General features: G+C 35.8%; 1 protein-coding gene, 1 long non-coding RNA gene and 1 pseudogene across 10 annotated transcripts; 2 read left to right on the top strand and 1 right to left on the bottom strand.

Moving 5' to 3' along the window:
• Window positions 1-38,457: 38,457 nt before the first annotated feature.
• LOC150034636 (uncharacterized) lies at window positions 38,458-42,763 on the bottom strand (annotated as a pseudogene).
• Window positions 42,764-44,208: 1,445 nt separating this feature from the next.
• Window positions 44,209-59,981, top strand: LOC120089901 (uncharacterized). 4 transcript variants are annotated; one of them, XR_005485344.2, is made up of 7 exons: window positions 44,209-44,363; window positions 44,438-44,583; window positions 45,032-45,117; window positions 45,409-45,450; window positions 51,242-51,320; window positions 57,814-58,089; window positions 59,754-59,981. It is a non-coding gene; the product is annotated as an uncharacterized LOC120089901 (long non-coding RNA). The 4 variants fall into 4 exon arrangements; XR_005485345.2 differs by having other exon boundaries at window positions 51,251-51,320; XR_016531103.1 differs by lacking the exons at window positions 51,242-51,320; window positions 57,814-58,089; window positions 59,754-59,981 and adding an exon at window positions 49,853-51,214 and having other exon boundaries at window positions 44,217-44,363.
• A 10,741-nt stretch (window positions 59,982-70,722) lies between these two features.
• LOC120090914 (uncharacterized) lies at window positions 70,723-75,129 on the top strand. Of its 6 annotated transcripts, none has more exons than XM_090316092.1 (7): window positions 70,724-71,046; window positions 71,177-71,303; window positions 72,389-72,747; window positions 72,854-72,938; window positions 74,191-74,363; window positions 74,709-74,761; window positions 74,848-75,129. In XM_090316092.1, exons 5-7 carry the CDS (start codon window positions 74,209-74,211, stop codon window positions 74,877-74,879), a joined length of 240 nt encoding a protein of 79 aa, XP_090172218.1. In that variant the 5' UTR covers window positions 70,724-71,046; window positions 71,177-71,303; window positions 72,389-72,747; window positions 72,854-72,938; window positions 74,191-74,208; the 3' UTR covers window positions 74,880-75,129. The 6 variants fall into 6 exon arrangements, with proteins under 6 accessions (XP_090172219.1, XP_090172222.1, XP_090172221.1 ...); XM_090316091.1 differs by having other exon boundaries at window positions 71,177-71,292; XM_090316093.1 differs by having other exon boundaries at window positions 70,723-71,046; window positions 71,177-72,747; window positions 74,181-74,363.
• Window positions 75,130-121,074: the final 45,945 nt, after the last annotated feature.

The following is a 121,074-nucleotide window of genomic DNA, read 5'->3' on the forward strand; positions in this document are numbered from 1 at the left end:
TAGTCATTTGATTTTGCAGGGATGCGATGGCCCCATTTTTTGCATCATTTTCTTTGATTCTTAATCTCTGATCGCTTTCCCTCCAATCCTCGTGATTTTTGGAAATGCAATCAAGTATGCTCTTAGCCTCCTCATATGTTTTGTCGAGCAGACCACCAGCGGCTGCCACATTGGCAGCGGTCTGCGAAGAGGGATTCAATCCTTGGTAGAAAATCTGCATTTGCAGGCAGTTTGGTAAGCCATTGTGTGGACAGTCTCTTACTAACCGCTTGAATCTTGCCCAGGTATCGCTAGCGATTCGTCATCTTCTTGTTCAAAATTTGTTATTAATTTTCTTCTCCTAGCATCCCCAGTTGGTGGAAAATACTTCTTCATAAACTTTTCCACCACCTGTTCCCACGAAGTTATCTCTCTCGGTTCGAGAGAATATGCCCAATTCCTCGCATGATCACACAAAGAAAAGGGAAACAGAGTTAGTCGAACTTCCTCGGTTGAGATATTTGAGAACACAAAAGTGTTGCAGATTTCTATGAAGCTCCGGAGGTGCGCGTGTGGGTCTTCGCCACGCCTTCCTCCAAATTGCCCAGCAACCTGGATGATCTGAAACATTACCGGCTTCATTTCAAACCTCAATCCATCTAGCGTCGACCTCATGATTCCTGGAGAGAAATCGTAGAGGTTAGGTGATGCATAGTTATTGCGGTCATTCGTCAGAAGGATGGGGTTGGCCATTATATTATTCGCGTTAGCGGCCCTTACGTCCGGTTGCTCCGCCATTTTGGTGTTTCTTCTTCTTTTTGTTGGCAGTCTCTTAATCTTCTTCTAAAAGTCCTTTCAATCTCCGGGTCGTAATTCGCCAGAGATTAAAAGTCCTACAAAGAAATAAAAAAAAATATCGTTAACAATCTATTTTTCCGAAGTCCCCAGAAACGGTGCCAAAAATTTCATGCGTTATTTTATTGAATGGAAATATGGATGATATGCATTAATGGAATTGTGTTGTGCACTCAAGTTTCTCCAGCGGAATTTATGTGTAAATTCCTCTGAGTTTCCTAGTAAGTCCAGGGTCGAACACAGGGACTTGTGAAAATAGATTACGTTGGTAATTTTTTGATGAAAACTTTGCGGTAACCGAGAAAATAAATAGAGTGTTGGTTTGTCGATTGTGTTGATTAAAAATAAATAACAAATGCGGCGGAGTTTGAAAAGAGTTGGTAAACGAGAAATGCGATGAATATACGGTGAACGGGTTGAGAAAGATTTCAACTAACACTTCCTAGAATGCGTTCATGCTTGCGATCATGCGACATGCATACAACAGTAAACCACCTTTCGGTGCAAATACCACGACTTCTAAGGCTAGAACGCATGCGATAATTATGCGATAAGTCTATAGGGTTTACACATAAACCTCTATCTCTATTTATGCGATGACAATATGACATTCACACAAATATGCGACCACATAATATCATTCCCATTCCTAGGATGCATGCGATGCAAGTTGAGAAACAGAGCTCATCTCTAAGTCCCTATCTCTTGTTTATGGAATCCTAATCTTGCTCTCTCGAGTCCAGATTCTAACCTAGCTCTCTCGACACATTAGGTTCTTTCTTTAGACTCTCTCTCGAGTAACTCTAAAGGGTATTTTGCATAGCATAAAACAAGACAATCGCAAGCAATGAACTTCTTAGGTCATGTTAGCTTAGTTCTTCTCAATTCATTCAATTAGTTTAGCTACTCATGCGTATTAAGAGAATGAGCAGATGTAAAAATAGAACTTCCATTGAACAGATATGAAGATGAAGTACAAAATAACAACGCAAGTATAGTAAAGAGCCTGGTAGCAATTTCTTGCTGCCAGGCGTTTGCACTATTTCTACTCGTGCTTTAAAGGTATTCTCGCTCTCGCGAGAGTCGGCCCACTCTCTACTCTTACACCCCAATGTTCTCTCTCGAGTTTCCCTGGGTGATCTCCGACGCCACCACTCTTCTCTTGCTCCGCCTTAAAAATGGAAGAAAACTATGAACAGAAGACGGTGAACCGGTTATATATGTTGTTAACCCCCTTTTTTTGAAGAATGCACTTGGTATTTATAGGAAATCCACGGTGAAAGGCGGCTTCTCTCTCCCGGTTGTAGAGTTGGGACAACTTTAATTCCTGATTGACGCGCTGAATGATTGTTACCGATAAAGCTGAATGTACTTTGTGACCGTTATCGGCTGTCAACTTAATTTGGATTCGACTGTCATCAGCTTTCTGTTCCATCGCTCTTAATTGGCCTTTCACCCATATGCGCCACCATGTTGCACTGACCAAGTTGCGGCGATCCTTCTTGGGTGAATGTTTGCAAGCACGATCAACGCAAAGTCTTGCAGTGAAGTTGCGCTCGATCGATGATTTCCTATGATCGCAATCTTGCATTGCGTTAATGCATATTCTGCACAAAAATACAAAAATCAATAATTCTAATGCGTTGAACACATGCGACCGCAATATTATAGAATTTATGCTTAATGGATGCAATTTAACATATTTCATCAATGCAATCTAACATTGTTTAAGAAATTAGCACTATGATAACGTCTATTTCTGCCCGTTATCAGCTGATCGATCGCGTGGACGCTTGAGGTAAATGATCGCATAGAGTATTTGATGCTCGTCGTTTAATAGGCGCGTGCATTAACTGATCGGGTTGTTCAACATGCTTTATCGCATAGTCACTGGCTACACGATCACCCAGTATACGATACTTGACGCTTGCTCTGGATCTTATAAACGATCATGCCTCACCGCATCGTTGTCGTCTACTTGATCGTTTAAGGCATGCATTACACGATGTGCGTTTGTGTGATCGCGTGACCTTCATGCTTTCTCGCATAGTCAAAGGTACTCGATCATTGCTAAACGACTGTTTATGATCATGCATTGTTGCTAGATGATCACAAGTTGTTACATGATCAAAGAGACACGGCTTCGCCCGGACGGTTTAAGATCTGATTTTCCTGTTTGAACTGGTGGACTCAATGCTCTTTATAATAGTTCACTTTATTCTTGAGGATTTGAGGTTAATTATCCCAGTTCATCAACTTTTATATAATGTACATGAGATGTATGTTTTTTTATATTGCATAATATATGACATATAGATTTAAAACCCACCTTAGGTTATACATTTTATTGATGCATCATATATTATAAGTGTTATAATATAGTAAATGGCATGATGAAATTACAAGAAAGCACGCTCATGCATAATAAAATATAAGAGTTATATTTATACGTGCATTAAGCATATTCATGCATCATTGTTATATTATAAGTGTTATAGTATAAGTGTATATGAGAGTATGTACGCTTGGTTCATTGCTTTGTTATATAAGATTTATATACAAGTAGTAATGAATGAACAATGCATGGAGCATGACACTTAGGCTTATTTATAAGAGTTATGAATGCCTTTGGAATGTGTAGCTTTGCATTGTGGATGGGTTTAGTTGTTTCCTTTTATAAGTGTTATAATGGAAATTAGAACTAAAATCAATAAGAAAGAGTTGCATGCGAACTTAGGTGAACTCATGTTTTAAAAGGGCTTTAAAATTTGATTGAGATAGACCTAAGTTCATGGTTCTAATGAGATTAGAAACCTAATTTTAATCTTTTAAATCGATTTAATAGGATTAAATTGATTTCCAATCTATAAGAGGCTTTTTGTCTAAGGCGGGTTCTATCTAGGTTGGGTATTTAAGCCAACGGAAACAGAACACCCCTACCTAGGAATCTACCTGGAAAGGTGAATTAGATAGATTTCCTACAAGCATGCAACAGTTGATCAAAGACTTCGTTAAAGAGTTTAATGAATGATGATCAAAAGTTGTTCAACTTTTCAAAGTAAGCGTTACTTTTGGGCAAACCTTAAAAGTCACTTAGTTAAAATCATTAGCCGTGTTTTTTTACCCTAAGTTTAAAATACTCAGTGGGAGGAAAAGATATATATGATACGTGAGTGGTATGATACGTCAGTTCCACTCACGTTTTTCCCTTAATGTTTACATCGTGAGATTCATGCTTGGCCTCGTGGTACCCTAGGAGCATCCCCCTTCGGATGGTGTTTGCATGAGTCAATATCAAAGTGGACAGAGAGTATTTATAGTAAGTGGGTGACGAATGTGCGTCAACATGTCCTGTGGTCTCCTTCATTGGTTTGTGATAACTTGTAGAAATACAAGTTATTTATACTGTTTTATTTAGATTATGCGGCAAAAAGAAGGAAAAGTTGCGTCGACCGTATAGAAATTAGCTTAGAAATGCGAAAATTGTAAAGTGATGTAAGCATACCGCTAACCCCATTGCGATGGAAAAATGGAATGTCCAAGTCTTTGTTTTGTAGGAAACGGGTCACCGCATGCGACAATCGCTCGAGGACAAAAACGAACAACGCATTATCACCGCATGCGGCAATCGATCAAAAACGAAAAAATAACAACGCAATTGCAGCGCATGCGACTATCGATCATGGACTCAAACGATCAACGCATTTCCACCGCATGCAACAATCGATAAAAGACCAAAACAATTACACCGCATGCGGCGATCGATCGTAGATGTAAAGAGTGACACATTCGCAAGGACTTCTAAAATTGTACAGCTTTTCTGTTGTACGATTCTGACAAATTAAATGTGGAGCAAAGTAGACGTTTCCACTAAGCCATGGCAGGAAAAATCAGCTTTTCAGAACAGGACCACTGATACAGAAGGTGCCAAGGTCTATAAATAGCTACATCAAATTCAAAGAAAAGAGGCTGGTCTGAAGAGACAACTTAGAGAAAATCCAGGGAGAAAGACGAGACAAGACCGAAAGGTAAGTCTCTGGAGCAAGCAATTCATTCCCATTCCTGAAGAAGAAGCTCTGTGCAAAGATCACTTCTACCTGGAAAACAAGCCTAAGAGGGAAGCTTTCCACTCCATTCCTACCACACACCGACAAGCACATCGTCTTCGATCGGGATCCGTGTTAATACATTGTCACACTTTCCTTATCTGTTCTTACTTTCTATTCTATTCATCAACTGTGTTCATCTCTAATCTTTCATTCACTATCTGTAATAAACGCTTATCTTTAGATTTCAATGTCATTATCGTATTCATCATCATCCCTCTGTTATTCACCATACATTCATCATCCATTTCTTTCACCATGTGTAATTAATCCCCAGGGTAAAAGGGAAGGATTAAGCGAGTGAGTTAATCATCGTTGAAGAAATCAGATAAGGATGTATTCTAAAGTAGCACGAACTAGGAAGAGTCTTGACGTAAGGAATAGAAGGAAGGTTCTTTGTAGAGAATAGCAGCGCTTTTTCTTCCTTTACAAGACTTTCAACGTGTCATTTCAGAGTCAACCATTGATTGGTCTTTCCGGGTAGCAGCTTCACACGGCACCAGGAAGCTGAGCAGTTGTCAGAAAGATTAGTTATGGGTCACCTGGTAATCGCTGGGATTTCGGATTCTACTTAGAAAGCTATGTCTCGAGAACGCCTTCCTTCTAACTAAGGCAATTGGTCTCAAACGTTGGATATAGATAGGCCGACGTTGCCAATGCAAGTTAAGCGCGTAAACGACCTTCAGATTGGTATTGGCATTAGGAGAAGCTAGCTAACACATGCTCGACGACATGTTCACCTATGAAAGCAGAAGTGAAGATGTTATTCCGCCTCTCGAAAGAAGGTTGGAAGAATGCGTTAACTAAAGCGAGAAGTATTTCCAGTGATGGAAACAACCTTGCGTTCACCACGTACATCCCTGTTTCACCATAGACATATAGGAACGCGGTTGATCACTAAAAGGTGTAAGCCAAGGGAAAGTGGAACCTTAGTTGCGTCCTCAACAAGATTGACGAACTTGCGATGTCCTTTCCCTCAACCCATTCTCTTTCTGACACATTTCATAAGACTTGGCACCGCATTCATCAGATAATTTTGCACATCTTCATAGCCAGTCCTCACTTTGTATATTTAATTGTTTAGTCATTTATTTGTTACCGCATTCTACTTTATTGCCACATCTTACTTTATCACCGCAATTTATTTGTCGCCGCATTTTATTATCGCACTTTATTTATCATCGCATTTTACTTTATTACCGCATTTTACTTTTTCGCAAATCAATTCATTATTCTTTTTGTTTCCCGGTTGCATATATCACATCAATATCGAATTAATCACCGCAATCCCCGTGTTCAATCTCAGATCACTTTGAGAAACTTGCGTTGGAATTATACTTGGTTCCAGCGTAAGAAAACTTATGACACGCGCATACTACACAAACGCATACTACGAAAGCATCTAAACATCACCGTATACATCATTTAGAACGTAGTATCGCAATTATCAATATCGCAAAGCGCATACGTCATCAACCTTACAAGTTGTTGGCACAATATATACAACGAATTTCCAAATCTAAGCATCCAAGCATTTAGAACGTAGTATCGCAATTATCAATATCGCAAAGCGCATACGTTATCAACCTTATAAGTTGTTGGCGCAATAGATACAACGAATTTCCGAATCATCATCTTAAATTTCAGTCAACAAGTTTTTGGCGTCGTTACCGAGGATAGACAATTTTTAGTGTTGAATATTTTTGTGGTATTTTGAAGGCAGATCTCTGTTGTATTGTCTGTTTATGCAGAGAGCAGGCTGACGGTGTATGAGTACTGGGACTGAACAGAATTCGACACCGACCCAAATATCGAGCGAACCTTTCATGCACGAGCACGCCAGAACTGTACAAGGCGAAGAAAAAACAAGGCAAAGAACAACGATAGGCCCGAGAGGAATCAAGGAATAAATCGACCGGCGCAAGACCCAATTTTTCTAGCCGTCGACCGCAGTGTTCCTATGAGGAACTATGCGACACCTAATTTATATGACTTCTCGCTTGGAATTGCAAGACCTACGGTGGAGGAGAATGCAAGATTTGAAATCAAGTCAGTCATGCTACAAATGATTCAAAATGCGGGTCAGTTTGGAGGTCTTCAAAGAGAGGACCCGCATACACATTTGACCAGCTTTGTACAAATGTATAATACATTCTCCATTCCTGGCGTGACTCCTGAAGGAATAAGACTATATCTCTTCCCGTATACACTTCGGGATGAGGCAAAGAGGTGGGCTCATTCATTGGAGCCGAATGAAATCAATTCTTGAGATCAATTGGTTGAGCGATTTATGAAGAAATTTTTCCCGCCCATAGTCAACACAAGAAAACGAAAGGACATGCCAAATTTTGAGCAAATGGAAAATGAAATTCTGAGCACCGCATGGGTGCGATTCAGAAGATTGGTGAATAACTATCTGTATATCGGGATTCCCGATTATGTTCTTATGGAAACCTTTTATAATGGCCTAGACAGATCGACGCAAGCTGTTGCTGATGCCTCTGCGGCAAGAGGATTTATGGACAAAACGTACACTGAAGCCAAGGTCATCTTAGATCGCATTTCGCGAAATACAGATGACTGGGTAGATGATGGGTATGGAGGAAGAGGCCTAGAGCGAAGAAAAACGAAAAATGCCATTGTACCTACTGATACAATGACCACATTGGCCGCAGTTACCTCGCTCCTCTAAACGATGGCGATTAATCAAGGAACCCTTTTCTAGGGTGCAGCGCAAGCCAATGCACTAACACAAGTGGCAGCGATAAACTGTGTACAATGCGGAGGGGGTCATTCAGTGGAAATTTGTCCATCAAGCCAACAGACAGTGTACTCGATCCAGAACAACCCATACAGCAACACGTACAACCCAGGTTGGCGGAATCACCCCAACTTCAGTTGGGGAGGGAACAACGTCCAGGGAGGCCAAAGGAATCTATAGAATAGTCAGTCCGGGAATCGAGGCAATCCTCCGGCTTTTGTCTGAATCAGAGTAATTATCAAAATAGGCAATCGCATAACCAACCTTCCTCATCCAACATCTCAATGAATTCATCGTCCTTGGAAGCTCTGCTCAAGCAGTATATATAAAAAAAAATGATGTGATCATGCAATTGCAAGCATCTTCATAAGGAACTTGGAGGTCCGGGTCGGGCAGCTGATGACCGAGCTTAGAAATAGAACATCTAGTACGCTGCCCAGCAACTCAGAAGCCCCTGGATTGAATGGGAAGGAACAATGTCAGAAATGACATTGAGCGAGCAAGTCGGATCGCCTGCGGGGATGCGGTTGTGGTATCCCTGAAGAACCTTCTTTAAACAGCATCCCTATCACTATCTTTACCGCTTTCTTTATTGCTTTGTTATTGCTTTCATAAATAAGATTTCCTGCTTACTTGAATTTATTTCTGTTTCAATTCCAGCTTGCATTAATTTCATGCCTAGTTGAATTTATTTCCATTCCAGTCTCAATTTACATTGATCTTAAATTATGTGAATGAATGTTATAAGTGAACACCGCAACGTCTTATCAACTTGGTTTTGGGATAAGCGTTGCGATGTTGGTGATACATAATAACGTTAGGTATGCACTGCGACGACGGGTGTATCTGAAGCTAATAGATACACTTTGTGCCCTCATCCAAAAATGCATTGCATTGACGAATGAGTGCACTCGTATGTACACTGCGCCCATCGTCCAGAAATGCGTTGCGTTGATGGTTGTGTTGCACTAATACATACGTTGTGCCCGTCCTCTACAAATATGCATTTGCGATAACGGATGCATTGCGTTAAACACTTAACATTACGCCCATCCAATTAATTAAAGAAAAGAATACGATAAAATATTCGCGGAGAGGGTAGTCGAATCGCTTCAGCTTCTGAGGGAATTATTACTTAGCAGATGAAAGGACGTCCTTTCTGCTAAGTCATAATGGGAGAGGCGCGACAGGCTTTATGGAATACCAAAGCCTGCCACGCAACAATCGCATTGAGCCCATCAAGGCCCAACCTATAAAGCGCACCTCTTAAGCCCAAGGAGCTCATTTTCATCTTTTCGCAAAAAACCCTAAGCAAGAATTCTCTCTGCATATCCATCCCCTTTCGAACTTTCTTCCGAAGAGCAAACAAATTTCCAGTCTCTTTCACTTAACCAAACAAATGTCCGAACAATCATCCTACTCTTCTTCCCAGCCATCGTCCCCTTCCCATGCCCCCGTTACCACGCGGGAGGCGGCCTTGCTCGTTGCCAACCGTCGGCTCGCCAGCCAGCCAAAGCCATCCTTAAGAATTGCTAGAAAACCCTAGCAAAAAAACTCTGTAGCTGAAAAACCACTCACCTACCGTGAGAGACCGAGCACGGAGAGTGCCCCTGCCACCAGACCTAAGGTGGTGCTCCCAGTACCTTCAACAGAAAGCGAGCTGAAGAAAAGGATGACAATGAGGTATTTGGGAGAATTCTAAGCCATTTAGAGAAGGATGGGGGGTTGCTGGAGGCTGGAGTAGTGAACCAGCCTCTGCCATCAGAGGAGGAGTTGGTGGTGGCTTCGCGGAGAATGGCCCTGACCGTTTCGGATCCTAAGAAGACTACTCCAATAGACTCCAATGAGGGACCCATAAGGGCTGTTTTGGAGGTTGTGGAGGCGAAGAAGTAGACGGATAAGTCTAAAGAGAAGGAAAAGAGAAAAGTTGAAGAAAAACGGGCGGAAAAAGATGAAGTCGCCCGGCTGGAGAGGGAGAAGATAAGTGAAAGAAAACAGCGCAAGCGAGAAGAGAAGCACCTGAAGAAAAAGGAAGAAAGGAGGAAACAGGCGGAGAGTTTAGATGTCGATGGAGAATCAACCATTGCAAGGGTGGAAGAGGGGGTGTCAGCGCAAGCTAAATCATCAGCGTAACTACTAGCTTCATGGCCGCATTCTAGATTAGTTGCATCGGATGACAAAGAAGATCCTGACATCTCCCCTCTAATGCTGTGTCGCAAAGAGAAAGCACCGCAAGGGTCCATAAGGGACCCAACATTTTTTTAATGCATAGTAGATGAGAAGGAGGAAAGAAAAAGAAAATTAGAGGAGAAGTAAGAGAAGATGTCACGGGCGCACCAAATCATCGCATTAGGAGATTTAGCTAGTAAGCTTCACGATGAGGAGGTTCATCCTGACAACGCAAGGGCGGAAGAAGAGAAAAGAAGAAGGCTCGAGGATGAGCAGCGCATTGTGCTTGCCTCGGAGCAATTTGAAAGAGAAATGAGAGAAGAAGGAAAAGGAGGAAAAGGAGAGACGCCACAAAGCAAATGTTCAGCGCGTCAGAGAGAGGAAAAGAAAAGAAGTAGAAAAGTGGGAGAAGGAAAAAGAAGAGCAACGCAAGGCGTGGGAATGCATCCAAAGATAGAAATCCCGCCTTGCATCTACTCAGGAAAAGGGCAAAGCTAAAGTTGAGAGCAGCGAGCTTGCGTCGACCAGGAGGCGCCCAAAAACCAAAAAGGAAAATGATCTGTGGATGGAAATGGGCTTCTTTCCTGCGTCGACGCCACTACCGGATCTTATCATCAGCGTTGTGGTGGAACATGGGTGGGAAGCTTTCTGCTAGTGTCCATCCATCGTAATTCCATCGATAGTGAGGGCTTTCTACCATGGCCAGCTCTACAACACCGAAGATGCAGTGATCGTCGAAGGGAGGGTAGTGTCGTTCAGCGCAGAGGATATCAATCAAGTCTACAAGTTGAAAAATTTCCTGGAAGCACTGGATAATAAACTGATTGATGATCCTGAAGAAGAGCGTATGGAGGATGCGCTGAGAGTATTAACGCAACCCGACACTAAGTGGACGGTGTGTCTAACTGGCATAAGAACCCTCGCCTCCAACCGGCTGCTACCAGAAGTGCGCCTTTGGGTATATTTGGTGAAAGGGCGACTCATTCCATAATCGCATGACAAGACCATTTCAAGAGATTGAGTTATGGCGGCATATTGCATAACGCGTGACATTCCGATTAATGTGGGCCAGCTTCTTGCAAAGCAAATTCGAGGTTTTTTTGGTCGTGTGAGAGGTCAGTACTTCTTCCCATGGACAATTTCGATTTATGCCTATTTGTGGGCGCGGGAATTGAAGAAGAACCCATGCCAGAAATGCACGGCGTCATCAACACCAAAATCCTGAGAAGGCTTCTCAAGGATTCGCCACACTGCCCTGAGCTTCCACCGAAACAGCCCCTCATTGATTTAAATGCGCCACAACCACCAAGACCAAAGAAGCAGCACCACAATGACAAAGGGAAGGAAATCATCCAAGGAAGATCACCGCAGAAGCAAACTAGTTTACCCTTGGACCCTTTGCCTTTAGTCATTTGTCCACCAAGCCCTACAAATGAACCCCTTTCCCCTCTTCCTGAAAAATTCACCAATCTCCTCCTTGCCCCTGACTCCAACACTGCATCTCTAGCAGCGTCCAACCGCCATCCATCTCCACCCCACTTTTCACCGCCAACATCGCCGCATGTTGATGACCCACACAGTTTGGGAGCAAGCCCTTCCGCTCAATCCCAAACCGATACTGGTGAAACATCGACGACGTAACCCTCCACCACATCCCTTGCTACTGCCTTAGAAGATATGCGGGTCTTCTTATCTCAAGAACTTCCCTCTTCCACCATTCATTAACGTGGTTGCGAGAGAGCAACGCAGAGTTGTGACAGGTGATTATCAATATTCAACGCAACATTTTTACCATTCTCCAGAATCAAAGATAGATGGCTGAATGCAACCATGAGTACTTCAATTTCTTAACTGCCTATTTACATGGTCCCATAGTGCCTTAACATCTGCAACAGCCTCTACACTTTCAAGAAGCGCTACAAAGAGCTCCTCCACAACACCCTCCTCACCAAGATCCCCCGCCTCAAATCTAAATTTGGGGGTGTACACCTTTTCCACAATTTTGCATTCTTTTTTGCGGACATTCAATTTTTTCTTATATAGATAACTATGCCTTGTATTCTTTTGTACATACTTATAATTTTGTGTTGAGATCATTATAATTCTTTGTGTACTTAGACAAATTTTATACAACTGAGTAATCACTCTTTCCTTATGCGTTGGCCTCTTTATTTTTATCATCCTTTGTCAATTTATTGCGGTAATTCTTTTCTTTTCTTTTCTTTTGCATTGTTTATTTGCATTGCTATGATGAGTATAATGCGTAACCTTAGCAAAATTTATTTATACATTGCATTTTCTGCCTAACACTTAGACAATTCATCACAATAGCTCTACTTTACCTTCTCTGTTACAAGACTCTGCTTAAACCTTCTTTTCAAAATTTTGACTAAGTGTTTTATCTTTTCTGTCCAAATCAACGCAATGAGAACCTTGTGCATCTCTAAATTTAGGGGTGGGGAAGGTCTGAGTAGATGCGATCAAGCGGATGCAATCATATCAGACAAATGCGTTTATCATCATAAAAAAAAAACTCCGTTGTCAGCGCAAGGGAAAATCCCAACCTGATAAGAGTTAAGTCGTGAAAGAAACCTGCTCGTAGTTGGATGTTCACATGTCACCCGTGGGAGCAAGCCAAAATGAAGGTAGGTTACCAGGATCGACGCAATACAGAAAGAGAGAGAGCAAAAGAGAATAAAAGAGACAACTCCACTGACCAGCAAAAGTAAAACTTGGCTAAGGATCAAGAGTTGAAGTTGAGCTTGGTACACAACTGAAGTTGGATGCTTGCATGACACCCCTGGGAGCAAGCCAAAACGAAGGGATTAACCATGATCAACGTTCTCTATTGGATGACACAAACCATAAAAGATGCACTTCGTTGTTTTCACAAGGATAGGTAAAACATTCTTTTCAAAATAAGAAGAGAACTTTGAGCAGAGGTTTGTCTTAGATAAGAATAAAGTAGAGCAGGTTGAAGAAATGTCAAAGGATAGAAGGAATTTATAGTATTGAGAAATTATGTAGAGGTGGAGCATTCAGAGTAGTCGATCGACGCAAAATTAGGATAAGATTTGAGCTGAATTGCCTTAATCGAGGATATGCCTGAGGACAAGCATATATCTAAATTTGGGGCTGTGATAACTTGTAGAAATACAAGTTATTTATATCGTTTTATTTAGATTATGCGGCAAAAAGAAGGAAAAGTTGCGTCGACCATATAGAAATTGGCTTAGAAACACGAAAATTGTAAAGTGACGTAAGCACACCCGCTAACCCCATTGCGATGGAAAAATAGAATGTCCAAGTCTTTGTTTTGTAGGAAATGGGTCACCGCATGCGACAATCGCTCGAGGAAAAAAATGAACAATGCATTATCACCGCATGTGGCAATCGATCAAGAACGAAAAAGAACAACGCAATTGCAGTGCATGCGACGATCGATCATGGACTCAAACGATCAACGCATTTCCACCGCATGCGACAATCGATAAAAGATCAAAACAATTACACCGCATGCGGCGATCAATCGTAGATGTAAAGAGCGATGCATTCGCAAGGACTTCTGAAATTGTACAGCTTTTCTATTGTACGATTCTGACAAATTAAATGTGGAGCAGAGCAGACGTTTCCACTAAGCCATGGCAGGAAAAATTAGCTTTTCGGAGCAGAATCACTGATACAGAAGGTGCCAAGGTCTATAAATAGCTACATCAAATTCAAAGAAAGGAGGCTGGTTTGAAGAGACAACTTAGAGAAAATCCGGGGAGAAAGATGAGATAAGACCGAAAGATAAGTCTTTGGAGCAAGAAATCCATTACCATTGCCAAAGAAGAAGCTCTGTGCAAAGACCACTTCTACCTAGAAAACAAGCCTAAGAGGGAAGCTTTCCATTCCATTCATACCACATGACGGTAAGTACATCATCTCCGATCGGGATCCGTGTCAAGACATTGACATGCTTTCCTTATCTGTTCTTACTTTCTATTCTATTCATCAATTGTGTTAATCTCTAATCTTTCATTCACTATCTGTAATAAATGCTTATCTTTAGATTTCAATGTCATTATCGTATTCATCATCATCCCTCTGTTATTCACCATACGTCCATCATCCATTTCTTTCACCATGTGTAACTAATCCCCTAGGGTAAAAGGGAAGGATTAAGCGAGTGAGTTAATCGTCGTTGAGGAAATCAGCTAAGTTTAGCTAACACATGCTCGACGATAGTTTCACCTGTGAAAGTAGAAGTGAAGATGTTATTCCGCCTCTTGAAAGAAGGTTGGAAGAATGCGTTAACTAAAGCGAGAAGTATTTCCAGAGATGGAAACAACCTTGCGTTCACCACGTTCATCCTTGTTTCACCATAGACATATGGGAATGCGGCCGATCACTGAAAGGTGTAAGCCAAGGGAGAGCGAAACCTTAGTTGCGTCGTCAATAAGATTGATGAACTTGCGATGTTCTTTCCCTCAACCCATTCTCTTTCTGACAAATTTCACAAGATTTGCCACCGCATTCATCAGATACTTTTGCACATCTTCACAGCCAGTCCTCACTTTGTATATTTAATTGTTTATTCGTTTATTTCTTATAGCATTTTACTTTACTAACGCATCTTACTTTATTACCGCATCTTACTTTATCACCGCAATTTATTTATCGCCGCATTTTATTATCGCACTTTATTTATCATCGCATATTACTTTATTACCGCATTTTACTTTTTCGTAAATCAATTCATTATTCATTTTGTTTTTCGGTCGCATATATCACATTAGTATCGCATTAATCACCGCAATCCTTGTGTTCGACCTCAGATCACTCTGAAAAACTTGCGTTGGAATTATACTTATTTCCAGCGTAAGAAAACTTGTGACACGCACACACTACACGAATGCATACTACGAAAGCATCTAAGCATCACCGCATACATCATTTAGAACATAGTATCGCAATTATCAATATCGCAAAGCGCATGCGTCATTAACCTTACAAGTTGTTGGTGCAATATATACAACGAATTTTCGAATCATCATCTTAAATTTCAGTCAATAGTTTGCACCATGAGATCTTCTTGCACAGCCTCATTATTGGGTTTTATGTCCTAAGACTCATGGTATGTAATTGAAAATTCAATAAACGTGTTATTGAATAAATCTACTACTTGAATGGAAATCCAATAAACCTAAAAGTCCCTTGACTATTGGATGAGTACTTGAAATTTATGTGGAGACATAAAGGTGGATCAGGTTCAAGTAAATACTCAAAATGATCTATAGTACATGGATAAGGTTGGGTACCTTATTCTGGTAACACTATTGGATACGACCTACTCTGTAGTTGTTACAAGGAGTTGTAAAGTGCTACAAACGAAGTGATCCTAATTTGTTCATGTTGGACATGAGAAGTAGGGGTGTCCTTGTGCAAAAGCGTTTGTACAAGATCGGACCACGAAATGAGTCACTCTTACTTTATAACGTTGTTTACTGTTTAAGACTGACTATTTCAAAGCGATGACCTAGGTAACTTGACCTTAATCCTAAGCTAACTATGAACTCCTGTTTATCTAGGATTTCCCTTAGATATGCATAGGTGAGGGTTGGCTCAATAGCGCTGGCTCAATATGACTGTCATTTCAGGGGTAAGACTGGATAGATAGCTGGGGACATAGGATGCAAAAGGGAATTCACTCCTACCTGCTTTAGGGATAGTAGAGAGGTTGTTCCCTTAAGTGCTGATTTTGGGGCTTGAACAATTCACTCCGCCCTCTCATTTGGCATGAGAGGGACTCGGTTTTGTGATTGGATCACAAAACAATTGTTCATTAAGGGATCAGTGGGGACTTAAGGAAAAAGAGATAATTTCGGGGGTAAAACAGAGATTTGACCCAATCGTTATTGCGAAAACCTGTGAAGGGTTAACTTACTAATCATGGTTATATAGAGTGGACATAATATATCTACAGTGAGAAGAGTTCAACTATGGGCTTTAGTGGAGTGACCCATTAGTTAACGAATGGGGGTTAGATCGGTCTAATGAGTTTAGCCGATTAATCTCAGATCGTTGGAGCCCATGATCTGTAGGTCCAAGAGGTCCCCCTACTAGCTCGGAAATGGATTAACTCTAGAGTAGCGTGATAAGTTAATTTGAAACGTTCAAATTGGAATCAAACAAAATTGGAGAAAATATATTTAAATATGATTTAAATATATGAAGATGAATTTGTGTAAAAATAATTTAATATTAGATATTAAATTAATTAGAATTATTTAAATTGTTTAAATAATTATTTATTAATTTTTTTAGAAAATTAATAAATTTTGGTTTTAGAAATAAAATATTATTTTAAAATCAATTTTGGATATTTGGAAAATGGAAAAATTACACAAAACTTGAAAAAATGGGTTTTTCATCTTCAACTAGCTTACTTGGAACCCACTTTCTCCTTTGCTTTACCCCAAGCATGAGCTGCATCCCATACAGCATCTCTTTGCATGATAGTCTGCAATATATTGAAGAGATTTGAGTGAAGAAAGGCAAGAGAACCGACTGAATTTTTGCTGAAAAATTCGGATGAAGAAGGTGTTCTTCAATGGGTTATGTTCAGTGAGTTTTCTCCATATTCCCTTTGATTCCAGCTTATTTTGAGTCCCACATCTCAATCTAGAGCACCAAGAGGAGGAAAGATCTTGTGGTGGTCTACACAAGGATTCATAGGATTTTGCAGCTGGAAATGGAGATTTCGTTGGTTCAACCAAGGTATGTTCATGAAACCCATTATATTTTGTTTTTAGCATGTTTCTTTTCAACCAAAATTAATGAACTAGAGTGCTTATGGATCCTGTTCTCTTCCGCTGCGTGCTGGTGTCCATCCAACACTCATGACACCCTAGGAGTGTCCCCCTTTGAATGGTTTATGCAGTTGGTCAATATAAAGTTGAACTCCAAAAATGGATAGGGTCGCTTTAGTTTTTGCCCTAATCAGATTTTTTCCCTTCGGATTGGCTGCTTACGGCGAACTCTAGGATCTAAAATGAAGGGTCATACTGACGAAAAATTGTTAAGCAAGTTAATGGTTTCTTGACCAAATCAATGATGGCTAGTCGTTCTAGGAACAAGAGTTGTTCTGGTGTTAATGACTGGTTGAGAATATCTCAATTCAGAGGAGAGACAAATTGACTACCCTTCGGTGGCTTTTGTTTTAAACCACTGAAGCGACATTGCAAAACTAGATGTCACACGGGGTTCATTTAGATTTTGCTAAACCAGATTGGATTTTGTTTTAAAGAGTATTTGCTAAAATTTAATGTAGATCATTGTGTTTGTTTTTTAGCAACATGTCATTGTATGATTTTTCATTAGTTGCCTCTTTTTAATTTGACCGATTACATACATTGGAAAGAGTCTCTTAAAACATATTTCATGGTAAACGACCTCGAGTTTGTCATGGTTGAGAAGTGTCCTCAAGTCCCGACCCTTAATGCATCACGAAATGTTCGTAATGCATATGAGTGTTGATGAAGGCTAATTTGTTGGCCTGACTTCATATTTTGGCTAGCATACCTAATGCATTGGCCAAAGGGTTGAGAACATGGTCATTGCACGTAAGATCATGGACTCGTTGCAAGAATTATTTGAACATCAGTTCTCACTTTTTGAGCAAAAAGGGATGGATGACAGAGAAACCGGTAGTGTCAATTCCAGACATAACCTCTAGTCTTTCTTAAATGTCAAGGGACTAAAAGAGAAAGCAATTGTTGCTGACTCAAATAAAGTTTATCGACGAGAATTGTTCTCTGAAATGGAACTTAGAGCTTATTTAGGGTCTGATACTGATCCCACTACTCTTCAGAAGAAGAAGTTTAAAGACAGTAAATTTGATTTATTTATCTTGGAGACGTGTTTGGTAGAGAATGATGATTCTGTCTGGATACTTGATTCAGGTGCTACTAACCACATAAGTTCTTCTTACCGAGGATTTAGTTCCTGAAAAATGTTGGAAGATGGAGAGTTGACTCTTCGAGTCGGTACTGGTGAGGTTGTTTAAGTTGTTGCTGTAGGCAGGCTAAAGTTATTTTTGGACAAGAAGTGTTATTTGTTACTGGATAATATTTATGTAGTTCCTCATATCAAGAGGAACTTAATCTCAGTTTCTTGTCTGATTGAACAAGGTTATACCACCTCTTTTTCTGAGAATAAAATGTTTATTTTCAAGAATTGTATGGAGATTGGTTTTGGTTCAATGGAAAATAACTTGTATGTACTAAGGCCATTAGTCATAAAAGCCTTGCTTAATACTAAAATGTTCAAAACAGTGACAACTGCAAAAAGACCAAAGGTTTCTCCTAAGGAAAATGCCCATATTTGGCATTTAAGGTTAGGTCACATCAACCTCAATAGGATTGAGAAGTTGGTGAAATGTGGACTTCTAAATGGTTTAGGAAAAAACCCTTTGTTAGTATATGAATCATGCCTTGAAGGCAAAATGACCAAACAACCTTTTACTGGAAAAGGGGATAGAGCCAAGGAGACCTTGGAGGTTATACATTCAAACCTCTGTGGTCCAATGAGTGTTAGAGTTCGAGGTGGGTATGAATATTTCATCTCTTTCATAGATGATCATTCAAGATATGGGTATCTATACCTAATGCAACATAAATCTGATGCCTTTGACAAGTTCAAGGAGTCTAAGGTTGAAGTTGAAAACTTGTTAGGTAAGAAGATAAAAACACTACGATCTGATCGTGGTAGAGAGTATATTGACTTAGAATTCCAGAACTGTATGATAGAACATGAAATCATGTCCCAACTCTCGGCCCCAGGTACACCTCAGCAGAATGGTGTATAAAAAAGGAGAAACAGAACCCTGTTAGACATGGTTCGGTCTATAATGAGTTATGCTCATCTTCCAGACTCGTTTTGGGGATTTACAGTGGAGACTGCATGTTATATTTTGAACAATGTTCCTTCGAAAATGTTTATGAAACACCTTTTGAGTTGTGGAGAGGCCATAAAGGTAGTTTACGCTACTTTAGGATTTGCAGATGTCTGGCCCACATGCTTGTGGCTAACCCTAAAAAGTTAGAACCGCGTTTAAAAGTTTGCTTATTTGTAGACTACCCATAAGAGACGAGGGGTGGATACTTCTATGATCCGAGTGAGAACAAGGTGTTTGTATCGATAAATGCTATCTTCTTAGAAGAAAACCACATAAGGGATCATAAACAACAAAGCAAGCTTGTTTTAAATGAGATTTCTAATGAGACTACTCAGAGTTCAACAAAAGTTTTTGAACAGACTAATAGATCAACAAGAGTTGTTGATGTTGGTTCATCTAGTCAACCATCTCAAGAGTTGAGACTGCGTCAACGTTGTGGGAAAGTTACGAACCCAACGGAACACTACATGGGTTTGACTGAAGTCCAAAACATAATATCTACTGATGGAGTTGAGGATCCATTGTCTTATAAGCAAGCAATGGAGGATGTTGACAAAGATGATGGATTAAAGCCATGAATAAGGAAATGGAGTCTATGTACTTAAATTTCGTCTGAGAACTTGTGGATCAACCTGATGGGATAAAACCTGTAGGGTGTAAGTTGATCTATAAGAGAAAACGAGGTATAGATGGAAAGGTGCAGAGCTTTAAGGCTAGACTCGTGGTAAAGGGTTATATCCAGGTTGAGGGAGTGGACTATGAGGAAACTTTCTAACCTGTTATCATGTTGAAGTCTATCAGGATTCTCCTATCCATAGCCACATTTTATGATTATAAGATACAACAAACGGACATCAAGATAGCTTTTCTAAATGGTAATCTTGAGGAGCCCATCTACATGGCTCAATCAAAGGGGTTCATTGATCCAGATCATGAGCAAAAAGTTTGCAAGCTTGATAGGTCCATTTATAGGCTGAAACAAGCATCTAGATCGTGGAACATTAGATTTGATAATGTGATAAAATAATTTGACTTTGATTAGAATGTTGATGAGCCTTGTGTTTACAAGAAAATCATCAACAACTCAGTAGCTTTTCTAGTGTTGTATGTGGATGATATCCTACTCATTAGGAATGATGTAGGCTTTCTGACTAACATTAAGAAATGGCTAGCCGCCCAATTCCAAATGAAAGATTTGGGAGAGCCAGAGTTTTTTCTAGGGATCCCGATCATAAGGGATCGTAAGAACAAAAGGTTGGCCTTGTCTCAGGCATCGAACATTGACAAGATGTTGATTAGGTATTCGATTCAGAATTCCAAGAGGGGTTTATTACCTTCAGGCATGGAATTGTTTTTTCTAACGAGTAATGTCCTAAGACAAGAAATGAGATGGATTCCCTATGCTTTGGCTGTTGGAAGTTTCATGTATGCAATGTTATATACTAGACTTGACATTTGCTATGCAGTAGGGATTGCCAATCGATATCAGTCCAATTCAGGAGTAGATCACTGGACGATAGTCAAAACGATTCTCAAGTATCTTCGGAGAACGAGAGACTATATGCTCATGTATGAAGATAAGGATTTGATCCTTACAGGATACACAAACTCTGACTTTCAGACTGATAGAGATTCTTAGAAATCAACATCAGAGTCAGTGTTCACTCTGAATGGTGGAGCTGTAGTTTGACGAAGCATCAAGCAAGGATGCATCGTGGACTCCACTATGGAAGCCAAATACGTAGCAGCTTGTGAAGCTGCTAAAGAGGCTGTTTGGCTTAGGAAGTTCCTTACAGACTTGGAAGTTGTTCCAAATATGTCTTTGCCGATCACTCTCTATTGTGATAACAGCGGTGCTGTGGCAAATTCTAAGGAACCTCGGAGCCACCGAAAAGGCAAGCATATTGAACGAAAGTATCATTTGATCAGGGAGATTGTGCATCATGATAATGTGATAGTCACGAAGATCGCGTCGGAGCACAACATTGCTGATCCATTTACAAAGGCTCTTACAGCTAAAGTGTTCGAGGGTCATCTGGAGAGTCTAGGTCTACGGACATGCGACACCTTGTCTAGGGCAAGTGGGAGATGATACTGAGATATAGAATATGCCCTAGTTTATTGTATATTGTATTGTTTTTTAAGTATTGTACATTAGTCTCCTGAGACATTAGAACAAGTGGGAGATTGTTGGGATTGGTGTCCTAATTCTCCCTATGGTCTCGCAGTTTGTAAATATTTGTACACATATTGTTATTAATAAAATAAATGTTATTTTATAAGCATTTACTCAAATCCAATAAACCAAGATCCGTGGTTATTTCATGTATGTGAGACATACAAGTGGATCATGCCTTAAGTAATAACCTAAATGGTCTGTAGTAGATGGATAAAGGAGGGATACCTTATCCTGTTGACACTACGGATACGACTCGCTTTGTAGATATTTACAAGTGTTGTAAAGTGCTACAAATGTTCTGATCCTGACCATTTATGTGGAGACATGTGAGCGGGGGTGTCCTATACAAAGAGTTTGTATAAGACCGGACCACGAGATGATTAATTTTTTTTATATAACACCATTGATAATACGTCTCACTAGGATGACCATAAGTGACATGACCTTAATCCTGAGTGAGTTGGGAACTTGATGACATGCAGAAATGCATGTCATCTTAGACATTTTACTTAGAGTTATGAGGGCTGTTAAGCGGAATATGCGGCAATTATGTTAGGAATTCACGAGAAATAGAGTTTGCGGCATTCAGTATTGAAAATCTCAGCTAACTCGTTATTTTGTGTTATTATGCGTTCAATTGTCTTTTTTTGTAGCTAACGTAGGAAATGGACGCAAATGCGGAAACCGGACCACCGCATAGATGACTGCATGCAGAGAATCTCTCCATCGTAAAAGCGAGTGTGCTCGATCAACGTATGGATGTTGCGGTAATCAGCCGTATGCATCCATCGTATAGGAGTTGTGATCGTCAAGCGATTGCGGTCATTATGTAGAAGTTGCGGTATTAAGCGAATGCGGTCACTACACGATTATGGCTATACGATAACGCATAATAATGGGATCAACGCAAGGTGGGTGGAATGAACGCATCAACGCAAATCAAAAGATGATGTTGACATCTCACCTAGCTGATGAGCAGAATTCCAAACTGTCCAGGGCTTTTGCCTGAGGTTCACCTAGGGCGGATCCTTACGATCCAGACAAATGCGTGAGAAGAAGCTTGAGAGTTCTTCACCTCCTTCATCCATTTCGAGTGACGACCGAAACCTTCGACCGGATCTAGACCTCGGGAGAGTCAGCTCCATCACCCATCCATGGCACCATCGGCGACCTTGACGCGCATCCGCTAGAAGCAAGTCTTTGCTTCCAGCTGGTCATTTCATTTTCCTTTGTTTTCTCATATTGTATTGTATGATATTTTGTGATTAAGGAATTAGTACAATTTTTTCTATGCATTTCTCTATTTCCTTCGACTATATCTCCATCTTTTTTGCTTAGCATCGTTACTTTCATTGCAACACTTAGTGAGATTGCTTGGGTGGATTAGGGATATGAAGCATGTAGCAACCCACCGAGAGGTGTGTGTTGCGTGAGTGTGCGAGTAACCTTATTTGCTTAGTGTGAACCTGCGGCAACGCCTGTCTATAGGCTAACGCAATGTTTGTCTATAAGTAAAGTCAGCAACAACCAACTTCCCAGGAAGGTAAGTGGTTGGTCGCATTAAGCAATGTATGCATTGTTCACTAGAGATAGGAATAATCTTGCGTCAACCAAGTTTATGCGGTTACTTGTCTTATGAGCGCATCATTCATCACTTAGGCATACTTGGAAGAGTAGTCTAAAATCCAAATCTAAGACTTGGGAGAACGGATTGGAATGCATAAGCAAGAATGAGGAACTTAGGAATAAGCTCCATTTGCTATCACACAACGTATACACCCTATGGAGAGGATATTGCATGTGTCAAGGAAGTAGGATATGGTGGTTGTATACGGTCATCTCGACACTTATGCATACCCACCGCATACGTCCTAGAGTTAGGCTCAAGTATGTGTAGTATAATTGCATGGCTTGCGTTGACTAGGGTTGCCCGTGCAGTCACTCTTAAGTTTTGCAATGAAAACATCTCCGCATTTTATCTATTTTTCCCATCCATTTGGTTCATGTCAAGAGTTGTCGTGTCTCTGCCTCTCATTCATATTCTCATTGCACTGTCTGTTAGCTAGGAGTAGAAGTAATGTTAGCTTAGAAACCTCCCCATCATTCTTTTATTTAAACCGCCGCATGCACATTAACGCATTCATTTTGCTACAAGTCCTTGAGTTCGACCTCGGATCACCCGAGAAACTTGCGTTTGCATTATAATTGGCGTGAGCGCAGAAAACTTGTGACAGGACACATGGTCATCGCATACATTTGTTGGCGCATATTCATTCCAACGCATGACCATCGATGCATGACTATCAACGCATACCTTAAGAACATGCATCACATATTGCGTCCGAGGGATTTTAGTTGTTGAGTAAATTGACATTTAATTTCCCGTCATCAGAATTCCTGCTCATGAGGGCGGTCCTTTGATTAGTATGGGTGAGAGTGGCCAGATTGCAAACTCAACAAGCCTACCTTTTTGGGGATTGGTCTGATTGGGGAGCTAGGAACTCAACTACACAAGACGGAATTCACTCCTTCCCCGAAGCAAGGGTAGGTAGATAAATTGCTCCCTTAAGGACTGATTCCGGGTCTTAAACATAGTGTCCACACCCTCTCTTCGGAAAAGAGAACTTGGTCATAGTAGGACTATAACTTATTGTTCATTAGAGGAATCAGTGGTACTTAAGGAGTTAGATGTAATTACAGGGGCAAAACGGTAAATTGGCCCAATTATACTTACGAGCGATTTGTGAAGGGTCATCGCACTGTTGATTGGTCATATGGACACATAAATATATCTGTAGTGCGAAGAGTACAATTTTCGGTCTTTAGTGGAGTGACCAACAGTTAACGGATGTGGATCTCGTGATTAAAGAGTTTAATCAGTTATTCACCTACCGTTGGAGCTTCAAGCTACAGATCCATGAGGTCCCCTTGGTAGCTCAATGGGTTTAAGTTGAGAATCAGATTTTGAGTTAGTTTGTAGTGTTCAAATTAACAAGAGGAAATTCGATTATATGTGATATAATTGGTATGATGTATTAGATAAATTATATGGAGGAATTAATATAAATATGATTTATAGTAAATACTATTAAATAGAAAAAGAACTATGGTTTATATATTTCATATGATGAAATATTAAAACTATAGGTTATAAATATAATAAGATAAGTTAGTTATTATATTTATTTATAACATATTAATTATATGATAATTAATTATTCTTTTTCTTTAATAATCGATTTGAGTAGGAGGTTATTGGAAGTTTTATGGTAACTGTGAGATAAAAAGGAAAATGGTTTTCCAAAATTAAAGTTGATGATACAATCAGAATTATCTCACAAAAGAGGCTATCAAGTAAAATTTTTTTACTAAGCAATAGCATCGAGAGCATACACGTTCGAGATGACTATACGATAGTTACTCGTTTACTTGTTGCAACACGATCGAGTAGCAAAGGCTATACGATAGGCTTCATCTTCTAAATGATCGAGTATTTCGTCTATACAACCATCCACATAGCTTAGGCATGATGCTTTTAAAAAACATCTTCAATGCTTGTATGCAAGAAGAGGCATCTGTTAGGGAACATGTTTTTAACATGATGGTCCACTTCAAATCGCAAAGATGTATGGGTCTGTCATTGATGAAGCCAGTCAAGTTAGCTTCATATTGGAATTTTTACCTGAAAGTTTCCTGCAGTTCCATAGCAATGTTGTTATGAACATAATTGACTACAACCTGACCACTTTGCTTAATGAGCTACAGATTTCAATTATTGATTAAAACAAGGAACAAAAGGGAGAGACAAATATTGCCTCGTCCTCTAAGAAGTTCTACAGAGGATCATCCTTTATAACCAAGTCTGTGCCTTCTTATTCCGGCACCAAAAAATGGAAGAAGAACAAAAGTGGAAAGGGGGATGCTAACCAACCAGTTGTTTTCTAGAAGGGCAAGAAGGCTAATGCTACAAAGGGAATCTGTTTCCATTGTAACCACGAGGGACATTAGAAGAGAAACTGTCCCAAATACTTGGCAGAAAATAAGAATGTCAAGCAAGGTAAATGTGATTTACTTGTATTAGAAACTTGTTTAGTGGAGAATGATGATTCAACCTACCATGTTTGTTCTTCATTTCAGGGAATTAGTTCCAGGCGGCAACTGGAAGCTGAGGAGATGACGATGCATGTTGGAACTGAGCACGTTGTTTTGACTGTGGAAATAGGAGGATTTCAACTTTGTTTACAGAAATCATATATTATATTAGATTATGTATATGTGGTTCCAAACTTGAAAAGGAACCTTATTTCTGTAAAGTACTTATTAGAACAAAAATACTCTATTTCATTTGAAGGTGTTTGTTTACAAAAACGGTATATATATTTGTTATGCAAATCTCAAAGATAATCTTTATGTGCTAAGACCGTTAACAACTAAAGCTCTCATGAATACTGGAATGTTTAAAACTGCGATAACTCAAAATAAAAGACATAAAATTTCTTTTAAGGAAAATGCTCGTTTTCGACACCTAAGGTTAGGACACATCAATCTCAATAGGATTGAGAGATTGATTGAGAATGGACTTTTAAGCAAGTTAGAAGAAAATTCTTTATCTGTGTGTGAGTCATGCCTTGAAGGCAAAATAACTAAAAGATCTTTTACTGGAAAAGGTCATAGGGCCAAAAAATCTTTAGAGCTTGTACATTCATACCTATATGGTCTGATGAATGTTAGAGCAAGATGAGGGTTTGAATATTTCATCACTTTTATTGATGATTATTCAAGATATGGGTATGTTTATTTAATGCAACATAAGTTTGAATCCTTTGAAAATTTCAAAGAGTTTAAGGCTGAGGTTGAAAATGCATTAAATATAATGATTAAAAAATTTTGATCTGATCGAGGTGGAGAGATTTTGGATCTTAAATTCCAAAATTATTTGATAGAACATGGAATAGAATCCCAACTCTCAGCACTTGGTACACCTCAACAAAATGGTGTTTCATAAAGGAGAAATTGAACCCTATTGGACATGGTTCGGTCTATGATGAGTTATGTTTACTTACCTGACTCGTTTTGGGTTATGCAGTACAGACTACAATTTACATTTTGAATTGTGTTCCATTCAAGAGTGTTATGAGAATACCTTTGGAATTTTGGAATTGTTGTAAAGGTAGTTTATGCCATTTCAGAATCTGGGGTTATTCAACACATGTGCTTGAGACAAATCCTAAGAAACTGGAACCTTGTTCAAAATTGTGCCTATTTGTAGGCTACCATAAAGGAATGAGAGGTGGTTACTTCTACGATGCTGAAGAAAATAAAGTGTTTGTGTCGACACTAAATTTTTAGAAGAGGACCACATAAGGGAGTATAAACCTCGCAGTAAGATTGTGTTGAATAAACTTTTTGAGGAAACTATTGAACCTTCAATAAGAGTTGTTGAATAACCGAACACCTCAATAAGAGTTGTTGAAGTTGGTTCATCTAGTAAGCCAAATCTACCTTAAGTGTTGAGGGAACCTTGATGTAGTGGGAGGGTAGCGAACTCGCCTGTTCGTTATATGGGTTTAACAGAAATCCTAGCTATGGTAGCTGACAGAGATGTTGAGGATCTACTGTCTTACAAAAAGGCAATGGAGGATGTTGACAAAGATGAGTGGATTAAAGCTATGAATCTTGAAATGGAGTCTATGTACTCCAATTTTGTTTGAGATCTTGTAGATCAACCTGATGGGGTAAAACCTATAAGTTGCAAATGAATCTACAAGAGAAAACGGGGTATTGATGGGAATGTGTAAACTTTCAAAGCTAGACTTGTGGCAAAGGGTTATACCTAAGTTGAAGGAGTCAACTATGAGAAGACTTTCTCACCTGTTGCCATGTTGAAATCTATCCGGATCCTCCTATCCATTGTCTCGTATTATGACAATGAGATTTGGCAAATGGATATCAAGACTACCTTTCTGAATAGCAATCTTGATGAGATCATTTATATGGAGCAACTTGAGGGATTCATAACCTAAGGTCAAGAGCAAAAGGTTTACAAGCTTAATCGGTCTATTTATTGATTGAAGCAAGCTTCTTGATCTTGGAATATAAGATTTGATATTGAGATAAAATCTTATGACATAGATCAAAATGTTGATGAGTCTTTTGTTTACAAGAAAATCATTAATAGTTCAACAGTTTTTCTAGTGTTTTATATAGATGATATCCTATTCATTAGGAATGATGTAGGTCTATTGACTAAATTTAAGAATTGGCTAGCGACCCAATTCCAAATGAAATATTTGGGAGAGACACAATTTGTTCTGGGCATTTAGATCTTTAGAGATCGAAAGAACAAAACGCTAGCCCATCTTAGGCGTCATACATTGACAAGATGCTTGTCAAATATTCAATGCATAACTCCAAAAGGGGTTTATTCCCTTTCAAACATGGAGTTATATTGTCTAAGGAACAGTGTCTAAGATACCTTAAGAGATTGAGGAAATGAGATGGATCCCCTATGCATCGGTTGTTGGTAACCTTTTGTATGCGATGTTATGTACTAGACCTGACATCTGTTATACAGTGGGGATAGTCAGTAGATATCAATCTAATCTAAGATTTGATCACTGGACCGTCGTTAAAAACATACTCAAGTATCTATAGAGAACGAGAGACTACATACTTGCGTATGATTCTAAGGATTTAATCCTTATAGGATACACGGTCTCTGATTTTCAGACTGATAAGAATTTTAGGAAATCCACATCAGGATCAGTTTTACCGGAGGAGTAGCAGTCTGAAGGAGCACCAAGCAGGGGTTCATTGATGACTCCAAAATGGAGGTCGAGTACGTAGCAGCTTGTAAAGTTGTTCAGGAAGCTGTATGGCTCAGAAAATTCCTGTGAGATTTAAAAGTAGTTCCAAACATGTCAAAGCCCATCATCCTTTATTGTGATAATAGTGGTGCTGTGATAAATTCCCAATAGCCACAAAGTCACAAGCGTAGGAAGCACATAGAGCGGAAGTATCATTTCATCCGAGAGATTATTCATCGAGGGGACGTGATTGTCATATAGAATGCTTCAGAGCACAACATTGTTGATCTGTTTACAAAGGCCTTCATGACTAAGGTGTTTGAGGGTTACCTGCAGAGTATGGGTCTATAGGATAGACCACATTTCGTCTAGGGCAAGTGGGAGATTTTATATTGGGCACGTGTTATGCCCTAGTTTATTGCTTTGTGTATTTGTATATTAGTATGACTTTTATATTGTACACCCCACTAGTTTTAGGACAAGTGAGATATTGTTGGGGTTGATGCCCTAAATTTCGTAGGGTCCTATAATTTGTAATTGTACTGTAGAAACATTTTATTTATTTAATAAAATATGAGATATTTTATTTGATATTTAGTAGCATTAAACCCACAAACCAATAAACTCACATGCAAGATTATCACCTGTAGCTTAAACATATATGTAGAGACATACAGGTGGATCATGTTTAAGTGATGATCTAAATGGTCTATAGTAGATGGATAAGGTTGGATACCTTATCCTGGTGACACTACGAATACGACCCGCTTTGTAGATGTTACAATTGTTGTAAAGTGCTACAAATGATATGATCTTGATAATTCATGTGGAGACATGTGAGCGGGGGTATTCTATACAAAAGAGTTTGTATAAGATCGGACTACGAAATAACTAGTCTCATTATATAACGTCGTTCATAATAGAGACTTACATTTCACCAGGATGACCATAAATGACATGACCTGAATCCTGAATGAGTTGTGAACTCTTGCCGGTGAAGGCGGTCCTTTGATTTGTATGGGTGAGAGTGGCCAGATCATCGACTCAATAAACCTATCATTTTGGGGATTCGTCTAATTGGGGAGTTGGGAACATAGTTACACAAGACGAAATTCACTCCTTTCCTAACATTGGGGTAAGTAGATAAATTGCTCCTTTAAGGGCTAATTCCAAGGCTTGAACAATATGGCGTCACACTTTCTCTTGGCCCGAGAGGAGTTTGGTCATAGTTGAACTACGACTTATTATTCATTAGAGGGATCATTGGTACTTAAGAAGTTAGATGTAACTACATGGGCAGAATGATAATTTTGGCTTAGCTGTCCTTACGAGCAATTTGTGAAGGTCATTGCACTATTGACTGATTATATCCAATGGATACAGAAAAATATATGTAGTGCGAAGAGTGCACCTGTGGGTCTTTAGTGGAGTGCCCTACATTAATGGATGTTGAGTAATTTAATTAAAGGAATCTAATTAATTATTCAAGTACCATTGGAACTTCAATCTACAGAACCATGAGAGCCCCTCTGTAGCTCAACAGGAATTTAATGAGAATCAATTTTAGATTAATTTGAATTGTTCAAATTAATCGAGGGAATTAATTATATGTGATATAATTAATTTTACTTTATTATATATGATATAATTAATATAATGTATTAAATACATTATAATATAAAGTTTATTTGAGGGAAAATAAATATTTGAATATGATTAAAATATTTGAATATAAATCTCATTTATACTAAATACAATGCATTAATGAGAGAATTAAAACTATAGGGTATATTGTATTTGATACAGTATAAAAACCATAGGTTATGTGTTATATATGATATAACATATATTTAAAATTAAATTAATTTTATTTTAAATTAAAGGGAGGGAAATAATTTCCCTCCCCTTGATTCTCTTTGATAATCATGAAGAGTGGGGAAGTTAGGCGAGAGTTTTTATTGACATTATTTTAATTCATCTTCTTCACAAAAAACTATTGAGTGAAAAATCCTATTTGCAAAAATTCTCCAAGGTTTTCTCCTTTTCTTATATCACTCAAACTCAATCTTCCTTTCTTCCAAAAATCTAAGAGTCTACTTCTCCTTAGAGATTCTTATCCTTACAAAGGATACAAGAGGTTCTAATTGGTGGCGGCCATCGGAGATTGTTCGTGATTTGTTTGTGACTGTCTTGGAGAAGAGGATCATGTGAAGAAAGGTTCTTCAAGGGTAAGTCTCTCCTATCCCTTTTGTTTATTTTTCAATAGCATGTTGTAAGTTTTCTTATTTATGCATTGATAGGTCTTGAAAAGAGCTATGTTCGTAATGTTAATTCCCTCAATTTTGTCTTATTTGTTTACTTAAAATGCAAATTTGGAGCTTAATGGAGGCAAAAGAATCACCTAAGAAGAAAAGGAGTTGGCAAATTACCATTCTACCCCTCAACTGAACCAATTCAATATGCTTCAGCACCATTTGGAGCGTCAAAATGCTCTCTCCATAACCAGGTCCAACGCTAGCTCAATGCTGTAAGACAGAATGCATCAAAATACTACAAAACAAGGTAGCGTTGCAACACTGGCAACACTATACCCAGCGTTGCAATGCTCTGGACATCAAGGCAAAAAAGTAAAACACGTGCGTGCCTTGCACAACGCAGTGTTAGAGTCAACGTTAGCCTAGGGTCGGAACGCTGCAACTCTCATCAGTTAAAAACTTTGATTTTCCAGATTTAGGGGAGAAGAAGATTTTATTTTTTGACAGAGAGGGAATTGTCAGATTAAATTTTGAGAGATAATCTCCAAAATTGCTTTTATCCGAGAGATTTCTTGTGAAATTCACAAGTATTTTTGTAAATTTCTTCATGTATTTCATCAATACTTCAATGGATTCCTTCAAGAGTTCTCCAATTTATGACTAAGTAAGTAATTTTCTTGGGAAGTCTTTAGTCTAGGGTTAAATTCTTGAGATCATTTGTGTATTTTCTTCAATTTTCTACATTTTTTAATATTCTTGTGTTGAATTTGAATAGAAATTATGGAAAATAATTGACGCTTTGATTCTATTAATTTCTTTGATTCTATTAATTTCTTGTATGCAAGTCTTGCTTGGCACTATTGCATAATAGTAAGATAGGTTGTAAAAATTAAGCTTTTTTGTTTTAATTAGGATTTCTTTTCCAAAATTAATTCTTGAATTTCTTAATTTAGAGCATTCAATCAAATCGTTCTTGAAATTTGCTCTAATGTGTTTCTTGGATGTCATAATCATGAGAACCCTAGTTTCTAAAGCAATCTAAGAAAAGAATATGAATTTGTTGAATTGAAGTGTTTTGACTTAGATTAGGGCTAATTCGTATGGTATTTGTTAGTTAGCTAATTGGGTCTTTAAGGTTTTTACCCTATTGGATATGGGATGTTGAATTTTCATGTATTTGTTCAAGATCAATGATAGAATTAACCTAGCTAATAAAGATTTCCCAAGAATCTCTCTCTACCGAATCTGACTATATATTAAAAAAGAAAGTTTATCTCACAATTCTTGTTACAATTGCTTTTATTTCGATTTTACTTAGTTCTTTAAACGTCTTCCCCCCCCAATCTTGCCAATTAATAGAGGTTCCTTGTGTATCGACCTCTTACTTTTGCCATAACTATGTGTTAGTTTTAGTTGTTGTTTGAGCATTACAAATTTCATTTGGCTTGGATTAAATTGAATTAACAACACCGATTTTATCCCAAACATGCATATTCTGTTTACTGTAAAATTGGTATTCTATGAAAATAAAATTTGGATCGATCTCCACGTTTCTGCTCAAGGTCTTCACAGGTTCCTTCAATTGATATCACACCAGGTTTTTCATTCCATTTTTTTTCTAGAATTATTTTACAATTTTGGTAGGTTTTGCATTCTGTGTTCATGTGATGAATGGTTTAGAATTGTTGGATATTTGCAGGATTGGATTTAGATTTATCGCTTTATCTTTTACTTTTTGGTTTATAAAAGCCTAGTGTTTGGGCATAATTAATGCTATAGAGTCTGTATTTAAAGTCTTTGAGTCGTTTGTGATCGTTCCAGTGAAATTCTGGAGAAATCAAGGAAAAAAGGATTGAGATTCGACGAATTTTGCAACTGTACAATGGCTACTGTACAGTAGTGTTGCAACGCAGCGAATTGGAAGGTGGATTGAAATTTTCGCAGCATTGCAATGATAGGTCACAACATTGCAATGCTCCGTGATGGAAATTTCACGAGTTGGCCGGATCATGCATGGCTCATGGAATATAACCGCTCTTCTAGTATTTTGTCAAAACACAATATTTTAAACCTATTATTACAAATTTGTGGTTAAAATTGTACAATTTTAGATCTTCAAATGCATATATTTTTGAAGACTCATATTTACTAGAACGAGTAGTATATGGGAACCTCATGTCAAATTAGCTCTGTTTTAAAAACCTAACTTAAATTATCTCAATTAATTTTTTTTTTCAAATTAAGAAAATTCAATCAAAGTACTTCTAATTTGAGGATATACTGTGACTATAACTAAACAAAAAGCTTGTATATTATTGGTCAGGAGATTAAGTACTTTGATATTCACATTTACCTATTCTTGAACTAAAAAAATCACTCACTATATATTAAATATTTTAAAGTCTAATTTCTTAAATTATAAATTAATCAAAGTATTGGTAACCACTTGTGAATCTGACACATTGTTGCTATTCAAACGAGTTGACAACACCAGAGATGATGCACCACGTATTTACATAGACAGAGACTATACATTATGAAGTTTTGAGTATAAAATTTGAAAAAGTTTCCAACATAGTGAGAAAGCCTACTTGAGTTTTTTTTTTCTTTTTTTTTTTCGTCATTGTTTTATACACCAAAGTGAAGTGTGTTGCTAAGGGTTCGATTGGATTAGCTAAGCTAGGCTGCTATAAGAATTCAACAATACATTTTTAAGTGTTTAATTTTTTTTAAAAAAAGTTATTTTGAAAGAAATTAGGGATTTAACAACCACTCAAAATAATTTTTTTAAGTGTATTTTAATAAATTTTTATCTAAAGTGTTTAAATAAAATGAGTTTTTTGAAAAACATTCTTTTTCTTAAATCAATCCAAATGGGCTCTAAATATTTAATATAAATATATTTTACCTAAACATAAAAAATAATAATCCTATAGTAGAAGAAACTCAAACCTAAATCTAACATCTAAATACTTAACTACAATCAAGTTGACACTTCTTTCTCGCAGGAGATATTAAAAAAAAAAAAAAAAGAGTAATATTTGGTGTACAACCATCTCATTTATCATCTTCGATTAAAAAGAAAAGTTAAAAAAATCATTTTTAAAAGAACGAAAGTTTCTCATGTGCCAACTCGTGCTTGGTACTTGGGTGGATTGCACAAAAATGAGTGCAACCCGCAAGACACCAAAAAAATACAAATAGAAACACATTTGATATTATATCGATATTCCATTTAAAAACAAAAAAAGACACAAATGGGGTGTTTGGCTCACGAACATAAGTTGAGTTGAGTTAGTATAATATACCATCTCAATGTTTGGCCCACTAACTTTAAATGTTGGTGAAGTTGAGTTGCTCTATTTTATCATCTCACCCTAATTCATTCTAACTCTCCCTTCTTCCAATGTTTTCAATGGCTCCACCCATCAGCCATTGTCAACGATTATCACTGTCACACTTTGAGAATCAACTCTGAGTTTCGATAACTATTTTTGATGACAATTCCAGTGACCAACACCAAGTTCTGACAACCGCCTCCGATGAAAATTTCGACGACCAACTCCGATGACCACCTTCGCGTGACCAACTTCGAAGACCAATTCCGTGCTCCAGCAACCACTTTTGATGAACTTTCATGCGATCAACTTCGGGCTTCGACTACAAACTTCAGTAAAAACCATCTTTGATGATCAATTTTGACTACCACCTTCACGTGACCAACTCCAGGCTTCGAAAATCACCTCCGACGACCAACTCCAATAACACCTTCATGTGACCAACTTCAGGTTCTGACAACCACTTCTGATTACAAACTCTAGCGAAAAAAATCTTCGATAATCAACTTCGACCACCACTCTCGACTATTATAACACTGATGACTATTAAAGTATGTTTTAGAGTTGTTGATTATATAAATAATAGTATTTTGTCTCATTAAGTGCAATATTTATATGTAGAAATTTATAAAATATATTTTTATTTAATTGAATTCAGATAACAAATGAGAGTGAAGAATATTTGGAAAAGTATGTAACATATAACAAAAAAAAAAAACATAAAATGAAGATTTTTTTTCTGAAACATTTTCTAGCAAGAATGAGTGAAAAATGAAGATTTGTTCTATGATGATCCACCAAATTTGGAGAAATTGAAAGTGAAATAGTTGAAGAAATGTGGTGGCATTCCATTCGCTACTAAGATGATGGAGAAGTTGCAAGCAATTAGAAAAATCATGACAGAGTAAAAATACGCAACAATAGGAAGAAGAAAAAGAAAAAAGAAGATGATGAAATTCGTGGAGAAAAATTAGGAATCAAAAATTTTTATTTCTCTTTGGTTTCTCATTTTAGTTACCCATATTTATGCAAGAAACGCAGTGGGTTAATTGTTATTTATTATCCAAAAGGAAAGAAAGAAAAACTTTAAAAATTAAAAGAAAAATTGCAATCCATATTTTATTCAAACAAAGATGGGTAGAATAATTGAATAAAAAAGTTCCAAAACAAAAATAATAAACAAAAAAACAAATTATTTAGAGTTTAGAAAACTATATCAGATATCTCGACATATAAACTCAACTCTACACTTCAAACATATAAATATGAACTCTAGACATCTTATCTCAATCTCATGCCTCAAACAACTCACACATTTTTCTCAAATTAGTACAAAGAGTCGAGAAGGCCTTGAAAAGTAGAGGGATGAAAAACGCACATACATCTTTTTAGGTTTTAACCTCGTATGATAACCTCATATACTTGATACTTCAATTTTCAATAGTTATGCTTCTTTTGCAGCAAATGGTCAAAGACTTCCCCTCAATTTCCAAAAATAAAATAGAATAAAATGAGCAGCCAATTGGAGGAGCAATTACAAAAAACCACATTTTCTCTGGTTTTATTCCTATATTATTTATGTGAAAGTGCAAGCCCAAGCCTTTTTTTTTTTTTTTGGATTTTATTATTTTTTGTCCACCTGGATTATGTAGCTCTACATTTCACTACTTTATTGGTGATGTCTTCTTTTTTCTTTATTATTATTATAGTTAAAAATGGTAATATTTTTCCGTCATTTCCTTATTACCCTTTTAATTAGGGTTGGCAAAATTTTTGATCGACTCCTTACGAGACCCGCTCCGATCGGGACGAGGAGTCCCCGATTTGACCAAAGATAAGGTCAAACCAAGGATCTTTTTAGGGCCCGTCTATGAACAGAGCGGAGACGGAGAGGATATATATATATATATATATATATATATATATATATAATATATGTAAATTCTTACCTTTAGTCCAATTTTTTAATTTAGCTCAATCTAAACCAATTAAAATGTCGAAATCCAAACCCAGTCTTAATAGCTAATTAGTAATTTCAGCGCCATGTTTCAACCCTAATGTTTCATTTTCACGTTCAGCAAGCCACCCCTCACACTCACCATTGATCTCAACCGTCGAGCACCTCTCACGTTCAGCAAGCCACCCCTCACAGCCCAACACCAGAGTTTGCCGTCTGGTCAACCGTCGAACAAGCTGCAGTGTCGGTCGTTGATCTCTGTTGTCTGCCGTCGAAGAAGCTGCCGCCAGTGTTGCCATCGATCCCAATCACTGTAAGTTACATTTTCCCTTTTTTTTTTTTTTTTTTTTGACATTGTTGCATTTTTTTTCTTTGCCTTCGAATTTGAATTTGATATATATAATACAGTGACACTTCAAACTCAGGAAAATGGGATATTATAAGAAGAAAAATAAAAGAGAATTTCAGGGGGGAAAAAAACTCTGCAATGGTATGTTGAGCCAGCAGATGAGGCCAAGAATATAAGCTTTTTTTTTTTTTTTTTTTTTTTTTTTTGTGCTTTCTTTGATTATAATCCTACTTTTGTCTGCCATAAGCTTGGATTATATTCATTTCCACTGGTTGTTCATCGTATATATTCATATACAATATATTGACTGTTGGTCTTCTTCTTTGTGAATGTAGTCTATTTAGGGTTCTCCTTTTTCTTTCTTTTTACTTTGACTACTATTTGGTCACATCTCTCTCAAACTTCATGTAACCGTGTTCGGATTTTTAAACTGACATTAAAAAGATAGTGTTATTAAAGGCCTTTAATGTCGGTTTTAAACCAACATTAAAGGCCTTCAATAACACTAATATTGCAGTCTTCAATGTCGGTTCCAACTGACATTAAAGACCTTTAATGTCAGTTGCAACCGCCATTGAAAGTCTCAACATTGAAGGTCTTGAAGCCCAAATCTGTCCGTTTTTTAAATTCCGTTGCCGAATCCATTTTTTTTGGTCAAAGAAGTTAAAAACGACATTATATGTCTCGTGTTGGGCCAGGAAATGTCCGTCATTGTTTTATGTTAAAAAGTATAAAAAAAAAATTGCATGGCGAGCCCATCAATATTTGTCTTCCACCTATGAATTTATCCACAAAATCAATATTTCCAATCCATTACATATACTCATCGTTTCTCTCATTCACATATATCAATTAGTACTAATTCCATGAATAAACAAGAATCACAATACCATGAATACAGCTTCCAATAATAAACAAATCATGTCTTCCACCTATGAATTTATCCACAAATAAGAATCACAATACCAGAATCAGACTTTCATAGAATACTTACACCAAAGCCATCATTTCTCTCATTCACAAATATCAATTAATACTAATTCCATGAATAAACAAGAATCACAATACCAGAATCACAATACCATGAATACAGCTTCTAATAATAAATAGATCATGTCTTCCACCTATGAATTTATCCACAAATAAGAATCATAATACTAGAACTAGACTTTCATAAAATACTTATACCAAGCCATCATTTCTCTCATTCACAAATATCAATTAGCACTAATTCTATGAATAAACAAGAATCACAATACCATGAATACAACTTCAATAATAAACAGATCATGTCTTCCACCTATGAATTTATCCACAAACAAGAATCACAATACCAGAACCAAACTTTCATAGAATACTTACACCAAGCCATCATTTCTCTCATTCACAAATATCATATTAGTACTAATTCCATTCACAAAGATCATGGTTAGATAAATTTACATTCATTCTAAGCTAGCATTTACATTCTATTGAGACAAAAAACAAGAATTACATCCTTACACAAATTGGCCAACAAAACTTGCCCATTGGGTCTGAATTATGTCGATCTCTCCTTGCGTATATGCATCTTTTGTATTGAACTACAAAAAGGAAAAAAAAAAAAGATAAATTCAACATAAGTTTACGTCCATTTATTAAATTAAAGCTAGCACTATATAAAAAATAAATAATTTACGTACGAGGCTAGTAATGGGAGTAGTAGGATTATGCACTATTTCGTGTATATACTTTTGCACATAGTACCCGCATCCTAAGAATCTAATTGACGAGGACACTACATATAAAGAAGTTGAAAACAATTGTTAAATTATTACAAAGAAGTCGAATGAACATAAATTGTTAAAAAATGAATACAAACCTTTACAGGTTTCCATTTTGGAGAAAAGCGATAGTGTTGGAGATCGTGCTTGGCTTGCCATGTTTTCAATCCACTAAATAGTTTAAAAACATTAGTTAAACATAAATACTTCAATTAATAGCTAAGAAAGTTCAATTACACTTACATATTTATAACTCCATGAAAATCTTCTTGAACCTTGCTTCGAAGAGAATCCAAAACATAAACACAATTTTCTTGTAGATTAATTACAATCAATATCCAATGATAACTATAATAAGCAAAAATTTTGAAATATTAGTACGTGTATAATGGAAATTAAAAATAACTTAAGAACTTATATCTACTTACCCTGTGTTATATGGAATGAGGACTAATTGGTCTAAATTAGTCAATTCTAGTTGATTGACTAAATTTATGAATCGGATATCTTGAGACTTCACATGTGGCGATATTCTTGCTTGATCAATTATAAAAAAAACTTCTTCGTAATATCACGACCACATTCATTCCAAAGATACCTAAACAAAGTAAAAGTTATTATTTATCAACATGAAACAAAGTATACATGAGTGAATCTAGATGAGTAGTACTTACGCAACGTATGTCAAAATACACATGTAGCCTATTTCAACCATATTGCAATATTGGAGCAGATCATCGCGGCCTAAATAAATAAATTTTTCTCTTCCAAATATATGCTCATCCAAAGAGATACGGATCATGTCTACATCGTTCATGTTATGCATGGCATGTCCATTCATAATTTGATAGTACCATTAGCGTTAGTATATTTGGAGGGCTGACTGAAGCTCTTAATTGGTGAATGATCCTACCATAACCAAAGTTACAAAAATTCAAAGTAGGAAAAATAATAAATAACCAAACTCATAAACTAAAAAGGAAACATATTTTTTTCTCGTCAACCATAACTAAGTTTACGAGGCCATTTTACGAAGTTTCCCATTGCTTGCTTTAAGAACTCTATTTTACCCTTCACAGGAATTGGTATAAGCAAATCTTCTCTAATGACAATGTCAATCAAAACTTTAACAGTTAAGCATGACACATCATCATCGAATGTTGTGGCTACTGCAACAATATTATCTACAGTTCCTATAGCCAAGTGGCATGGTGTCCCCTTAACAAATTTAAAAGAACTTATGTCATGCATGGTTAAGCACATACAATATGATTAAAATTTAAAAGTCACAATAAATAAATTACCTCCAAATCTTCTTTAGACATCTTCTCAGTATCTTCTGCTTTAAACATCTTCTCAGTATCTTCTTCAGATGCACTTAGTGCAACACTTCCAACAGATGATTTGGACTGATGAGATTGTTTGTTGTGAGTTCTTTCTTTTGACATTTTACCATGTCGAAATTTTTTTTGACTAGAGCCTTCTTCAATTTCTTGGCTCATAGAGGACTTTGGTTTTACTAATTTGAAATATTGAGAATGGGAAACAAAATCACCCATTCCTCTAACATTTCCCCAATGTTCTTCCGTACCCAATGCTTCGGTGATAACATCTTCACCTTCATGAACTTCAGCCAATTTATCCTGTAAAACATATTACAATTTTCACAAAATATCTATATCATCTTAAACTTATATATATGTCATCTTAAATTTTGCATAATATATACTTACAATCTGATTGGCACATTCTTGAGTAACTTCATCAAAGTATTCATTATTCTTTCCTTTTCTTACTTCTTTCCATAAAGTCGCCCGATAAGAAGGGTCATTCGATAGGTTCTACATGAACATACATATTTAATTAGCATAAACACATTAGAATAAAATATTTAATTTAAGTCAAATAACTCACTAATTCTTGGGCAAGATTCACATAGCCCTTCTAAGAAATGTGGTGATTATATACACATTTTGCACGTCTTTCTTTTTTAACACGGCTGATTTTCTGTACAACAAATCTAGTTGAAGTTACCTATCAAAACAATGATAATGTTGACATGTAATTTATTGTGAATGACTTACCTCCCATTTTTCACTCAATCGTTCGTTGACGAACGATGTCCAATGATCTTACTCTATAAGAGAATATTGTTGCGGTGGAAATTGCAAGATCGAAGATTCATTCTTAAATGGAAGTATGAACTTTTGAGTCAATATTGTCTTGAAAGTCCGAAACTTCCTAGATGCAGACATTAGTATATAATGTTTGGACTTAGAGTCCACATTGAACGACATCTGCACAATGAAAAAAAGTAGTTAAACAATAAACTAATAAACTACTATGCACATGAATTAAAAGTTTAGAACACATACCGCTGCACAATCAAAAAGTTTGTCTTTTAAATGATTTAGAACTTTTTTCCAAGAATCATACGTTATAGGAATTTGTTGTCGAACACAAACTTCTATATAACTCTGCATCTTCTTTGTGCCAGATCCAACCGGTTGTCCATGTTCATTATAATCGATGGTCAACCGTTGCCCAGATGTCCTTATTTGTGCCAACTCAGACATTGTAGTTAGGTCACGTGGTATACTTATTCTACTATATTTTTGTGGGATCATATTTCTATCATCCTCACTTCTACTTGTTGAAGTTTCCATGTCAATCTGAAAAAGAAAAAAAATATTACTCACAAAAAAAACATATAATCTTAATATTTAAATACATATAACCATAGTAAATGACATACCATGTTTAATACATTATTTATCAACCCATCGACCCTCACAGTCATGTCTAATGTATGTGGATGTTGTATCATCAATCTCAGTAAATGTATCAACATTGAACATTCTTTGGATACCTCCATAACCATACTCTTGTAGCATATCTTCTATTTCATCTTCATAAAAATCATCCTCAATTGTTCGTTGTGGAGATGTTAAAACAATTGACCAACCCGAATTTGCAGGGTCTTTTACATAGAACACTTGTTTTGCTTGAGAGGCTAAAATAAATGGGTCTGATTTATGTCCAATACAATTGAGGTCCACAATAGTAAACCCAAACTCGTCTGTTTTGACTCTAGTTCTACTCTCAACCCAATTAGAGTTGAATAAAATAAATGATAATCTATGATAGTCAAGCTCCCATATTTCTTGTATTACACCATAAAAGGTCATATCTGACATGACGGGCCTTTTATCCTTAGCACTAGAGGCTTGCATTGTGGTAGCCGTTATACTAACTCCACTATTTTTAACCCTCCTAACATCATCGGGATTCTTTGTGTGATAGTAGTAACCATTGACCACATAACCAGAATATTTTGCCACAATTGGACAAGGTCCATTAGCTATCCATCTCAAAGAAGGTGATATGGAATTTTTGGGTACTTCGAGAGCTAGTGCAACCTACGATATATTTCATAATATTTTAGTAGTTAACATTTAATTATACATCAAATAGTAGGTCTCTAGAGATTACCCGTGTGGACAACCACCGACTGAATGTACGATTATACTCTTCTTGAAGCCACTTTCTACTTTTATTTTTACCAGAATTGATCTTAGACAAAATATCCATATGTTGCCTATTATAAATGACAAAGTTAGTAGATTATTGAATAATCAAGTAACCTAAAACAAGAATAAGATGAAGATCTACATATTCGACGTAAGGAAGCACATCATTTACATTTTGAATGACATAAAGATGAGCTTGATCCAACTCATCCTTACTCGATCGGATAAAAGAAGCAGCTGACAATGCTCTATCAATGTTTGAATTCGCTTTCTTTGTTGATGAGTTTAGCCCAATAGAATTAACACCAGATACGAATTTAGAACAAAACTCTATAGTCTCTTCAACAACATAATTTTCTCCAACACATCCTTCTACTCGATTTCTATTTCGTACATAAGTTTTCAACACTTTCATGTATCATTCAAAAGGATACATCCACCTCAAATAAATAGGTCCACAAAACTCAACTTCTCTTACGAGATGCACTACAAGGTGTACCATTATTGTGAAGAATGATGAAGGAAAATACTTCTCTAAGAGGCATAGAGTGACAAAAATATCCTCTTGCATACCCTTTAACTGAGATGAATCGATCGCCTTGCAACATATAACATTAAAGAAGAAGCATATGCGAGTAATTGCAAGTCTTACATGTTTGGGTAAAATATCACAAATGGCTACCAGTAATAATTATTGCATAAGAACGTGATGGTCATGCGACTTAAGTCCATAACGTTTCAAATCTGTGAGCGACACTAAACTTTGAATGTTCGATGAATAGCCTTCAGGTACTTTAATTTTTTATAGTACCTTACAAAAGCTCAATTTCTCAGCTCGTGTTAATGTATAACATGCGGGAGGTAAAAAGACTTTTTTCTCTCCTACTTGAGGGGCTAAATCTGATCTAATGTTCAGTTCCACCAAATCTAATCGAGTCTTTATTCCATCTTTTGTTTTACCAGGAATCAAGCAATGTGCCAATAAGATTTGCACATACATTCTTTTCAATGTGCATCACGTCTAAACAATGTCGCACGTCAAGATACTTCCAGTATTCTAACTCGAAAAGAATAGAATTTTTCTTCGAATAAGTTGAAGTGATATCTCCACTATTCTTTTCTTTGATACTTTTCTTACCAAATGAATATTGATACTTACTTGTTTCTGCAAGAATTTCTTCCCCACTCAATGGTTCTGGACCAAATTCTAATTCTTGTGCGCCATTAAAAACTTTCTTTTGTTTTCTATATGGATGATGGCGGGGTAGAAACTTGCGATGCCCGAGATATGCCATCCTTTTCCCTTTTGGTAAATAAGTGGATGAAGTATTCTCTCCACAAATTGGACATGCATGATATCCTTTAACCGTACAACCACACAAGTTAGCATACGCAGGAAAATCATTAATGGTCCATAATAAAATGGCTTTAAGCATGAAACGTTGTTCTTCATATGCATCGTAACATTCTACCCCATCTTTCCAAAAATTTTTCAAGTCATCTACTAACGGAGCTAAATAAACATCTATGTCATTTCCCGGTTGTTTAGGACCAGATATTAGTGCAGTCAACATAAAAAAATTTCGCTTCATGCACAACCATGGAGGTAGATTGTACGTCACTAACATCACTAGCCAACAACTATATCTACTACTAAGATCTCCATGTGGATTTACCCCATTTGTCGAAAGAGCAAGACGAAGATTTCTAGGTTCTGACCCAAACTCTAGCCACAAATTGTCTATTTTTTTCCACGATAGGGCATCTTTGGGATGTTTTAATAAACCATATGTTTCTTTTTTTTTTAGCATGCCACGTCAATAAACTTGCTGTTTCTTTACTTCAAAACATTCTTTCAAATCTTGGAATTAGGGGGAAATACCACATGACTTTTACTGGGATATTCTTAGCCCTTTCGTTTAAATTTTTTTGAAGCTTCCATCTTGATGTACCACAAATGGGGCATACATTTGCATTAAAAAGTTCTTTTCTAAACAAGCAACAATCATTTCTACATGCATGAATCTTCTCGTACTTCATTCCAAGAGTACCCAACATCTTTTTTGCTTCATAAGTAGAAGTTGGAATTTCATTAGGACTAGGTAATATGTTATGAATTAATTCCAACAACTTAGTGAAACTCTTATCGCTCCATCCAAATTTAGCTTTTAAATTATATAACTTTACCAATGTAGATATTTTGGAAAAAGTTTTACAATTTGGGTACAATGGTTTCTTCACATCATCTAATAATTCTTCAAAATTATCAGATTTTCCACTAAAATAGTTATTGTATGTAGCCTCAAACATTCCAATTGTCATTAACATCAACATCATCCTCATCAACTTCGTCTCTTTCACTAGTAGACACATTTTCATTGTTTCTCTTAATCGGTAATGATTCACCATGAAAAATCCATGTCTGATAACTTTGATCTATACCATTAAAAAATAAGTGTTATCTTATTTTGTTCACATCTAGAGTCTTTGCATTAACACACTTCAAACATGGACAACTCATGACATTCGGTATATTTGAATGTTGTAGACCATTTTTAATAAACACCTCGACCCCTAAACCATACTCAGCTGACATTCTATTCATTTTCATCCATGACTTATCCATATTGTAAAATATGCAACTTAATCTACAAAAAAAAAAAAAAAAAACAATAACAAGGGAAAATTTAAAAGCATAAAATTATGATTGTAAAGTATGCAACATCAACAAATTTAGAACAACTAGACTTTTAAGATAAGTATCTTATAAATATTACCTTGTCTTTGTTATTAATGTTGTTATGAAGTCCTTTTTGTATCGGGTGCACCTTCTCCACTTGTCAACCTTTTTAAAACACGTCCAATGCAATCTTCCTATCTTCCTTCCAAATCTCCAAGAATCAAAATTTAGCCTTGCACGTCAAACTTGAACCTAACAAATGAAAAACTTCACTCAAAATCAAGTGTTGAATCAAAACAAATATCAATCCAAACAAATATCACAATAAACCGTGTCCTTAGATTTTGTATGAGTCAATATCAAGGAATAATAGCTCTTTTTTAGAGCTATCACATAATTAAGCTATAATCTCAAACCATTAAACTAAATCTCGAAACTAACATACCTTAGCAAAGATTATAACATATGGTGGATAATTTACAAAAAGGAATATGCGACTGAGTTAGTAGTTACTCCATAGTTCTTGACCCAAAGTTAGTAGTTACAAAGGATCCAACTTCATTAACAATAGGAAAAATATTACATACTACATATCAAAACAATTACTCCATAGGAGCTCCATAGCCCTCTATTTTCAAGCCGAGATCTATCATATCATCTCAGTTTCACATCTTTAATCACTGTTGTAATGGCCGGTAAATTTGCTTTTCTCACTCTCTTCTTCTTCTTTCCTTTCGTTTTCTTCCACTTCTTACCTATGTCTATCCAGGTCCTGCTTCCGTTTCCAAACATTCTTCAAGCTTATGGCTCTCTTCAAACCCTAGCAAGAGATGGGGTGAACTCTTCTTTCTTTCCTATACTCCATTTTGGCTCACTCTTTGCTGGGGAATTGTGGTTCCTTTCAAACTCTACGAGGTCTGCTTAAATTTTACTTTTCTCCTAATTCTATTTTTCTGCATTTCGATGGATTGTGAAAAGTGTTTGATGGGTTTTACTTATTTCTTTAGATGGGGTTTGATTATTCGGTTTATTGCTGAACTAAGCAGAAGTTTCTTTATACGTTTCTAGATTTTATCTTCTTCTCGGTTCACATTAGGTTTGGCTTTTTGAAGAAGTCAACAATGAAGAAAGGGGCATATTGTTGATTTATACATCTGGGGATTTGACAACTTTCGAAATGGAAATTTGTATTTAATTTGATGAGTGTCATTCAAGACAAGTGACGTTTAAACTGTTCTATCTTTCGTTTTCTGTCCAATATTAATAATGAAGACGATTTCTTCTTCTTCTTCTCTATTAGACCTTTACTTTCTATGAGTTCAACTTTTTAAAAGTCTAAACATCGATGTTCTTATTGACACAGAGGTTTACGGAATTGGAATATTTGCTTCTTGGATATTATTAGCAGCACTTCCTTCCTTTTTGATACCGGTGGTGTGGCCTGGAGAGGTATCAATTTACTAGCACTTCATTTAAATCTGTATGATTCTATTACAAAAGTTCATTCGCATGTTTGTTTCTGTGAACTTGTGGATAATACGGATCCACATAATTCTTATCCAAGATTGATGGTTCTCTTAAACCGATATGAAACTGAATATTAGTCACAATAAATAAATCGAGATATGATCAATTGAAGACAAAGAGGAAGGAATACTTATGATCAATTCATCACCTGTAACTTGAGGTGCTCAAAGTGACGAAGATAAAGTGATCATATTTACTTGGAATTTGTTGCAGGCTGACCCCAGTTTGCCTTGGAAAGATCGATATTGGGTGAAGGTTAGTTCTCTACCTTTTGTATGTGGATTACTCTTTTGTTTTTGTAAGTTAGCAATTCAGAAGAAGCAGCTATATCATCAAAGCTAATCTACAATAAATATTAAATAAAAATAAAACAGAAATAATTTAAGAAAATGTATTACGACAATCTGACTCTTGCTAGAGCCCAATTAACCCCTACAACCTTGTATCTAAGGTTCAATCTAGCCTTATCGAAGAATACAATGTTATCGGAGTATTAATACAAGGGAAAGTTGAGATCAGATGGATTGATCTTCTGGGATATGCAATCTGGTGTATCAAAATACCATAAAAAAATTGGTATTTCTAATTTATCCATTGGGATTGGCTCTTCTTCTTCTGTGAATATAGTTCAGAAGAGGAACCCACCTCCTAAAAATCCCAACCCAAATCAGAACAACAATCAGGCATAACACACCAATAGTTAGAGAGGAGGATGATCTCGAGTCATACCTCTAAAACAAGAAGAAAGCTGAAGAACGATCGACGGCGAGTGAAGAAAGCTGAAGAACGATCGACAGACGGTGATGGAAGAAAGTTGATAACGATCGACGGACGACGAGGGAAAGGTTTAGGGATTGGGCGAGGTAAGGTTTAGTGACGGTACGACAGAGAAGGGTTTGGGCGTAAAAAAGAGAAGGAGCGCGCGATTTAGGGATATATTATTTACTAAAATATGAAAAAAAAACATTACACCTTTAATGTTGGTTTTAAACCAACATTAAAGCCCATCTTCAATGTCGGTTTAAAACCGACATTAAAGATCCATTTTTTTTTAAACCGACATTATACATCTGATTTCACTTTTTCCAATCGATATTAAATCTCGAATTTCTTCTAGTGGTAACAAAATACCGCTTTTGCATAATCAAGATTTTTTTTTTCTTTTAAGAAAATTGTGCATAATCAAGATTAATTGCTTGCTGCCATCGAGTGCACTCTTTCTTTTTCTTCTTATTTTTTTAGAAAACTGTACTTTTGAATTTGGTGCATTGGTGTTTTTTAAAAATTAATAAGTGAATTAGCAGAAATTCAATTGAATGTAAATATTGGAGAAAGACCTTTTGAGGATAAAAGACAAGATTTTTTTTTTAAAAAAAATATTTTTTTTATTTTGTATAATTTGATAGGTTACAAAAAAACAATGTCTTCACCTTCTACAACTAAAGATTCGCCAAGTCCAAATATAACTCCAATTTCAAGTCCAATTCTAAGTCCAAGCCAAAATTCAACACCAGATTTTAACTTTAGGCTCCTCAAATGAAGATAATTTGAGTGTTGATGATTGTGTTATTCTTGGTGAGGACAATGAGAATGGATCTTTAAAGAGGAGATTGACATCAGTTGTTTGGAACCATTTTAAGAAGCAAAAAATAAATGGAGTAGATAAGGCGCTTTGTAATGATTGCAAACAAAAATTAGGAGGTGAGAGTAAAAATGGAACCAAACATTTGCATGACCGTATTAAGATATGCCCTTATAAAGGACAAAAGGATATACGAAAATCCCCATTGAATCCTAATAGAGAGAAGAACAACACATTGAGTTTATATAATTTTGATTAGGACGCTGTAAAAAGAGTGTTAGCTAGGATGATAATCAAACATGAATATCCTCTCTCGATAGTTGAACATGAAAGTTTAATGAATTGTAATATCATCAAAGTTATTTAAGATGGTGTCAAGACACACAAAGAAGGAAATCTTAAAGATTTACGAGACTGAGAAGTTGAAAACCATGATGTTGTTGAATGAGATGAATGGAAAAATTACCCTTAAATGAACATATGGACTTCAAACACCAAACAAAAGGTTATATGATTGTCATTGTACATTTTGTTGATGATAGTTAGGTCTTGTGAAACAAAATAATCAGATACATCTATTTAACATTCTAGAGTACTTAATTTCTAATTATTTGTACATAGATTGATTTTATATTTTCAAATATATGTTTTAAGTTTATATATGTCTATTCTCCACACACTTTTGAGATACCTCACGGAGAAGTAATGAAATATTTGTTAGACTAGAATATCAACTGAAAATTGTCAATATTGTACAAATAATTCCATAGTTAATATGCTTATTGATAATCTATTTGAAAATTTAATCTTAGATGAGAGTTTATTTCATATACGGTGTTGTGCTCATATTCTAAATTTAAGTCTGAAAGATGGGTTGACAGTGATAGGAAATGAGATTGAAAGAGTTCGTAGAAGTGTGAGTTTTTTGGTACATAAAAAAAAAAATAAAGAGAAATCTGAGGAAACTGCTCGTCAATTAAATATATATGATGGTAGGATGTTGAGTCTTGATTGTTATACTAGTGAAATTCTACATATTTTATGTTAGCCACCACATTGAAGTATAAGACAATTTTTTATCGATTGAAACCATGAGAATTAAAGTTAAAATGTTTACCTTTAGATCAAAATTGGGTATTGGCAAAAGAGATATGTGAGAAACTGATAATATTTCATCACGTGACTGAAATATTTTCTGGAAATATTCTATTATTTTTTTTTCCCAAAAATTTTTAAATTGAAGTTGACTATTTCTGAATGAATGAATTTTAGCTTCCAAGACATAAGAGACATGGCTTCAAATATGATTTCAAAGTTTAATAAGTATTGGAAGAAAATTCATGGTGTAATGGTCATAGCTGCAGTTTTAGATCCACATTACAAATTGAAGTTGATTGAGTTATACTTCTCTAGAATTTATGGAGATACTCTTTTCAAGAGATGGAAAAGATTAAAAATATTTGTTCAGATTTGGAGAAAGAATATTAGCTGAAGCATAAAAGTGAAAGTGATGATTCTCGCTCTAAAAATTTAAGTGGAACATCAAAGAATATTGAATTTGATGATGATTATGACTTGTTTGTATCAAATTCTAATAAGATGAATTAGAAGTAATAATTTGATGCATATTTAGATGAACCTATATTACCCCGATCATCTAACTTTGACATTCTGAGTTGGTGGAAATCGAATGGGGTCAAGTATCCATTTTATAAGAAATTGCTATAGACATATTAGCCATCCCGTTATCTAGTGTTGCATCAAAGTCTGCTTTTAGTATCTGTGGTAGGATTGTAAGCCCACATCGTAACAAACTTCATTTGAAGATAATAAAGGTTTTGATGTATGCTCAAAATTGGATTGCAACTGAAGTTTTGACAATTATGTTAGTTTATTTATATTTACCTATATTTAACATTTAATATATAAATAAAATTCTTTTGTATTATAAATATGTGACAACATAAGGTATTAGTACGAAAAAAATAAATGGTTAAACATTTAGCAACTGTTTTAGAAGATGCACTCTGATGAAGATGAGTGATGACTAAGGTATATACTCAAGGATTAACATTATTTTGTTATTACTTTGTTAAGTGGTTTTGTTGTCTACTTATTTTTTATGACATTATTTGTTAATTATATTTTAAATATAGAAATAATACTCAAAACTAAGGACGGAATGATGTCGAGAAAGGAGAAAAGATAAACATAAAGTCACCTGTGTGAAGAGAGAAGGACGAGCAAGTTTATGATTGTGGTTGTTATATAAGACATTTGACTTTATTTTATTTCAAACTTTTATTTGAACTTTATATAATATAAGTTGTAAAGTTATTTCATGGATTTTTGAGGTTGTGAATTGTGTTTATTTCATGGATTTGCATATATTAAATTTTGTTTGTTTTGTTTTTGTGGACTAGTGCATTCTAAACAAAGTACCTCAAATTTTAAAAAAATGTTATTACGTATATCATATAACATTTTAAATGGGATCCTCAGGGGGAGTTGATAGAGGAATCCCCACCGGGATTAAAAAGGGAAACGGGGAATCCCCACCCCATCCCCACCTTCAAATGGTGGGCACAGGGGTAAATTCCCCCATTGGGGATGGGGACAGGGAATCCCCCCAGCCCCGTTGTCAACCCTAATTTTAGCATTTCTTTGTAAAGATTTCAAAACGTGGTTTGGATACAAAATACTTGTATATATTAGAAAAAAAATCAAAGAAGTATATAGATACAAGTGTGTTTACCGACCAAATTTTAAAAATAAAAATCAAAAAATAAAATAGTATTATTAAGTAATATACATTATAAATGTAATATTAGTGTAGATATCCTAATTTCATAAACCTTTCATTGAATTCCATGTTGTAACATACACCTTCCATTAAATTTTATATTATAACACACACCATTCTATATCCTATAAATAGTGGTGCCTTTGTAAGACACGTCGTTGCCTTTTTGGCCCTTAATCTCAAATTAATTAATTTTAATTAATTAATTAATTAATCAATATTTTGATGATAGCAAACTCAATTTTTAACTACTGAAAATCTTCTTGTTTTAGTCTATCCATAACGTAGAGCTCGGAACAACGATTCCAACACCTCTTGAATCACTCAAATCAGAGCTAAAACGAAGACGATATGACCGAAACAAGTCTATAGAGAAAATACCATGGTGGATGACGTGGCATAACCAGACCATTTGCATGTAGACATGTGACAACATATTAGTTGAATGATGGATCATTAAGAGTTAACATATGGACTTTTGATTTTTGGATTTATTTAAAATAAAAAATTGAAATTTAAAAGGAAAATAAATTTAATATTATTTTATGTTTGTGTCTAACGGCTAGTTTTTTTACACATGGTATGTTTTTTATTTTTGGATTGACTTTAAAGAGAATAAATTTAAAAAGAAAATGAATTAAAAGGAAAATGAATTTAATATTATTTTATGTTTGTGTCTAACGGTTAGTTTTTGACACATGATATGTTTTTTTATTTTTTGGATTAATTTTAAAAAGAAAATGAATTTCAAAAGAAAAGGAATTTAATATTATATTTTGTTTGTATCTAACGACTAGTTTAATTTAAAATCTCCACCATTGATTTTTCTTTTCCTTTCCAATGGTCCAAATTAATTGTAGTTTCTAAAAATTTTTCCATCTCTATATAAACCATCTTCCTCTCCAATTTTTAAACCAAAAAAATTTTATATTTCATAATCCTCCAAAACTCAAAAGTTCCATTGTTACTCTCTCTAAGTTCCCAATTTTTTTTTTCTTTTAATCTTATTCTTGTATTGTGAGAACAAACTTGTTGAGTACTTAAATTTGTAAATCCACTCTAGTGAGAGTTGTATTGTGTTCTTCAAAAATTCCAATATTTGTAACGGATCGGGTTTGCTCTTGAACCCGTAAAAGGAGCGGTAATGTAACGGTTGGACTCTAATCCGTGGAAAGAGTCGAAAATTTATTCAAATTCCCAAAAGGCGCTTGGGGAGTGGAGTAGGTTGAGTTTGACCGAACCACTATAAAAATTACGGTGTCTTCTTCTCTAACTCTTTCCTTTTTATTTTTGCAATTAATTTAAGCAATTTATTGTATGTTTTAGTTTGTTCTTATTTATTTGCTAAAATTTGATAGAATTAAATTATAATATTTTTGTCATCTTATTTGTTACATAAATTGAATTTTTCTTATTATTTATAAAAAGTGTATTAATTAGTTTAATTGGGTTAATTTAGAAAAAAAAGTTTAATTAAACCATATTCATCCCCTATAGGCTTGCCATATCGATCCAACACACGCCACAATTGAATTCAATTGTTCTCTCTACTTTTTTCTCTTTATTTTATTCTTTACTTTGCTTCTTTTTGTTCTTGTTTTGTTCTCATATTGCTCTAATTCTATAACTCTTTATCAATACGAGTCTCTACCACTTTGAAGATTTTGTAGGGATTGGATTTGATTCATTGGAATATCAAGAACGCTAAAGACTCGCCAGAATTTTCTCCACAAATGTTAGGTATTTAGAATTTTGTTAAAATATGGTGAGAATTTCGATTTTGGTGATTTGGTCTTATTTGCATTAGAAGAAACAAAATTATTATTTATACTTATGTGTTTGATGTATTCATCATTGGTTTTCTGAAAAGCACCTAAAAAATGCTTTTCTCGCCTTCGAATTTGGAGCTAAAATTGCTAGTTTACATAATTTGATATGGTTTATTGAGCCAATTTCAGGATACCGAGTTACTAGGGCTAGTTGAACTTATTTGGATAAAAACTTGATGCAAATGTCTAAAAACAAAGGCTTCAAGACCATCCAATACAAGGAGAAGTGAAAGAGCAAGTTGGGCAAATCACTACGGAAGAAAAATAGGGCAACGTTGAAATGCTGCCAATAGCGTTGTGATGCTACGATATGAAGGCAACTATTATCTACATTAGTGTCGCGACGCTGCTTATAGCGTTGCGATGCTGTGGGTGCTACTCATAAAATAAGTCTTCTACCAACATTTAAAAGGGGAGGCCAACTTGGTGAAATTTGGAGACTTAAATTGAAAGAGATCCTCTAGAGAATGAAGCTATCACTGAGATCAATTCGAAACTCAACAACGAAGGTTCAAGAGATCGAGATCATGACACAAACGGTGAAGGGAAATCGTGTTTGTAAAACCCGAGTTTTAATTACCTCACTTAAATATGTTTAAGGATAAGGAAGTGAAAAGGGAAATGTTTAAGTATGAGGATCTTAGCTCTCGGGTGTTTAATAAGCTAGCCTTGCAAAAAAAGAAAATTTGGCTAAGTGTTGGTCGTGGAAATGGTGGCTGAGCATCGAGTAAGCACAAGGCAGGCAACGAGTAAATGCCACTGAGCATTGAGTTTGAGCAATCAAGGAAGGGTCGAGCGTCAAGTATAAGCGATCGAGGAAGGGTTGGCATCAAGTATCCCATCGAGTATTCAGTAGAGAACCATCGAAATTTCCATCAAGTAATGACCCTTTCCCATCAAGTTTTTCCATCGAAGATTGAATTTGCTCGAAATGTTTAGCTTAAAATTTTCTTTTAGTTATCCAAACAATGGCTCAATCTGGGCCCTTAATCTCCATTAATGGGTGAGGTGGCTTAAGGAGATTTCATGCATAGGGGCTGAATGATAGTATAAAAAGGGAAGAGAAGCTCAAGAGCTCGTTTTGGACGATTCCTTCGAGCAAATGAGGCGAACTTAGTACCGTTGGAAAGTTCTATGAGTATAGTTTCTGAATCCAAGCCATTAGAATGAAGTCTCACTAGAAGAAGGTCGGAGAATGAAGGAAGTATCGATGGGTTCTATTTTTGGGCGAATCCAGGCCGTCGACGAAGAAATCAAGATCTAGGTTGAACCACATGAAATTTCAAGCTAAAAACTTAAGGTAATATTGTTATCACCTTTATGAGTAAGTTTATAGAAGAAACTTTTTCAAGATAAGGTCTGGGGTTTGAGTTACGTATTTTGGAAACTAAACATAGAAAGTGTTGAACAAGTAGGCAGCTTTGCAATTTAGGGCCATTGGGGAAGATTTAAAGTTCTAGATCAAACCATGAAGAGTTTTATGCTGAAATTTTGAGATAACATTGTTAACACAATTCGAAGAATGTTTGAAGAAGGAATTTTGTTAAAATGAGTTTTAGATTTCGAGTTATTGACATTAGAACCTGAATCTGGAATTTGTTGGGCGAACAGGCATACTTGCTAAACATGGGTTTGGCACCCAAAAAATCCTACTAAGTACTGGGTGTGGTCGTCCGAAAGGAGGCAATCAGCTGAAGTCTAAACCTTTTTAAATTTGACTAAGTACCCGACACCCTAAAGTAAGTTACGAAGAATTGAAAACGAAAGGAATAAATGTGAGCTTAATTTTGAAACATGGGTCTTGCACTTTTCTACAGGAAACTAGTTCTTGGAGAGAACTTTCTGAACAGGAAATGGCTTTCAAGGTGGGAATGGGTGAAGTCATTTCAGCTCATGCAGTAGAAGATATCAAGCTATTTTTTGGAGAGTATTTTATCTTACTTAGGAATGTGTATTATATGCCTAAGATGAAAAGAAACTTAATCTCTATTTTCTGTTTGCTAGAAAATATGTACAGAATATCTTTGAATCTAATGAAGTATTTGTTTTTCTCAAGAGGTGTTCATATTTGTTATGCAAGACTCAAAAATAACTTGTACATATTAAACCCAACTGAAGTAAAGGTCATTCTAAATATAAAGATGTCTAAAATGGCTGAGACTTAAAATAAAAAACAAAAAAATTCTCCTAATGCCTATCTTTGGCACCTCAGACTTGGTCACATTAATCTCAATAGAATTGAGAGATTAATAAAAGAAAACGGTCATCTAAGTCAATTAGAAGATAGTTCTTTACCTCCATGTGAATCATGTCTTGAGGAAAAAATGACAAAAAGATCTTTTTCTAACAAAGGTATTCGTGCCAAAGAACCTCTATAAAAACACGAGGAGGCTATCAGTATATCGTCAGTTTTGTTGATGATTACTCGAGATATGGCTACATTTACTTAATCAGTCACAGGTTTGAAACTCTTGAAAAGTTCAAAGAATTTAAGACCGAAATAGAAAATTTGTTAAGTAAAAGAATTAAAACATTTTGTTCTGATCAAGGTGGTGAGTATATGGATTTACAATTCCAGAACTATCTAGTAGATCATGGAATTCAATCCCAACTCACAGCACCTGGAACACCACAACAAAACGGTATTGCAGAAAGGAGAAATCGAACCTTGTTAGACATGGTCCAGTTGATGATGAGTTATGCTAAGTTATCTCAATCTTTTTAGGAGTATGCAGTACAGATTGCAATATATATTCTAAACATTGTTCCTTCAAAAAGTGTTTCAGAAACACCATATGAGTTGTGGCAAGGACGCAAAACTGGTTTACGTCATTTTCATATATGAGGTTGTTCAGTACATGTGTTGGTACAAAATCCTAAGAAACTGGAAACACGTTCAAAGTTATGCCTCTTTGTAGGATACCCCAAAGAAACAAAAAGAGGATTTTTTATGATCCCTAAGAAGACAAAGTATTTATATCGACAAACGCTACATTCTTGGAAGAAGATTATATAAAAAATCATCTACCTCACAGTAAACTAATATTGCAAGAAATGACCAAAGATGCTATAAAAATATCAACAATAGTTGTTAATCAAGCTGGTCCATCAACAACTGTTGTTGTCCTATCACATCCATCTCAAGATTTGAGTATGCCTTGACGTAGTGAAAGGTTTATTCAACAACCTGAATGCTATATGGGTTTAACAGAAACTCAAAACATCATACATGATGATGGATTAGAGGATCCATTAACCTTTAAAAGGAAATGGAAGATGTTGACAGGGAACAGTGGATAAAATCCATGGAAGTTGAAATGGAATCTATGTACTTCAATCTGTCTGGGAACTTGTAGATCAACCACGTGGGGTTAAATCTATAGGCTGCAAATGGATCTACAAGAGAAAACGAGACCAAACTGACACGTGCAAACCTATAAAGCCAGACTCATGGCAAAAGGTTTTACCCAAAGAGAATGGGTTGACTATGAAGAAACCTTTTCTCCTGTTGCCATGATAAAATCGATTAGGATACTTATATCCATTGCCACATATTATGACTATGAAATATGGAAAATGGATGTCAAGATAGCTTTTATAAATGGCCATCTTGATGAAAGTATTTTTATGTCTCAACCAAAAGGGTTCATCGAACAAGGACAGAAGCAGAAAGTCTGTAAGCTTAAACAATCCATTTATGAGTTAAAACAAGCTTCAAGATCCTGGAATATAAGATTTGATACTGCGATCAAATCTTATGGCTTTGAACAAAATGTTGACGAACCTTGTGTATACAAAAAGATAGTCAACAAGACTGTAGCATTCTTAGTTCTTTATGTTGATAATATCTTGCTCATTGGGAATAAGATAAACTTCCTTGCTGACGTAAAGAGATGGTTAGCAACACAATTCCAAATGAAATATTTGGGTGATGCTCAATATGTTCTAGGAATATAGATCTTTCGAAATCGAAAGAATAGAACCCTAGCACTATCTCAGGCATCTTATATTGACAAGATGTTGTCGAGATATAATATGTAAAATTTCAAAAGATGTATGTTACCTTTTAGACATGGAATTCATTTGTTAAAGGAACAGTGTCCTAAGACACCTCAAGATATTGAGGAAATGACAAGAATTCCATACGCATATGCAGTTGGGAGTTTGATGTACTGTTATGTACATGCCCTGGCATATGCTTTGCAGTTGGAATCGTCAGTAGGTTCCAATCCAATCCAGGACACAGTCATTGAACTGTTGTCAAAAATATCCTCAAGTATCTAAGGATAAATGAGGGACTATATGCTTGTGTATGGACCTAAGGATTTGATCCTTACTAGATACACTGATTCTAATTTCCAGACTGATGTGGATTTAAGGAAATCTACTTCAGGATCAGTTTTCACTCTCAATGGAGGAGCTATAGTTTGGAGATGCATTAAGCAAAGTTGTATCGTTGGCTCCACAATGGAAGTAGAATACGTAGCCGCATGTGAAGCCGCTAAAAAAGCAGTATAACTACGCAAATTCTTGGCTAACTTGGAAGTAGTTCCAAATATGCACTTACCTATCACACTGTATTGTGAAAATAGTGGTGTTGTTGCCAACTCGAAAGAACCATGGAGTCACAAACGTGAAAAACATATTGAGAGAAAGTATCATATCATCAGAGAGATAGTAAACTGAGGAGACGTGATCGTCACAAAGATAGCCTCTGAAGACAACCTTGCTGATCCATTTATGAAGGCCCTCTCGACTAAAGTGTTCGAGGGTCACCTGGTTGGATTAGGACTCCGAGCAACATAATCAAGGCAAGTGGAAGAATATCTATGGTATTAAAGATGCCCTAGTTTATTGTATTTTCTCTTTATGTTTCTCAGCATTGTATTGTATATATTTGTTTTCACTGAAGTTTTAGTCCAAGTGGGAGATTGTTGGGAATGTCCTAGAACTTTTAGTTCGTAAATTTTTTATTGAACATTCTATTTATCAATAAAATGTTATTGAGTATTTTATTCAATAAAGTTTTTGATTTTCCATTCTATTATGAAAATCCAATAAACATATTCATGGCTATAGTATGAATACTTTAACTTTATGTGGTGACATAAACAAGATCAAGTTAATAGTATATAGCCTAAATGGTCTATAAATATATGGATGAAATTGAGTATCTCATCCTGGTAACACTATTGGATGCAACCTATTTTGTATAGGTAATACAAAGGATGTGATCCACAGATCATTCATGTAGAGACATGTAAGTGGGGACATCCTATGTAATGAGTTTGCATATAAACTGAACCACGAAACAATCACTTTTCTTTATAACGACCGTTTATTGTTAAAATTAATTATTTCATACTTAAGTAACCTAGGATAACTCGATCTTAATCCTGAGCTAGCTATGAACTCCTGTTTATTTGGGATTATCCTTTGATCTGCATGGGTGAGAGTAGTCCAACAACACTACTCAATAAGCCTTCCATTTTGGGGATAAGACCGGATGGATGGATGGGGAGATAACTCTGCAAGATGGAATTTACTCCTACCCATTTTAGGGTTACCAGATGGTTGTTCTCTTAAGTGTTGATTCCAGGTCTTGAACAAGCAGGCCCCGCCTTCTCATGATAGAGAATAACGTGATTCACAAGTAATATTATGAATCCAAATTGTTCATTAAAGGGTCAGTGGAAACTTAAGAAACAAGATGTATTTACAGGGGTAAAACGGTAATTTTGACCCAACTGTAATTACGAATGACATGTGAAGGATTGACTTATTGATTATGGTTTATATGGACAAAAATATATATACAGTGAGGAGAGTGCAACTATCAAGCGATAATGGTGTGTCTTGATAGTTAACGAATAGTAATTAATTTGTTAGTAATTAATTCGATTAAAGAATTTTAACGAATTAATTACAGATCGTTGGAGCTCATGATCTGTAGGTTCATTAGGTCCCTCTACTAGCTCATTAAATTGGAATAATAAATTGAGTATTGATTAGGGTTATGAATTTAAAATGTTCAAATTCAATTTTTAGGGTTTTCGATTGATTGTATATGATACAATTATAAACGTTTAATTTAATTGAAGTTAAACGAAATTAGAAAATCAATTAGTATTTAAATTATGATTTAAATATAAAATTGATTAATTGGTGATATCAATATTTTATCAATTTAATATTTAGATGTTAAATTAATATTAATTAAAAATTAGTTTTATTTAATTAATTATTTTTAATTAATTTTATAAAACTAATTTTAATAATAAAATAATAATGATTTTTGAAATCATTTTTTAGTTAGTGGATTTTTTCAATTTTTGGGAAAAATCCACTAACCTTTATGTTAGATAATCACCAAATTCCATTTCTGTTTTGCAATGATCTTCAAGCTGGAGCTGTTCTTCATGCAACCATATACATTTGCATGAATTCTTCCTATATATAGAAACTCCATGCATGAAGATCAAAGAGGATACTGAGATATACTTTCTGAATTGGTAACCTGAAAACCCTACTCTTATTCTTCATCAATACAACTTGTTTATGTGTTTCCATCACACGTTCCATATTGAGCATAGTAGAGAAGATCTCGGTGGCAGTCCTCTTGCTACTTCAAGCTCTATCTTGGTGGATTTCAGTCAAATTTATGAAGGATAACTTCAAAGGTAATATGTGTTTCAAACTCTCTTTTGAATATCATATGAACAACATGCTTGAAATTCAAATTAAATGTAGTTTAAGTGCTTATTGATTCCATAATATTCCATTGCATGATATATCATTCATTCTCATCAATCTTAAAAGAAGTTCCCAAAGACTGTGAGTGACTCTAATGTTTACAAATGTTTATGAATGATTTAGCAAGTCATACTTTAATGAAAGTTACTTATTGATAGCCAACCTCAAACGTTTGCCAAGCTATTTACTTTACTGATGTTTACGTATGCTTGATAGATTAATAACTTATAAAGTATGGATAGGTATGGTCCAGGCATGATGTTCTTAAGTAATTAATGTCTAGTGCTTATGAAGTATGTTGCCCTAGACACAGCTTGAATGGTTAGCGCCTGCTAATAGGGAAAGCTAAGTCTATAAGACAAAGCTAAATGTGATGTTTATGTGAATGACTCCTAGTAAAGTATGTTTAGCTCAATACCTTGAAGTGGTAACCGAGCTTAAAGGTGGTTTAAGATATGATCCTAGCTACGTACACATAGGGCCAATGGGACTAGAAAGGTGATGGACGGAGGAGCCACATCCCAGGAGATGAATTCAAGTTTTAGTAAAACTTGTTAAAGAAGAATGCTATACATTGAGTTGGTTCTGCATTAGTAAGAACTATGAAGAGTGATAAACTATGTGATTTCAACGATAATTATTGATAAGTTTATATGTTTTCAAACAATTAAGTTTCATGAGATTGCTTAGCATTTTCCTCAAGTATGTACTTGTTTTATCGAATGCCAAGGTGATACGTTAGCCTTATTTCAGATTAAGTATTCTATGTTGAAGCATGTGTTCTAAAGACTGTAGCTAAGTTTCTACAAATGCTAAGCTTAAAGCTATATTCTGAAAGATTCATAATATATATGATTTTAAAACATGATATGTTTTTAGTAAGTTAGATACTTAAAGCATGGAAGGTGTCTAGGAAGTATCTAAGGTGTTGATGGTACTTAGTAACTCCACGTGCACGTAGAAAGTTCTGAAGAAGAGGCTGAAGTATGGGTCTCTTAGGCCATATTTGAGAGGCTAAAGTATGGGTTTCTTAGGCCATATTTCAGTAACCTGAGGTCGAAGTATGGGTCTCTTGGCGTGATACAGACATTGCGAGCTTGAGCGATGAATGCTCATTCTTAACTAAGATTTAGGAAGTATTTACAGAACGTTATTATGTTTTATGTTTCAAGTGTTATGCAAGATGTTCGATGAGTTACAATTAAATACATAAGTAATGGTCAAAAGTGACACACCTCAAATAAAGTTATAGTGGAAGTTGGATCGGAGGGTCCCTCCCCAACCAAGCTTTAGTTCAGTAAAGTTATGCTCAAGAGCAGACCAAAGAAGTCACTCTTTTGTAAAGATATTTAATGTGGAAGCTGAGGCCTAAGGGCCTCCCAGAGATGATGTCTATGATGCCTATGTTATGTTTAATTACTAGTTGAGAAGTTTTATGTAATTACTTGCTTGACTAATTTCTCAGTTTTTAGCTACGCTTTTCAGTTCATGATCTCTTTGTTAAGCATGATTGATGTGTATATCTTTTACATTCAAAGGTTAGTCACTCACTGGGATTTTAGCTCACTCTGTTTAAATGTCTTCTCCACAGGTAGCAGTCACTCCCCAGAAAAAGACTCTGTTGTTGCTCTTCCACTCAAGACCGAAATGTTAGGAAGCCTAAGCGTGGGTTATGTATAAAGTAGTATGCATGTATTATGTCATGTAGGGACTACTTGAGTGTGTTGGGCTCACTACTTATGTAAAGTGTATATGTTGTATTATTGAAGAGTAACGTAGAACCCTATAAATGATTGTCATTGTCTTAAGTTATGATTAAGTATCTATGCATTTCAGGAATCTAAGTTAGGTTAAGCAGGTTAGTACATAGTAAGTGCCAGCGAGAGGGTTGGTAACTGCTGCAGTCACACCTCCTTACAGATCATTTGGGAAATCTGGGAGGGGGTGTGACAGTGTTACCTTTCCATCTTTCTTCTTTATTCTCTATGGCAATTTTATGTGCTAGATCTCTAGTTTTTGTAAACATAAGTAGCTAAATCTCTCAATTCTAGGGTATTGTCTTTGCTATGAATTTAATTGATTAGTTCTTTGACGTTTGAATTGGTTGTCTGATGGTTGAATTTTAATTTCTCCATATGAATTTATTTATTTAATTGGCCATTGAACAAACATATTTTGGGCTAAATTTCATGCTTGAGAAAGAAAAGTTTGGCTGGAATTGAGCAATTAGACCAATATTTGATAATGTATGAGAATGATTAAAGGATAATAAGGTCTGCAAGCGAAGGAACGATAATGCGGTACTGTTATAACATTGAGGAAGAAATTTAATATGATGTAATTATGCTAGAATAGGTTAAGCTTAAAAAAGAATACCTTGATCATAGACTTCTAAGCTCATTCGATCTAAATAATTGATCTATATGTTAATAACTGATTCAGATTTCATAGCGAAACAACACCCTGGAACTATTATCTCATTGAATTGGTAGTCTTGTTTTCTTGTTTAATTAAGCTTCAACAACGAACTTCTCTTTTCGTGTGTCCAAATAAAATTGGCTTGAGTTTAACCATAGCTAACTGAAAATTCCTCAAACTCAATCCCTGAGGACGATACCCCAGTCGGGATTTTATTACTTCGATACATTAGCTTGCATGTCGCTATCAAGTTTTCGGCGTCGTTGTAGGGGATTGGCAATCTGATTTTTTTTTGTTAATTTGTGAAAGTGAAGCTAGTCTTAATTTGGATTTTATTTTATTTTATTCTCATTTTTTGTTTGAAATATTTGGTGTATGCGACGAAATCGTCGAACTAACATTTTTCATTTGGATCCAGAAATCGAATGGATATTGAGAAGAGTTGGGAGGAATTTGAGGATTGAATTTGCAACAATAAGAGACCAAGGTAACGTAAGGACCATTAAAGAATATTCTAGTCAGCTGTTCTAGTGTCACAGCTGGAATCGCTGAAACTCCAATTAATATAAACAATTTTGAATTAAAGCCTAGTTTGATTCAAATGGCATGAGATGGAGCACTCAAAGGCATACTGAATGGGGATCTGCATAAACACATTTGTGATTTCTTGATGATTTGTAGAATGGTAAAATAAATAGAGTTTCTAATGTTGCTATTCATTTAAGATTATTCTCATTTTCTTTGCAGGATAAAGCAAAAGATTGGTTGGAATCTCTTGCACCAGGAAGCATTACCAATTGAGAAGAACTGGCTCAAGCTTTCCTCAACAACTTCTTTCCACCACAAAATGAGCAGGTTGAGATCTAAGTTTTGCACATTTAGGCAAAGAAATGATGAACAACTGTTTGAGGCTTTGGAGAGATATAAGGAGTTGTTGCAAAAGTGACCCCGACATGGATACCCTGAATAGCTTCAAATTCAGTTATTTTATAACGGTCTGACCAGTATGACAAAATCTATCTTGGATACTATAGCAGGTGGTTCAATCTTTTCTAAGAGTACTGATATTGCTTGATCACTGTTAGAGGATGTGGCTGCAACTAGTTATAGGTCAGTAGAACGATTCACTTTAAAAGTGGCAGGGATGTATGAGCTTGATGAGGTAAATTTATTAAAAACACGGTTGGCTTCCTTAAATAATGCCATTAATAATTTTTCTACATGAAACCAACCCTCAATTACTTCGATGGTGGCTCATAATGTAAACCCATTGTGGAAGACACTTGATCCTAAATAGGCCAATTATTTGTATCAATCCAACCACTTCCAAGGATCACACTAGTCTTCTTAGTTTCCTTCATATCAGACGCATCAACCTACCCATTATCATCTAGGTTTGCGTAATCATGAAAACTTTTCATATGCTAACACAAAAAATGTTTTGCAAGCCCCTCCAGGTTTTCCTGCTTCTCCACTATATGTTGAGAAGAAACCATCTATGGAGGAATTACTAGGGGAATTTATAAAAGAATCAATGAGTAGGATAAACTTCTTGGAGAGTAACGAGCCATGGGAAAGCGATTCAGAGTATTAAAGTTCAACTTAGCCAGATCGCAACTGCGATGAATGATATGAAAAAGGGCACTTTCCCTAGTTGCACTGAAAAGAGCCCTAAGGAAGAATGCAAAGCAATGACCTTGAAAAGTGGGAGGAATGTATCTGAGCCAAGGGTGAATGAGGAAGAAGAGTACGTTACTGTGGAACTTGAGGTAGAGGAAGGAAGGGAAAGTAGTGAGAAAAGTGTTGATGGCAAGGTTGATGATGCACCTGTACCACCTGAATTAGGGAGTAATTCTGATCCCTTACCTTCTTTTCTTAATAAAATCCCTTACCCTCAACATTTTAGAAAAAATAATTTGGATGAGCAATTTTCTAAATGTCTAGAGATTTTAAAAAAATCACATTAATATTCTGTTTGCTGATGCTTTTAATAGATATCAAATTATGTGAAGTTCATGAAGAACATGCTTTCAAACAAGAAGAAATTTGAGAAATTTGAGATAGTGAGTTTGGCTGAGGAATGTAGTGTCATACTGCAGAAGAAGTTGCCTTAGAAATTGAAAGACCTTGGGAGTTTCAAAATCCCTTGCACTATAGGAAATTTAGCAGTAAGTAAAATTCTTTGTGATTTGGGAACATCAATAAATCTAATACCATTATCTTTGTATAGAAAGTTGAACATAGGGGAAGTGCAACCAATGGCTATTTCACTTCAATTGGTAGTTCTCTTACTTACCCTTATGTGTAGTAGCGGATGTGTTAGTGAAGGTGGATAAGTTCATCTTCCCAGCGGATTTCATAGTGTTGGATATAGAGGAAGATGCGGAAGTCCCAATCATCTTGGGATGAACATTTTTTTTTACCATATATAGGGCTTTGATAGATGTCCAACAAGGTAAGCTCACCTTGAGAGTAAATGAAGAAGAGGTAAATTTTAACATTTATCGAACCATGAAAATTTATGACCCTGTTAACACATGTCATATGATAGGTGTTGTAGATAACACTGTAGCTGAATTTAGGGAGTAAATCTTATCTCTTGATAAATTGAGTCAGAGCATGCTAAATTGTGATATGGATAAAATGAACTTTTCAGATGATGAAGTTGCATTCTATTCTAAATGTTTGGAATGTTTGCCTGTTTGTTTTACCAAACATCATTCTACTGCATTAATGTCTGTTAGTGAAAGTAAGTTAAACACACCACCCATATTAGAATTGAAGGAATTGCCTGTGCACTTATGATATGCCATTGTAAGAGAATCTTCTACCTACCTTATCATTATTTCATCTGAAATGAACAATGTCGAGGAAGAAAAATTGTTGAGAATATTTCGGGCACATAAGTCGGCTTTGGGTTGGTCAATCAGTGACTTGAAGGGTATTAGTCGTTTCATTGTGATGCATAAAATCTTGATGGAAGATACCTTCAGCCCCTTGGTTGAACACCAAAGGAGACTTAATCCTGCAATTAAAGAAGTGGTAAAGGTTGAAGTTCTTAAATTGTTAAATGCAAGAATTATCTATGCTATTTTTTATAGTTCTTGGGTGAGTTTAGTGTAGGTGGTACCTAAAAAGGGTGGGATGAAAGTCATAAAAAATGAGAAGAATGAGAGAATCCCCACTAGAACAGCGACTGAGTGAAGGGTGTGCATTGACTACATGAAGTTGAATAAGGCCACCAGAAAAAACCACTTTTCTTTGCCTTTTATTAATAAGATGTTAGATCGGTTAGTTGGTTATCCTTACTATTTCTTCCTTGATGGTTTTTTAGCTTACAACTAGATCGCCATAGCTCATGAGGACCAAGAGAAGACGATGTTCACTTGCCCATATGGGCATTTACTTTCAAGAGAATGTCGTTCAGGTTATGCGATGCACCAACTACTTTTCAAAGGTGCATGATGGTAATCTTTCACGGTTTGGTTGAAGAGATATTGGAAGTTTTCATGGATGACTTTTTAGTGTTTGACTCCTCTTTCGACTCTTGTTTGTCTAACCTGTCTATTGTTTTGTAGAGGTGCCAGAAAACCAATCTTGTCCTGAAGTGGGAGAAATGTCATTTTATGGTCAAGGAAGGTTTGTGTTGGGACACAAGGTGTCTGAGAAAGGTTTGGAAGTGGATAGGGCAAAGATTTCTGCTATAAAGCAGTTGCCTCCACCAGTGAATGTGAAAGGGATAAGAAGTTTTTTAGGGCATGCTGACACTTAAGATTTATCGAAAATTGCAAAACCTTTGTGCAACTTGTTGGAAAAAGACTATGAATTCTTGTTTGACGAAGCATGTTTATTAGCTTTTAACACATTAAAAGAAAAACTGATTTCTATACCTATTATTGTTGCACTTCATTGGAGTCAAACATTTGAAATAATGTCGATGCTAGTGATTTTGTAGGAGATGTTTTAGGACAACATAGGGAAAAATTACTTAGAGCCATTTATTACTAAGTAGGACTCTTGATTCTGCTCAAATAAATTACATTACTACTACTATATATATATATATATATATATATATAAAAAAGGTTGCTTATTGTGGTATTTGCATTTGATAAATTTACGCTCTATCTACTTGGTTCTAAAATTGTTGTCCACATTGATCATGCCGGTCTAAAATATTTATTTGAAAAGAAGGATGCAAAACCAAGATTACTTAGATGAGTTCTCTTATTGCAGGAATTTGACTTTATCATAAAGGACAGAAAAAGGAGTGAAAATGTGGTGGCTGACCACCTGTCCAGATAGAGCATGGGAGTAAACAAATCGCCTCAATCGTGTAAGACTTTCTCAATGAGTACCTCTACAAGTAGAGGGAACTCTTCCACGGTTGACTTTGTGAACTATTTGGTAAGTGGAATGATGCCTCTCGATCCGAATGCCCAACAAAAGAAGAGCTTTCTGCATCAGGTAATATCTTTCCTTCGGGATGATCCTTTGCTTTTCAACATTTATTATGATAATGCGATTAGAAGATGTGTGCCATTAGAGGAATAGGCTAAAATCCTATTTGAATGTCATTCTTCATCTTATGGTGGCCATTTTGGACCACACGAACAACTACGAAGGTATTATAATCTAGTTTTTATTGGCCTACATTATTTAAAGATTGTTATACCAATGCTAGAACATGTGATAGATGTTAGTGTACTAGTAATATCTCTAGGTCGAGTGAGTTCCCTCTTACGCCAATATTAAAGGTTAAGTTATACGATGTTTGGGGTATTGGCTTTATAGGACCTTTTCCACCATCTGAAGGGTATTTTTGCATTTTGCTAGCTGTGGACTATGTCTCTAAGTGGGTAGAGGAAATAGCTACTAGGACGAATGATGCACGTGTTCTTAAATTTTTGCACAAAAATATTTTTACATGGTTTGGCACACCAAGAGCACTTATTAGTGATGAAGGATCACATTTCTGTAACAAATTGCTTGATAGAATGCTTTCTAAATATGGGGTTAAGCATAAGGTTTCCTAAGCTTATCACCCATAGACTAATGATTTGGTTGAAGTGTCTAACAGGCAGATTAAGCAATGATGACGCTTTTTGGGCTTATAAAATGGCTTTTAAAACCCCAATCGGTATGTCACCGTACAAGTTCGTATTTGGAAAGGCGTGTCATTTACCCATTGAGCTAGAGCATCTTTTTATTAGGCCATCAAGAAATTAAATTTCAACCAATAGAAAGTAGGCGAGCAAAGATTACTGTAGCTCATTGAGATGGAAGAATTTTGAATTGAGGCATATGAGAATGCTAAGCTTTACAAGGAGCATATGGCAAGATGGCATGATCAGAAAATTCTCCCCAGGCCTTTTCTTCCTGTCAAAGAGTTTTACTATTTAATTCTCACCTTCGTTTGTTTCCAAGAAAGCTTAGATTGAGATGGTCCAAGTTATTTGTGGTTAAGGATGTCAAATGACACGAAGCCACAGAGTTGCAAGCAAAGGATGGTGCAACATTCAAGGTGAATGCCCAAAGACTGAAGCATTACTTTGGAGATGAGGAGCAAGAATTAAGGACCTGTACTTCAAGGAGTGACTTTGTAGTCCTGTCTAGTTAAAGACATTAAAATTAGTGTTTCTTGGGAGGCAAGCCAAGTGTTTAGATTTTTTTTTTTTTTTTTCTTTGTGTTCTTTTTTAATAAGTTGAGTTAGAGTTCTCTCATGATGGGTTGGTTCTTTAATTTTCAGGAAGTTTTCTCAATGGCCAAGTACATTCAGTACAAGTTCACTAGCGAGATTCTATAAATCCTCCTTTATGCCCAGGCTTGTATCACTCATTTGTTGTGTGGTAGGTTTTATTTTCTTGCATGGAGGATAATGCTTAGTTTTAAGTTTGGGGTGGGGTGTGTCTTCGTACTTTATACTTGTATTGTTGTGTTTTTCTCTGTTATGCATGTTAATTGGGAACTAGAAGTTATTTCACATTCAAGAATCAATTTCAGCAAGAATTTATTACAAAAATCAAGAAATTACATAAGAGATTATTAAAGATTCAACCTCATACCAAGAAATTTAAGAATCCAATCTAACCTAAACTAGATTACTTACCTTAATGTAGCATCTACTTCAAGATTTGATCAAGGAATAACATGGATACACCAGAGGTAAGGAAAGAATGAAAGAAAAAGTGCAAACAGCTAAGAAAATAGAGAGAAAATCGAGTTGTGATCTAATCTCAAATGCAAAAATTTGGTTTTATATCATAGATGTAGCGTTGCAACTCTCTTATCGATTTCAAGACCTCGAGCGTTGCAACTCTACTTCGATGCTCGATTGCAGTGAGGTGTGCATGCGCGGTAGCTTGGTTTTGTGGCATCACAACGTTACTCTGTTTCCTCGCTGCTGCCTTCAAGCATTGCATTGTAGCATTACGGTGGGATTGTGACGCTGCTTGCATTGCTAAATGCGCTCTATTGGGTGCCATTTTGGTGATTTTTGCGCTTCTTCAATTTTGTGATTCTAAGCTCCATTTTGACACCAATTTGGCTCATTTTTCACCTAAATGACTCCTTTGATCTTCAGGATGAATTTACCTATAAAATAGACATTTTATACATAAGAATTATACAAATATGATAGAGTTAGAGATATACAACTAGCTTTTTTTGAGAGCTATTGCCTGGGCAATTTCTTTTAAAAAAAGTTATTTCTTTTATAAAAAGTTGGTGAACTTTCTTGATCTAACCACAAATTTAATTAAAATTTATGTTTCCTTAACTCTACCTGCATGGTAACACCCAATGTCAATTTTATAAAAAGTCTAGTTATTACACTTGATATCAGAGCCCAATAAAAGATTCTATAGACTTGCTTATATTGTAAGCCAAAGTTTGTTCCATGGCTATACAATAAGCTTCGTCACTGCTAGGTACGACATGTGTTATAAACTCTTTTAATTACTATGTTAAATATGTATATAAGCAAAGAAATAGATGCAACTAATCTCCTATGGATTGGTTTGTCAAATTCACGTTTGTAACATGTTAAACTTAGCTGAGTAGTATGCTGATATGACTCGGCTAAGGGAAGAAAAGGGTGTTGGAAAAATACTTTGTCACTAATTTAGGTCTTGCAAGGATTATTTTAAAGAGAAACATTATGTCAAAACCTAGTGAAATCTTATAGTATTAAGACAATAGATGGTATGTTAGGTACATATTTAAGTTAATAGTAAAAAATTTAAAGTTCTATCACACACGATAATTGAAAGTTCAAAAATTTGTACATTTTTTAAAGTTTAGTGATTAAATAGATAAAAACATCCAAATTTAGGAACTAAATTGTAAATTTTTAATTTAACCAAAGAAACAACAATATTGTGTAATTAGAAATGCACATATAAGATAAATTTGATTGTGAGATGCTTGTTGATTGATGCTCAATTACAACATACGACTATACAAACCGCAACCATAATCTGTACAAGTTTATACTAAAAATAAAGATGAAATTTATAACTAAAGTTCACTGAATTTGATTTAATTTTGAAACATTGAAACTATGCTTTTAATTCCAAAACTTCTTCAATCAAGACCCCATTTTGTTTCCCTGCACTAGTAAACAGAATAATTCGAAAACCATACAAAAAGGTCACCTTTATCTTATTTTGTGACGTAGGTGGGCATTAGTAAATATTCAAGAAGGTTAAAGGATTATGAACTCAATCTATGGTGGTCACCTATCAAGGAGTTGATATCCTATAGGTCTCCTTAACACTCAAATATTGTAGGACTAGGCGTAGAGATGTCCACGGGACGGAGCGGGGATAGAGAAGCCCTCCCCGTCGCCGTTGCCGTCACCGCCCCCTATTCCATTTCCCGTCCCTGCGGGGATTTTGTAAGGATCGGGTTCCCTACGGAGAAAATTTCTCCGCCATCATTTTTTTTTACTTCAATTAAATATATATTTTTAACAATTCCTTAAACATATCCAATATAACTTTCATTTAAATAAAATATTATCAATTTTGATAATAAAAACAATAATACACATTCAATTTAAAAAGATATAATTAAAAAGCTAAATTCTCATAATTTTTATAAATTAAAACTCAACAATTAGAACATCTTATCTTAAATATTACAACATCTAAGGAATTAAGGTAATAAAGTCTTAAACTTAAATAATTAAAACCTCCATAATTATCCTAACAAAGTCTACAATATTAATATTAATATATAAAAATTATAAATTTATAATTTATATACAAAAGTCAGGGCGGGATCGGGACACGAGGCGGGGTCGGGGAATATATTCCCCGTCCCTGGCCCCGAATTGCAAATGGGAAAAAAAATTCCCTACTCCCTCCCCATTTTCCGTGTATTCGAGGATTCCCCGCCCCGTCCCTGCGGGCCCCAACCCAATGGGTTTTTTAGACATCTCTAGTCAGGCGGGTTGTCCTTGAGATTAGTCGAGGTGTGTGTAAGTTGACATCCACGGATATCCAAATATATATATATATATATTCAAGAATAAAATAGTAGAATCTAGAAAATTATAAACCAAATTAAAATTAAACTCAATATTTAAAAGTAAAAACGTACTATTTTAAAATATAGGGATTACATGAAAACCAAAATAAAAACTTGGAGAAAAAAAATAGGTTAAAATACTATTTTGGTAATTGTCCATTTAGTTCTTCTACTTTTAATAAATCTTAAATTTAATCCTTCAAAGTCAATATTTACTGAAATTGGTTAATTAATAATAGTAAATAATTTTCATCCAAGAAAATACAATACATCAACATTTTTTTTTTCAAAATTTATGGTAAAATTGTTAATAAATAACTTTTTTATTTTTTTTTTAAATATCAACGATAAACTAGTATCGAGGACTAAATTTAAGATTTATTGAAAGTAGAATAATTAAAACTGGATAAATTAAAAGTATAGGGACTAAAGTTGAATGATTTAAAATTTAAGAGCCAAAATGGTATTTCTAGGAAGCACAGATGCTTCATTTTTTGGATGGATTCGTTCGAACTTGTTCTTGACACATGTCCAACACAGAAATGTCCACACACATTCCCCACACGTTAGACACACAAAAATCTGTGTCACCTTTTCCGGCGATTTCTTCCGTTTATGTCGCTCTCTATTTTTCCCGCGGTTTCCCTTTCTCCTTTTTCGATGATTTCTCTCTCTTTTTCTCTCTCGTTTTTCCAACAATTTCCTTCTCAGCCTCTTTTCTTTAGTCATCCTCTTTTTCGGCGATTTCTTCTATTTATGTCACTGCCTTATTCTTCTCGAATCAAAGATGTAAGTTGGAGTGTGAATCAAGACGAGAAGAAGAAGTGAGGGTGAGACCAAGAAACGTGAAGAAGTGAGAGCAAGACCAAGGAGTGAGAAGAAGCCAAAATGAGAATTCGAACGAAGGAAAGAAAAACTCAAAGGAAAATATTATAAAATTGATGAGGAAGAAGCGAAAGAAAGAATTCAAATGAAGGGAAAAAATTAAGGAAAAAAATTAAGAGAAAAATTGCAATTATCGGATGAAGAATGAACGAGGGGAAGAAACAAGAATTCGTCTGAGCTATAGACACTTTTGGGTGGTTTGGGAACAAGATGATGTTTTCGCACGTGGTTATATAAGTAAAAGGCTATTTTTCGAGAAAACTTGAATCTAAGACCAAATTTCATTTTGGTCCCTAAAAATGGGCCTTCGAACAAAAACCCCTGTTGGGGGAGGCGATGGCTGTGTGGGAGAAGGGAAGGGAATAGTGCAAGAGAAGAGAGACATATTTAGGGTTAGGGTTTTTAATTGTAAATGGGCTTTTAGGCCCTTTTTAAAACTTAAATGGGCTTTTCCATCCCAAGCCGCGAGTCTTTTTTTTCCCCCTTAAATGGGGTTTTTTTTGTTTCTTTTTCCTTTTTAAATGCCTATTTATTTTGTTTATTAAGGTTTTTTAAAACATTATTTTTAATAATTAATAAAACTCGTATTAATTGCTTTTAATACTTAATAAAAAAAAACTAATATTTTTAATAATTAATAAAAATATTATTTTAAATAATAATATTGTTAAATATATGTATATTTTTTAAAAGATATCGAGTTCCTAACATCTTGTGTGCTACATTTTTTGAAATTGGTAGGTCATCATGTCATGTTGTGTCACATGTCTCGTGTGTTTTTGTGCTTCTAGTTATTTTCTGTGTATTTTTTCTTCAAAATAAAATATAACTATTTGTACCAAAATTGTGGTTCGGTTCGTAGTTTTACTCGAATTGATCTAAATGGTATTTGATTTTATACATTACATTTGTCTCACTCACATTCATGCATTGTCATTTACCTGCCGCTGTCATCGACTACTCAACCACCGTCGCCGTCGACTCCTTGTGCAGTTGCCCCGACAAAGAACTAACTATTAATCGCAATAACAACTAAGAACCAACACAGGTAATCTCACTTACAAGGCTTTAAACTAATTTCTGACCCGAATAATGAATTTATTGTTCTTGTGATAGACAAGTTGTTTGGCTGACTTTAAACTGGGTTTCTTGTTGTTGTTATTTGTTGTTCTCTTCAGATTGTTAAAACTATAGATCAGGACATGTTGCGAACTCATGCATCTAATCTAATTTTAGCAACTGAAGGAAGGGGGAAAGAGAAAAACGAAGAATGACTGGCTTAGCATTGGAGAAAGTATTAATGGGGTTTACTACTTCTATTTATCCAACTCGAGCTAATTCTCCCTCTTTACCTTGAATAATGATTCTGTTTTGACTGAACATTTGATGAATTTCAAGTTTTGAAAGTAGGATAAGGTCTAAAGAATTTGGTGAAAACCAAGTCTCATTATAATTTGAAAATCCTAAGAATATTGTGAAGACAGGATTGATGTTTGTGGGTGAGGATCACTTCTGAATTATTCATTGTGCCTCAAAGGATGCTCATACGTTCAATTATGTCTATGGGAGCCTGGGGAAGAAAAATAAATCCATTCGATTTTGTGGTTCAAAATTTATGAATTTCTAACTTATACGTTCAATTGAATAATTTTGAAATTCTACAAGCGTCTCTATTAGAAACAATTCTAGAATTTTTATGTCGTGTTACGAATTGATTTATTACTTGTAATTCAAAATAGACGCCATAGTAAAAACTTAGGAGCCATCAGTTCATTTGGATTCTTAAAATCATGTTACGAAAATTTAAATGACGTATATTATGCAGGAAAAATGCAGGAAAACTCAATTGAGTTCTTAAATTTGAATAGGACAAATGTTTAAGAAAAAGAAAAGTCAGCATTGTGAATAAGAAGTTATGGAATTCCTAAGCAAGCATGAGTTATTAGCAAAATTTGATATGCTTTTACAGCGATCAATGGTTGCAGCTTAGGGGATATTTTTTCTTTTTAGTTTTTTCCCTAACGATCTGTTATGATAGTTTCAATTGCCTATTAATTTCAGCAAGTTTCAATCGATTCCTCTCCTTTTTTTAGTTTTAATTACTGCTTAATGAGGAAATTAACCTAAAATGTTGAAATGAAACTTGAGCTTTCCAAATCTTCTCTCTCTAATTAATTTTAGATGATTATGATATCTGATTATAGAATTATATATAGTAGCTTATCCTTGTGATGTTTTTTAAACCCTTGGGTGATTTAATGCGTTTTTGGAAATAATAGAAATCGCTTCTATATTTGTTGCTTATTCTGGTCAAGATTTTTCTTTTTCTTTTAAGTTAGTTTTCCTTATCTTCTATGGATATGTTGACCATCACTATATGTACGTTGTAGGCCCTTCTTGGAATCGTGGCTCCTTTTGTTGCTTCGGCAGTGAAGATTGAACCTACAAGATCTGCCCGTCCATTTTTCCAGTTTCCTTGCCATTGTTTTTGGCATCACGAGGACATAAACCCTTAACGCCATGGACACTCAATATTTCTCTACACCTCCTTCTAAAGAAACTACTTTGAAATCTGGAAGCATTACGACACCAGACTCGTTACCTCTACTTTGATCGATAACAAGGCTATGGCGACCATTAGCATAGAGGAACATTAAGAATCAATGGTCAAAGTTGTTTTCACTCAAACTGTAATGGGTTTCTTCTTCTTCAAGTCTATCGCCATTGTCAATGCTTATTTATCTGAAAAGTACTTCCATAAACTCTTCTATATGCTCTGGCTTAATAGGATTGGTAGATTCTTTTTTTTTTTTTTTTTGTGGGATTCTTATTGTTGGTTCCATGGTTTAACTCAGGTACATGCCTTCTATGGATCTGGGTTCTCTCAACGACATGATTGATATACGAAACAAGGCTTGTTTGAAATTGTCGAACCAATAGGTAGTTTTTATCTTAGCTGATAGTTTTGATGTATGTCATAATTTTTATCACAGCTTTGTTAATCCTTAGGTGTGTAGTTTAGAAAGTCTAGAAATTCAATTTCTCATTGTAATTGGCCTATCAACTTAATTTTTTTAGCCTGATGGTGTTTTAATATGCTATAAGACAAAAGAGCTCTCTGTTCGAACTTTGCTCTAATTGATTACTTATTCATGACTTTTTGGCATGGGGAGATGAATATAATCTTTCATGTTAGCATCATCTTTTTTACTACTAGTAGCTAACTAGGGATTTACAAACCAGTTTTCTTTGTACCATATTGTTTCTTGAGAGTTATGTGCTGAATATTTGGTCATGAGTTATTTGACTTCATCTTCAAATTAATTTCTCACCAATTTATCACAATAATTGGTTTCTATGCATGCCTATCTGTGGGTATGCGTTTTATTTTTATTATTTTTTTTATTTTACTTTTAAGTAATATATAGAATTTCCATATCTATGCTAGCATACTTAATTGATTCTTTTAGGAATAGGATAAATTGGGGTAAATTCATATTAATCTTGGTTAATTCCTTGTTTAATCATTTTTAATTTCCTATTTAAATTTTAGTTCTCATTTTTAGTTTCCTTTCAAAATTTTATTTTGCTTTCAATTCTCTGTAAGTAGAGATCTCTCATGTATTCAATAACTATCATTCATAATAAGATTTGAATTTTGATTCATAGAGGATTCCCATCTTTAATCCCTTTGGCTACACCAGATACGTACTATCTCTGTGTGTATTATTCAATCTTGTTTCAGAAACTCCATCGAAGTAAGCTTTTATCTTCATACAAGGAAATGGTAGGGGTCTTCTTTTTCCTGTCAATCCATTAGAAACTCCACCAAGATCATTATGCTATCAATTGTCTTAATTTTCTTCTCACTTTGCGTTAAGTTGTTTCTTGGGCCTTCAGCTATGATTGTTATCTAAACCGAGGAAGTTGTATGACATAAACCAAACTTATTCTCTCTGTCTTCAGAAATGACTTGAACGCATAGAAAATTTAAAGTTTTTGTTTTTTTTGCCAAAAGTGTATGCAGCATGGATTAGCCACAAAATATGTTTTACCTTATTTTATTAAATGTCAACAATAACTTGAGGGAGCAAAATCTCGAAGTTTTTTTTTTTCTCCCTTCACATAATTCTGCCGGTTTCTTATTCAACTGATGTTCCGGAAAATATGTGATTTCAAAAGTTTTTTGCAGGTTGATGTTGTAGTTCAAATGGTCAATGTTAGTAGGTCGATGAAGTGTTATTTCAAGAAATCAAGTAGTACTACACTCATTCAATTTTCAACTAGATCTGAGGACAATCACTATGAAGATGCTGGAGATGGTGGTGGCATCTCAGTATTCCTCATTGACAATCTCTTGCTTTTGTACGTATGAAGTTTTTAAGATCTCACTAATCACTGCTTACACTTTTGAGTTCATAATGAATAAAATTTGGCTTTTATGCACGTACATTGTGCATATATGTATGCATTAATATACAGTCACTTGAAAGCTTGCTTTCTTAGTCCTATTAGGTCTCCATTTTTTTCCTCTTGGTGGTAGAAGATGAGACCTTTGCTTCAGAGGAGAGTAAATGACTGTGTTCCATTAGACAACGATTGAGATTATGTTGTTTGTTAATAAGTTTTTACAGTAGAAAAGAATGAACATGAAAAAAATTAGGATCGGCACAAACGTACTGACTTTTTTCCACCTGAAAACATTCTCAGAGAAATTGGCAGAGGAGCTTGTTCATATGTTTGTGTTGGAGCTGAATCTGAAGGTAATTGAAGGCTAGATGCTTTGAGACTTCGTTTGTACGAATACTTTTGTGTAATGTATTTGTTTTGTATTACTTTATTGATGCAGTAACTGCTTTTAATAGAACTACTTTCTCTTAGTTTTGAATCTTCACCCAAAAGCTTGATCTGGTCGGAAGAGCTTTATTCAGGGGAATTTGACAACTTGCGTTTGTGTAACTTGTGGCCCGAGGAAACCAACGAATTGTTCCATCCAACTTTGAAAGATTATAAATCCAATACGCCTATTGTCAGTGGTAACCAACACCCAAATGTAGAAGTTTTGTAGGTTTTGAACTCTGTTATCCATTATCAGTGCTTTAATACTCAATATTCATAAGACATGCATAAACTCGTCTGGCCAATGTCTTTACTCAGATCATTTTCTTTTCTCCTTTGATGTGTTCCACGACAACACTAACAAGACAAGTTAAAACAGGTCTATCTTGTTGTGTGGCTTGTAGAAGTGAAAATATACACAAAAAGGTAAAACAAGAGTTCTTTTTAAGTTTCTTTTTATCTGAGAGTGAAACATAGAGATAAGTAGGTAAAGCTTTAAGCAGATGAGTTAATATATGTTTGAAAAGTTCAAAACAGGCATGTTATGGTATGAATAGAAGTTTGTTAAATTAGAGGTTTTCACACTGCAGAGTAGATGAAATATTTGAATTGGTCAGTAAGGAGATTCATGTCAGCCTAAGAGGATAGATAAGAGTGCACTTCCCTCATGATATTGAAGCTATGCAAGAGCTTTGTGATTCTTCGTCGTGGATCGATCAACATTGGCACCCCCTATAGAAATAGAAGACGGTTTGTGAGAGTACTGAAATGACCTTTCATACAGATTATAGGACGATTGTTGTTTATGGTTGGAATCAAAGGCATAAAGGGTTGGTGCAGTTTGTTTTCTTATCAACATGGTCAAGTAGATGCCAATGCTCATATTTGTTTGAAATGATGTTCTTAAGTTTTTTGCACTTAAAATATGCTTGTTTAATCAGTTAAAAAGCTGTTCCATATAGATTCTTATTTAGTGATAATATAGCTCAAATTGTTATTTGTTTAGGTCAGACATAAGAATGGCTAAAGAAAATCTTTACTGTTAAAATTGCAGTGTTGTGTATATATCTATGATTTATTTTCTATTTACCATATATTTTATTTGTGTATTAGGCAAGTAAATTGGAAAATTTTGTTCAATTTAGACATGAATTTTGTATTCTATGCTTATTGTTCAAGTTAACCAAGTTATGGTTAATTTATGCCCGTTGGATAAAGTATCAATTATCAAATGTTCTTCTATAGTTGTTATACATGTGTTTAAGTTAATGTGGATTTGTTGTTCGAGAAACAAGTGGCTTTATCGCCCACTACTATTGTGGATCGTTCCCTTGTATCAGCACATTACGATAATAAGTCTCAATGCACATGACTTTGACACATCTTGATTGAGTCAATATTTTGCTTCTTTCTTGGTTAATATGATTGTGTGGTATATCTAAGGTTTTAATGTCGAAATTTCAATAGGATGTTTATCAATGTCAACGGATATTTTTTTTAAAAAAAATTAAATAATAATACAAAAAAGTATTCAAACTAATAAATAATCATTGTATCGATGTCAATAGATATTTTATTTTATCATCATCGTCATCATCTTTATGATATATTTTTTACAATATAATGGAAATATAGATTCACCACCTATGCCGATATGTAATAGATAATATGAGATTTTATTTCAAAACTAATTAGCAAAGTGAAAAACAACTCATCTATCTTATAAGGAGTGTGAGATCCTTTAGTTTTTTCGATGTGCAATTCTCAACAATAAAAAACTCATGAACATTTGGAAATATCAATTGAAATACCAATATCTTTGGTATAAACAAATATACGTACTTATAATTTAGGTTCGCTTAAGTCTTATTTGATTAACTATCAGGTCCAATTTCCGAAATTTTTTTATGAAATTGCTTAGTTGCTTTACGTTAGCTTGTTACTTATAATTTAGGTTCGCTCAAGTCTTATTTGATTAACTATCAGGTCCAATTTCCGAAGGTTTTTTATGAAATTGCTTAGTTGCTTTACGTTAGCTTGTCCTAGAGAAAAAGGTGGTGTAAGAAAAACATTTTTGCATTATGAATATTATAATAATAAATAGATGTCTATTGTTTAGTGTTTCAAAAGTCATGTGTCACCTTTCATACTGTCTATGTATCTTGTAGTTATTCATACTTGATGTCTATGTAAGTCCGCATCCTACTTGCCACTTTGCCTATAAATAGCGACATTTGGTGGATCTTAAAATTACACTCATTTGTAAGAAATCCACTTCAAATTCTATTAAATTTTTAATTATTCAATTTTATAATTTTAGTTATTTTGTGATTTTAGTTTTTTTATATTATATTTATTATTATTATTATATTATATTTTCCCATATCCGTGTTTCCGTTGTGTTCCTCGATTTCACCACATGTGGGTCCTAAAAATATGTCCTACGAGCTCCTATCGTTTTCTCTACTAAAGGTAGGTCCTAAAGATATGTCGGTTTTTCCCTCTTTGTTATAATTGCTAAATTTAATGTTATTTTGCATATTCAATATCTATTAAATTTCTAATATAAATCAATATTTTATGATAATGTTGTCATGACAAATCTTACAAAATTAGAATTCGCAATCCTTGATATTAATGACAATAATTATTTGTCATGGATGTTCGATGCCGAAATTCACGTAGATGTTATGAACTTGGGAGAAACAATTAAAGAAGAAAATACGACATCCAGTCAGGACAAAGAAAAAAACTATGATTTCCCTTTGTTACCATCTCCATGAGGGATTAAAAATGGAGTATTGTTAAAAGATCCCCGTATCTTGTGGAAGAATTTGAAAGAAAAGTATGATCATCAAAAGACAGTTATTCTTCCTAAAACTCGTTATGAGTGGATGCATTTGAGGCTACAAGATTTTAAATCAGTAAGTGATTACAATTTCACATTATTTAAAATCAGTTCAAAATTATTGTTATGTGGAGAAAAAATTACCGATGTTGATATGTTAGAGAAGACATTTTCTACATTTCATGTCTCGAATATGCTCTTGCAACAACAATATAGAGAGAAATGTTTTAAACAGTATTCTAAATTAATTTAATGTTTTCTCGTGATCTAACAAAATAACGAGTTATTGATGAAAAATCATGAATTTCGACGAACCGAAACGTTGTCATTCCCTGAAGTGAATGCTAAATGTGAATTTTAATAATAATCGTGGTCGCGGTCGAGGTCGTGACCGTGGCAAAGGAAGAAATAATTATTATTTTCGTGGTGGTCGTTTTAATCATTTAAATTTCAAAAGAACCACACAAAATGATGATCACAAAGGAAAAGCTCCATAAGATAAGAGTTAAAAAAAGTGTTGAAAATAAATGCTTCAAATGCAGAATGACTGGGCATTGGTCACGTACGAGGGGCATTGATTACGTACCTGTCGTACGTGACCAATGCCCTTAAACGTCAAAACACTTAGTTGACCTCTATCAAGCCTCATTTGGATGTGGTAGACTTATTTGAATCTCTTGAAGAGAAGATTGGTGTAGTTGATGGAACATCAAGTGTTTCTTTTGATTCTGAGAATATCTAGACTTAATGTTATTGTTTTCTTTTATCTATCTTCATGTTTTTTAGTAACTTTTGTATATTTTAAGTGTTGTTTTTCTTATTATAATTATTTTCTTTTAATGAAGAAACATGGATCATTTTCATATGTTGGGTGTTTAAAAAATGAGAAAAGAATATCTATGTCTGGCAGGCAGTGCAACTACACCCACAATACTTACAAATAAAAAATATTTTTCCAAATTGACAATGCTGAAAGCAAAAGTAAATACTATATTAGGTTCTGCAAACTTGATCGAAGGTTTTGGAAAAGCAAATATTATTTTGCCTAGGGGAACAAAATTTACAATTGACAATGCATTGTTCTCTAGTCAATCAAAGAGAAATCTTCTAAGTTTTAAAGATATACGTTGCAATGGTTATCATATTGAGGCTGGTAGTAAGAATAATATGAAATATCTATATATCATATCCACTGTCTCAAATGAAAAACATATATTGGAAGAGTTGTCTGTTTTATCTTCTAGATTATATTATACTTATATATGAGTAATTGAAACATATACAACAATGAACCTGAAGTTCATGAATCCAGACATATTTATAATTTGGCATGACCGATTGGATCATCTAGGATCTTTAATGATGAGGAGAATTATTGAGAATTCAATTGGACACTTATTGAAGAACCAAAAGATTCTTCAATCTAATGAATTATCATGTGATGCTTGCTCTAAAAAAAAATTGATAAATAGACCATCACCAGCTAAAGTGGGACTGAATCACCTACATTTTTAAAACGAATTCATGGTGATATATGTGGACCCATTAACCCACCAAGTAGACCATTAGATATTTTATGGTATTAATAGATGCATCCAGTAGATGGTCACACATGTGTTTATTATCAAGTCGAAATTTTGCATTTGCCAGATTACTTGCTTAAATAATTAAGTTAAGAGCACAATTTCCTTGTAGCTCATGTTCATATACAAAATAGTTTAGCAAAATCATTTATAAAACGTTTGCAAAATCATTAGTTATGATAGCTAAGCTTCCTTCACCTGTATGGGGACATATTATTTTTCATGCAGCGTCACTTATACGCATTAGGCCAGTAACTTATCATAAGTACTCGTCATTACATGAGCCAAATATATCCCATCTAAGAATTTTTTGGTGTGCAGTATATGTTCCAATTGTTCCACCACAACGTACTAAGATGGGTCCCCAAAGGAGGTTAGGAATATATGTTGGATATGATTCCCCATCAATTATTAAATATCTTAAACCCTTGATGAGTGATGTATTTACTGCACGATTTGCTGATTGTCATTTTAATAGGGACAAATTTTCCAACATTAGCTGGAGGAATTAAGAAATTGGAAAAATAAATTATATGGAATGCATCGTTATTTTCTCATTTAAATCCCTGTACAGATCAATGTGAGCTTGAAGTTCATAAAATAATTCATTTGCAAAATATAGCAAATCAATTGTCAAATGTATTTATAGATGCAAAGAAAGTAACTAAGTCACATATACCAGCTACAAATGTTCCATAAAAAATTGATATCTCAACACAACAAGTTGTCACTAATGAGTCTGAAACACGCTAAAAGCGTGGTAGATTAGTGGGTTCCAAAGATAAAATCCTAAAAAATGAAAATAGTTAATTGTGAAAAAAAACTTTGTTGATGATGTAAATACCCATAAAAAAATCTTCGACATGACTAGCGAGGAAGGTGAAATACCTAAAGATAATAATGAGATTTCAATAAACTATGTCATGACAGGAAAAAGATGGAATCGAACTAATGTAATTATTGACAACATTTTTGCATATAATGTTGCTCTTGATATTATATCTGAAAATGAGAATCCTAAATCAAAATCTGTTGAAGAATGTCGACATATAAAAGATTGGTTTCAGTGGAAAGAAGCAATTGAGGCAGAATTGAACTCACTTTCAAAATGTCGGGTTTTTGGGCACAAGGTTTTTCACAAAGACTTGGTATTGATTTTGAGGAGACGTATTCTTCGGTGGTGGATGTAATTAAATTAAGATATTTAATTGGATTGACTGTGTATAAAAGTCTGGTTATGCATCTTATGGATGTAGTCACAACATATTTATATGGATCTCTTGATAATGATATTTATATGAGAATCCTAGAAAAATTTAAGGTACCTAAAACATATACATCAAATTCCCCAGAATAGTATTCAATAAAGTTATAGAGATCACTATATGGATTGAAACAATCAGGATGAATGTGGTACAATTGAAGGAACTCGTATGAGAAGAACCTTGAGTGGAAGCAGATCGACCAAATTTCATTAATTATCGAATACAAAGTTTACAGTAAACATACAATAGATATGCATTTACAATTAAATTACAGCATGCTTTTAAATGAAAATGGGTTTCAAGAAACTCACCTACGAACTGCAACCCTTCTTTGAAGCCTCTGGAACTCCACGAGCGACACAAAATTAATAAATTTACAGACTCGATTGCAATATTTAATGACCAAACGCAGGGGTCCTTACAAACCAACTTTGTAAATTTAAAGAAAGCCTTAAACCAAGAGTTCTATTCCGAAACATCCATCAACAAAGCCATCCACAAACATTCATCATATAAACAGAATGTAAATTATAAAACTCAATAGTACTGTAAACAATTCAATAGAAGAATGAGATTTGGAATCAGAGACCTACAACCTGACTTTGATACCAATTGAATGAACTCGTATGAAGAGAACTTTGAGAGGAAGTGAATCGACCAAATTTTGTTAATTATCAAATACAAAGTTTACAGTAAACATACAATAGATATGCATTTATAATTAAATTATAAAATGTTTTTAAACGAAAATGGGTTTCAAGAAACCTTACCTTTGAAAAACCTTTCTTCGAATTTCTCCCTTGAACAGTCACGAACTTCTTGAAGATCTTCTTAAAGATAAACTCAAACCAGAAAACCCAGACATTACCACAGTGTTACCATGGTATTCTTAGGGTGAGAACCCAGGAGTAGTGAGCTCCAGGAGTAATGGGCTCTCACTATTTTGGTTTAGAGGGGAAGATTAATGTGGAGAAGGAAGAAGATTACGAAAGCTTTTACACTAGGTAAACTCACAGAACACTTCTGTAAATTTTTCTCAATTGTCAACAACATTATTAGCAAGAAAACGATTTTCTTTTATTCTCCTTTTACCAAATAGAATAACCACCCTTGCTAAAGTGGGTACAAAGAAAAGATGGGGAAGAGAGTTGTAACTCCCTTCCATATTATTCAAATAATAATAATAAAATAATATCAATAAATATGATAACTAACTTATCATATTATATTTATATTAAATTATATGTTAAATCAAATATAACATATAACCTATAGTTTTAATATTGTATTACATACAATATAAACTATAGTTTCTTTTCTCTTTTAAATGACATTTAATATAAATCTCATTTATATTAAATTTAACAACTATGAATTACATTCATACAAAATATATTTGAATCTCATTTAAATATTTATTTCTCCATTAAACTATAATGTATCAAATATATTATGACAATTATATCATATATAATTGAAACAATTTAATTATATCATATATAATATAATTAAAGAATTTAATTAATTATTCACCACCTGTTAATTATCGGGCATTCCACTAAAGACCGATAGCTGCACTCTATATTTCTATGTCCATTGGATATAACTAATCAACAGTACGATGACCCTTCACAAATTGCTCGTAAGTACAATTGGGCCAAATTACCGTTTTGCCTCTATAGTTACATCTAACTCCTTAAGTACCATTGAATCCTTTAGTGAACAATAGATCATAGTCCTACTATGACTAAACCCCTCTCGGGCCAGGAGAGAGTGTGGCGCCACATTGTTCAAGACCCGGAATCAGCCCTTAAGGGAGCAATTTATCTATTTACCCTTACTTCCGGGAAGGAGCCATCTTGTGTAGCTGTGTTCCCAACTCCCCGATCAAACGAATCCCCAAAATGGTAGGTTTTTTAAGTCGGCGATCAGGCCACTCTCACCCATACAAATCAAAGGACCGCCCTCATAGGTAGGAGTTCACAACTCACTTAGGATTCAAGTCATGTTACCTGGTGAAATATAAGTCTTTATTATCAACGGTGTTATATAATGAGACTAAACATTTCGTGGTCTGGTCTTATACAAACTTCTTTGTATAGAATATCCCCACTCGTATGTCGAATACATGAATGATCAGGATCAGATCATTTGTAGCACTTTACAACAATTGTAACACCTACAAAGTGGGTCATACTCGTAGTGTCATAGGATAAGGTACCCAACCTTATCCATCTACTACAGATCATTTAGGTTATCACTTAAACATGATCCACCCGTATGTCTCCACATACAAGTTTAAGTTACAAAGATAACCTTGGATGTTAGTTTATTGGTTTGCGGTTAATGCAACTAAAATATCACATATTTTATAGACAATGAATAAAATATCACATATTTTATTAAATACAAAATGAGTTTGTTCATACAATGTTTACAAACTACAGGACCCTACAAGATTTAGGGCATCAACCCCAACAATAATCACCTGAGTAGATATTTATTGAAAAAAGGATAACAAAATAATCCAATATGTCCGTGTATTTTTATAAAGAAATCACAATCAAGATTTGCTATTATAACTGTATATGATAACTTGAATATAATTGGAACTCCTGAAAAGCTTTCAAAGGTAATAGAATGTCTAAAGAAAGAATTTGAGATGAAAAATCTTGAAAAAAAACAAAATTTTGTCTTGGTTTGTAAATTGAATATTTAGCAGATGGAATATTTATTCATCAGGTAATTTATACAAGAAAAATTTTGAAAAGATTTTATATGGACAAAGCACATCCATTAAATATTCCAATGGAAGTCCGTTCATTGGATATAAAGAAAGATATATTTCGACCTCGAGAAGATAATGAAGAACTTCTTGATCCTGAAGTACCATATCTTAGTGCAATTGATGCACTTATGTATCTTGCTAATAAAACAAAACTAGATATCGTATTTTCTATAAATATATTAGCAAGATATAATTCTTTTCCAACAAAAAAGACATTGGAACGAAATTAAGCATATACTCCATTATCTCCGAGGAACAATTGATATGAGTTTGTTTTATTCAAATAAATCAAATTTTGATCTAGTTGATTATGTAGATTCTTGATATTTATCTGATCCAAACAAAACTAGATCTCAAATAGGTTATCTGTTCACATGTAAAGTAACTACTATATCATGGCGATTGGATAAACAAACCATAACGGCTACTTCTTCAAATCATGCTGAAATTCTTGCAATTCATGAGGCTAGTCAAGAATGTGTATAGCTAAGATAAATGACTCAGCACATTCGTGAAACATGTGGCTTGTCTTCTAATAAAAATCCTCCAACTATATTACACGAAGACAACACAACTTGCATAGCCCAAATCAAAGGAGGATATATTAAAGAAGATAGAACAAAATATTTTCACCGAAGATTTTCTACACTCAGGATCTTGAAGAAAATGACGACATCACTGTACAACAAATTTGCTGAAGGATAACCTTGTTGAAGGATAACCTGATAGACTTATTTACAAAGGCATTACAATCTACAACTTTTGAAAAATTGGTGCACACATTGGAATGCAACGACTTAGAGATCTTAAGTGATATTTTTATGAGGGGAGTAAATATATTGTATTCTTTTAGGAGTATATATTATATGAAATATGTACTTCTTTTCTTTCACTAGGTTTTTTTTTTCCATTGGATTTTTCTTAGTAAGGTTTTAACATACATATTTCATATATATATATATGTGCATCTAAGGGGGAATATTATGAATATTATAATAATAAATAGATGCCCATTGCTTAGTGTCCCAAAAGCCATGTGTCTCCCTTCATATTGTCCACGTAAGTCCACATTCTACTTGTCACTTTGCCAATAAATAGTCGCATTTGGTGGATCTTAAAATTACACACCCATTGGTAAAAAATCCACCTCAAATTTCACTAAATTTTCTATTATCCAATTTTATAATTTTAGTTTTTTATATTTTATATATTATTATTATTATATTATATTTTCTTCATATCTGTGCTCCTCAATTTCACAACAGTTTGTATGTTTTTTCTTTTATTGTTTGTTTTTGTTTTACAAATTTATTCTTAAAAGGTAAGTCTTTCTGGATCTAGTCGTTCTGATATCTTTTAAAAAGTTGAGCAAAAAGTTTGCATATAGTTTCTATGAAAAATGTTCTATATTATCTTTGTCATACAAACCAACATTTGAGAATTTTGTGGGCTCACATTAAACAATATATCATTAAAAGATGTAGAAGGAAGACATGCTGCATTTGCTTTTTTTCCTTTCAAATTCTCTTCATTAGAGCTATCAAAGAACCACTTTTTGTCATAAATGTTGAACTCAAGGAAGGAAGTAGTGTATTACCACATGTGCAAATGCACATGTACTTTTATTTTAAAATGATTTGGAGTGAAACATTTGAAGTGTATTTACTTTTAAAATGAATTGAGATAGAAATGAAATGTTATATTTTCTTTTTCATATTGTATGTCTCATCAATATAATTTTGATGTATCTAGAAGTATAATTTTAATTCTTTTTTAGAATATATAGTTATAATTGTGAGAATGAGGATTTAAGTTGTTTTTTCAAAGACACTAATTTTGTTCATGTTCAACATAAGTAAATAAATTCAAGTCATTTTGGGTTAGGTTAAAAAGTTTGTATCCACTTTTATATTTATAATACAAATTATGTCCATTTTTTTATTTTCGTTTTTCGCATTCTCTTTAAATTCAAAGCTAACAACTACGAGAAACGTCGAATAGGAAAGACTTATGTAGTGTAGAATCGGATCTGAGGCTCTTTATTAAGATTGGAACCATAGGTTTTCACTTCTCAATGAGTGAAAGATTTGTCCCCGGGTGTCCAAAGCCATTTATAAGCCCTCAAGTAGGTAACCCCGAAAGAGGGGGTGAGATAGGCGACAGGTAGCTTGCTTCCAAGCCGGCTCGGCCGCGAGGAATCAGAAAAATTAATTAGGAATTAAATATACTTTTTTTATGGAATATACGCAGGCTCCGCGTTTTAAGTTCGTTATCCTAACCGTCTCCTCTGCTCCGGAGCCTGACCCCTTCTTCGATCTTATCTACAGCTTTGCTCCTCGGCTCCTTACAGCTCCAGTCGCAAGCTATATCACAATTTTAATTTTAATATTTAAATTTAACTCATGGAAATAAAATTATTAATTACCTTTGATATAATAATTCAACCTATTTATTTAATTAATATAAATTATGTTAAAGAGTAAAATAATAAATATTTAGTATATATGCATCATGTGTTGATGGTTAATGTATTAATAGAATTTGTAGGGTCTAGTTGTAGTTTGTTTGTGTCAACATGAGTACATCAAGATTTTGAGGTTCAAACCTTTCTGCATCATATTTATTATGCTAAAAAAATTATTTATATGTGATAATGTTACATTAGTAACTTAAAATTATGAGGGAAAATTAAATATAAAACCACAAATTACATAGATTTCAATTCGTTCTATGGTAATTTTTTATTTAACTTTTAGCTGAGAAATTAATTTCATCACTCAATGAATTTTTTATGTTTTTTATTTTTAAAATGTTGGATTTAAATATATATATATATATATATATATATATATATATATATATATATTAGTACATTAAAAAAAAATTGAAATTATAAATGAGCAACAATTTATTAAAATAATTACTTCCATTGAATAATTTATAAAGAAAACCTCGCCGCGTTGACTAATATATTTTTTTCTTAAATGATTAGAACATTGTCAGAAACATTTAAATTATTCATTATAGGAAAATTTGTTTGTTTAATTATTTGTCATGCTTTTTATTATTTTCTCATTATAAGTCAACTCATTCTAGAAAATTAATTTTTGGAGCCAAGAAAACTAATTTATTTATTCAGTGTTAAAATGAATTCAAAATTTTATTTCAGGTGCATAAGTTTGCAATCTTTACTACATTTAATGTTAATAACTACAATAATATTTGTGGCCTTTAATTTGTATTCATGTAAATATTTTCTAGTTCACAGTCTATAATATATGTATTATTTAATAGTTTTTTTCAAAAGAAATTCTTAAAAAAAAAAGATTTTCTTGGATTAATAATAATAATAATAACAATCATTAAAATACTACTTTGGCGTCTATATTTTGGGTTAAAATACTACTTTGGTGCCTATTTTTTAGAGTTTAGTCAATTTTAGTCTATGTACTTTTAATAAATCTTAAATTTAATATCAAGAAGTTGTTGATTTTTCGAAAAACTTTTTGTTTTCTTATTTATTTTTCTGTCTTGCTTCCTCTATTAAATCAGATTAGCATGTTTCGACATGTCCTATTCTATTGTTTAATCTCAATAGAACAACAAATAACAAGAACAAGAAGCCCAGACAACTTTCCCTTCCTATCACAACATCAAAAATTAGTTTAAAGCCTTTATTATTGTTGCAATGAAGAGTTGGTTCTTTATTGAAGCGATAGCGTAAGGGGTCGACGACGACAATGGCTGAATAACGCTGGCTGAATGTGAGACAAATGCAAGAGAGACCCGTAAAATAAAACACCATTTGGATAGGTACGAATAAAACTGAGAAATTGAATTTCTAAATTTTATAAACTATACACGGTAAGATTAACAAAGTTGCATCAAAGATTGTGACATACAACAAGACTATTAACTAGGATAAAAGCCACATGTTGTTAAGATAATTTCAAGCAAGCGTTGTTTCATATATCAATCACGTCGTTGAGAGAACCTGGATCCATAGAAGACATGTACTTAAGTTAAACCATATAGCCAACAATAAAAATCCCACAAAAGAAAAACAAAATGACCAAAAAAAACAAAAACTTTTCTACCAATGACCTCTTCCTAAAAACTTTTCTACTACGGACCTTTTGCCCAAGCGAAATTCCAAAATTATCCCCAATTTTAAAAAGCCTTCAGACCAAAGCCTTCTATCTTCTTCCTTCAACCATTTCTCAAGCATTCGATATGTATTCAATGTAACACCAACATTTCACCGAAGCATTTATTCCTAACTAATATTCTACCAATATCATTTATTCCCAACTAATATTCTACCAATGGAATGTCACTCTTAGTATTCACTTTCTGTTAAACTCCCCACAAAATTCTCCCATTGTTCTCTCCGAGTGTTATCTCAGAGTTTCAGTTCAACATCCTCACCAATCGCTTTCATCGTCCAATTTAGAAACTGAGAGAATGTAAGTGATATTCAATATTTCTTGTCCCAGATCGCTTTCATAATAAGTGTCGTTTAGCATTGAATGAACGATCATGTAGTAATATATATACACGATCGTTCATTATAATATAAACGATCGTTCATGAATTACTAGACGATCATGTAGTAAGTTATAAACGATCGTGTAGTAAGTTATAAATGATCGTGTAGTAATTTATAAACGATTGTGCGATCGTGTAATACTGTATAAGTGATAGAGTAATGTATAAATGATCATCAAGTATTGTATAAACGATCGTTTAGAAATTTATATGATCGCATATACAATACTAAACAAACACTTATAAGTAGTTGGGTGATCACTTATCAATTACTAGGCGATTTCTAAAACTTTTATGGAACATTGCTTAAGATTTGTTTATCCCATTGAAGATTAATGACGGTACTTCGCATCTTTGTACGATATGGTGGAGATTGGGATAAGTCTAGAAGAAATTAGGTTGGAAATCATACGAAAGGTCTGAAAGTAAAAAATGATATAATAGTCAGTGAATTAGTGAGTATTATGCATCAACGACTGAATATCGATTCGGATATGTTTGATATACACATCAAATATTGTTACAATTTATTGGCCCCAGCTCCTCTGATTGACATAATCGATGATGAATACCTTAGCTTTTTTTTTATAAGGAAGTGATGCATCCTGGATGCCGTTATTTGTATCAGGTACACCTTGCGAAAGTCATGTAGTGCACACAGATGATATGTACTAACATTTCAATCCAACCGATCAACCCATTTCAACCACTAAAATCTTTGGGTTTGTAACAATTCCAACATGTAATATTCACACCAGGTCTTCATTGGATGATCATATTGAGCCATGTACTTGGGGGATGACTGAAGTGAAGCTTGGTTTGATCACAACAGTGAACTCAAATGTACTCCGCAGTTTGATACTAAACATGGATATAGACAATCTTTAGGAACACAAACTTCTCCAACACCCTACATCCATGTTCCAACCCCACCTTACATCGTTTTTATCCTATATTTAAATTATAAGTCAATGACAATACAATGTTAAGATAACTAATTCATGCAATAGCCTTACCTTGACTTCAGTATCATCCTTTTGAGTTGAAGTCCCCATGACCTGGGTTGAATCCGAATCGAAATGGCCCCTAAGATTGAATGCTTGAGTGGGGAATTCATGTATTTCATCAGTAGTCTGATGAACTGGCTATTCATTGATAGTTGGACCCTCCATCGGCTATTCATTGACATGTTCATATGCACTGGTCTGAGAGGGATCTTCTCCATGTTCTTTGTGCTATTGTTACCATCATCATTATTATCATCAAAAGAAATCCCCTCATTACTGTCTCTCTCATCATGATGAGTCTTTATATTATTACTATCCTGAACAAATTAAACGAATATGTAAACGATCATTTAAGAATATCTAAACAATCGCTTGAAAAATATAATCGATCGTTTAGATTATCTAAACAATCATTTAATAATCCTAAACGATCGTCTATATTTTCTAAACAATCATTTAAGAATATGTAAACAATCGCTTAAAAAATATAAGCGATTGTTTAAATTATCTAAACAATCGTTTAATAATCCTAAATGATCATTTAAGAATATGTAAATGATCGCTTAGAAAATATAAGCGATCGTTTAGATTATCTAAACGATCATTTAATAATCCTAAACGATCATTTAAAAACATGTAAATGATCGTTTAAAAAATATACGCAATCGTTTAGATTATCTAAACGATCATTTAATAATCGTAAGCAATCGTCTATATTTCTAAACGATCATTTAAGAATATGTAAACGATCACTTAGAAAATATATGCGATTGTTTAGATTATCTAAAAGTCTGTTTAATAATTCTAAACAATCGTCTATATTTTCCAAATGATCATTTAAGACTATATCTAAACGATCATTTAAGACTATGTAAATGATCGTTACCATTTGAGAATATCTAAACGATTGTACAAAAATATATACCTCATTCAGACGATAGACTATCATCTTTATTTCTTTCAGTTGTTGGCCCATTAGATGATGTTGGACAGTAAATGTATCTCCCATCTGACGACCATGGTAGTCAAGTTCGTTAAATCTTTGTGAACTTCTTTAATTTCTTCCCTAAAGACCTTGTGGTATCTGGAATGACAAAGTCTTGAGGACTTTTGTTGCCTCTTGCCCTTCAGTGGGTTAGTCTGAACTGACATACGTGATTTCGACTCTATACGTTACACATTTACATGTTGCCTCTTACTCTTCGCGCCCCTTAGAGGACTCGTGAGTATCGATGGAGTGTTCAACCCCTTCGATCCTTTTTTCTCCAACAACATGAACCACATTAAGTCCTTCCAGTCGGTCCTCCTTGTACCTTACCTCCTCTGCGCTAGGTACAAATCTCAAACAATAATAGTCTATACATAAACAATTGAGCAAGTCAAAATGCATGAAACTATAAACAAATGAATAAGTTAGAAGCGATCGGTTATTTACTTTTTTGGCTGGAAAACATTATTTCTCAATGATTGGTAAAATGGAGCATAAGAACAAGTCCATCTAAGAATTCTAGGAATTGCAACCTTGATGACTTTGGTGGCTATGAACTTACTTAATGTGGACAAAATTCCATAAACCCAAACCTACGAACTTTGTTACACTTACATAACACACAGGTTCAATATATATTAAAGTGAATCAGAAACAAAAGTACATATCTGGAATGCAAGTGTGAATCTCTTTATACAGTAATATAAGGCATGGTGATCATTTTCTGCTTTCTTTGAATCATATGCCTTCTTCTTCCCGCACATGATAGTGTTCATGCTATTTAATGTACGTTTATAAAAGAGAGAAGACTAGTTGTAATGTACAAAGACTTCAAGGTCATCGACAATCCCAAATATATTCACATCGAATCGGGTTTTCTTGTCTTTTCCAATCATCATCGTTTTGATGAATAGTGCCAATGCAACCTTGACAACATCTTCATCATTAGTAAAATTTAATTTCTTGAATGCAGTCTTCACATCGTTGCAAGAACTATCCTTTTCATTTGGGTCATTCGGTCTAAGAATGAGTTCTCACAGTCTTTCACTGCTTGTTTCTCTTTCTACTGTTTTCCTGGTCGACCACAACCCAGTTATCAGGTTAAAATCTTCTTGAGAGAATGTTACCTTCTTCCATAGAATGTTGGAACATCTGGGTTCGCATCCGCTACCTTCCTTAATAGAAAGTGGTGCAAAAGTTGTCCATTAAAAACAATATCTATATCCAACAATGGACCAAAGGTAGTTTTCCTATACAATCACATCTGATCTCTGTCAACTTATTCTTCATCATAGAGGCAATTTTGTGGACTTGGCAAGAGACTATAATAGGAAAATAGTTCTCAGTAGGGATGTCCATCTTACCAATCTGACAAACGTGTACACTACAACAATTAGTAAACAATCGCATAACAGATATCAAAATGATCACGTAGCAATTAGCTAAACGATCGCATAACAGATAGCTAAAACGATCGCACAATATAAACCTAAACGATCACACAATAAATATCTAAATGATTGCATAACAGTTAGCTAAACAATCGCGTAACAGATAGCTAAACGATCACACAATAAATATCTAAACGATCGTGTAACAATTAGCTAGACGATCGCATAAAAAATAGCTAAAGGATCACATGATATAAACCTAAACGATCACACAATAAATATTTAAACAATCGTGTAACAGATAGCTAAACGATCGCACAATATAAACCTAAACGATCACACAATAAATATCTAAATGATCGCTTAGTATTCTCTATTCTATCGCTTAGTAATCTCTATTTGATCGCTCAGTAGTCTCTATCCAATCTCTTAGTAATACCTAAACGCTCGCTTAATATTCTCTAAACATTCACTTAGTATTCTCTATTTGATCGCTTATTATTTTCTCAATGATCGATTACGAACGAATACACGATTGAACCCTAAAAGATAGTCTAACCTCGAATATCAACATGCATTCTTCAAGGAGAAGAGTCTCATACCTTTCAAATCACGACGATGGTGGCAAGTGTATAGAGACGACCGGTGAGAAACCTGCAAGGAGTGCTCGCCTGAAGTTCAGAGAGAAAACGGGAGCAAATTCGAGAGAAAAATCTTCAAAGAGAAATGCTTTGAGAAAATGAAGGAAATGACCTATCGTTGTCAAGTATTCGTAAAAGCCCGGGGATACTAAATGATTTGAAGGTTTTTTAAAATTGGGGGTAATTTTGGAATTTCGCATGAGCAAAAGGTCAGTGGTAGAAAATTTTTTAGAAAGAGGTCATTGATAGAAAAGTTTTGGATTTTTGGGTCTTTTTGTGAAATTTTCGAAGAAAGATCTACTAATCCTATTATGACAGAACATATAGAGGAGTTTATGAAAGTATTTTTCAGATAAATAAGTATTGATAATAGAGGTACCATGAGATTACCCGCTAGAAAAAAAAAGAAGCCCATTATTATTTGAGTGAAGACAACTTTGATCATTGATTCCTAATGTTCCTTGTGTTGTGGCCTCCATATCCTTGTTATCGATAGAAGTAGAGGCGATGAGCCTAGTGTTTCATGGCGATGGTGGCTGAGTAGTCAAAGACAACGACGGCTGAATGATGGTGGCTGAGTGTGAGATAAATGCAAGAGAGAACCCTAAAATCAATCCTCATTTGCGTCGGTATGAGTAAAATCGAGAACCAAACTGACTTGGGGCTCGATCTAAATTTTTGTGTTTTTTGGGTTAAAATATCATTTTGGTCCCTATACTTTGCAACTTATTTAATTTTAGTCCATATACTTTTAATAAATCCTAAATTTAGTCTTGACTGCAAGTTTATTCTTGATTTTTTAAAAGAACTTTTTGTTTTCTTTTTCATTTTTTCCACTTCCTTACATGTCCTACTCAATAGTTTAATTTGAAAGGAACAACAAATAGTAGCAAGAAGAAACCTAGTTTAAAGACAGTCATACAACTTCCCCTTCCCATCATAACAACAGTATATTCATTAATGCGTCAGAAATTAGTTTAAAGTCTTTTTGTAAGTGAGATTACCTCAAACAAAACCCACAAGATGGTTGGTTCTTTGTTGTTGTTGCAATGAATAATTGGTTCTTTGTTGTTGTTACATGTATAGTTGGTTCTTTCTTGATGCTATAGTGCAAGGAGTCGACGGTGATGGTGGTTGATAATCGATGACAACAGCGACTGAGTGTGAGACAAATGTGGGTGAGACCGCTAAAATTGAACGCCATTAGAGTTGGTACGAGTAAAACTGAGAACAGAATCAACACGTGACTCCATCTAAATTTTTGTGTTTTTTGGGTTAAAATATCACTTTGGTCTCTATATACTTTGAAGTTTGTTCAACTTTGTCTATGTACTTTTAATAAATCTTAAATTTAGTTTCAATTGCAAATTTAGTGTTGATTTTTCTAAAAAAAACTTTTTGTTTTGTTTTTTTTTTATTTTCACATCTTCCTTCCTCTGTTAAATCAAATTAATACGTTTTCAACGTCTTGTTCTATTGTTTAAAATTGAACAACAAATAATAGAAACAAGAAACTCAAACGACTTTCCCTTCCCATCACAACGTTAAATTCATTATTGCATCAGGAATTTGTCTAAAACCTTTTTGTAAGTGAGATTATTTCAAACAAATCTACAAGATAATTGGTTTATTTTTTGTTGTTGATACTCGATACAAGATGTCCGATGCTACATACCAAAACTTGATTATGGATGTTATTAACAGAACTGAAACTGAATAACGAAACAGAGGAGACTGAATTGAATAAAAAAACTATACCAAACATAATATATACAAAACTATACAATGTCAAAATTGAGAAGGAAAAAGATATACTTAGTAAAGATATTTATTGGTCCACAGTTCAACACCATACTGAAGGGTATGGATCCTGTCTTGCTTCAAACTATCTCTTTCGTTTTGAAGGTCGGGCTTCTTATCACGTAAGTTGCAAAATTCTGCTAATGATGGTATTGTGTGGGATAGGGATGCTGGAAATACTCCAAGATTGTGCAATGAGATGTATGAAAAGTATGTCATATAGTAATATGCACCCGATTTTCACATTGATCACTAGCATAATCCAATGTTGACGATAATTGAGAGGAATGTAAATGTAGTCAACATCTACCCATCCCAACTGGTGATTTGGTTCCAATCCAAGCACAAAGTCCATATACATGTTCTCCTTCTACCATACTTTTGTAGCTTCGTCTTTCGTTTTACCTATTATAGCATGGAACAAGCTATCAGGCATGTGTAAGTTCCAATTCGGCAGCCTTTTGCTCAATTTCTCGTGGGGTCAGATTCTGATCGGTACGAGTCAAGGGAATGGCTGACTCTGCAAAATATAGAACATTATATTCTATCAATCATGCATGTAGCTTGGCTTACGAGTTGAATTGTCGAGCATACATACCAATATGCCAAATGACAATGTTATAAATCTATGTAAACAAATCTCGAGCCACAAAATAAACTTCCTTCAGAGAAACAAGAACATGAAATCAAGAACCTGTAGTTCACATTATTTGTAAATAGATAAAAATTAGTAAAACATACGCAAAATTAGTACAGATGAACAAGATATATCTTATATCGCATTCATTCCATTTGTAACGACCCGACCCCCTAGGACTTAGGTTAGGCCGTTACAAGATACAGCATGCATGGAACTTAAAACGACACCCTTTTATGGTGAAATAAATGCTAAATAAATAAGGTAAATTCAAAAGTCCTTCATTAAATTCAAATATTAAAAACAAATAATGGGGTACCCATAAATCATAAATGATAATAACAAGTCTGAAAACAATTATTAATAGTAAGTTTCAAACAGCAAAACTGAAAGTTGAAAAAAAAACATGAAAAGAAATCTAAATATCATAAACGGAAGCATAAAACTAGTCCCAGTGGCTCGATCACGGATTCTGCTTGTCAATTGTCGGTGCATCTCTACCTTTACCTGAAACAACAACATGAGAAAGAATGAGTATTAAATACTTAGTAAGTAACCCCACTACTAGGGTCGGGCTAGGCATCTATGTCCTCTAGATGCCTACCTCTGGCGGGACATAAAAACTGCTACAGTTCTCATGGGACACATACATACATGAAAAACTGGTTTCTATCCTACTGTAGTTAAGTATGTCCACTACCTTTGGTGAATCCCGAAAGAAACACAACCTCTGTGAATCTCGAAGAAAACACAATATCTGGTGAATCTCAAAGGAAACACAATATCTGGTGGATCCCGAAATAAACACAATCTGGTGAATCCCAAAAACACAATCTGGTAAATCCCGAAGGAAACACAATCTGGTGAATCCTAGGCATCTAACTAATCAGTAAAGACATTATCACAGTCTCAACATCACAATAATCACAATATGGTTTTATAACAAACATATACACCTCAACATCATGGATATATAACATGCATATATGCCTCAATATCCTCATATCAAATACAACCTCAGTGAATCAAGTATCATCTCTTACTAGCATGCAAGTATCTACGTGCACAAATAAATCTTTCAGATTCTCGTTGATGGGGGGAATTTGGAAGTCAATTTTACTCGACAACCAAAATCGCGTGGACGCGGTATACGATGCATGTTCCTAAGATATGCGTTGATAGTCATGCATCGATGGTCATGCATTGGAATGATATTGCGTTAATGAATGTATGCAATGACCATGCGTCCTGCCACAAGTGTTCTTGCGCTAGAACCAAGTATAATTCCAACACAAGTTTCTCGGGTAATCCGAGGTCGAACACAGGGACTTGTAACTATATGATTGTGGTGATGTGCATGCGGCGGTATAAATAAAAGAATGGAGGGGATGTTGCTAAGTTAATCCTACTCCTACTCCTATCTAATAGACAATGCAATGAGAATATGCATGAAAGGTAGAGATACGACGAACCTTGACATGAAATAAATGTATGGGAAAATAGATAAAATGCGGAGATGATTGTAACCCTTAAGAGTGACTGTGAAGGCAATCCTAGTCAACGCAAGTTAATGCACTCATGCTACACTCATGCACGACAAATCATTTTCCAATGGAAATGTGGTGCTCCTAAGTCTAGGACGCATATGTTGAATGCAAAGTGTCCATAGAGCTTATTCCTAAGTCTCTACTCTTTTCCTATGCGATGATGCAAAATGCACACAACGCTGCAGTGACCGCACTCAATCGTATCCTATCTCTAGAATGCGATGGGTTAATAGCAAACAGTGCTTATTCCTAAGCTTCTATCTATTGTATTATGTGTTGTAATCTGACTCTCCTGAGCCTAGATTCTGACCTGACTTTCCCAAGCCTAGATTCTAACCTAACTTTCCCAAACCTAGATCCTATCCTTAGACTACCCTCCCAAGTATCCCTAATGGACGAATGAAGCATATATACTACAAGACAATCGCATGAACTTGGTTGACGCAAGGATATTACTATCCCTAGTGAACAACTGATAACGGGTAGAAATGCACGTTATCATAGTGCTAAATCCTTAAACAATGTCGAATTGTGTTAATGAAATATGCTAAATTGCGCCCATTAAGCATAAATTCTATAAGATTGCGGTCGCATGCGTCCAATGCATTAGAGCAGTTGATCTTTATATTTTTGTGCAGAATAATGCGTTAACACAATGCAGAGAATGCGATCATAGGAATACATTGGTCGAACGCAACTTCACCGCAAAACTTTGCGTTGATCGTGCTCGCAAACATTCACCCAAAAAGAATCACCGCAACATGGTGGACGCATCCGGACGAAAGGATAATTAAGATCGATGGGACAGAAAGCTGACGGCAGTCGGATCCAAATTAAGTTGACAGCCGATAACGGTCACAAAGTACATCCAGCTTTATCAGTGACAATTATTCGGCGCATCAGTCAGGAATTAAAGTTGTCCCATCTATACAACCAGGAGAGAGAAGCCGCCTTTCACCTTTGATGCCCTATAAATACCAAGTGCATTCTTCAGAGAAGGGGTTAAGCAGTCGATTACCTCACCACCATTACAATTTCATACCTCTGTTCATAGTTTTCTTTTCCATTTTACAGCAGAGCAAGAGAAGAGTGGTGACGCCGGAGATTGTCCAAGGCAGCTCGAAAGAGAACCTTGAGACGTAAGAGCAGAGAGCGGGCTGACTTTCGCGAAAGCGAGAATATCTTTAGAGCACGAGTAGAAACAGTGTAACACCTAGCAGCAAGATATTGCTCCAGGCTCTTTACTATACTTGCATTGTTATTGTGTACTTCATCTTATATCTATTTAATGGAAGTTCTATTTCTACATCTGTTCACTCTCTTAATACGCATGAGTAGCTAAACTAGTTGAATGAGTTGAGAGGAACTAAACTAACATGATCTAGGAAGTTCAATACTTGCGATTGTCTTGTTTTATGTTGTGCAAAATACCCCTTTAGAGTTACTCGAGAGAGAATCTAAAGAAAGAACCTAATGTCTCGAGAGAGCTAGATTAGAATCTGGACTCGAAAGAGCAAGATTAGACTTGCATAAACAAGAGATAGGGACTTAGAGATAAGCTCTATTTGTCAACTTGCATCGCATATATCCTAGGAATAGGAATGATATTATGTGGTCGCATATTTGTGTGAATGTCATGTTGTCATCGCATAAATAGAGATAGAGGTTTATGTGTAAACCCTGTAGACTTTTCGCATATTTATCGCATGCGTTCTAGCCTTAGAAGACGTGGCATTCACGTCGAGAGGTGGTTTACTATTGTATGCATGTTGCATGATCGTAAAGCATGAACACATCCTAGGGAGTGTTAGCCGAAACCCTTCTCAACCCGTTCACCGCATATTCATCGTATTTCCCGTTTACCAACTCTTTTCGAACTCTGTCGCATTCGTTACTATTTTCATTAACGCAACAACAATCCAACACTTATTTATTCAACTGGTTACCGCAATTTTTCATACAAATCTCCAACGCAACTATTTTCACAAGTCTCTGTGTTTGACCCTGGACTTACCAGGAAACTCAGAGGAATTTACACTTAGATTCCTCTAGGGAAACTTGAGTGCAAAATGCAATCCACCAACATATATCATCTATAATTTTCATTCCATAAAAAATTCAAGCACCAAGTTTTTGGCGTCGTTGCCGGGGACTTCAGCAAAATAGTTGTTAACGGTAATTTTTGTGATTTCTTTGCAGAACTCTCAATCTCTGGCGAACGACCCGGAGATTGAGAGAAAATTTCAAAGGAGACTAAGAGACCGTCAACAACAACCATAATCTGATAAAGAAGAGATGGCGGAGTAGCCTAGGAATGAAGCATCAAACAACAACAATGTCATGGTAAATCTGATTCTGTTGGCAAATGATCGCAATAGGCCCATTGGGGACTTTGCATCGCCAAACCTCTATGATTTCTCTCTAGGAATCATGAGGCCTGCATTAGACAGAAGTAGATTTGAAATGAAACTGGTGATATTGCAGATGATCCAGGCTGCAGGTCAATTCGGAGGAAGGAGTGGCGAGGATTCGCATGCTGATAACTTGTAGAAATACAAGTTATTTTTGCTCTTAAGTTAGAACAACTAAGGTTTTTAATGATAAACTCTCCTCATTTTTAGTAGAAACGCATGGTTTATTCAAACACCAACAAACTCATGCAAAAGAAGTTTTATTACTGAATATCGCAACACTAACGCACTGTATTGTAGGATTTCAATGCAAGAATTAACATTAACGCATTAAACAAGTGCCGCAGGAAAGGCTCTAACGCATGGGCCATGCATCAGAGGGAGTTCAACGTAGAGAAGATTCATTGCTCCAGGCTGATTGTGTCACATCACCACTTGCAAGTATGGGCACCTGCAGCAGGCGGCGTCTGAAAAGCTTCCAAGAGTCAAGCGGCCAACCAGGGAATGGACTTTAATGCCCATTCACCAAGTGTACGTGACCAACGCCTATACATAGATGAAGTTCCTCCAGAGTTAAGAGTTCGAAAATTATCAAGATCCTTACTCTCTGAAAATTGTAGTTATAGTTTTAATTCTGTAGAAGCTGTGCCGTGGTGTTGAGACAATCAAAAAGGTTGAGAACCACCACCACCGTCGGTCGGGGAGCAAAGGAAACTACTCTTGAGAAAGATACTCCGTCCACTGCCTATACAAGTGATTGTACACAACGAGATTGAGCCAAAGAACTACAAGAGATTGTATTCTTTGGCTTGACTCAGTTTCCTTCTTATTTATCGCTTTCACTCCATTCGATTGAATATTGTTTTTGTAAAGACTCCTTGTTTCTTTATAAAATTCATATATTTGATCCATCATACTTACTATTGTTTATCTCTTTTTTATGTTGAATGCATTAATATTTTATGCACAAGTTCATTCTAACGCCCAAGCCAACTTGACAACTTGGTAAAAGCATCTTTAACTTAGATTGTTCGAAAGAATAACTAAGTTGCATCAAGTAGAACGCCTAGTACAGCTAGAGATAGACTTACTGGTGTTTCCTGCATTCTATGTTAGACGCATGCATCCTAGAGATAGGCTTTGTATGTTATTCGCATTGAAAAGTGTTGAATAAGATCTAACGCATAAACAAACAGATAAGCAAATCATCCCATCTCATCCACATCACATCTTAGTTGTGTACATTCATCTTAGACCGACACGTCCCCTTACCTCAAATTCCATTTTCGCATGACCCATCATTCACCACTCAACGCTTTTGTATCTTCTTTCACAGGCACAGCAAGTTAGTGTAAATAATACAGGAAAACCCCTACAATAGATACAACGCAAGGTCTGCGTTTGGTTAACTGAATCCTTGAGATCGACTCTAGACTTGCCAGAAACCTAAATTAGATTTATACTTGGGTTTGGTTTAGGAAAACTTGAACGTCATTAGAATGAGTTGTGTGCGTTCTGTGCATATTACTAACGCCCCAACGCGTTACCATTACTTAAACGCATCAAAGCATAAGCGCATCACTTATACTTAGAACTTATTTCTCCTATTTATTCTATACAATACACTCCTAAAACATCTCACGATAGCAATGCACACATGCCCACCTCTGAAGTTTTATTGAAATCTGTAATACTTTTGTGTTCCCGAACGTCTCTGCTGAAGAAGTTCGACTAACGTTGTTCCCATTTTCTCTCTGTGATCAGGCTAGAAAATGGGCTTATTCGCTCAAACCAGGAGAGATCACTTCTTGGGAGCATGTGGTGGAGAAGTTTATGAAGAAGTATTTTCCATCTACCGAAAACGCAAGACGAAGAAAGCTTATTACTAATTTTGAACAAGATATGGACAAATCGCTCAGCGATGCTTGGGCGAGGTTTAAAAGGTTGGTCTGAGATTGTCCGCATAATGGGCTATCAGATTGCCTGTAAATGGAAATTTTCTACCACGGTTTGAATCCTGCTTCGCAAACCGCTGCCAGTGCGGCAGTAACTGGTGGTCTGCTTGACAAGACTTATGATGAGGCGAAGAATATCCTGGACCGCATCTCCAAGAATCATGAAGATTGGAGGGAGAGTGACCAGAGATTAAGACTCAAGGATTTTGACACAAATAACGGTGTTATTGTCTCATTGCAAAACCAAATGACCGCAATGATGAATTTGATTCAAGGAATGACGATCAGCAGCCCAACACCGCAAGGTGGGCAGATTAATGTAATAAGTCAAAACACCGCAAGGTGTGTGCCTTGCGGTGATGGGCATGCAATGGAAGATTGCCCGCAAAATCCACAGTCTATATATTTTGTAAAGAACAACCCCTTTTCAAACACCTACAACCCTGGATGGAAAAACCACCCCAATTTTACTTGGAAGAATCAACAACAAAATTTTCAATCTGTGGCGCAAAAAGAAGGGCCACCAGGATTCTTTCAACACAGTAACGGTCAACAGAGCAACCAAGCAAGTAGCTCACAACAACCACTGCAATCTTCTTCTCTAGAAAGCCTATTGAAGCAATACATAGAGAAAAATGAAACAGTACTTCAAAGTCAGGCTATGTCCATCCGCAACCTTGAATTGCAAATGAGCCAGATTGCGAATGAGCTCAAAAGTAGACCGCAAGAAGCATTGCCAAGTTCAACCGAGCTTCCACACAACCCAGGAGGATCAGGTAAGGAGCAATGTCAGGTTGTGACATTGCACAGTAGAAAGACCATGGAGGGAGGAAGAAAGGACCAGAGTAGAACAATTTCCATCGCAGTCGAGCCTGAGATTGCGGCAACACAAGAAGAAGAAAAGGAAAATGAAGCAGTAGAACATGAGGTTACGTTAACCTCAAAGTCAAATGAAACGAGAACCAATGCTTCCTTTCTATGCTAAAACAATTACATGTTAATATTCCTTTCAGTGAAGCGATTGAGGAAATGCCTGCCTACGCCAAGTTTCTGAAGGACATGGTAACTAAGAAGAGAGGCGCTGGAAAATTTTCCACGGTGGTACTAATGCAAAGTTCCAAATCTATTATCCCGCCAAAGATGAGTGATCCTGGGAGCTTCACTATTCCTTGCTCCATAGGAGGACTCTATATTGGATAAGCCCTGTGTGACTTGGGGGCCAGCATAAATTTGATGCTGCTGTCAATCTTTTGACAATTAAATGTGGGGCAACTTGTGCCCACATCCGTGAATCTCCAACTGGCCAACAGATCTCTGGTTCATCTAGAGGGTAAGGTGAAGGACGTGTTGATCACGATTAATAAATTTATTTTGCCAGCTGACTTCATCATCTTGGATTATGAGGCCAATAAAGATGTGCCCATCATTTTGGGGCGACCTTTCCTATCAACGGGTCGTGCTCAAATTGATGTGCACAAGGGAGAAATCACTTTGAGCATAAATGGACAGAAGCTCAAATTTAACATAATTAGTGCCATGAAATTTCCTGATGAGGAAGACTTGCCAGATTTTGAAGATGACCTGAATTTGATTGAAGAAGAAAATTCTGATGAAGAGTGTGAAGAAGAGGATGCCAATGCATCCGTAGCTGCCTGCAATGCGATCATAGCAAAAATAAACAAAGAAGAAGGATTGATTGCAACACAATAAGAAGAGCCAAAAGAAGAAAGAAAAATAACACAACCTTCTCTCGTGGAACCACCAACACTTGAATTGAAAACCCAACCAACACATTCGAAGTATGCATTCCTGGGGCAGAATGAGAAGTTGCCAGTGATAATTTCCTCCACTCTTAACAAAGATCAAGAGAATGCATTGATGAGCATTCTCAAGAAGCATGTGTGAGTAATCGGCTGGACGTTCGCTGATATCAGAGGAATTAGCCCCGCGTACTGCATGCACCACATTCTTCTTGAGGATGACCACAAACAAACCATTGAAAATCAACGCAGACTTAACCCTGCGATGAAGGAAGTCGTCAAAAAGGAGATTATCAAGTGGCTGGATGCAGGCATTATCTATCCCATTGTAGATAGCACGTGAGTCAGCCCCGTGCAATGTGTGCTGCAGAAAGGAGAAATGACGGTAGTCCAAAATGAGAACAATGAATTAATACCGCAAAGGACCATCACTAGATGGCGCATTCGAATAGACTACCAAAAATTGAATGCGGCCACAAAGAAAGATCACTTCCCTTTGGCATTCATCGATCAAATACTGGACAGATAAGTAAGGAACAATTTTTATTGCTTCTTGGATGGATATATCGGGTATAATCAAATCATGATAGCTCCTGAAGACCAAGACAAGACCACATTTACCTGCTCATATGGGACATTTTCTTTTCGTCGCATGCCATTTGGCCTCTGCAATGCATTAAGCATGTTCCAGAGGTGCATGATGGCGATCATTTCAAATTATCTCGAGGATTCAGTAGAAATATTTATGGATGAATTTTCCGTTTATGGGAACACTTATGAAGTCTGTCTGGCCAATTTGGAGAAAATTCTGAAAAGATGTGAAGAGACGAACCTGGTGCTCAATTGGAAAAAATGTCACTTCATGGTGAAGGAGGGAATAGTGTTGGGACACAAAGTCTTCCGAGAAGGGTTAGAGGTGGACAAAGCAAAGATTGACGCAATTGAAAAGCTTCCACCTCCAACCAACGTGAAGGCTGTGCGAAGCTTCTTAGGGCATGTCGGATTCTATAGATGATTCATCAAGGAATTTTCTAAAATAGAAAGACCACTGAGTGCGTTGTTAGAGGCAGATAGGAAGTTTGAATTTGACAACAATTGCCTCAACGAATTCAAAATTTTAAAAGATGTGCTGATTATCGCACCCGCCTTGATTACGCCAGATTGGGCACTCCCATTCGAACTCATGTGCGACACAAGCGAGTATGCGATGGGAGCTGCATTAGCGCAAAAGAAGAAAACTATTTTGCACCCCATTGCATATGCGAGTAAAACTTTGAACCCTGCTCAACTTAATTATAGCACCACTGAAAAAGAGCTCCTGACTGTGATTTTTGTGTTGGAAAAATTCCCGGCATATCTATTGGGAACAAAGGTACTTATTCACACTGATCACTCGGCAATCAAATATTTGATGACAAAGAAGGATGCAAAGTCAAGGTTGATCAGATGGGTTCTCCTCCTTCAAGAATTTTATATTGAGATAATTGATCGGAAGAGGATAGAGAATCAAGTTGCGGATCACTTGTCCATGTTAGAAAATCCTAAGGTTGACCGCAATGAATCTGAAGTGAGTGTCGTGTTCCCGGACGAGCAGCTATTTTGCATAGAAGAACTGCCTTGGTATGCGAACATCGTTAATTATTTGGTTTGTGAACAATTTCCTAAAGATTACACCTACCATCAATAGAAGAAGCTCAAGAATGAATGCAGACACTATTATTGGGATGAGCCGAATCTGTATAAAAGAGGTGTAGACCAAATCATTCGATTATGCGTCCCAGATGCTGTTCAACAACGCATATTATTGCAGTGCCACGATTCGTCATATGGAGGGTACTTTGGAGGCCAACGTACTGTAGCCAAAGTTTTACAAAGTGGATTCTTCTGGCCTTCATTATTTAAGGATGCTGCTGACTACACAATGAAATGTGATCGGTGTCAACGCATCGACAACATTTCATGGAAGAACGCAATGCGAATAAATACTATCTTGGAATTGGAACTATTTGACGTATGGGGGATTGATTTAATGGGACCATTCCCTCCTTCAAACGGTAAGCACTATATTCTATTGGTCGTTGATTATGTCTCCAAGTGGGTAAAGGCAGTTGCATGCGCCGCAAGTGATGTGGTGGTAGTCTCCCAGTTCCTAAAAAAAAATATTTTCACGCGTTTTGGCACTCCCCGTGCCATCATAAGTGATGAAGGATCACATTTTGTCAACCACAATATAAAGGAGTTGTTGCGCAAGTACAATATCCTCCACAAAGTGGCCACAACATACCATCCGTAAACAAATGGCCAAGCTGAAGTGTCCAACCGGGAAATTAAATTGATACTTGAGAAGGTAGTCAAACCTTCGCAGAAGGATTGGGCAATGAAGCTTGATGATGCGTTATGGGCATACCGGACCGCATTTAAAACACCAATAGGTATGTCCCCTTATGATTTGGTATTCGGCAAGGTGTGTCACTTGCCTTTAGAGCTGGAATATAAAGCATTGTGGGCGGTCAAGAAACTGAATTGTGATTTGAAGAAAGCAGGGGAAGAGCGGAAATTACAACTGGTCGAGCTAGAAAAAATGGAGGAACAACGCATATGAAAATGCGAAAATTTATAAAGAGCGCACCAAATGCTGGCATGATCAACGCATATGCAGTAAGAACCTCCAAGTCGGGCAGAAAGTCTTGCTTTTCAATTTACGTCTGCACTCTTCCCAGGAAAGCTGAAGTCTCGTTGGTTTGGATCGTTCATAATTCGACAAGTACTTCCGCATGGCGCGGTGGAATTATCAAATAACGACGGAACCAACATATTCAAGGTCAATGGGCAATGAGTAAAGGCATACCATGGAGAAGACTGCCATCGCCAAGTCGATTCCATGGAATTAAGAGACCTTGAATGAAGAAGGAAGTAGGTGGTCCTTGCATTATCAGATGATCGCAGTTTATCAAGGACACAAAGTTTTGGAAAATCTCAAGTCTTCAGCTCTTTTCTCCACTACTCAGAATTATCCTTACTTTACTATCTTTTCATTTTTCACTTCTATTTCTAATGGGAAAAAATGCCTATTATTTTGTTTAAAATAATTTGATCCTCTCTTTGTTTTCCTTACAACGATCGAGGTACTAGATTGCGGAAATGTTACGCGAAGTAGCACTTATCTTATTCCATCACTACAACCCAACAAAGAATGATCACTGCAAGATGGATGCATCAATACAATGCAGGCAACAAACGCTAAATTTGGGGGTGTACTCTTCCTTATCCTTACTTCAAATTTTGCGCTATCACATTGCATATTACTTTTCAAAGTTTTATCACCGCATCCTTCTTGACTACTGCAAACATATCACAAGTAGATAACTTTAGTAGTTTACCGCATGTATTCTTTGCCAAGTATGATTTTAATGATAAAAAATATACTTCTATCTCTTTCATATATACTAGAGTCAACGTAAATCCCCCCCTCCTCACCCCTTTCTCTCAAATTTTCCCCCCTTTCTTTACCCATCGCATTCCCCCCATCCCCCCATCCCCCCCCCCCCCCCCCCCCCCCCCCCCCATTGCCCCCATTGCCATATTTTAAATTTGGGGGGGGGGGGGGGTATTTGTTTCCGACCTTGCTAAAAAAATATATCTACAAAAAAATAATAATAAATTTTGAATTACAACTCTAATGTCAATGCAATGGGAAAACCATGTTGATAAGAGTTAAGTTGTGAAAGGCACTTATCGGTAGTTGGATATCCGCATGACACACGTGGGGGCAAGCCAAAACGAAAGTAAGTCACCAGGATCAACGGATAAATAAATGACCGCAACTCCACTACCAAGTTGGTATGAGTTTAGTCTGAGAAAGAGTGCATTGCTCGTAGTTGGATGTCCGCATGACACCCGGGGCAAGCCAAAACGAAGGCAAGGCACTGGGATCGGCGCAAGGTCAGAAAAAAATAGTAATGAAGAAATTTTTGTGCAAGGATAAATCATTTGACACCCGGTGGAAAATTTTCTTTTTGAAATAAATCATGCGATGTTCCGAAATTCAGTAAAGTTCTTTTGAAAGTTAAGCTTGCAATCCCTAAGTCTTAGAAGTATTTTAGGAAGATATTTGAATAAGACTTAAAGAAATTCTAACATATAGGATTTGAACGAAGTATCCTTGAGAAATCTAACTTATGCTAACTTACTAAAGGAATATTTAGCTTATGCTTGAGAAAAAGCATTGTTTAAATTTAGGGGTGACAAAAACTTGGTTCTTGAATTTTTATGGAGTGGAAATTATGGATGATATGTGTTGGTAGATTGCGTTGTGCACTCAAGTGGCTTCGCTCCTGCGTCAGCCTTTTTTTATTAGTAAAGTCAAGCTTTGGCTCCCTAAAGACTAAAGAAATGGATCAAAAAATTTCCCCAGAGGAATCCAAGTGTAAATTCCTCTAAGTTTCCTGGTAAGTTCAGGGTCGAACATAGGGACTTGTGAAAATAGTTGCGTTGGAGAATTTTATGAAAACTTGCGGTAACCAGTTGAATAAATAAGTGTTGGGTTGTTGTTGCATTAATGAAAATAGTAACGAATGCAGCAGAGTTTGAAAAGAGTTGGTAAACGGGAAATACGATGAATATGCGGTGAACGGGTTGAGAAAGATTTCGGCTAACACTCCCTAGGATGCGTTCATGCCTTGCGATCATGCAACATGCATACAATAGTAAACCATCTCTCCGCGTGAATGTCATGACTTCTAAGGCTAGAACGCATGCGATAAATACGCGATAAGTCTACAGGGTTTACACATAAACCTCTATCTCTATTTATGCGATGACAACATGACATTCACACAAATATGCGACCACATAATATCATTTCTATTCCTAGGATGTATGCGATGCAAGTTGACAAATAGAGCTTATCTCTAAGTCTCTATCTCTTGTTTATGCAAGCCTAATCTTGCTCTTTCGAGTCCAGATTCTAACCTAACTTTCTCGAGATATTAGGTTCTTTCTTTAGATTCTTTCTCGAGTAACTCTAAAGGGGTATTTTTCACAACATAAAACAAGACAATTGCAAGCAATGAACTTCCTAGATCATATTAGCTTAGTTCCTCTCAACCCATTCAACTAGTTTAGCTACTCATGCGCATTAAGAGAGTGAGCAGATGCAGAAATAGAACTTCCATTGAATAGATATAAGATGAAGTACATAATAACAATGCAAGTATAGTAAAGAGCCTGGAGCAATTTCTTGCTGCCAAGCATTACACTGTTTCTACTCGTGCTCTAAAGATATTCTCGCTTTCGCGAGAGTCAGCCCGCTCTCTACTCTTACGCCCCAAGGTTCTCTCTCGAGCTGCCTTGGACAATCTCCGGTGTCACCACTCTTCTCTTGCTCCGCCGTAAAATGGAAAAGAAAACTATGAACAGAGGTATGAACTATTGATGGTGGTGAAGTAATCGACTGCTTAACCCTTTCTCTAAAGAATGCACTTGGTATTTATAGGGCATCAAAGGTGAAAAGCGGCTTCTCTCTCCTGGTTGTATAGATGGGACAGCTTTAATTCCTGACTGATGTGCTGGATAATTGTCACCGATAAAACTGGATGTACTTTGTGACCGTTATCGGCTGTCAACTTAATTTGGATCTGACGACCATCAGCTTTCTGTCCCATCGATCTTAATTTTCCTTTCGTCCGGATGCGTCCACCATGTTGCAGTGATTCTTCTTAGGTGAATGTTTGCGAGCACGATCAACGCAAAGTCTTGCGGTGAAGTTGCGCTCGACCAATGTATTCCTATGATCGCATTCTTTGCATTGCGTTAACGCATTATTCTGCACAAAAATATAAAGATCAACTGCTCTAATGCATTGGACGCATGCGACCGCAATATTATAGAATTTATGTTTAATGGACGCAATTTAACATATTTCATTAACGCAATCCAACATTGTTTAAGGATTTAGCACTATAATAACGTGCATTTCTGCCCGTTATCAATAACGCATACATTGCTTAATGCGTCCAACCACTTACTCTCCCAGGTAATTGATTGTTGCTGACTTTACTCATAGACAAGCAATGCGTTAGCCTATAAACAAGCATTGCAGCAGCTTCACACTAAGCAAATAAGGTTACTCACACACTCGCGCAACGCACACCTCTCGATGGGTTGCTACATGTTTCATATCCCTAATCCATATGACTAAGTATGCAATACCCAAGCACTCCCACTAAGTGTTGTAATGAAGGTAAAAATGCTAAGCAAAAAAGATGGAGATGGAGTCGAAGGAATAGAGAAATGCATTGAAAATAGATTGTATTAATTCCTTAATTCAAAAATGTCATACAATACAATAAGAGAAAAGAAAGGAAAGGGAAATGATCGGCTGGAAGCAAGGATTTACTCCCAGCAGATGTGCGTCAAGGCTGTCGGTGGTTCCATGGATGGGCAGAGGAGCTGACTTTCTCGAGATCTAGCTCCGATCGAAGGCTCCAGTCGTCACTCAGAATGGATGAAGGATGTGAAGAACTCTCAGCCATCTTCTCACACGTTTGTCTGGATCGCAAGGATCCGCCCTAGGCGAACCTCAAGTGAAAACCTCGGATACTTGAATTTCTGCTCATTGACTTATATTTATAGAGCTTGAATCGCCGATAGCATTAGTTGGACTGCTCTGAATCTGACGTTCAGCGCGTTCGTCCTTTTTGAACCTTTGCCACTAACGGCGTGGTAGGTGAAATGTCAACATCGCCTTTTGGATTTTCTCGAGTTAGATGCGTTGATGCGTTTATTCCTCCAACCTTGCGTTGATCCCATTAGAATGCATTGTCGCGTAGCCGCAATCATTTAACGACTGCATTCGCTTAATACCGCAACTCTACATGATGACAGCAATCGCTTGACGAGAGCAACTCCCATGCAATGGACGCATATGACTGATTACCGCAACATCCATGCGTTGATCGATGCGTTTGCCTTTACGATGGAGTGTTTCTTCGCATGCAGTCGTCTATGTGGTGGTCTGGTTTCCGCGTTTGCGTTCATTTCCTGCATTAGCTACAAAAATAGAACATTGAACGCATAATTATGCAAAATAATGGGTTAGCTGAGATTCGACATGCTGATCGACACAAACTCATATTCTTGTGAATTCCTATCATGATCGATGCAATTTTTGCCTAACAACCTTCATAATTCTAAGTAAAAGACCTAAGATGACATGCATTTCTGCATGTCATCACTCATACAAGAAGATATATCGGTCATACTATACTTTTCGTTTATCATGCTACCGTTCTGTCCTGATATTCATCTATTATGCTAGCATATATCGAGTGTCTGGCTCGTGGGCATTTCCAGTAGTAAGATTACTTACCTCAAAGTCAAATTCAGATATTAATCCAAGCTAATGATCTCCAACAAAATAAATCTTGAATTAAGTCCTCTAATACAGACATAATACTAAATTTCAGTCTTTGGGACCAGGACCCAAACATACAAATTTAATCCAACGATCACCAATTAACTTACCCAAACGAAACTTGATCAACAAACACTCGCAAGATTTCGACTCCAAAATCTCCTCTTAATAGATTTTAAAACTCAATGGACGACGACTTGGAACCTTCAAAATACTTAAAATTAAACCATCATTTAGTCCAATAATCAATAGGTGTCCAACAACCAACAACAAGGATCACGACGCTTACCAAACTACTTGCCGAACGAACTCAAATCCGTTGGACAGCACATTTTGCACTCCGAAGTTAATCTAATCTTGGATCTAAATTCCAAATATAACCAGCATCAACCAAAAAGGAATCCAAAATTTAATGGGCAACAAGAACCTTTAAAACTCAACCGATCTTACCCAAAACTAGGGGCGAGCATGGTAGACTGATAAATCGACACGACCGACCTAAACCGGCCGAAATAGGGCGGCCGGTCAAAAATCCAAACAAATCAGCGAGGGTCGGTTTCAAAGTTACCCTCTAAATTAGATTTCGATCGGGCACACAAGGGGTCGGGTCTGACCGACATTTAAAAAAAATATTATATATTAATATATTAGATAATTGAATAATAATTCGTCCGTGAGTTCCGACCACACGCCACAAACAGATTGTTAGGGTTTTCTTCGAGCTTCTTCTTCCGGCCTTCTTCTTCTTCCTTCTTCCGTTCCTCTTCCTTGCTTGCTAATAATCCTTCTCATTCACTTGCAAATTGTGGAGGGTCCGATTTTCAGAGGCAACCGAATGTCGTTGCTCGTCTTCTTCAGTTCTTTGTAGCTGTTCTCAGTCACAGTCGTGTTATTCCTTCCTTCCTTTCGCACGTCTTCGTGCTCGTCTTCGTGCAACTGTAGATACCTTCCTTTCGATTTTCAGCCCCAGGTCCGATTTTCAGCCGTTCTTTCAAACTTTAATCCCATGGAAATTAGAACTTCTTTGTATTTTGAAATGTATTCTAAATGGTCATCTTAAGCTTATAATAATAATAATAATAATGAACACACCAAGTTTAAATTTTTGTATTTTGTAATGTATATTATCATTATTATTATTATTGTGAACACACCAAGTTTGAAACACAATGGAAATTATGGATTGACTTGGTGTGTTCACGATTTTCAGACAGAGAAAGGATGAGAACTTCTTTGTATTTTGTAATGTATTCTAAATAGAAATTAGTTTGAAAACAATGGAAATTATGGATTGACTTTGATTTATGGATGTGTGGTTAGTGATTGACTTAACAATCTTACTGAATACTGAGTTTAAGTAAAGCTGAAATCCTTTGAATTTTTGTGAATTGTGTGATACTGACGAGTGACGACGTCTGTCATGTTGTGGTTCAGGTATATGGATTCAACGGATATGGAGTTTGATGGAACTGAAACTGATGCTTCAAAAAAATGAACGAGATGTAGAAGAAACGAATGTCAATACAAATATCATTGATGTTGATTCAGCAAATGAGACATTAGATGTTCCAAATCCATCGAAAAGAAGGAAGGCGGTGAAAAAATCCATGGTTTGAGATCATTTTGAGAAGCTAAAAGATGATCCTAAAGACCCTCATGCTCAATGTAAGTACTATGGAGTTATTAATGCATGTCATTCCAAACGTAATGGTACTGGGACTATGAAGAATCATTTGGAAAATTGTAAAAAAATACCCTTACTAGAAAAAGAGAGATCCAACCCAAATGACATTATCTTTCAAAACTAAAGCCAAAGACAATATTGGGGATAATACATAACAACTTGTATGTGAGTCATATAGTTTAGAGAGTTGTCGGGAAGCGTTGGTTGAAATAGTAATTGTTGACGAATTGCCATTCAAGTTTGTGGAGGGTAAAGGATTTAAGAAATTTGTTGATAGATTAACATGTGCAAGTCAACCTAGATTTGTTGTTCCGTCTCAGTTTACTGTGGCTAGAGATGTGCTTAAGTTGTATGTTAATGAGAAAAAGCATTTGAAAGACATGTTTGTGAATAGGAAGTATAGAGTTTCTCTCACTATGGATTGTTGGACATCGGGACAAAATATAAATTACATGGTCCTAACTGCCCATTTCATAGATTCTGATTGGAGATTACATAAAAGAATACTTAGTTTTTGTCCAGTTGAGAATCATAAATGTGATACTATTGGTAAAACCATCGAAAAGAATTTGAAGGATTGGGGCATTGAAAGGGTAATAACTTTAACTGTTGATAATGCAAGCTCAAATGATACTGCCATTGCTTATCTTTTGAAAAGATTCAATAAGGGATTATTGTTTGGTGGAGAATTTCTGCATGTTTGTTGTTGTGCTCATATATTAAATCTCATAGTATGTGATGCTTTTAAGGAACATAATGATTGCATTGAAAGGATTCGATATGTTGTATGGTTTATAAGATCTTCTCCTGCACGTTTTTTGAAATTTAAAAAGTGTATTGAAATTGAAAAAATTTCTTGTAAGAGTTATGTGTGTCTTGATGTTCCCACTAGATGGAACTCTACATATTTGATACTTGAGGAAACTGTAAAGTTTGAAAAGGCTTTTGATAGATTAGAAGATGAAAATGCTTCTTATAGACACGGTTAGTCACCAAATAAGGAAGATTGGACAAATATTAAGATGTTGATTAGGTTTTTAAAAGTCTTTTATGATGTGACATTGAAAATTTCAGAGTCTTTGTACACCACTTCGAATATGGTTTTTCGTCAGATTACAGTGGTTCAGAATTGTTTACGTTTGAATGCTGGTAGTGCAAATGCAATGCTAGTTGGAATGATCAATAGCATGAAGGCCAAATTTGAGAAGTATTGGGGGAACAATGAAAAAAATAATCTGTTGTTGTATGTTGTATTGTGCTAGATCCTCGAAAAAAGCTAAGGTTTGTATCTTTTTGTCTTAAAAAATTTTTTGGGTTAGAGATTGCCAAATCTATGGGAAATGTAGTGGAACAATATTGTAGACGTCTCTTTCATGAGTACAGTATTACTCATACTCAGAGTGGGAGTGGGGGTGGTAGTACTGCTATTAATACACCAATTGTCCCAGCCTCGGAGACCATGATTGATTGTGATCCAACTGAAAAGGTGGGTGAAGACTTTGTCTATGATACAATTGATCTTGATTTTGAAGGCGATGAGACTACACCTTTCGAATAGAGGTCAGAGATTGATATTTATTTGTTGGAAGCGAATGTTAAGAATGAAGGTGATTTTGACATACTTCAATGGTGGAAGAATAACAGTCATCGGTTTGAGGTTCTTAGTCGTATGGCTAGAGATATTTTGGCAATTCCAGTATCTACTGTAGCGTCTGAATCGGCTTTTAGTACAAGAGGACGTGTTGTTGATTTATCACATAGCTCCAAAAACAGTTGAGGCTCTCATTTGTACTCAAAATTGGCTAAATTCTGGTCCAATAGATCTTGAAGTTCAGCATGACATGGAAGAAGCTTCATTATTTGAAGAAGGCATTTATTCATCATTTGTATTTTTTAGTTGTAACTTGTTAGATTAAAATCTTAATGAGATTGTCTTTCTCTTCTTAATCTTAATTATACAGGATTCAGAGCAATTATGGACAATGAAAAAGACATTCAAGACCTTCCAGATTTTGCAAAGTTATCCGTTAACGATTAAGCATTTATCATTTGATTTTATTATAATTGGGTTGTATTTGACAATTGACTTTATGTTGTAATTTCTAGTTTGATTGTATTGTATGTGAGTGTGACTATGTGTCATGTGACATTTCTCTTTGTGACGTACACTCTCGACTCTCATATTAGTTTTGTTTTCAATTATATATGTAATATGTATTAAAGGTTTTTTAAGCAAGTAAGCGAAGCGAGCACTAACATAATCTCAAACAATGTACATGTTAATTGTTAAATATTAAGGGTTGTCAAATCAAATCATATCAACGATATCTTATTTTTAATACCTCTAGCTAGCTCTATTCTATAAGTATTAAAATAATAAAATGTGAAATAGTATCTTGAATTTTGACTCACAATCACAAATTAAAAGAAAAAACTAAACATGATTCATAAGGAAGTTAATAAATAGTTGGTTTTTTTTATTATTAAAATTTTCTATTTATAAGCCAAAAAAATTTATAATGATTTATAATTTATAATTGCAATTTTTCTTAGAATTTTAATAAATAAATATAATTTCTTTTAAAAGAAGAAAAAAGGCAAAAATAAATAATAAATAAATAAATAAAAAGTATAACTCTAACCGACAAATCTGACCAACCGACCGATCAGTCAGCCGGTCGTGTTTTTGTTCATTTGTCGGGCGAGACCGGTTTGGATATATTCCAAACCGATCCTGATCGGTTCAGGATTGGTCTGATCGAAAAACCGACTCCAACCAGCTGATGATCACCCCTACCCAAAACTACCACATCCGGCGAAACCCAACGACGACATTGGTGGCAGAGGCGAACAGATGGTGTGGATGGAACGGACGAAACGATCTGGCGCTGACTGGACGAATGGCGTGCTGGAACGGACGGATGCGCGACCGATCTGAAGCACGAACGGTCGGCTTCAGGGCTCGCAGAATCCAGCGCGACGTCAATCGGGAACGGCTGGGCAGATCTGGCGCGAGCGAACCGACGGGACAACTCCACTCGACGGTGAGCTGGCGTGAGGGCTGGGCGAACAAATCGGGTGATTGGACGCTGTTGACTTGGTCGACGGCACGAGAAGGTGGCTTGACGACGTCGATGACAGCATGCGGCTTGGTCTAAACGGCGGGAGTTGAGGTGGCTGCTAGGGCACGTGAAAGGCAAGGGGAAAACGAAAACAGAGATGGGGGGCGTGCGGCGATGAAGAAGGAGAAGGGAAATTTTGTTTTTATAAAAATAATAATAATAATAAAACTAAAAAGGAAATAAAATAAACTTTATTTTATTCTTTTCTTTATTCTACTTTATTTTCTTTATTTCCTTTCCTTCCCAAAATAAAATTAGTTCCCGCCATTAATTTTCAAATCGAATAATTTCAACATCAATAATTAAATTCCTGCAATTACACTTGAAGTTCAAAATTCTAAAAATGCCCTCAAATAATAAAAGTACTCAAATTACATTAATAAATAAAAACATTCGGTGTGTTACACCATTCATCGTCATTAATGAGTTGTCGAAATCGCTACTTCGTGGTACAACCCCTCCTACAAAGAGCACCTATGTCAGGGATATAAGAACCCATATCCCCATCGATTAGTCACTCCATGAGTTCATCCATGACGTCCTCTAACACCCAATGTGTTGGATCTTAGGGGATGAAATCGTGTTTCTCGAGTGAAAATACATGGATCAGTGTACTTCCTGGACAACTTCGACCTTCTCAGATTCACTGGAGGGGTGTATGGTTGTGTCACCTACACAACCGAAGTTAGATGTCCGCATGACACATGTGGGGGTAAGTCAAAACGAAGGGCGTAACCAGGTTCAATGCCACATTTGAATAAGTAATCGCAAAGTTTTGAAGTATTTTGAGCGAACGCATTCTCAAAAGCTAAACGCAAAGTTGCGTTGAATGAATAAAAAGTTTTTTAGCAAAGGCTTGTCGGATCTAAACTTTATAAAAGATCTTTTTTAAGAAGCAGCTAGAGTGGAGGAGAGCATTGCGACAATAGTTAGAGGCATGAGAAAATTATATTCTGAGAAGCAGGTCATCGCAAAGGAAAGCCAGAAGGTGAGTTAGAATTTCTTGAGTATAACGCATGCTTGAAGACAAGCATGATTCTAAGTTTTGGGGTGTGATGACATGCAGAAATGCATGTCATCTTAGGCCTTTTATTTAGAATTATGAGGACTGTTATGCAGAATATGCGGCAATTATGTTAGAAATTCATGATAAAATGAGCTTGCATCGTTCAGCATGATGAATCTCGGCTAACCTATTATTATGTGTTATTCTGCGTTCAATGTTCTATTTTTGTAGCTAACGCAGGAAATGGACACAAACGCGAAAGTCGGACCACCGCATAGACGACCGCATGCGGAGAAACTCTCCATCGCAAAGGCGAACGAGTTCGATCAACACATGGGTGTTGCGGTAATCAGCCGCATGCGTCCAACGCATTGCGCTCGTCAAGCGATTGCAGTCATCGTGTAGAGTTGCGGTATTAAGCGAATGCAGTCACAGCATGATTGCGGCTACACGATAACGCATGATAAAGGGATCAACGCAAGGTTGGTGGAATGAACGCATCAACGCATCTCTCGAGAAAATAAAAAAAGATGATGTTGACATCTCACCTACCACGTCGTTAGTAACAAAGATTCAGAAAGGACTAAACATGCCGTGAATGTCAAAATCAGAGTAGTCCATTAATGCTGTCGGTGATCCAAGCTCTATATAAGGAAGCTGATGAGCAGAATTTCAACTCATCCAGAGTTTTCGCCCAAGGTTGAATCCAAGTTTTTCGCCTGAGGTTCACCTTAGGGTGGATCCTTGCGATCCAGGCAAATGCGTGAGAAGAAGCTTGAGTGTTTTTCACCTCCTTCCTTCATTCCCAGTGACGACCGGAGCCTTCGACCGGAGCAAGATCTGGAGAGAGTCAACTCTTTTGCCCATCCATGGCACCATCAGCAGCCTTGACGCACATCCGTTGGAAGCAAGTCATTGCTTCCAGCCGGTTATTTTATTTTTTCTTCTTTTCTTATATTGTATTGTATTACATTTTGTGATTAAGAAATTAATACATGATGTGTTCAATGCATTTCTATGCTTCCTTCGAATCCATCCCCGTCTTCTTTACTTAGCATCTTTAACTTTCATTACATCACTTAGTGAGATTGCTAGAGTATCGCATACTTAGTATGTGGATTAGGGATATGAAGCATGTAGCAAACCACCGAGAGGTGTGCGTTGCGTGAGTGTGTGAGTAAACCTTATTTTCTTAGTGTGAAGCTGTACCAACACCTGTCTATAGGCAGATGCAACGCTTGTCTATGAGTAAAGTCAGCAATAACTAACTGCCCGATAGGATAAGTGGTTGGTCGCATTAAGCAGTGTAAGTTATTGTTCACTAGAAATAGGAATAATCTTATGTAAGCAAAGTGTATACGGTTACCTTGTCTTATGAGCGCTTCATTCATCATTTAGGCATACTTGAGAGAGTAGTCTAAAACCCAAATCTAAGACTCGAGAGAGCAGATTGGAACGCATAGGCAAGAATGAGGAATTTAAAGATAAGCTCCGTTTGCTATCACACAGCATATGCACCCTACGGATAGGATATTGCATGCGTCTAGGAAGTAAGATATGGTGGCATGCGGCTAGCACGCTCATACGACGAGAGCAAGTGATTGGGTTATGGAGGTTTAGGCAGGCATAGGCTTCCTGGAAATATGGCAAATACATCGCATACGTCCTAGAGTTAGGCTCAAGTGTGTGTAGCATGATTGCATAGCTTGCGTTGACTAAGGTTGCCCTTGCGGTCACTCTTAAGGGTTGCAATGAAATCATCTCCACATTTTATCTATCTTCCCATTCATTTGTTTCATGTCATGAGTTGTCATGCATCTATCTCTCTTTCATATTTTCATTGCGTTGTTTGTTAGTTAGGATTAGGAGTAGTGTTAGCTTAGAAACCTCCTCATCAATCTTTTATTCAAATCACCACATGCACATTACCGCATATATCTAGCTACAAGTTCCTGAGTTCGACCTCGGATCACCCGAGAAACTTGTGTTCGTGTTATACTTGGCGTGATCGCAAGAAAACTTGTGACAGAACGCATGGTCATCGCATACATTCGTTAACGCATAGTCATTCCAACGCATGACCATCGACGCATGACAATCAATGCATACTTTAAGAATATGCATCGCATATTGCGTCCACGGAATTTTAGTTGTCGAGTAATTGACATCTAATTTCTCATCATCAAGTTTTTGGCGCCGTTGCCGGGGACTTGGCAGCTAATTGTTTGTTGAGTTTTGTGTCTCTGTAGGCAACCTTTTTATCTTAGGAGTATTGCAGCTTGTACGACAGGTTGCAAACAATATTGAGGTGTAGGCAATGAGCCAAAAGCCAGTATTGACCCTAAGGTAGAAGGACAATCAGTCGTATGAGCTGAAGGTAATTTTAAGCACATGGTAGCCGCATGCGCCCAACAATTTCCGGAAGTTCCAATGGTTAGGGTAAGCTCCTTGACCCAAGCAGTTAAGAGTAATCTCCTGCATGGAAGACTCCTTGCGGTGATAACACTCCTATTTTTCCAGGGACGTTTTCTACTTCATCTTTAACTTGTTTTCTTAGTTTAGGTCATTTTTATTTTTATTGTTATTTTGGATATATGGCTGCTTCCTTAGTTGTGGTGCATTTGCTCTTTGTAGGTGTAACAATAAGTCTCCTCGGTGTGCAGTACAACAGAAGAATTCTTTTCATCCTTCAATGCATGGCTTCGATCGCGTGGATTCCAACGCATAATCGCATGCGTTATTCCATCAGAAATTCCAAAAATGCCCTCAAATAATAAAAATACTAAAATTACATTAATAAATAAAAAAAATGTGGGGTGTTACACTATTCATTGTCCTTCATGAGTTGTCAAAATCGCTACTTCGTGGTACAACCCCTCCTACAAAGAGCACCTATGTCGGGGATATAAGAACCCAATATCCACATCGATTAGTCACTCCATGAGTTCATCCATGACGTCCTTTAACACTCAATGTGTTGGATCTTAGGGGACGAAATCGTGTTTCTCAAGTGAAAATACATGGATCAATGTACTTCCTGGACAACTTCAACCTTCTCAGATTCACTGGAGGGGTGTATGGTTATGTCACCTACACAACCGAAGTTGGATGCCCGTATGACACACGTGGGGGTAAGCCAAAACGAAGGGCGTAACCAGGTTCAACGCCACATTTGAATAAGTAATCGCAAAATTTTAAAGTATTTTGAGCGAACGCATTCTCAAAAGCTTAACGCAAAGTTGTAATGAATGAATATAAAGTTTTTGAGCAAAGGCTTGCCAGATCTAAACTTAGAAAAGATCTTTTTAAGAAGCAGCCAAAGTGGAAGAGAGCATTGCAGCGATGGTTAGAGGCATGAGGAAATTATATTCTGAGAAGTTGGTCATCACAAAGGAAAGCCAGAAGGTGAGTTAGAATTTCTTGAGTATAACGCATGCTTGAGGACAAGCATGATTCTAAGTTTGGGGGTGTGATGACATGCAGAAATGCATGTCATCGTAGGCCTTTTGTTTAGAATTATGAGGACTGTTATGCAGAATATGCGGCAATTATGTTAGGAATTCATGATAAAATGAGCTTGCGTCGTTCAGCATGATGAATCTCGGCTAACCCATTATTCGATCAACGCATGGGTGTTGCAGTAATCAGCCGCATGCATCCAACGCATGGGAGTTGCGCTTGTCAAGCGATTGCAGTCATCGTGTAGAGTTGCAGTATTAAGCGAATGCGGTCATTGCATGATTGCAGCTACACGATAATGCATGATAAAGGGATCAACGCAAGGTTGGTGGAATGAACGCATCAATGCATCTCTCGGGAAAATAAAAAAGATGATGTTGACATCTCACCTACCACGCCATTAGCAGCAGAGATTCAGAAAGGACTGAACGCGCCACGAATGTCAAAATCAGAGCAGTCCATTAATGCTATCGATGATCTAAGCTCTATATAAAGAAGCTGATGAGCAGAATTTTAACTCATCCAGGGTTTTCGCCCAAGGTTGAATCCAAGGTTTTCGCCTGAGGTTCGCCTTAGGGCGGATCCTTGCAATCCAGGCAAATGCATGAGAAGAAGCTTGAGAATTCTTCACCTCCTTCCTCCATTCCCAATGACGACCAAAGCTAGATCTGGAGAGAGTCAGCTCCTTCACAAATCCATGGCACCATCGGTAGCCTTGACGCACATTCGCTGGAAGCAAGTCATTGCTTCCAGCCGATCATTTTATTTTCTCTTCTTTTCTTATATTGTATTGTATTACATTTTGTGATTAAGAAATTAATACATGACGTGTTCAATGCATTTTTGTGCTTCCTTTAAATCCATCTTCGTCTTCTTTACTTAGCATCTTTAACTTTCATTGCATCACTTAGTGAGATTGCTAGAGTATCATATACTTAGTCATGTGGATTAGGGATATGATGCATGTAGCAAACCACCGAGAGGTGTGCGTTGCGTGAGTATGTGAGTAAACCTTATTTGCTTAGTGTGAAGCTGTAGCAACCCCTGTCTATAGGCGGATGCAACGCTTGTCTATGAGTAAAGTCAGCAATAACTAACTGCCCGAGAGGGTAAATGGTTGGTCACATTAAGCAGTGTAAGTTATTGTTCACTAGAAATAGGAATAATCTTATGTGAGCAAAGTTTATGCGATTACCTTGTCTTATGAGCGCTTCATTCATCATTTAGGCATACTTGAGAGAGTAGTCTAAAACCCAAATCTAATACTCGAGAGAGCAGATTGGAACGCATAGGCAAGAACGGGGAACTTAAAGATAAGCTTTGTTTGCTATCACACAGCGTATGCACCCTACGGATAGGATATTGCATGCGTTCAGGAAGTAGGATATGGTGGTATGCGGCTAGCACGCTCATGCGGCGAGAGCAAGTGATTGGGTTATGGAAGTTTAGGCAGGCATAGGCTTCCTGGAAATATGGCAAATACATCGCATACGTCCTAGAGTTAGGCTCAAGTGTGTGTAGCATGATCGCATAGCTTGCGTTGACTAAGGTTGCCCTTGCGGTCACTCTTAAGGGTTGCAATGAAATTATCTCCACATTTTATCTATCTTCCCATTCATTTGTTTCATGTCATGAGTTGTCGTGCATCTATCTCTCTTTCATATTCTCATTGCGTTGTTTGTTAGTTAGGAGTTGGAGTAGTGTTAGCTTAGAAACCTCCCCATCAATCTTTTATTCAAATCACCGCATGCACATTACCGCATATATCTAGCTACAAGTCCTTGAGTTCGACCTCAGATCACCCGAAAAACTTGCGTTCACGTTATACTTGGCGTGAGCACAAGAAAACTTGTGACAGGACGCATGGTCATCGCATACATTCGTTAACGCATAGTTTCCAACATATGACCATCGACGCATGACAATCAACGCATACTTTAAGAACATGCATCGCATATTGCGTCTACGGAATTTTAGTTGTCGAGTAATTGACATCTAATTTCCCGTCATCAGCTACCATTCTAGGGATTCGTCTGATTGGGGAGTTGGGAGCATAACTACACAAGACGAAATTCACTCATTTCCTAACATCGGGTAAGTTGATAAATTTGGCCCAGTTGTACTTACAAGCAATTTATGAAGGGTCATCGGGTTATTGATTGGTTATATCCAATGAACACAAAAATAAATTTGTAGTGCAAAGAGTGCATCCATCGGTCTTTAATGGAGTGGTCGGTAGTTAATGGAAGTTGGATAATTTAATCAAAGGAGTTTAATTAATTATCCAAGTTATGATTGAAGATTCAATCTATAGGTCCATAAGATTCCTATATAGTTCAACTGAGATTATTCAAAATTAATTTTTTAGATTAATTTGAATTGT

The sequence above is a fragment of the Benincasa hispida genome, chromosome 8 (assembly GCF_027475165.1).
Source record: "Benincasa hispida cultivar pf3 chromosome 8, pf3_genome.v1.1, whole genome shotgun sequence".
NCBI classification, from domain to species: domain Eukaryota; kingdom Viridiplantae; phylum Streptophyta; class Magnoliopsida; order Cucurbitales; family Cucurbitaceae; genus Benincasa; species Benincasa hispida.

Coding starts and splice junctions, on each gene's coding strand:
- LOC120090914 (XM_090316093.1), top strand. CDS start 74,209: ATGGTCAATGTTAGTAGGTCGATGAAGTGTTATTTCAAGAAATCAAGT. Junction 74,364..74,708: donor ATTGACAATCTCTTGCTTTT/GTACGTATGAAG, acceptor AAACATTCTCAG/AGAAATTGGCAGAGGAGCTT. Junction 74,762..74,847: donor TGTTGGAGCTGAATCTGAAG/GTAATTGAAGGC, acceptor TTATTGATGCAG/TAACTGCTTTTAATAGAACT.